The sequence below is a fragment of the Pelobates fuscus genome, chromosome 5 (assembly GCF_036172605.1).
Source record: "Pelobates fuscus isolate aPelFus1 chromosome 5, aPelFus1.pri, whole genome shotgun sequence".
Lineage (NCBI taxonomy): Eukaryota > Metazoa > Chordata > Amphibia > Anura > Pelobatidae > Pelobates > Pelobates fuscus.
This window is the reverse complement of record NC_086321.1, coordinates 17,232,695-17,376,873: the sequence shown is the minus strand read 5'-3', so window position 1 is coordinate 17,376,873 and position 144,179 is coordinate 17,232,695. Positions and strand designations below refer to the sequence as shown.

The 144,179-nt window shown below is 41.5% G+C and overlaps 2 protein-coding genes across 3 annotated transcripts in view; both read left to right on the top strand.

The window, feature by feature from the left end:
* The window catches only part of POLK (DNA polymerase kappa), a 75,787-nt gene extending 23,593 nt beyond the window's left edge, over positions 1 to 52,194 (top strand). The window contains exons 2-15 of one of the 2 annotated variants that reach the window (XM_063453625.1): positions 7,475 to 7,645; positions 8,529 to 8,648; positions 20,423 to 20,575; positions 22,546 to 22,677; positions 23,292 to 23,457; positions 24,670 to 24,885; positions 27,263 to 27,387; positions 28,501 to 28,667; positions 29,168 to 29,200; positions 35,187 to 35,283; positions 35,578 to 35,749; positions 37,118 to 38,056; positions 51,735 to 51,786; positions 52,014 to 52,194. In XM_063453625.1, coding sequence (XP_063309695.1) covers positions 7,508 to 7,645; positions 8,529 to 8,648; positions 20,423 to 20,575; positions 22,546 to 22,677; positions 23,292 to 23,457; positions 24,670 to 24,885; positions 27,263 to 27,387; positions 28,501 to 28,667; positions 29,168 to 29,200; positions 35,187 to 35,283; positions 35,578 to 35,749; positions 37,118 to 38,056; positions 51,735 to 51,786; positions 52,014 to 52,098 — 2,595 coding nt within the window. In that variant the 5' untranslated portion in view covers positions 7,475 to 7,507 and the 3' untranslated portion in view covers positions 52,099 to 52,194. Of the gene's footprint in view, positions 1 to 7,474; positions 7,646 to 8,528; positions 8,649 to 20,422; positions 20,576 to 21,541; positions 21,631 to 22,545; positions 22,678 to 23,291; positions 23,458 to 24,669; positions 24,886 to 27,262; positions 27,388 to 28,500; positions 28,668 to 29,167; positions 29,201 to 35,186; positions 35,284 to 35,577; positions 35,750 to 37,117; positions 38,057 to 51,734; positions 51,787 to 52,013 lie in introns of those variants that run through there. The other variant, XM_063453626.1, reaches the window with a different exon arrangement.
* A 19,836-nt stretch (positions 52,195 to 72,030) lies between these two features.
* On the top strand, positions 72,031 to 138,044 carry ANKDD1B (ankyrin repeat and death domain containing 1B). Its single transcript, XM_063453614.1, has 16 exons — positions 72,031 to 72,447; positions 83,061 to 83,164; positions 85,566 to 85,664; positions 93,820 to 93,918; positions 95,115 to 95,219; positions 104,842 to 104,940; positions 106,157 to 106,255; positions 107,984 to 108,091; positions 108,340 to 108,420; positions 108,781 to 108,879; positions 117,848 to 117,946; positions 130,191 to 130,289; positions 132,716 to 132,811; positions 136,060 to 136,261; positions 136,362 to 136,493; positions 137,421 to 138,044. Exons 1-16 carry the CDS (start codon positions 72,252 to 72,254, stop codon positions 137,477 to 137,479), a joined length of 1,776 nt encoding a protein of 591 aa, XP_063309684.1. The 5' UTR covers positions 72,031 to 72,251; the 3' UTR covers positions 137,480 to 138,044.
* Positions 138,045 to 144,179: the final 6,135 nt, after the last annotated feature.

Genomic DNA, 144,179 nt, shown 5'->3' with positions numbered 1-144,179 from the left:
TAATGTGTCTGGGTGTATAACAGAGCTCCACAGCAATAATACTCCCAGTAATGTGTCTGAGTGTATAACAGAGCCCCACAGCAATAATACTCCCAGTAATGTGTCTGAGTGTATAACAGAGCTCCACAGCAATAATACTCCCAGTAATGTGCCTGAGTGTATAACAGAGCCCCACAGCAATAATACTCCCAGTAATGTGTCTGAGTGTATAACAGAGCTCCACAGCAATAATACTCCCAGTAATGTGTCTGAGTGTATAACAGAGCCCCACAGCAATAATACTCCCAGTAATGTGTCTCAGTGTATAACAGAGCTCCACAGCAATAATACTCCCAGTAATGTGTCTGAGTGTATAACAGAGCTCCACAGCAATAATACTCCCAGTAATGTGTCTGAGTGTATAACAGAGCTCCACAGCAATAATACTCCCAGTAATGTGTCTGAGTGTATAACAGAGCTCCACAGCAATAATACTCCCAGTAATGTGTCTGAATGTATAACAGAGCCCCACAGCAATAATACTCCCAGTAATGTGTCTGAGTGTATAACAGAGCTCCACAGCAATAATACTCCCAGTAATGTGTCTGAGTGTATAACAGAGCTCCACAGCAATAATACTCCCAGTAATGTGTCTCCACAGCAATAATACTCGCATATAATCTGACTTTAAACTCCAAAAAATGTATACTCAATTATATTTTAGTTGTGAAACTTATTAGTAAGTCACCTAAAATTTCTTGAAAAACCTGCAGCCTCACCCCCTCACTCACACCCCTAAAATGAAAGTGTCCCACTTTGTAAGTTTAAAACGTTGGTAAGTATGCAATATAACATGGTTTTACACATACTGGAAATAGAACAGGGACACAGATTCAAACTGCTGGGTGTAGCTCCGATACAGTATTCAGAAACGATTGTTTGCACTTTCCACTTTACCATTAATGAGTAAAGAGTAACGACCGGCCCAGCAATTCAGCTTTGTAGTAGATCATTCACCGAAGAGAACAAGAATGTATTTTTTATTTATTTTTTAAATTATGGTCTCGATGAAAGCTCATGCTGCCTCCGGACTAAGGATGTTTATCTCCATTTTTTTTTACGTTTTTAAGGCTTTTCTATTTTGATCGGTTTCTAAAGCAGACGAGGATCATTTTTCAGCTTAAAGCACCAAATCTCGCTCTTTTGAATTTCATGATTCTACTGCTACAATAACATCACAGACATTGAAATAGAAACTAAGCACAGAAGCTACACTGGATTAAAAAAAGGAAATGAAAGTGCTGTGTGCGTTGGCCTGGTACGCGCTTTTATTCTAGAAGGAAAACCATTAATACATTCAGGCCTCCCAAGGGGGCTTATTCACTAAACACTGAGCCATGTGCAACTCCTCAACTGCGGGGCTGCGGGAAGGCTGAGCGATAGAATATTTTATTTCATTTATTAATATTTGATGCCCTATTTTTTTGTCCCTTTTCAAGAATATTTGGTGTGCGTGCCTCACAGACTGCCACAGGAATACATCACACCTTACTGTGTTTTAAACTGCAGTAATTGTGGCTATAAATCAATTGGAAAAACCAATGAAAGAAATCAGAAGGTCATAAATTTATTCATTGGAACACCCACCCAATAGCTGGTGAAATTTAAAGATTGCGGGGCACCAGACTTCAGCCCCTCTTTGGGAAACCCCACCTCCAGATATATTGGACTCGTATGAAATATTAAAGGGTTACTCCAGCCTTTTTTGTATAAGGTGCCGTATTGGGTACTATTAAGTTACCCTCTGTGTTTGTAGTAAAACCTGCAAAAAAAAAAGGTATTTACTAACCCGGAATCCAGCATCCGGTGAAGCTGCCGGCGCTGTCTTTCCCTTCATAACGTCAGCCGAGACCTCATACTGTCATTGCAGGCTTCTCATGGGGAACCATTTCGCTGGCTCAGAGCGCATGCCAGGGCCGGTTTGGGAATAAAAAGCAGCCCTGGATATAAATTCTATACCAGCCCCATAATGCTTCGCGCCAGCATAGTGCGCAGATATGAAAGCGGGAAAAAAACCTGAAAACTATCACTCAAAGGTGAAAGAAAGCACTCCTAGGGCTTCAAAATAAACACAATAGCGGATTTATTGTAAGCAGACCTGCATTTGCATATAATTAAAGTTTCAGTCCAAATACCTTGACATATTTAGGAAAGTTTGGTCATTTGGACTGAAATTGTGAGTGTATGCTGTTGCCCAGCAGTAAAAAAATTGCATTATCTTGCTCATTTTGAAGTAATAAGAGTGTACTCTTCACTTGGGCTGACAACTGGATGATCTCAGTTAACGCCAATTCAGTTCCCATAGGAAAGCATTGGGGGCTACTGCGCATGTGTGGCAAAACCAATTAACATCTCCTCATAGAGATGCATTGCATCAATGCATCTCTATGGGGAGCGATCAGCGCCTCCATGCAGAGTGTGCAGCACTGGACCAGGAAGCCGCTCTAGTGGCCGTTTGAGTGACTGTCACTAGAGATGTGCCTAGGCAGCAATATAAACACTGCCTTTTCTCTGAGAATGTAGCATTTACAATGCTCAGCCTACAGGGACAGGCTATAGACACCAGAACCACTACATTAAACTGTAGTAGTTATGGTGACTATAGTGTCCCTTTAATACAACGTCTTTCTCTCACTGGTGGACTCTGAGTTACAGGGAGAGCAGGAGACACAAGTGGTACAAGATTTATTGACATTGTTTTCCGTTGGGAAAGGGCTAACTTGTCAATTTCCATTACAAAACGTGGTGTACGGTAAACGTACACCGTGCAACACCATACAACACTGCGGTGATATCATTTTTTTTTCTCCCCTTTTTCTACTACAGAACAAACTGACTCATTGATAATAAATGATGGCTGGCTGGATAAGATTCTGAGGGGAACTGGACATGTGTAGTGTATAGTTTGTTTCTGAAATCTGTCCAATCGGAGAGCACCAATATATATCATTTGTTTATTATTATTATGACCGTTTTCTGGTGCCCCTGTGATGGATGAGCCACCACTAACATATACCGCTACTCTCCAAAAAACAAAAAGTTCTATTTTGCCAACTGAAATGTTGGTGTTCCGTGACCTTATGAAAAGCATAGTTTGCATCTAAAGAGTTTAGTTTCCCAAATTGTTATTGAAAGATTAAGAAAGCAGCATTCGTTATGTGGTAGATTTAAGTGGAACAGCCAGTTTTAGGCTCTAAGTCTAAATAGTCTGCCTGGTCAAAACGATTCATTTTATTATATAAAAACCATACAAACCATAGTAGAGATGAAAAATATCAAATGAAAATGAAATTAAACGGAAAACCCCCCAAAACAAATGACTATCGGTAATTCCACGTTAACGAGACTCCTGTTTAAGAGATGTACTCTCCCATGTCTCTCTCGATAGGTTTGCTGTGGCTCTGATATTTAAGACTTGTCAGTCTATCTATATCCCATCTTCTTTCCCATTTCGGATGCTGTTCCTATTTTGTTCCTCTCGTCCTTCTCACCCCTCCCTTTTCTACTTTGTAAATCACCTGCTAGAAGTATCTCAGGGAGTCTGGAAATCCCACCTAGACTCAAATGAGTGCAGGATTCCAACAAGGCGTTGTGAACCGTGGCATTTTAATAAATGGAGGTTAAAAGGAACCTACCAACTTTATAAATGGATACATAAATCAAAATGTCCTATTGCAAGTCCAGAGAGAACCCTGGAACCATCTGAGGGCCACCACGGGTCCAGAGCTTCTAGCTGGGCTGTGCAGCCAGCGAATACAATATTATTATGTATTTGATCTTTATGGGATTTATTGGTATATTACATGTAATAACTAGGGTTATAGAGGAACACAGTCCTTGGTGAGAAGTCCAAATCATTTCCCTGTACGCAAACATTTGATATTGTGTCTGTCTGTCCCTATGACCATCTGTCTGTCTATCTATCCATCTTTGATCGACAAGCTATTTTTCTTTGTTTCACCCTGACATAATTAAAGGAACTCTTGTGTTTTTAAAATACAAATACTCTGAGTGGTTTCTTGTGCTCATGTGACAGTGGAATTTGATTGTAATTGAATTGCCGCTGTGCCCCTCTGTCAGTCTGCTCTTGAAACCCTCATGACGTGTAGGGGATGGAGCGTGTCTCAATTGTTCCTGACATCTAATTCTGCTTTTGCAAACGTGTTTCCCTGCAGTGCATCTCCCCATTTCAATCCAATCTGTTTTCTCTTTGAAAGAGCAATCATATCGACTTGTGCTGGAAAAGGTCTTAGGATAGAGCCTGCGGAGGTAGGATGTACAGAACACAAAGATACTTCGGAGAAGTTATATGTTGAATATTCTGTAAATTCTTGGATAAGTTAAAGAGAACCTATAACCCACTAATTCTGTTATGTACCTTTAACCCTTTCACGGCATTCCATCCTGCAGTCAGAATTGCTTAACAAATGTGAATGAATTGAACAAAAAACTTTGTAAAGAACTATCTGTAATTGGCATTCATTTGCAGTAATCCCCATACGTAAAGGTTTACACTATACTCATTTTTTTTTTTTTTTACGACCGTGTTTTTGTTTTTCCTTTTTATCATATGTTTTGGGTTTTTTTCCCTTTAATTCTGAAAAATAACAAAAATTAAACATTAGACTTTGACAATTTATTGCAAATCCTTAGGGGTTACATCTTGAAACGTTTAGCATACTGACACCAATTAAACAGATGTTCAGACAACGGACATCTATAAAATTAGAAATAAAAAGGCTGCTATTAAACTTGGTTATCTGCTCACGCTGTTTAGTCTTCATCTAGGCCTTTGATGTGTCCAAATGGTCATCCTGTCACTAAACAACTTACAAGATGTGAACGGAACAAGCAGGATTGTTATTTTTTTGTTTGGCACCAATTTCGAACAAATATTAAACATGGCGCTGAGTTACTGTGCTTTGGAAACAAAATACTTTATTTACAAATGTTTAGTGCTTGTGCAGTGCACAGTGTACTGTTTTCATGTTCTTTGTTTATACGCTATTGAAATTAGCGGATAAACAAAGTAACGAATATGTAGGCACCCAATATAAAAGGTGTGAATTAATCATTGCATTACTGAGGAGGTCAGTAACTGGTTTAATCCTTCCAGCAGTAAAGTACAAATAATTAACGGACATGTGTGAAAATCATATTAGCTGGGAAGAATAAGTATTACTCCGTGGCCCTCATGACATTCTTTTAGAGATATTCTGCTATAAAATCTTGATACAAACCTGCTCTTCTCAAAGGACCAGGTAAATAAAGGGCACTGGGTCGACGCTCTGCTCCCTCCTCCGTCCTGCAACGAGTGGGGTATAATGCGCATGCACAGCAAATGTCGCTCGCACATTTGACCTCTTCTTGGGAATCATTGAATCATTGCTTTCCGATGGGGAAAAATCTGACGCTGGAGGTCCTCATGCAGAGCGTGAGGACATCCAGCGTCAGGTACCGAACCAATGGTCTGTTTTAATCAGGAAGCCCTCTAGTGGCTATCTGGTAGACCGCCACTGAGGGCGTAGACCTGCAATGTAAACATTAGTTTCTTTGGAACTGCAATATTTTACAAAAAAGGAACCGTGTACCCAGACCACACCAATTAGCTGAATTGGTCTGGGTGTCGACAGAGTCCATTTAAGAAGGGCTTTATTCAAGGAAGCAGTACCTAGAATAAAAATAAAAACGTTCTTTAGGGGACTGAACTTTAGTCATAATCCAAGCAAGAGACTGTCATTTAGTGACACATTTACTGTTATGTCTGGTCATCCTCTTCTTCAAATGCAGGCTGCTTGACTTCCTGCTGTTCAGCTCAGGCTGTTCGGGGCTGTGCTGTGTTCACTGGCGTACATACCGCGGTCGCAGGGGTCGTGGCCCACAGTGTGTCCATCCTCTTCTCCTGGGCAGAGAGCGATCAGGGGAGAGTGCTCCCTTGCGCGCCCGCCAGCCTGGTGACCGGCTGCCCAGTAGCACCACTGGACTCCAGGGAATCCCCTCAGCTCTCCCAAAGGTAAGGAGGCTGGGGGATTAAATTTGAAAGAAACGTATGTGTGTGTTGGAGCGTTAGAGTGTGTGTTTTTGTGTGTCAGTGTGTGTGTTACTGTGTGTGTCTGCTAGTGAGTATGTGTTGTGTTACTGAGTGTTAGTTTGTGTGTGTCTGTTTGTGTGTGTCTGTTTGTGTGTGTCTGTGAGTGTGTGTTTGTCAGTGAGAGTGTATGTTTTGTAAGTGAGTGTGTATGTGTGTATGTATGTCTGTAACTGAGTGTGTCTCTGTCAGTAAATGTGTGTGTCTGTTAGCTAGTGTGTATGCGTCTGTTCGTGAGAGTGTGTGTGCGTGTGTTTAAAACCCCTTAAGCACTTAACTTTCTCCAGCGCCAGACTCCCTTGGCGCTGGGGATCCTTCCGCCCCGATCCTCCTCTCAACTCCACGCGCGCATTCAAACCGCCCATTGGAAAGCATTACTCAATGCTTTCCTATGCACGTCCAGCATCTTCTCACTGTGATTTTCACAGTGAGAATCACGGAAGCGCCTCTAGCGGCTGTCAGTGAGACAGCCACTAGAGGCTGGATTAACCCTCAGTGAAACATAGCAGTTTCTCTGAAACTGCTATGTTTTCAGCAGCAGGGTTAAAACTAGAGGGACCTGGCACCCAGACCACTTCATTGAGCTGAAGTGATCTGGGTGTCTATAGTGGTCCTTTAAGTGTATGTGTATCTGCATGCACTGGCGTACATACTGCGGTCGCAGGGGTCACAGCCCTGCGACCCCTGCAACCAGGTGCCCGCCGCCATGTGTTGTGGTCCCGGCCCGCGCAGAGTAAGTGCGCGGGGGGCCCTACGGATCAATTTTCGCACAGGGGCCCCATGGGTCGTGTGTACGCCACTGGCTGTGTTCATACATTGATACGGTGGTATTTTTATTTTATTTATTATAATTTTTTGGGGGGAGAATAAAGAATTGAGGAGGGACTGCAACAGAGGCAGTCTGATGCTTCTGAATACCGCAAATATTTTGATTTTGAAAAGAAAATACACAGATGGGAGGACGTAAAAAATTACAGCATGTTAATGAGGTCAAATCAAATTAATTAAATATGTTATTTCAGGAGTGGCACAATATAATATTGCACTGTTAGTACTTTTAAACATTCAGCTAAACAAAAAATAGATGCAAAAAATAATAATATATATATATTTGTCTTTTTCTTATTATTTAAAAAAAATATATATTTTGTTAAAACTCCACGGGCGACAGATTTGCTTTTATGTAAGTAAAAGTGTTCTGTAGGTGGATGACCTACATAATAATTACGTAAGCCTTCAAACTATGATTTATTTTATTTTTTTAAAAGCAAATATATCAAGTATGTGTTTGTTCTGTGAAAACAGGCTCGGGCTGTTTAATAAATATAGCACCTTTTTTTATCACAGGCTTTGAGCTGCTGCGATTTGAAAACGTGCTACATGGATCAGAAAGATGATAAAGACGCGACTCTCGGCAATGAAGCATTTCAGTACAGAATGGGTCTCAACGACAACAAAGCCGGCATGGAAGGATTGGATAAAGAAAAAATCAATAAGATCATAATGGATGTGACTAAAGTGAGTGCGTCCCAGCGGTAAAACTGGTACTTGGCTTTGTGCTACAGAACATGTGTTGATGCTTTCAAAAATGCTTTATCACTGAACTGTGGGACTGTACAAGGCGACTCGAGGCACCATAAGCACGTCAGTGAGATCAAGTGGTTGTGGTATCAAGAGTGTTACTTTAAAGGACCACTATAGGCACCCAGACCACTTCAGCTTAATGCAGTGGTCTGGGTGCCAGGTCCATGTTTACATTAGGGTTAATCCAGCCTCTAGTGGCTGACTCATTGACAGCCGCTAGAGACGCTTCCGCGCTTCTCACTGTGATTTTCACAGTGAGAAGATGCCAGCGTCCATAGGAAAGCATTGAGAATGCTTTCCTATGGACTGGCTGAATGTGTGCTGCTCGTGCCGCGCCGATGACGTCCGAAGGAGGAGGAGAGTCCCCAGCACCGAGGGAGCCCGGCGCTGGAGAAAAGGTATGTGTTTAACCCCTTCCTCACACTAGAGCCCGGTGGGAGTGGGACCCTAAGGGGGGGGAGGGGGAACCTAAAGACCCTATAGTGCCAGGAAATGATCATTAGTTCTCAATGATGATTTTTTTTTTTCAAGAGCCACGCACGCTTCTTAATGATTCCCTTCATCTGTAATGAAATATGGAATATTTTCGTGCCAGGATTGGGATTTTAGGATAAAAGGTTGCCCTGGTAACAGCTCTTATCTTTCCGAGACCAAATGAAGGTCTTCGAAATGAATGTCTGACAGATGATAGGAAATCACAGGATTATTTTATAATATTCAAGATTGGGAAAAAAACGATTTTCTTTCATTTTGAAAAAAAGTAAATTAACATTAAAAAAAATAAGAAATAATATATATGTATTTTTATTTTATGCAGGGCTCAAGATTTTATGACAATGAACTTAAAAAGGATCAGCAAGTGAATCAACGCATTGAAAAAATGATGCAACAAAAAGCCAGACTGACCAGCCAGCAAATCAAGAAAGCCCAGGCCCAGGTATTGAACCTGCTATTGTTGAAGCAGGCTGTCAGTGATGGGAGTTGTAGTACAACTTTGGATGGGCTGCTGGTGTTTGCCAAGCTCTTTCTAGCTTGCATGAATGATAGAGAAATTAAAGCACTTCTGCTGTTGAGAACTGCGTTCCCTATAACACTCAGGAAACCATATGTCTGGCTGGGCGTCATAGGAAGTGTAATGCAGAGCTGCACAGTGCCCTAGGTTAGCAATCGCTGTTCTGGATGAAAATCAAAGCTCTTATTAAGGAGCCAATTTTTGGTTCTCTGAGGTATTAATTTGAAATTAAACTCAAACAGATTAAGGTTTAATGTGTTAATTAAAACAATTAGTTGGGAAGTTTACCTGCATAAGGTCAGATATTTTAATAGAAACTGCTATATAAAGTCTGGGTTTGATTCAAATTTGTAGCTGTCAGTCTGCCCTCAGTCGTCTACCTGTCACTGCGCAACTGGGAATTAGTAAACCACAACACAATAGCCTTATCTTTAATTATAGCCCTGGAAACACAATGCCTGTGATTTACAAATCGTTCTCAAACATATTGATTATTAACGCACCATGACCATCTCAGTGTTTTGAAGTAGTCCTGGTGCCTGTAGTGTGTATGTGCTATTTTTTCGTCTTGAAACGTTGCACATATGGATTTTAACCCTAATGCTGCCGGCGTCATAGAGACTTCATTAGCCAGTCTGGAAGAAGAGGTCTGGGTTGGCTAATGTCAATTCTCTGCTTATTCCTGCACATCATTGCATTCGTTGACTGAACGAGGTCAGATGACACTGAGCGGGATTGAATACAGCCCTGCATTACAGGGTCACAGGACCACGGTACAGTGTGGTATAATGGTCATAATGCTTGGAGTAACCCTTTAACTTCTATCTGTTGCAATGTATCTTGCCTGGAAAGGGTTAACTCGCTTTGATTGCAATGACTTGAAAATTAAACTGCAGCATTTATGGTAAAATAGTCAAGCCGTGACTAAAGCGTCGTTGGAGAACCTTTTTCTTTTTAAATAACCTGTTTTTTCGTTTTCAATTAGCACAATTCATTGTATAGTGTACAAACTGCAGATAGAGTTGCAATCATGGCTTTTCAGAGGAATGGCTTGCTGTTTTCATGTAAATGTAATGCACTGTTACATACCAGCTTAAGAGGTTTTGAACGTGGGATGCTGAGGGGTGGGGGTGACCCCAATAAGATCAGCGTGCTGTGATACAATAAGGTGTGCATCAGCATGTCAAACTCATAAGAAGCTCACTGAAATGTTGAAAATAAATAAGGAAAATACAAATTTTACAACAAAATGGCTGAATTGGAAAATTCTATCGGCTTCATTTGTTTGAGCTAAACTTTGCAATCGCCCTGGCTATCCTCCATGTTTCCTACTTTGTTTTTTTTGTAAATTGCTTTTGAAGAGTGTTTTTCTGCACAACCCGTTTAATTCCAATTAGGGCTCTACATCTGCCGATAGGCTGTGCTAGGTATCTACTACCCTTTCTGTTAAGTAGTATTTTCTCACATTTTGTATCTTCAACCTTCTGCTTCCAAATAATGGTATCCGGCTTTATTTCTCATTTTGTAGAAACATTTCTTATTCTCTTAGGTTATTAGGATGTTTTGATTGTCTCATCATTCCCCCATGTTCTATACATAGAAGTGTGACTTTTATGAAAAAATGCCATCTTGGAATTATACAGAAAAAAAATCTATATATTGTGGTAGCATATGCACATATACCACGATTTACGTTTTGTCTATTATGCTCGTCTTTCATTATCCGTCTCTCCCCTTCTATCTCCAGTTCCCAATGCTGTTCTCCTCCTCTCTAGAATTTTTTCTTGATTTCTTTCTCCGGCATCTCAAATTCACCTTTCAATATCTCATACTATGTGTCTAAACAAACTATCTCCATTATCTAAGTCCTCCACACCCCAGCCTCTAGACACCTCTTGCCTTAAAGGAGCACTTTAGTCACCCAGACCACTTCATCTCAAAAAAGTGGTCAGGGGTCCTTTAGTTCAAACCTTGCAATCTAAACAGGGTTAAATCCACCTCTAGTGCCTGTCTTCCCGACAGCCACTAGAGGCACATTTTTCTGCAGGCAAAGTAAATTTCAGTCTGGGAATCAAATGCTGCTCATTGGAGGAGCGTGATGTTTGGCCGTGCATGCATATCTCCAATTCATTGCTTTTCTATGATAATCAGCAGATTGGAGGAGATCACAAAAAAAGTCAGCAGGCATCATGATGTCTTCGGAGGCAGAGCGGGCACTGTCAGAAAGACAGCTACTACAGGTGTACTTAATCCTGCAACAGCAATGTTTTAATTGCAGGGTTAAAATGACAGGACCATGCACTCTGACCACTTGATTGAGATTACAAGATCACGGTTAATTTAGTGGCCAAAACAAAACTGTGGTTTGGCTAATACTGCACTAAGCTCCTAAAGTACATTTGGGTGAATACTTTCTGGTATAATATTTGGCACTGAGGAGTTATTTACCATAATTATATTTACTTGCTTTTAAATCTGGAGTTTGCGGTTAGTAGATCTTGCAAGGGACTGCTGTTAAAAACTGCCATCCAAGATCTAGATAGAAATTCTTATAGCCACTTTCTCACCTCCCCCTACCTTGTGCCAACCATAGAAAGAGATAATAGCTAGTAAAAGTAAACATTAAAGGGAAACTGTAGTGCCAGGAAAACAAACTTGTTTTCCTGGCACTATTGTTTCCTCCTCTGTCAAGACACCCCCCGTGGTGCAGAAGGGTTGATAACCCCTTCTGTCACTTACCTAGGTCCAGTGCATATGGCTCAGCTCCGCCCACGCTCTGACGCCAGCCGGCAGGAGAGACCTAATGCGATGCACAGCAATGGCCATGCTAGCATTAGGATTTCCCCATAGGAAAGCATTATTCAGTGCTTTCCTATGGGGATTCTGGTGACGCTTGAAGTCGTCATGCATAGCGAGAGGACGTCCTGCGTTGTTTAGATCAGTGGTTCCCAACTGTCGTCAAGTACCCCCTACCAGTCCTCAATTTAGGGATTACCCTGTTGTGTCTAAAGTGTTTTGGTTTTTTTTTTTCCCCTAAAAACACCTTAGATGCAACTGGGCAATCCCTAAATCCTGGACTGTTAGGGTGTACTTGAGGACTGGATTGGGAATCACTGGTTTAAACGACCAAAAGTCGCCTATCCACCCAGAAGCCCCTCTAGTGGCTGTCAGGTATACAGCCAGTAGAGAAGGAGTTAACCCTAGCAGGTAATTATTGCAGTTTCTAAAAACTACAATAATTACATGCTCAGGGTTAAGGGTGATGGGAGTTTGCACCCAGACCACTTCAATGAGCTGAAGTGGTCTGTGTGCCTACAATGTCAAGTCTATTTACAAACATATGTTATGCTTGTAAAAGCACCATGTAATCATTATTTAGTTACAGGATTATATAATAAAATAACATATTGTTACAAGGTATCAACAAAAGTAACTTTTTTCATTTCTGTATAACTTTTTTTTAATTTAGATAAATACCTTATAAGTTAGTAACTTGCATATGTGTTAATAAACTACTACACAGCTGCTGACTGTACATCATGTGAGATGTAACCCATGATATCTGAAGGGCCAACGGTTTCCTGTCTTTGCTGTGTGCCCAATGTATATATTTAACCCTTCTGTGCTTGCAGGGCCAGCCCAAGACATTGTGCTGCCTGGATCCAAGTATGAAACGCCCCCCCCCCCCCACTTTCCTCCTAAAAAAAAAACCCACCAAAAACAACATATATGCTTCTGCAATGGTAGTGTTTCTATGTGTATGTGCTGGGGATGTAGTATGTGTCTGTGTGTGATGGGGATGTAGCTTGTGTCTGTATGTGCTGGGGATGTAGCTTGTGTCTGTGTGTGCACTGCTGCCAATACACTTACTTATATACTGTGTCTGTGTATATGCATGTGTGTCATTGTTTGTATCTGTGTGTGTCTGTATCTGTATGTGTGTCAGTGATTGTATCTGTTTGTCTATGCATCTGCATGTGTGGCAGAGTTTGTGTGTCTGTATATCTGCATTTGTTTCAGTGTGTCTGTGCAACTGTATGTGTGTCAGTATATGTATCAAAAACTGGCACACATGCAGATATTGACACACATACAGATGTACAGACACACTGATACGCCTGCAGATACACCGACACACAGACATACACACAGCCACATACAGACACTGACTTATACAGATACAAAGACATACAAATACAAAGATACACACTACACATACACAGAGACACACATACAAACACACGCTACAAACATTACACACATACAAACAAACACACAGATACCCACACTACATACAGATGCACACAATACGCATCCAAACACGCAGAGACATACACTACATACAGATACACACACATTACACATATACAAACAGACACACACACAACCACACACACATTAAAAAATTAAGCCACCTAGCAGGTTCTTACCTTGTGCTGGCTGTGGCTGGTGGGAGTTGGGGACCTGCTCTCCTGATCCGGTCCCATCCTCTCATTGCATCTGTCCATCGGGTGACCCTAAGGGCATGGGCCACCCGATGGACCCTCACACAGGTTCCCAACCTGTGCGGTGCGCCTGCACCGCTGCCATGGGTTGGGAACTCCTGTTTTAGATTATGACAAGGGCAAAATGCCGCCCCTGTCAGAGTCGTGGCTCCAGCGTGGTCTATGAACAGGTCTGCCCTGTGTGGTTGTATTCATTATGCATATCTTTGGGAATTCTAATGGACCACCCTACTGAATAATTACAACATTTCCTTAGCACTGGGGAGAAAAAAAATAAAAAGCCCATTCATGTTGTATTGTGATTGTTGCAATCAGCAGGAAAATTCCATTGATTTACATGGGGATTCCTTTACTATATTAACGTTAACCCGCTATTGCTCTGTAAAAATGGCCACAAATGAATATCTGGAAAAAATAAAATAAAGGCTACATATGTAATTTCCTGTTTTATATTTGTTAGTGATTTACAGTATGTGTAGATCCGCTTCTTACGTTCGTTAACATCAAATTCCCTCTACCTTTTTTTTTGGTACATTTTTCTTCTGCTAGTCTGTCATTTACAACCATTTTGGTACTGTGTTGATTTATTCCTTAATTTGGAACAAAATTGTGAAATTATTTTTTCTCATTACAAATTTGTGCTTTTTGCTTCCTCCACATTTGTTTCACCGTTGTCAGAATGGCTGGTTATCTGTATTATGTAACCAGCTGGCACTAGTTGTGTGGTGTGCTATGCATGTGGACAAAACTAGCGTACATGAAAATACGTCACTTTGTGTACTTAACACAAATTTTAGGAAAGTGCAGGTTATTATTATTATTATTATTATTATTATATTATTATTATTATGTTATTTATATAGCACCATCGAATTCCTCAGCGCTTTACAATGGATGGACGAACAGACATGTAGTTGTAACCAGACAAGTTGGACACACAGGAACAGAGGGGTTGAGGGCCCTGCTCAATGAGCTTACATGCTAGAGGGAGTGGGGTAAAATGACATAAAAAGATAAGGATAGTATTAGACTAGTGACAGTTGCAGAAGAGGAATCAGTCAGGAGCCATTAACAGTTTAATTGATACGCTTTTATGAAGAAGTGGGTTTTTAACGATTTTTTGAAGGAGTGGAGACTGGGTGAGCATCTAACGGAGGAGGGAAGCGAGTTCCACAGGAATGGTGCAGCCCTCGAGAAATCTTGAAGGCGAGCATCAGAGGTGGTAGTACGGACAGAAGATAGACGTAAGTCTTCAGCAGATCGTAAAGGCCTAGACGGGACATACTTGTGTATAAGGGAGGAGAGATAGGTGGGAGCAGCATTATGTAGCGATTTGAAAGCAAGAACCAGAATTTATAGCTAAGAATATCGGTTATAGGTTATAGCTAAGAATACAGAAAAATGCTAATCTTTATTTATTTCTTTTTCACCCTAAAACAGAATCGATTGTGCAAAAAAAGCCTGATTAAAGCGATAAACCCTATGAAACGCCATAAGGTTACTGTCCAGAGTGTCTCTTTTAGCAATACAATGTTTCCTATGCATTTTTCATCAGTTTAGTGAAATGTATAAATAGGTAAATTCATTGGTACCAGCTTCAATTACAATTCAGTTTTTTTATTTGTTTTTTTTTTTTAATGAAAATTAAAGATATTATTTAACGAAGTTTAAAAACAGGTTATCTGTGTTTTTAGATCACAATGGGGCTACCATTGGTTTATCATTATTTATTTAGTGTCTGGTCACTGACTATGGTATGAATTCTACTTGGATTGTAAAGAACCGAACGTTCAGTCCACCCTAACCGTTGGGCCTTCTGTGTTTCCCAGTACCCTATCCATAAAACGCAGGGCTGTCTGCAGCAGTAAAACGCGTGACAGGCAAATCTCTAGATTTATAATCTATAAATGTATATTAATGTACATCTTTCCACCTCTGTCATATTACTGTCTCATATCATATAATTTATATTATGTCATCATTGACCTTTTAATATGATACCGTATCATTTTTACATCACAGCCGGCACACGCTGAAGTTCTGTTCTGACTTTTCTGAAACTTGAAATCGCTGGTAAAATTGAGTTTCTAAAGACTTCGAGTTCTTTATTCCATCGCTCTGTGTGTTTTATGGACTATGATTTAGAAAAGCCATTATTGGCACCTTCGGCACAGTCAAATCATCCCGTCTCATTTTCTTGTCAAATGTTTAAGATACGCACAAGTTGGCATTTTATCTTAAATCCTGGCTCTCGTTTTATTCATTTACATCTTCCAGTGATATCATTTTTTTTTCTTTTACATTTTCTTTCTCTAAACTACGTTTAAATATTTTACATTTGAATTCTATGCTTTTTATATTTAACATGACTTTTATATGAATTGCTTTTCGAAGACTTGTTTCAATACCTGTAAGACCTTTTTGCTTCCCTTCCTTGAAGCTTTTTCCCCTAAATAACCTTAAAGCCAGACTTCTCACTATGTAGCTCCTAGTTCACCCTGATTCCTGATCGTTATTGACCATTAATACACACATAGGATTGTTTCATATTTTTGAGCGCTGAAGTCTAGTTTTTAAAATTACTGATTGAAGGAACACTATCATTTTCAGACTGCAAATATGTATCGCCAATTCTATAGTGCCCTAGTCACTGTTACCTAGCCAGGGTTACATTTTTTTATTTTATTTACCTTTTTGCCCTCACCGTGCAGGTATCCTCTGTGAATCTCTGCCTCTTTGGCTGGGATAACCGATATCGATCATCTCAGCCAATCCAATGATTTTCCATAGGAAACCATTTGGAGACTAGTGTGCAGCGCTGTGCAGGTTATGTGGTCTCTCTGAGACAGTCTGATCGAATTAGAGAGCTTTACAACGATTAATGTTCCCAGCTGCAGGTTTAAACTGGGGGCCCTACTATGTATGCCCAGCCTCCATTTTTTGTTAAAACCCTGTAACAGAACCTGTAAACTTACCTGCAATCCAGGGCTGGTCGAAGCTCCCCTTGCTCATTTCCACACCTCCGTCCGATGTCCTATGGTCCAATAGAGAGAACCATTTGATTGTACCATTTCACTGGCACCAAACACATGCACATGCTCTAAGCACGTAAAGGGAGGAAGTGACGCAAACGAGGGGAAGAAGGTAAGTGAGTAAGTGAGGGGAGAAACGTGCTTCATTCGTTCATTATGCCTGCTCAGAGTTCCAGGCTGCCTATTTCACGTGTGCCAGGGGTGTAACTAGCAAATATCTCCGTATGTGCCACGTTTCAAGCAGAAATGCTGCACGTACAGACTATTACCACCATGGCCACTTCTAAAAGCAGATGTGGCCATGGTGGTTGGAGTAACTCTTTAATTTGCCAAAATATGAACTCTTCATGGAAGGTTTGAGTTCTGTGACAAGTACAGTCTTCAGGGCTTTTAGGTCAGCCCTCTGCATCACAGTTCTGGAGGTTCTGGAAACCATCTAGAGTCCTAGCTATAAGAGTCATTTTAACTGTGTCCAATGCAGGATATAGCGTACTAAACCCATGTGTCCAGGTCCTACGTAAGTGTGTGGAACAGAAGGGTATAATTGAGAGCATGTGTGTGTGGACAGAGGGGGTCGTTTAATTTCTTTACTACAGAATACATTAAATAAATATTATTTTTAACACATAAAATCCATATATTCATATTTCCCCTTTTGCCCATGCAGAGCACACTATAACGTTAGTCATCTGTTTAGGTCATGCTTATATCAGGCGTCTCCGTGAGGCCTTGGGCATGAGATGTTGAAATCATAAGAGTTGGGATACATTCAGTCATTTATTACCAGCAAGTTATGATGTGTTCATCTGACAAAGCTTAAAATAACTTAATATGCTGCTTTTGGGTGACCTTGACTGGGATTTCTAAATGTACTTCACTGAAACGGGGAATTCATTAATCAAGAGACGAGAGCGAGAGAGATAGTGTATAAAACTTTCTTCTTTTTTTTTTTTTTAAAGCACTATTCAACATCACCCCACACCCCCCCTCCCCTTTTTTATTTGCAAAAGTCCTGAATAATACAAATGTGTGCATACAGAATAGTGAATAAAAGGAAAGAACGCCCAAGAAGGGCAAAGGGATAAAGGAACATTTATATAAAAATAACAATTTATCCTAAATAATATACAAGGCAAATAAAAATATACATAAACGAGTATGTGTGTGCGTACTCCTATAGAAGCTTGTCGCTAGACACAAAATCTAAAAACAAATGTCTCCAAAACAAAAAAATAAAAATAAAACTGAGAGTCCTGGAGACTAACTCTGGAAGAGATAGTAAATCTGACATGAAGAAAGTGAGGCTGGAGACACTCAATAAACGGCCAGCGGATGTGTTGAATAGTCTGAATAAATCCAAGGGATCCCTTGAGACAATGTACTTAGTACCCAACGTGGATAATCGCAGTTGGCCTTCCTGAGGATTTTATGATCCTTACTGTTTGTTGTAGTATGTCAGTCCTGTAGGATGTGGGTGTCCTGTTTGCCCGAGTCTGATTACAGGAGGATCGTGATCCGGGCACTCCAGCAGTTCAAAGGTGAGTAGCTCGTGGTGTTCAGTAATTCCTCGCTCCTACATGTTTCGTGGGCCGTGCGCCCACTTCTTCAGGGAGTAAATAACTATTTTTTATTTACTGAATACTGAACACTGAAATACGCTTCCCAGTGGTAAAGGTTATTACTAGCGGATTTGGTCAGCTGTAATGTTCGGAGCCAGTCCATCTGGTCCATTTCAGTCCCCAATTCCCTTTCCCAATGCAACATATACGACAGTTTTTCAGGGATGCCCAAGTCATTGAGTGCGTTATAGCACACGGACAGCGGTTTGCCAGACTTTCTTTTATCAACACAGTATTGAGAGAAAGGTGGTTTTCGCATGCGTGGATTCCCTGCCCCCTGGTTTACCTGCAAAATGTGTTTAATCCTTAAGTAGGTGAAGATTTCTCTGGGCAGGAGATTATGTTCCCTCTGAAGCTTCGGGATGGGTTTCATACCCTGATCATTACACAAGGAACTTATTGTGCTAGTGTCTCCTGCACTCCAACTCTGTAATTGAATATCTGGTGCCACTTGGGCCAGGGTTTGTATTGGGGCCCGTGCGAGATGACTAGTGGGACCCAGAAAGGGCTGAGCCCATTTTTTCCAATTCTGCAGTAGAAATTTTGTGCTAGGTAAGCAGCGATAACTCAACTCCACTAAAGCGGCCCTAGACCACAATTGGCACTCAATTGTCTTTGGGGTGCAACAAGCATTTTTTAAACTAAGCCACACTGGCGGACTTGTGCATGTCAGAACAGCTAACCCTTTTGCTAAAACCGAAGCTTTATGATATGTGTGTATGTCTGGCATACCCAGCCCTCCCTTATTAAAGGAGAGCCAGGACAGGTGTTGCGTTATCCTGGGCAGTTTTGTTTTCCAAATGTGGGCATTGAGGAGTTTTTGAAATGTTCAGCCTCACTTTTTTTCACTCTATCTGATAGATACATATTTACTGAGCTCAATCTAGTTTTCTAATCATTTATTGATTGGTATTCCTACAGAATAGTGAAAACTGATTCATTTATTATTCTGTGGAGTTAAACGTGCACTCTAAGCTTGCTGTAGTGGTTATGGTGCCAGGAGTCCACTGGCGCCATCCCGCAGTTAAGAGTAAAACCGTTTTATGAAAATGGTTTTAGGCTTGCCTGGGTCCCTCAGGGACCTACGGTTCTTTTAGCCTTCTCAATACAGCTAAAGAGAAAGTTCTCATTTTATATCAGTTTTGTGCAAAATTTCACAGCATGAGTAGGCTGAGAGCCCCAGCTGATATAGCTAAAGGGAGTTAGAATGTTCATGTAAGCTGTATCAAAAATACCAGAGGGACGGCAGTCACTAACCAGAGAACAGAACCAGGAGGCTCTCTAAAGGACCACTATAGTGCCAGGAAAACCTACTCGTGCCCCCACCCTCAGGGACCCCCTCCCGCCGGGCTCTGGAGAGAGGAAGGGGTTAAAATCTTACCTTTCTCCAGCGCCGGGCGGGGAGCTTTCCTCCTCCTCTCCTCCTTCCTCGCGACGTCATCGGCTGAATGCGCATGCGCGGCAGGAGTACTTAAAGCGGCTCTGTCCCTTTTCAGTATTTCATTAAAATAACATCTTTATGAAATGCTAATATTGTCTTTGTTGGAATGTCAATGAAAAAAGAAGAAAAACTACCACAACAAGAGGACATAGTCTTAAATTAGAGGGACAAAGGTTTAAAAATAATATCAGGAAGTATTACTTTACTGAGAGGGTAGTGGATGCATGGAATAGCCTTCCAGCTGAAGTGGTAGAGGTTAACACAGTGAGGGAGGTTAAAGTGACACTGTAGGCACCCAGACCACTTCTGCCCATTGGAGTGGTCTGGGTGCCAACTCCCACTACCCTTAACCCTTTTTATAAACTGCAATAATAACCTTGCAGGGTTAACTCCACCTCTAGAGGCTGTCTACTAGGCAGCCACTAGAGGGCACTTCCTGGATTATAGCACAGAAATCCTGTGCTAGAAAGTCACTTGACGTCCTCACGCTGTGTGAGGACTTCCAGCGTCGATCAATTCCCCATAGGAAAGCATTGAGAAGCATTTTCCTATGGAGATGCATTAGGTTTCCTCAGCTGGCGGGCAGGATCAGTCTCCCCCACCGGCTGACGTAATCACAGGGAGGAGCGGAGGCGAGCAGAAACCACTGCTGAGGGACATCGGCGGGGTCTCAGGTAAGTCACTGGAGGGGTTTTCACCCCTTCAGCTACCGGGGATGGGGGGTGGGAGGGAGAGGGGACCTGCAGTGCCAGGAAAACGGATTGTTTTCCTGGCACTGGAGTTTCCCTTTAAGCATGCGTGGGATAGGCTATCCTAACTATAAGATCAGGCCAGGGACTAATGAGAGTATTTAGAAAATTGGGCAGACTAGATGGGCCGTATGGTTCTTATCTGCCGTCACATTCTATGTTTCTAAGTGAGCCTTTTGATTTTCATATCTGTGCGTTGGGCTTATTGTTAATTGGAAGGTTTTGGTTTTTATTTCTGTTTTTCTTTTTTTCTACCAGTGCAGATAATAAGCTGAGTTGAGCAAAATAGGTGTTTGTTTGTTTTTTATTTGAGTTTACGTTCTATAAATATGTGATTCTTCCTTTTCGAACAGATGGACAGACTTGTATTGGAATTTGAGAAGAGGCGAGATTTAAACCGTGTTATCGTGCATATTGACATGGACGCGTTTTATGCTGCTGTAGAAATGCGAGACAACCCGGAACTGAAAGACAAGCCGATGGCTGTGGGATCCATGAGCATGCTGGTAAGAACTGCGCGTAGATAACCGTATCTCCCAAGTGACTTATTTTGAAGCTCACAATATTTGTATTCTTTCTATCGTCTCAAGTGCAAAGCAGGCTCTCTACCCACGCAGGGCAACATACTGCCAAGGCAGAGTCCCTACACGCCCTGCAGAAGCTGCAGATTTGCTGCAAACTAAGGAAAATCAGAGCAATTTAACCTGGAATATCTCTTTACCTGTAGTATACCGCAGTTCAGTATACACTTTTCTAAAGAGTACAGATATGTGTATAGTTTTCCTCGGCTGTTGTAGAGGAAGCGCCTCTGCTGGCTATCTGGAAGATGCTAAAAAAAAAATGGCATCTTTTACATTGCAGGGTTAAAATGGCAGGACCACTGTACCCAGACCATGTCATCGTAACGTTAGTGTTCCAATAATGCATTATAAAGATAATATTGGCAATTAAAAAAAATTAAAATAAGTTGCATGCTGTATAATGTGTCCCTCAGAGCACTGCTTAGTGGGTCTGTTTGCATTTGCATGTGGAACACTCCAATACCACAATGAGAGGGTCCAATCAGGAGCCTGCCCTGTTATGCACGCGCATGCACAAACAGAGAGAACACAGAAGCACGTAGACTTAGTGGGCGGTCTTTAACAGCAGCCATTTTTATACATTTTTATAAATGGCTGCCGCTAAAGCCCACTCTCAGCATAGAAGCAGAATAAATGCCCCTATATACAATCAATTTATAAGGATTTGTCAGACAGGAAGTGTCCATGTGTCCAAGTTGCTATAGTGAAACAATAAGTAAACAATTACTCGGCGACTCACACAAGCCATGTACAGGTGAGTGACCTGTATCCTGAGCCGCAGGAGCCAGATCATTACACAAACTGGAACAGCACGGTACTGGCTCACTAATATCAGCTGTGTCTATTTTAGCCAGAAATCCAATCTGTATAATCTGGTTATATGGAACCAAAGTCACGGAAACAGAAATCTAATACGCAATGTCTGAATCGCGTCAGTACAACTACGCACTAAAGGAGGTGTGCAGCGCAATATGCTGCAGGTTAATAAACGCTTCCGTACGATTTCCTACAATTTACATTTTAGTGAGAAACCCTGTGTTTTAAAATGTGATGTCCCACCCCAAGTATACCCTAACCTACGGAATGTCCATTGAAATTTTGGGGAAACTTTAACGTTATAAAAAAAAAAAAATCTTCCATTTAACCCCTTAAGGACACATGACATGTGTGACATGTCATGATTCCCTTATTCCGGAAGTTTGGTCCTTAAGGGGTTAAACGTTTAAAAAAATTTTTTTTTTTTTTTTTTTTTTTTACAACTTGCCTGTTTTAACCTGGACTTAGCATTTCAGTTTTGAATTGATGACGTTTCACTGTTTAGTGTCTAAACTTGTGCGTCTTCATATTATGATAAATAGCCGTTACGTTGTCTAATGTGGTTATAGTACGTGCGATGGTAAGTGTGATATTCAGAGACTGTGATCACGTTTACAGATCTGTGCTAGACTTTTATTCATAGACTTTAAAATGTAAACCGGAACAGAGGCCTGGGAACCTCGTTTATCATATAGATACTCTGTAACAGCCATCTAAAGCATTATTCAGCTGGTGCCCAGGGCGATTCCTGTCTGATAAGTCATTATGTATAGCTCGAGTGTACGACCACTTATGGTCTTTGCTCTTTAATTAACTCTAATTGATCTATTTCATTGGCCATATGTATATCTTTTTATTTTATATTTGATATTGTAGGATCTTCGATATAAGTATCTCTCATAGTAAAGTAGCAAACTATATTTCAATATGCACATCTCATTTGTTTTCGGTGTGCACACAGGCATAGTCCCACATATAAACAGGTGCATAGTGCAAATATAGGCATTGGTTTTATTTTATTTATTTATATATTTTTATAGACTTTTACCTATGTTCTGTTTTTTTTTTTTTTCTTCTAGTCCACATCAAACTATCTTGCACGAAGGTTTGGTGTACGTGCTGCTATGCCAGGATTCATTGCCAAGAAACTGTGTCCTAATCTCACCATTGTTCCGACACATTTTGACCAGTACCGTGCCGTAAGTTCAGAGGTAGGTGGTATGTATCGGTGATGTAACTGCCGAACTTAGAATCCTAAAATAGCGTTCTCAAATGTTTTTTGACCTTCAGTGATTTCACTGAAAATACTCTACGTTATTATTATGATCACCATTTATATGGCACCAATATATTCTGCAGAGCTTTACAATAAATTTCCCAATAAAGTGGGAAAATTAACAATATATGAGACAATTGCAAAATGTTTCAGGAACAATAGGTAGAGGAGGATCCTTCTCGAAAGAGTTAACTCTGTTCATCCAATATTGAGTACTACGAGTGTATGTAACCTTTAAAAATACGGTACAACCTTTAAATTCTATTTCTTAAAGAAAGATTCATTTTTTTCTTATTTTGTCATTCTCTTCTCTCTCTGCATGTGCCATGCCTAACTATATTTTGTTATTACCGAATATGTTGACAGTCACAATTCATGTACTTCACATGCAGGTGTAATAAAATCACAATACAATTTAGGATAAGACCTCATATGGGATGAATCACACGGACTCTGTGTCATTGGGTGTTCTTGCGGCATTAATCGTGAACCCTTGCAATCCTATATTAACGTTATCATTTACATTAATGAAATGCACATGCTTTTCAGATTCGAGAAATCCTTGCAGACTACGACCCTAATTTTTTGCCCTTGAGCCTCGATGAAGCCTACTTAGATATTACAGATCATCTAGAGGAAAGACTCAGCTGGCCTGAGGAAAAACGACGGCACGTTATCACAGATGAGAACGTCACGGAGGAGAGAACACTCGAAGGTAACACAAATTGAGAAACATTTATCCATTGACCTCTTTGGAGTAGTGATTTAATGTTGATCCTGAAGGTCAGGAGATGAGAATTGTAACGGAAAACTAGTTTATCCTATCCTTGAATAACATTGGAATGCATAAAATACTTCTTTATATCTGTAAACATCGATGCTGGAAGAATACTTTTATATCTGTCTTAGACTATTGCAGTTAGCGTTACAAAGTGAATGGTTCGTTTTCATTTAATCACACATTAGTACAAATCATTTTCTGTAGTATCTTTATACAGATATCTCACAGCAAGCACATACATTGTCTGCTATTTCTCTCTATAAACCCACATGGGATGTAATATTATGGTTTAATTCATCATTATATAAACAGTCTTGGAGTTTAAACTCAAGATGAAAAGACATGCTGCACATGTAACACAGTGTTCAGAGTTTTTTTGGTCTTTGTGTGTTGATGTTTCTATATCTAGAGGACCAATGTGCGTTGTTTATTTCAGACGACATTGCACAACATCAACTAATAAGAATAGATTTAAAGGGCACCATAACAGCATCATCAAAATGGCTTAACCTCTAAGGGTTGAACCGTTTGAGAAACTGCAGTGATTGTATTGCAGGATTGATGCCACTTCTAGTGACTGTTTACCAGAGAGCCACAAGTGGCACTTCTGAGTCCCTAGCAGTGTTTTACTCTGCTATCCAACATGGGGTATCCTCACACTTTGCATGAAAACTTCCAACATCTTCTGTTTTCCCCATAGGATAGCATTGATTCAATGTTTTCCTAAGGGGAAGCTTGAGTGTGTGCATGGGGCTTGCCAAACATGCGCATTGGGTCTTACCATCGCCTGGACATGGGCGGGAGGAGGAGACCTAGCATATACAGGTTTGTATTCCTAACTCTATCGTGTTCCTTCGATTTCCAAGGTTTGGACTAAATGGCAGAATGAATATCAGAAATATAACAATAACATTGAACGTTTAACAGGTGTGACTTCGCTGATCATGTCATCTTGACTGGAGCAAAACCATAATTAATTGTCTATGCTTTAAAGACTTGCCGGGTTCCTAAAGTAGAATACATAGGTGACTAGGAACATCTTTACAAAGCGGTTATCTTAAACTAACATTCCAGGCAATTCCCGCTTTAGTAAATAGTATGTCTACAGATGTTTTATCAAGCATGCTTTCTATGGTGACCTTCTAGGTGCTGAAACTGGGGAACAAGAACAGTGCCCGTCACCCGTGCTTTTCGAAGACAGCCCTTCCTTCCCTGCTGACCAGAACAGTACAGTTGCTACTCCGGACAATGCCGATAAGAACCAGCTGGTTAAAACGGTCATCTTTGGCGTATCCGCAGAGGATGCTGTAGAGGAAATGCGCTTTCGTATTGAGCAGAAAACCAAACTGACTGCAAGCGCAGGTAATGTATGCTAGTTTTAAGTCTTTCACTACTGCATTGGGCAATACACTGGATTTAATATACCTAGAACGTTATTCCAGTTTGGAGTTTTAGGGTATTTTAAATTAAATCCTTTTTCAACATATTCAGGTAATCCTTGCAGATGTTACCAGATGTTAAATTAGAAAAACTTTTTTTTTTTTCCTGAATGAATTTGTCATCATAGAAATAAGTCAAATGTTTGGGCAGACTAGATGGGCCGTATGGTTCTTTTCTGCCGTCACATTCTATGTTTTTGTATTTTAATTTAAGAAAACAAATCAATTTAGAAAATTTTTTAAAGGACCCTGCTTTAAATAAGTAAAAAAAAAAAGTGCAAATAGACATTGTTTATAATTTCACGTATGAAACAGCATAAAACAGATTTAATACTTTTTTTTTTTAACACCGAAGATATTGTTAACAAGTCAAACATGCCCCAACGTTATATAAATTGCTTACATTTTTTTTTATTCTTATTTTTTTTTTTTATCTACTTCCCTTCCTCCATAAAAATTGAAAAATACTTAATTGGAAATTATATGGAGAAAAAAAAAATGACTGTACCATCCTTTTAAAACTAGCTGACTTCCCCGGAAACTGCTATGGCATCACCCTCGGGCAATGTTATTTTAACATACACGAACACAACAGAATGTGATCCTATTACATGTTCAGAGTTAATTGATCCTAAATATATGTAAAATTTTGGTAATTTTATACAACAAGAGTTTACTGTTTGCATGGCATGATAATAGGTAGGTATTTGGAATTTCATTTTTGTGTGTGTTTTATGAATGGTTATGGGTACAGAAAACCCTTACGTTAGAGTGGCTGTGGGGAAAGTCTACTATATGTTTGGATCAAACTTGGATTCATTAGGCTGCTGCCCAAAAAAAGCTACATTATTGCAAATCCCATGCAACTCCGTATGATATCAAAATGTCCACACAAAGCATAACATGCTGTGCATGACTCGCTAGAAAATGGTTTTGTTATTTTAATTTCAGAAAAACCTGTTGGATGTTTCAATCCATTTTCTGTCTAAATTTTGTTTAGGAAAACTGTTTACTCTGGTTGTCATTTTCTCATATAGAATAACATAATAACTGCTTAGATAGGTCTACTCACAGCAGACTCACTACTTTGCAGCATAGCATCCAATGTTTGGCTTTTGTTATCTGAATACCTGTAATGGGACTGCATACATAAAGTACATTAAAAGGAACGGCTTTTACCAAAAATGATCACCTGCACACTACAAACAGCAGGGTTTGGAATTGAATTGTGGAGAATTTGGCTAATGTAATGAAACACTATTTTATAGAAAGTAACATAATTATACTCCCAGCTATTGTAGAACTACAACTAACATAAAGCTCTGCCGACCTCGGATTATGTGACGAGCATAATCATAGAGCTACGTAGTTTGAATGTCTCTAAACCGGTTATGCAGTATTCAGAAACATCTTTCAATGACTGTCATCATTCCAATATTATATTGTATGATCGGGACGGTGAATTCTCTAAGATTTATAGTGATAACTCAACATTGCCTGTTGGCAATTCCTGCGTTGCTGACACTGGGTAGTGCTCGCTACCGACCAGCACAGGTAGAAAGAGGTGTTTCTTTTCCAAACAATCCTTATTACCCAGGTGTCCTGATACAAGCGGTACAAGCTCGCATGGGTGGCTTCCCAGCGCATTTCACACAGTGAAGTACTAAGTCATAGGTTGATGTCTCTTTTAAAAAACATGTACAATCTGTGTTTATTGAAATCTGTTGATTTCTAATGGAAAAAAAAACATCACAAGAATAACTTTCTTATCTTTCTCCAATAAATAATGGATCAGTTTATTCCATTATTACTTCATTACGTGGCTGTATTCCATTGTCACTACGAAGAGGCAATAAAATAAAAATGTCAATTATCCGTTCAGGCTTGAGACTTTGTTTACTCATAAATAGAATTATATAATTTTCTAATGATAGATTTTAAAAAATCCAATAAATTGACATAAAACTACATTTCAAGTTGCAGTGATCCATAATCCTCTCGATGTCTCAGTGATAATATATTTGGCTTCTTAGTGCTAGATTTGACTCCCCTCTGGAGGATAGACGCAGGGAAGGTCTCATGAATTGCAGACATTATTTCTGATCCATTGATTCGTGCTTTGTAATACGGATCACAAATCACTGCGCTAGCTGTTCAGTAATGGTAAATGAGTGTTCCTCTGGGCTAGGCCTGCCAGTCGAAGTATACTTGAAACCAATAAGTCAATAATAATAATTATGCACATAACCCATTATGTTTAGCAGAATCTCATCACGCATTTTGTTTTACTTTGTATTTAGGCATTGCTCCAAATATGTTGCTGGCCAAGGTTTGCAGCGATAAGAACAAGCCTAATGGGCAGTATACCGTCCCCCCCGACAGGCAAGCCGTAATGGATTTCATCCAAGATTTGCCAATTAGAAAGGTAGGTGGTTAAATCTGCCTCTAGAAAATATAGATGGAGATGGAGATATACGGTATATATAAAAAGATACAGAGGGTACACAATGGTGAACAGTGTGCTTTAGGGTTTCAGGGGTTTATTCTGCAGATATTAGAATAAACTCTGAGATTACAACATGCTTTGCCATTATGGTTCTTTTCCATCATATTGTTTGTATTTAGTTGAGAGTTAGAGGGCTAGGGATGTTAAAGGGACTCTCCAGACCACTAAAGCATCTTAGCTTGCCTGCATGTTGTATGTGTGAAGAGTGTGTCCTCTTTTTTATTTATTTTTTTCATTTTACAAAATGTGCAGTTTTCAATAGAAATTGGCACTTTTAAAAATTAACCTGGTTACACCCCCCCTGGCTGTGAATCTGTGAACATGTCCTGTTACTTCCTGGTTGTTTAGCTCAGTGGAGATAAACTCAAGAGGCAGCAATTGCCCCGAGCACCTGCCTTGCAAAGACTGCTCAATGATTTAAACTGGAAAGTCTGTGATTGGACAGCCACAGAAAGCCTGGGCCGAGTTAGAAGAGGAGGACTTGCAAAGGCTTCAGACAAGAGATCTACAGTTTTTGCAAACTGTTTTTAGATTTACCCTAAAGAAAAAAATGCATAATGAAATGTATGCATGCTTTTATTGCTGGTATATCTACTAACAGTGATTTAAAAAAATAAAAATAAATGTGGCTAGTGGAGTGTCTCTTAAAGGGTAAGAGTTAAGATAATGTAGGGGGTTAATGATTTGTGGCATTGTAGTTTTAAAACTAATGTATAGTATAGGGTCTGAGCTTCAGGTCAGTGTGTGCGTGTAGAGTTTGGTCTTTTTATTTTGTCCGCAATATGCTTAAATTAAAACAATATTTGATGAGAATTAAGCTTTTTCCTTTTCACCCAAGGCAATGTTCCAGTGGTAACTGTGACTTATAGAAATGAAACTGGAGATTGAGGATAGTATGATAAACTGTAGTAAGAAAAGAGATGGAGAGAATGGGAAAAAGAAAGTTAAAATGAGTGATGGGTGGAGTGGGAAAGACACGTGAGGGATCAGGCTGTCTGTATCCAATGGATGAACGTGCACTGTGTTCCGTAGGTCCCTGGCATTGGGAAGGTAACAGAGAAAATGCTGAAAGCTCTGGGAGTCGTGACATGTGCTGACCTTTACCAGCAGAGGGCACTGCTCTCTCTCCTCTTCTCAGAGACGGCCTGGCAGAACTTCCTCCACATCGCTATGGGTCTGGGGTCTACACACGTGGAAAAGTAAGGGACCGCTTTTTACTAGTAATTTCAGATTTTTAGCTGTCTCTCGTTAAATGGATTTTAAGGGATTAAAGACAAATGTTCAGAGAAACATTTTAATGTCTCATGTTCTTCAACTTGTCCTTTATATATGAATACAGAAATAAATGTAATATATATATATATATATATATATAATATATAAAAACGAATAGAGTAGAAGAGTTAAATTATACCCGTCGTTAATAATACAGGGAATTATGCAACTTAATGAGGTGCATTCTAGGTAAATGTCCCAGATTTGTAGCCAGACTGTATCATTCAGGGACTCAATTGTCACCAAAGGTACAAATGCTCTTTATTTTTATGTTTTACATTTTTAAAATTCTTTCAGATTCTAGCTCGTAAAATATGCAGAATGGAATTAAACATGTTAAATGAGAAATGTGCACCTTTACAAGGTGTGATTTGCAACACAAATGTACTTAAAAATCAATTGCCGTCTTTTCTTCTCTTTTCAGAGACGGAGAAAGGAAAAGTATGAGCACTGAGAGGTACGTCACACCATGTTCCTTTTTCCTATTTATATTTACATTAGAGCGGCACCATATAGCACACGCACACTCATTTACTAAACTGAGAATTCCAAACGAATTCAAGGTGATTTTCACATTTAAGGCCAGAGTAAATGAGATAATAGCATAGCTGACTTAGAGAATTTCTCCTGGTCGGCTAGTTTGCCCTTACCCTTTATGGAATAACCCTCACAGTGCTAAATATAGTTAACCAAAATTATTACCAATGGGCACGACCTGTAACACAGCCTGCCGATAACACAGCGGCACCACAGGGGTGGATCCAGCACCTAATCTCGGCCGGGGCACTGGTAGATTATTTGCAGTGCTGTATGTGTACTTATGTATATACCAATATCTATCTATATACACAATACAATGTATATACCGATATCTATCTATCTATATATACACAATACACAGGATTCAGCGCACTCACCTATCCACTAAACAGCAACTTCACTGTTGACAGATTTTATTAGTTTTTTTAAAAACACCTAATCCAGGCAAAAATAACGGGGGTTTAGTTACACTATATGATCATACATTGCATAAGCCTGCCACAACGTCAATGTACCCCATCTTTGGCAGGTCCTACTCCAAGAGCCAACTGTCTGCTCTTATGAGATTAATCCACTTACTTGGGGAAAAAATTCCATCTGGGACTCTCTGCAGTCTAAATAGGGCCCTAGTATGAGGCACCTGTGACAGGGAGGGGTGCTAAACCAAGGAGTTGGCTAGACTCCCAAATATATATACCCAAATATAAGTTGAGTCCCCTAATTTACCCCAAAACTGGGAAAACTTATTAACTCGAGTATAAGCCTAGGGTGGGAAATGCAGCAGCTCTTGGTAATTTTTTGTGTGTTTGTGTAGTGTGTGTATATAATTAATGCAGTGTGTGTGTGTGTATGAATGCAGTGTGTGTGTGTATGAATGCAGTGTGTGTGTGTATGAATGCAGTGTGTGTATGAATGCAGTGTATGAATGCAGTGTATGTATGTGATGCAGAGTGGGTTTGTGTATGTGATGCAGAGTGTGTAACCTTGGTGGGGGGAGGGCATTTTTATTATTATTATTTTTTTATTATTATTTTAATATTTAATATTTTTTAAAAATATTATTACATTTTTATTTTATTATAATGTTATTTAAATTTCTATTTTTTTCGTCCCCCTTCCCTGCTTGATACATGGCCAGGGAGGGGGGCTATCTCAATCCTTGGTGGTCCAGTGGATGGGCTGTGCAGGAGGGGGGCTGGGAGCAGGCTGTTACTTACCTGTGCAGCAGCTCCATTCAGCTCCCTTCTCCTCCGTGCCATTCAGCTCCAGTGTAAATCTTGCGGTCTGCGTGCCGTGTGGAGACGGCCACGGCTCTTTACACTGGAGCTGAACGGCATGTAGGCGAAGGGAGCTGAAAGGAGCTGCTGCACAGGTAAGTAACAGCTTGCTGCCAGCCCCCTACAGGACCGCCGGCCTTGTAATGAGCCCGGAGGTCCTGGTTTGTATTATGGCAATGTAAGTTGCCATAATACAGACCTTGACTCGAGTATAAGACGAGTGGGGCTTTTTCAGCACACAAAATATGCCGAAAAACTAGTCTTATACTCGAGTATATACGGTATATGAAACCAGAGGGCTGCACTCATCTGTTTTGCACACCTCCCTATCACAGGTGCCTCATCCCAGGGCCCTATTTAGCCTTGTACTTCAGAGAGACCCAGATGGAATTTTCTCCCCAAGTAAACTGATCGACAAACTCTTAATTAGATGTGTAGTTCTGGAGTGGGTTTGGCCTCTCTTACATAGGTTGGCCTGGGAGACTGGTTGGGTAATATTAGTGTTTAAAGCTCATCGTAAGATGGACTGTTAGGATCAAACGGTTTTATTGGTATAACGTAAAGAAACTTAAATTAAAAGTGTTGCTTTTTAATTTGTTGGCATGGGTTGGCATCTTGTGTTGTCGTTGGGGGTCTCCAAAGCTTACCCCTCTTCGAGGGGGGGAGGGGTATTTTTCAACCTAGTTTGGTTTTGACAGGAGGGCGTATGATCTAATGAGCACTGGGGGCTAACGGCTTGTTTTGGGCTTAATTGTAGGCCTCGACCTTGATGTCGGGGAAGCTATGTAACTTGTTGCCTGGCCATGTATTGCCTTGTTCCCTGCTTTAAGGTAGGGCTTAAAAATACTTGGAGTGTGAGAAGCAAAGAAAACGATAAGAACCAATTAAGTAAAACAAGCTGGCGACATTGGAAACAAAGTAAAAAGAGAAGAGAAAATAAAAAAAATAAATAAAAAATTAGTAGTCAGTAGTAGTGATACAGAGCCGGTATCATTGAAAAAACAACGGCTTGTCTCTGCAAGCTGTCTGAAGTGATTCAGGTGGTGACCGCTGCATAGGTTTCCATAATGAGCCCCTGGGGGACGAACAGAGTTGCAGTAGCTGGATTCCAGACATGAGTGGATGCTGTCAACTCGGTGGAGGCTAAAGAGTGTCGTGGGAGCCCTAAAGTAGGTACCAGTCCCTTTGCGCCCTGTAGGTCTTGGATAGGGTACGAAGTGTCACCATGGTGTACCTGCAGTGGGGGAGGTGCCCTCTAAAGATATTTGATGTTGTTTGATCGCAACAGCCATTTGAAGGGCCGGAGACGGAATGAGGGGCACCACTCCAGAGTGCTTCCCGATAGGTCTGCTTAACAGAGAGTGGCATGTTCTCGAACGAGTATGGTGAGTGGTTGCGTACAGCATTTAGGACCGCTGTTTTGTCCTTGCACCTCTGGAATCGGATCAGCAAATCTCGTGGTGTCATGGATGTGGCCTTAACAGGTTTTGGTAAGCGGAACATCCCTTCTGTTTCCACCACTTTTGCTTGCTTGGGTGATAGAAGTGCCAGCAGTAGTCTTCGCACCAGGTGCGGAAGCTCCACGTCCGGTGTTTCTTCAGGTATTCCCCTGACCTTGAAGTTCAGGCTCCTCTTCTGGTCTTCGATCGCCGCGAACCTCAGTCCTGTTTTGGCTTGTTGCTGTTTCATCTCGTGTACCGCTTGCTGCAGTAGTGCTGTTTGCTAAGCGTTTTGGCGGGTATCTTGGTCCAGTGTGCTATTCGCCTGTGAGGCCTCTCAGATCTTGATGTATTTGGCCCATGTCAACTTGGAGCGTATGTTGGAGGCACGCCAGCAGTTCTTTCAGGACCGCCGTTGTGACTGGGGCCGAGTCAGGAGGTAAGGGGGACGACTTTGGGGCTGGTAGTGCAGGTATGTGTTCCTCCGGTGCCCCGACATAGAAATCGTCTGAAATATCAAAACTATTAGGCGGCCATTTTGACTTGTCACTAGAGGTCCCCTATATTCATCCTCATTCTCGGCTTGTCTGTCTTAGGTTTTTTGGTCTTTCGACCCATTGTGCTGTTGCTTGCCCGGGGATCGGTTTGTGGCTCCTGTAGAAAGGGTTTTTAGCCTCGCAATTGGGGTTAATTTGGCTTGTTGGGGCAGAGCAGTTCCAACATGTGGCCATTCGGTTTAGTTGCTTGGCTCCTGTGACGGACCACCTGGCACCCCGACTGGGCACCTCTGCCAACAGATGCTTCCTAGCTGACTCTGAGGACCGTAAGCACCGCACCGGACACCACAAGCACCGCAGACTCCACAACCGCCGTAGCTTAGCTGGGATCTCGCTGTCTTCCTCCCACCCTGGGAGGAAGACAGGGTGGGAGGAAGACCTCTCCTCCAGGAGAGTACAGCTGTATCCTGACCGACTTGTTTCTGACTTTGTGTATTTCTGGGATCCTGACCAGCTTGTTTCTGACTTTGTGTATTTCTGGGATCCTAACCGGCCTGTAATTCCATTTATCAGTACTTTTATATCCCTGACCTTGGCTATTGCTGACTTTGTCTTAGAAACATAGAATGTGACGGCAGATAAGAACCATTCTGCCCATCTAGTCTGCTTATCCTGGGGGAGGCGGCTTGCCCTGGTACCCAGCCCCGTTCCGGATCCTCCCCTGTGCCACGTACGTAGCCTGTCTGTCACATTATACATGTAACACTAACTAGAGCTTCCAATGAACCAAATGCAATTCACTAAAAGTTTATTCACAAAAGTGTAGTCTGCCTGAAATTCAAAGTAAAGATTGATTGATTTTGTAAACCGAGTTTGGAGAATGTTTCCAGGTCCGCTAGTGTGGCTTTAACTTTAAATTCAGTTTGAATTCCTGACAGTCCACACTTTATAATAACCCTCTCAGTGCTTTCTCCTTCTCTCTGATTAGAGATTGAATAAACCACAATTTGCACTTTGGACGTTTCTGTTTATAATAAGTTTGAGCACTGACCATAACTCCTGCATGATCAAAGGCCACTACTTTGTATTTCTGATTGTGTGTGATTATGTGTGTGTCTGTCTGTATGTACGTATTTATATAATATATTTATATATTGAAGCTACACCCTGCCTGTTCTATTAAAAAAATAAAAATGGACTTTTGTTACGGAAAGTAGCGTATATCCAATAAATACTTTGTGGTTTCCTTTGATTCAGGTTTCTGTGTAAATGCTTGTTCCTTCCTTTTTATTTTTTACTCGTGCATTAGCTGATATTATTGAAAAACGTCTGACGCGCCCGGCTTTGATGGAAAATAACCTTTTAACTTTGGGATTGGAACTAATCTCATATGTGAGATAAAGGCTGCTTAGCTTAGCATGCTCACATATAAGGTTATATATGCATTAGTAAGCTAACCGTTAAAGGGACACGCCAAGCGGGAGTTGCCCAATACTATTTAATAAATATATATAGATATTGCATCGCAAAACAATTAGAATTGGAGCATTATGAATTGCATTGATAAGGCATATGCAAAAACAATCCATTACAAATAATAGAAAAGTCACTTTTGAAGTGTTTGCATCACACCAGGAAGTGACTCCTCATGATATCATTCGTCATTTAATTTCTATATCGCTGCTAAGCTTATTCCATGAATAAGACCATTTGAAAAAGACCACTTCAGTGTCCAAACGTTGCTTGTACATTGTTCCAATAAACCTGCTGTGGCGGCCACCCCGAGAGAAGGGGGGGGGGGTTCTGCCCCCTAGTATGAGCAAGCAGTAATCCAAGCGATATAAAGCAGGTATAGCGGTTCCCTACAATCACGAGACCAGGCTCTGTGTTGAGGGTAAGCAGGAAAAGCTGATTTTAATAGGACCACAGACAGCCTTTTATGTGAATCCCCGTGTAAGGGGTTTCCTTTTACATATTCCAGGGGCATTCCCCACTGGTCATAAGAGTAGACTGCTACAAAGTACACAACATAATTACATTACTTCTCAGGTCCAGGACATACATATCAAATACACCCCAAAATATACCTATAACAACTGTGTACCCCCTCAAGTCCTATATCCCCGGATAGCCTGGATTTGAGCGCACAACATATCCGAAAAGTGCTCAAATCCCACAAACGTAACCGAAACACCCCCAGGGTATAGTTTGGACCGACTGCCTCGTGTTCGTCCATACGAATGACGGCCACCCAGTCAACCACTTAGAATGTTGGTAATTGTGGTTCCCGAAAGTGTGAAAAGAGGTTAGGCAGGTTAATGCGCAGCACACGACTGTTCTGTGTGGTCAATCTATTCGGTAGAGAGTTCGGTATACAAACCAGATTGTTCAAACTGTTCGGTGATGTTTGTATACCGGACCAGTTAAATGTCCAACAATAATCCAAAGACACTGAATCTGTCACACCTGCATTGTTGGTTATACCTTGAGTGCTTGGACCATTGTCTCCTTTCTAAGCTTAGTCCATGTGCATATTCTAGGTTTCTGGCAGCAAATAATATCTAACTTCTAATTATCAATTATAATGTGCCCATCCCTCCAAAGTTAAAGTTATTTTTAAGGATATCTCTCTTTTATTAAACAAATGGTTTATAAAATGTGATGGTACATTTTGCGGCTTCTGCTTTCAGAACCTTTAGTGAGATACATGTAGCAGAGGAACAATTTGATTTGTGCCAGCAGCTATGCAAGGATCTGGCGCAGGACCTCGGCAAAGAACGACTAAAGGTTTGTAGGACAATCTCTGTAATCACAAGAACACGAATTGATTAACCAGAGGCAAGGTGAACTATGTGCAAAATCTCAGAAAATCAGAAAATCGCAGATTCTTTTTCTGTTCTGTTTTATAAAATACTGTATCCTTTCACATAAAGTATTAAGAGTTCAGTCACTGGGTGGGATTGTTGTCATGTCAGGATCATTCCTCCCATGCAGCTCCTGACTAGCGGCCAAACACTGCACACACCTGCCTCCGTAGGATAGAACTATTCCGAGAATTTCACCCCCGTTTCCTTTTCACAGGGTAAAACAGTCACCCTGAAACTGAAGAATGTCAACTTTGAAGTAAAAACCAGGGCCTGCACGGTTAACTCGGCAGTATCTACGGAGGAAGAAATCTTTTCTTTTGCAAAAGAAATTCTGAAGGCAGAAATAGATTCAGTTGCTCCGGAACCTTTGCGCTTACGACTGATGGGTAATATGAATAGTAAAACTTGGCTGCGTGTTGTACAGCAGAACAATATTGTTAAAAAGTTGAATAATCCACAACATAAGACGTGCTCCAGTTGTGTAAATTGGTGTCATTCTCTTCATCGGAAATATGTACAAATTTGTTCAAAACACAGATTAAGGAACAAATTAAAAAACACAGTTTTACATTTTACTCAGCAGCTTAAATGAATCTACCTTAGGAAACAAATATGGGGATTCAGTTACCCCATACGGCCATATCGTGTTAAGCCCACCACTACGCCACAGTACCACAGTATGCTTAAACTGCTTTCAGAGACTCTCCTCAAATGTATGCTTTCCTGTGGTCACCTCCAACGGAGCAAGTATAGTAGAGGGGTGGGGTACTCACCACGAAAGGAATCTGGTCTGGATTCCAAATATACATAGAAAAGAATGTGCTTAGGGGCACACCCAGAACATGCATTTCTCAGCTGTAACCACCAAAGTACATACAAAATACAGATTAAGGAACTGTGCACAAAACCTTTTTTAAATGTTACAAGGCTTCTTAAAATCATCTAATCAAACAAATGTGGGGATTCAGTTACACCATCTGGCCATCTGATGAGATCCCACAAAAATCAAGACATTACTTCTGTATATGTATTTAGCTATTTAACATACACTGCAAACTGTAGCCATTCGGTTATCAATTCACATTTAATGAAGGCGAAATTTCTTGGTTAGCATTGTAGCATTGAATGCACACAGCTAGGTGCTAAACCCAAACGCCAACCAGTGCAAAATGCCAGATCCAGTTTTCGAGCTGTGACTTGTCTGTCTATGTTTGTTACTGATGCACATTACGATGCACACATACACATGTATAACGATACATACGATGTGCACCAGTTTATATGGACCGGTTTACATTACAGGCACAAGTTACAGGTGTTTTTGATAAAGCTTCCCACACACAGCAAATGCAGTAGTTGTGTCTGGACTGGATACAATAAAATACTCTACTGAACTTAAATATTCGTTTAAATAAAACCTAAAAATAGGATGAAACGAATTAAAGTTGACTTTCTAAATTGTATCCAGTGGTTCAGTTTTCAAAGAAGCATTCTACATTAGTGCTGAATTACTCTGTCCAAGAATTGGCTATTTTTATTTTAGTCCGGTTCATTACTATCCTTATACAAATTCAAATTGAGTGCATAAGTGTGTTTATCGGATGCTTTATGGAAACTAGGACTAAGTGATTTTTTTTAAACTTTACCTGGTTTGTCACAAAGATAATTTATATATATATATATATATATATATATATATATATATATATATATATATATATAATTTAAAAAAAAAACATTGTACTATTTTGCAGGTGTAAGAGTTTCAGGATTTCTTTCTGAAGACGATAAAGGATATCATCAGAAAAGTATCATTAGCTTCCTATGTCCGAGTAAGTCCTCCAGCTCTACTTCTGGAGAAAGGCCAGCTAAGTCAAATCAGGAGATCACAGCCTCACTTCCACCCAGAGAGAGTTTCTTCAACCAGAAACGTGCGGCCAGAGAAATCCAAGAACACAGTCCTTGTAAGCTTAATAATAGAGAGGAGAAGATGCCATGTGTATCATCTGAGGACAAAAGGAAGGAGGCCACGTTGGAAGAAATGGGCAAAAATGAAGATCTCACATGTCCAATTTGCTTCATGAAAGAAAGCAGTTGGGATCTTGAAGGGTTGAATAAGCACATTGACATATGTTTGAGTAGGACTCCAGTGTCCAGTGTCATCAAAAAATTGGACAAAGATGAAAATAGCCCTTTTCTAAGGGGAAAACATAATGATGGTGATGATGACTATAGTTTAGAAGATTTTCAGACTGTTGATGTCCATACAAAGAATCTCGTAAACAAAATTGTGGACAGAAGAACCTATAGTGACTTGGACAAAGGTGTTTTTAATGAGATCCGAGCTTTAGAGGAATTGGGTGAAGAAGTGCAAATGGACTATAATCATTGTGCCTTGCATGATACAAATACAAAGGGTTACCACCAGATGCCTTCCAAAAATATTTTATTTAAATGTGAATCCAATTTTAAAGAGCCTGTTAATGAAACACCATCGCAGCCAAGTACCTCTGTTTTACTGGAGAGCCCGGTATTCATCTGCCCAATTTGTAATTCAAAGCAAGATAGCACAGACCTGGCAGCATTTAACAGACATGTAGACGTTTGCCTAAATAGAGGCATTCTGAAAGAGATGTCAGTGGAAATAATTGATGTGAAAAAGGAGTCACCCTTGACTAATCACAAGCAGACTGGTGAGTATTTCTGAGCATACCATCCCTGCCCCTAATTAGCAAGGACAATCCCTAGATTGGCTCCAAATCCCTCTATCCCTCATTGCTATCCAAATGTCCTACTATTTAATGAGTTATGTACTGTTGGTGTGTCTGTGCAGAGCTTCATAGCAATAAATCTAGCAGCAATAAGTCTTTAAACTATAATAATTGTGTTTAGAAATCAGTCTGAGTAAGTAAGATGACTTTAGTCTAAAGGTTACTTGCCACTGCAAAACTCCTCCTACTACGTGATCTTTGGGAATGTGCGGGGTATCCACATGCACAAAAGTCCTCCTGTCACATGACATTTGATTGAAGAAGGGGTTCACCATGTGTTGTATTTGCTATGTTTAGTTTTGTACCTGGTTCGAACTATACCTGAGACTTAGTAACAATGTAAAAGATTTTGCAATGTAAAGTTGTGAAAACATGTATCACCATAGTGATTACTCCACCAATTTACAATTACTTAATCAACACATCGTTAATTGGGCTGTGATAAATGGATATCTTTAAAGGGAAACTATAGTGCCAGGAAAACAAATTAGTTTTTCTGGCACTATAGCTTCCCCCTCCATCAAATCCCGTGATGCCAAAGGGGATAAAAACCCCTTCTGTCACATCCCTTGGTCCAGCGCTGGCTTTGGTCCACCTTCTCTCTTCCCCCGACATCAGCCAGCGGGGGAGACCTGATGTCTAGCAATGGCCATGCCCGAATTAAGAATTATTCAATGCTCTTCTGTAGGGTTTTGGGTGATGCTGGACTTCCCCATGCATAGCATGAGGATGTCCAGCATCAGTTCGGCGACCAAAAGTTCAGAAGTCCCTTCAGCGGCACTGGTAGACAACCACTAGAGGTGAAGTTAACCATAGCATGCAAGTATTGCAGTTTCATATCTTGTCTTTTATTTTTTAATTAATATATTGTCTTTTGTAAGACAGTGGGAACTGTTTATTTTTTTTGTTTTTTAGCATGTGTGAATTGCTTGAGAAGAAATTCTGAGCAATCTATATTAGATCTGTATGTGTTTATTTTAAATGGGGACCTGTCATGGCAAATAAAACTTAATCATAAATGATAAAAACATAACATTTCTGATCTACATTGTGCAAGCAGAACTGATTGCAAATGTGTAGATTTCTTTAAAATCAGAGGTTCCCCCTCAGACTGTGCTGATTAGAAGGCTGTTACCAGTGAAAACTTCCTCTGGGCATCTCTCCTGCTTGCCTTCAGCCAAAGGGAAAGCATCTCCTGCAAGGAGGAGAAGGGATGAGGGGCAGGCTCTGTGTGAGAGCAGCAGTAGCACAGAGAAAAGAATCCAGAATGAAATATTGCAGGAACTTTGGACAGGCAATCTGCATTTTGAGAGAGAGAGATCAGATAAGTTTTATTTAAACAGAGCAAACACTTTGTTGGGGACAGTTAACCTGTTATAGGATGTAAATCTATGCTTCCCAAAAAGGAGTATGCAGGGAAGGTGCATCTTTAAGCAGGTGTAACACCCACGGAAATATGATTGATGGTCTTAGCAGGAGTCAGGGGCATTGGAAATAAATTAAAATATAACCTGTTAATAATATTAAGAGAAGAAACACTTGACTGTTAACATAAGTCAAGCTAGTTCGTTAGAAAACTTATATCTGCTATGACAGGTTCACTTTAAATAGATGAATTGTGTACTTGGAGTCTCGTGAGACTGATCGTGGTTAGTTTGTTTTTTGGATTGTGGTGTTTGATAAAATAATGAAATGCAGCATTTATAGGGTGTGATTTTGCAGAATATTGATTGCACTAGAGCTTTACGTATCAGACATAACTTTTGATTCTCAAATATTTTAATGCTTGATAGAGGGGTCTCTAATTGAGCCAATGCACCGTTTTCAGTGACATGCCCCAAAATGGGAGGATCGAGCAGGACCTCTAGTACGGCATATACTTTGGGACCATCCTTTCCAGCGTGTCCCTACTGCTTCTTTTTGTGGGTCTGGAGACATTCCTGTTTCCAGAAACGCTGGATTACATTTGTAAAGTCTGGAACCCTTGTTTCTCATAGAACATGTTTAGGAATTGTCACAAATAGTACGACCATGGTATTGTGTGGTTCTTGTAACTGCTTGCTGCTTGCATCACAGTGTCCCCCACACAGTGATAATATAGCCAAAGTATATGGCTGTTTATTAATCTTCTCTCCACCTGATTCATTTATCCATGACTGATGGAATTAGAGACCGATTGTGACGGACCGCCTGGCACCCCGACCGGGTACCTCCATCAATCGCTGCTTCCTAGTACTTGCGAGCACCATAAGCACTGTACTGGAACACCATAAGCACCGTAGACCACACGAAATGCCGCAGCTTGGTTGGGGTCTCACCGTTCTCCACCCACCCTGGACCCAAGACCAGGATCCAGTTTCCAGTGGGTAGACCTCTCCTAGTCCACAGAGCGTAGCAGGAACAGCTGTTATACGAGCTCAGGGGAGTATTGTGATATAGCAATCCCCAGAGTGAATGTAGTTCTCCAATCCCCCAAACATGAGCCAAGATTTGGCCACACTTGGCCTTCTATGACAATCCCCATACAAGGGGTACGCCCACAGTGACCTTGTGGAGGACTGATTTGCAACTTCACAGATCAATAACAATAAGGTTACAAGGCACGACACTCCCACACACAGCACATAATCCCTGCCCTCTGCCTTGGAGATAATTGGATCAGTAACTGTACTAATTCTAATCCAATTATCTCCAAGCACCGAAAAAACATACTTTTTTAAAACATCCCAAAAGTAACCTAAAAATACATAAAACTCCACAAATGTTACATCCCCTGATAGCCCTGATCTGGGTGACAAACATATCCAAAAATCACCCAGATCAGTTCAGGGGTTCAGGAATTTCCTTGAAGTAATTTATTTGACCGACCGCAGGCATGGTCCCATAGCCAAAAATAGTTCCATAGAATTGCCGCTGGAGGACCGACCGGGAACCGCAAAGTCTTTAGGCTGAAAATAGTTCCAGGGCATTCACGGCTAAGTCCCCCTGAAGTCTACATGCGGTTTTGGTCCATGCGAACAAGATGGCCTCCACCTCATGGTCGTCCATAGGAATTGTGGCACCCAGACAAAGACTTAGACAACTGGGGTGGAAATTGCAACTTAATGTATCCATTAAGCTTAACCAGCTCCAGTGTGGTTTCCAATTTGTGCGGCTTCTCGGTTACCGAACCATATAATCCCAATAGACAAACTGAGACTTTTATATTACAGTTTACAGGGTCCATAGTCTGTGGGCAGGAGGCTGGCAAGCAAACCCCTCCAAGAATGTGTGGCAAACTCACTTGAAAAGGGAAGTTTCACACCGATCTTTTACTCTTTCCCCACCCAAGTTCACTCACATCCATTGTCATCCAGCTCACGATTCATTCACATACCAAAGGACAAGTTTGACTTCACTATTTTTAGTTTAGCTAATGACATTCATTGATATGAAATCTGACAAAGTCTTACCATCATTCTTGTTCCTCTACTGAGAATGTAAGCGATATATGTAATAAGGGATAGCAAATACCTCACTGTCATGCCTTCAATAACTTCTGCTCTTTAGAAAGAACGTAGAATTCAGTCTTTACATTGTTTTACTAGAAAATTTACAGATTGTGAGAAACACTTTTTTAAAAATAGATCTTCCTCCCATCTCTCAGTCAGTTCTTCAGCACTCTTTACCAAAGAATGAACTGAGTTGGTCATTCTGTTCTCCCCACATAGCAACCACAGTGCTGTGGTTGCTATGGAGAGGGATATGACATCACTCCGTGCAATGAAGCCAGAGTGACTTATATTGCTTGAGGAAGAGACCGCAAGCAGGGCAAATCACTGACAAGACCAGGCGGACCGGAGGTCGGTGTTACATCAAGAGTAATTCCCACCAAGATGAGGGATATGGCAAATGGCATGGTGTGTGGATCTTTACATTTTACATTGAATGCATCATGTATCTTTATGATACATTATCTATTGAATGCATTTGGGGGGAGGATTTAAGTAAGCTTTAATATCCAGTGACAAGTTCACTTTAAAGGAACTCTCCAAGCACCATAACTACTTCGGCTCACTATAGTGGTTATTGTGCAAGTAGTGCCCTGGAGCCCCTATTGTAAGGAGTCAAGCCAGGTTTTGAATGGTTTGACTTCTTATCAGGGCCGGCGCGTCCATAAGGCGGCACAGGCGGCCGCCTTAGGGCGCACGGGCTCTGGGGGCGCAAGATTTCAGTGACCGACAGGAGGGAAGCTCTCCCTCCTGCCGGGCCACCATCTCGGCCCCCGGTGCAGCATGCGGCTGTGCTGTAATCAGACGCGGCGAGGGAGCTCTAACCTCTCTGCTCTGCTCCCTCGCGCGCTGTCTGCTGATACCGCGGGAGCCGGAATATGACGTCATATTCCGGCTCCCGCGGTATCAGCAGACAGCGCGCGAAGGAGCAGAGCAGAGAGGTTAGACCTCCCTCGCCGCGTCTGATTACAGCACAGCCGCACGCCGCCCTGCAGCCCCACTGGACCCCAGGGAAGGATTCATCATCCACACCAGCTCTCCAGGTAGGGAGGCTGGGTGGAAAATATTTATTTGTAAAATAATTAGTGAGTGTATGTGTGTGAGTGTATGTGTCTGTATGTGTGTGAGTGTATGTGTCTGTGTGTGAGTGTATGTGTCTGTGTGTGAGTGTGTGTGTGTCTGTGTATGTGTGTATGTGTGTGTATGTGTGTATGTGTGTGTGTGTGTGTGTGTGTGTGTGTGTGTGTATGTGTGTATGTGTGTGTGTGTGTGTGTGTGTGTGTGTGAGTGTATGTGTCTGTGTGTGAGTGTATGTGTCTGTGTGAGTTACGGCGTGTGCGTCTGCGAGTGACAGTGTGCGTCTGCGAGTGACAGTGTGCGTCTGCGAGTGACAGTGTGCGTCTGCGAGTGACAGCGTGTGTGTGAGTGAGTGCGTCTGTGTGTGTGCATGTGAGTGTATGAGTGTGTCTGTCAGTGTATGATGAGTGTGTCTGTCAGTGTATGATGAGTGTGTCTGTCAGTGTATGATGAGTGTGTCTGTCAGTGTATGATGAGTGTGTTTGTCAGTGTATGATGAGTGAGTGCGTCTGTGTGTGTGCATGTGAGTGTATGAGTGTGTCTGTCAGTGTATGATGAGTGTGTCTGTCAGTGTATGATGAGTGTGTCTGTCAGTGTATGATGAGTGTGTCTGTCAGTGTATGATGAGTGTGTTTGTCAGTGTATGATGAGTGTGTTTGTCAGTGTATAAGTGTGTCTGTCAAATCAGTGAGAGTATGTTTGTCATTGAGTCTGTGTGTGACTATCAGTGTGTCTGTCAATGAGTCTGTGTCTGTCAGTGACGTCTGTGTGTTTGTCATTGAGTGTGTGACTGTCAGTGTGTACAGAGTGGAGCGGAGCGCGGTACAGGAGCTTCTGTTTCCTGTACCTGGCCAGACTGACAGGAGGTGCTCACAGAGAGAGCACTCCCTGTCAGTTCGGCCGGGTACAGAAAACTGAAGCTCCTGTACCGCGCTCCACTCCGCTACACTCTGTACACACTGACACACCAGGAAGGGGAGTGTGACCACTCAAGGGGTGTGGGGTGCACCAAGGGACAGGGAGGGAATGGGAGAGAAACACCAAGAGACAGGGAAAAGAGGGGGGAGGGGAGAAGAACACTGAGGGACAGGGAAGGGACCAGGGAGGGGCTGGTTAAGAGGCACATAGGTGAAGATGTTTTTTTTTGGGGGGGGGTGGGGGGGGTGGGGGGGGGGGGGGGGGCGGAAAAATGCATCTTTGCCTATGTACCTAAAAATCCAAGCACCGGCCCTGCTTCTTATTTGGGGTCTGATGAGGTCTTGGGGGGGGGGGGGGAGGGAGGGGGAATAAATACCTAATACAGTAACATTTAACCCAATTTGCCAAATTTAGGCAAAAAATATGATTTAGAGAATTCTCCAACTTGACTATTATTACAAATCTAATTCTTTTTTTTAAATCCTTACATTTGGATTTTATAGTGTATTTGTGATGAAGCATCATGTATCGTTCACCCGTTGGTGGAGAGTCAAAGAAAAGAGATTTCACTTCCACTATCTAAAATATTGTAGGTGTAATGGCAAAGCTGTTGCTGTGTTCCTGACAAAAAGAATGTGATGTCAGCCGCCAATCAAAACCTGTGATTGGTTTATTAGTTCCTATCTTTCCGGGGCGCAGGAAAGAGAAAAGTTTTTAGGTATTTTTTTAGTTTTTAATGAGGTTGTATTCACAATGCCCAAAATTAGCTAATGGTATATGGTATTGCCAAGTACCAAGTTTGGGGACAGCCTAAGTTACCTAAAGTACCTCCTAGATTTATCTACACTAAAAATCATAAATTATCTGTCATATTATCTAGCACTATAACTATTATCTAATCTAATCACACACCAGCATACCTCATTACTTACCTAATTAACTGCTGAGTTCAAGGCCGTTTTGTCAGGATTGCATATTCTAAAGTAGTTTCTATAATTTTTGCCAGTTGCCCTCTCACCCTCTGTTTCCTTGTGTATAACTAGCAGGATGACAAAGGATGGAGCTTTAGTAAAGCTCCACAGCATATGTCAACTTTGTCATCGGCCATTGGTCCATATAATTGTCCCTCCAGCAATGTGTCACTGGTCCTCTCAAGTGACTTACAGTAGAGCCAACTGAAGTCAGGCACCGCAAACTGGTTAAACTAGGCTTGCACATGTTCAGCTTTGGGCAAAGGATACCATTTCCAGGCACCAATGTCTTAGATACTTGAACATGGCATGGCAGCGCCTATAATGAAAACACGGAAGGTCCAGTAATCTGTCAAAAATAGTGAGAGGGGGTGGGGAGCGTTGAGTGAACTGATGGACGGATCCAAGGAATCCAAATAGAGACATATATCTGCTTTAACTGTGGACTTTCATATGTTGCCTGATGACCTTTGCTGCATTGCTTTCAAGACGTGGAGTTAAATCAAAGACTGGAACAATTCCAAATACAAGTTAATAAATGAAAACTGCGGGCTTAGTGCCCAGAACAGAAGACAAGAACCAGTGGAAAGGACAGCAAACCTGCTTTTAACTGAATCCTTGTAAGACACGTTGATGATTGTTCCCATTGCTCACTGTGATTTGTAAATATGAGTTCATGTTCTTGGGAGGTCTCAGGGACATACTGATTAACGACCAACCACAGGAGTTTTATCATCTTTCACCATCATTCACTAGGTTTTCTGCAGAGCTGTAAATTGTCAGTGTATCAATACAAAGTGAACATTACACAAAATAGTTACCAAACAATCTGCTCTTTAAGGGCTAAGGTAGGACAGATCTGTACACAATAGAGGTGAGACTGTAAGATACAAACTAAAACTCAAGAGAACACAAAACCTGATAATAAATAAAGCAAATCGCTGTTTAGTAGAAATTCCCCCAATAGAAACATGCATGCATTGATTTGTACATTTAGGCATTGGGGTTATATCTAGAAAGAAAATCTGGAAAAAAAACATGTCTGCAGCCTTTGCAATCGCTCCCCGTTTTCCAGTCAGTGGAGTCAACAGAAGATGATTGACAGCCAGGGCGTCATTTCTTAATTTACCTATAAAATTACCTTTTATGAAGTGCATTTAAGATGAGAGGCTCGTTCACGTCAGGAGCTGAGATGCTTTTTGTGTTTTAGAGTGGTCCTTTAACCCCTAATGGGCCTGGCGCCCCTATTAGGGCTTCACAGCTCACAATGTCAAATCCTGCATGACTACCCAGGCCTCGGGGTTAGCTGTACTTGCAAAGCTTTTCAAATATGTGACCTCTAGAAATAACTTTTCAGGTATACATTTGGAAGCGGTTTGACTTGCACAATATGCAACTAAAATTGCAATCATGTCAAACAAGTTAATGGGATATTCCAAACTCTTTAACCCCTACAGTGCCAGCTGTGCCCAGGGGCAGTACCCTGCTCCTACAGTCCAGTGATTATAATGGTGCTCTAGTGGTTACAGTGCCAGCGGGGCCCAGGGGCCATACCCTGCTCCTACAGACCAGTGGTTATAATGGTGCCCCGCTGGCACTGTAACCGATCCAGTGGTTATAATGGTGCTGTTATTGGCCAAACAGGAGCTGATACTCGGAACTCAATGAAATGGCAGAAGACGGAATTCGGCAACTTCCTGTAGAACCTCAGCTATTGGTTAACAAGGGGAATTGAGTAGAAACCCTTCTAATATGCAAACTTAAGGCATGGAGGATTCTGGAAAAACAAGGCCTCTCAAAAGATTTGATCAAGGTCCTCCTTAATTCTGCTAGGAAATCCACATTTAGGACTTATTTACGTATATGAAATAAATTCTGCTTATAGTGCAGTGAAGACAGTTGTAATGATTTGAATACTTCCATTCTGAATATTTTGACATTTTTTAGATCAGGTTTTTCTAAAGGTTTGGGCATCTCCACCCTTAAGGTACATATTTGAGCACTTAGTCATTTTACAGGATTATTATTTAAACATTGAGATAAGGAGATTTCGAAAAGCCATCTGGCAGTAACACCCTCCTCAATAGTTATCTTCCTTCCAGTGATCTATGTTTAGTGCTTAGTTCTTTAAGTAAAAGTCCATTTGAACCTCTTAATGAAGTTCCAATAAAATTTTTATCAGCAAAGTTTGCTTTTCTAATTGCAGTCGCTTCGGCAATACAATTGGGAGAAATTTCGGCACTATCCGCATCAGAAGAATTAACAATTTTTCATTAAGATAAAGTTATTCTACATTTAAATCCATCTTTTCGTCGTTAAAGGCATTGTGCGCGCTTTGGTTTGTCAAAATTTGTCATCCACTAAGGAATCCAGACTTCACCCATTGGGTGTTAAATGTTCTGGACAGCTTTCTTCTGTAGATCAGAACATCTTCCCATCAATTTCAAGGGTCGGTCAAAAGGAAAACCAGCTTCTAAATCCACTTTTGCCTGGAAATTATCGACTGTGCATATAAAGCTGTGGGTGGTAGATTTTCCGAAAAGAAAATAAATCAAGGATCATTGTACTCTAGGCACGGCAACTACATGGTCAGAGAAAGCTCACACATACCTGGAAGATATCTGCAAGACCTCAGCATGTTCGTCATTCAACACTTTTGTCAAGCATTACAGGCTAGACATCCGTTCCTGAGCCGAAGCATATTTGTGAGATAACCCACCCTTATTGGATCTTGCTAAGTCACTATGGTACTGCCGCTATACCTTTTGGAAAATATGAAATTTTACTTGGCGTCAATTATTTTTTTTTCTGTAGTATTAGAGACCGTACACATTTTCCTCCCTGTTTATTAAATTATATTTTCGCAGTCAAATGGTGCTTTCTTATTTCTTGTTACTACTTGGGTCTGCCGATTCTAAAGGGTTTTAAAGGGTTTAGGAGGGGAAGATTCTAATAATAAAAAAATATATAAAATTTTCAGGTTACCTGTCCCTATAGAAGAACACCCCTTTGGTACTGCCGCTAAGACTCGTACAAAATAATTTATGGTAAGTATTTTTTTTTTTTTTGTTTTACGAACAGCAGTTTTGGAACAAAAACTTTGAAGCGGTCTGTGAGCTAAATTACAACTCAAAGTGATCATTTTATAACAAAATAGTTGTTGCTATATCAGTTCTCTCATTCTTCTATTCTATATTTGACTAACTCCCCAGTCCCTGCTATTGGCGAGTAAATCATTTTTATTTTTTTTACTTGCTTCCATTTTATATAATAGTTTGTGTTTGGTTCATCTTGTAACGGCTGTGTCTTGCAAAGTTTCTTTGTCTGTCTTGGCAATAGGCAGGTGTTCCAAGGTGTTTCAAAGGATTCTGAGAAACAAGTTGTTTACAAGTGCATTTCATTGTCAATGACCCAAATAATAGACTGGGCAGCCTGACATTAACGGTGTAAACGTGACAAAAGCAAATGTTAAAATGAGACTTATGTAATCCTAAAAAGAGAATATAAAGCCGAGAAAACAAGTGTAACATTGATCTGTCTGAATCCAATGTGATTAGCATTTCTCACTCAACGGCTCATAGAGCAGAGAAACAAGAAAGTAGAAATAATGACTTTGCCTTATTCGCGTTTATTTCCCGTAACACAGGGGAGGGCTGACTACGTTTGGTTTGTGGGAAAGCATGAATGAATATCGATTTTTGCACATGAATAGTGTTGATGTATCAATGGATGGCCACCATGTGGGTTTGACAGATGGAGGATGAAGTTGTGAGGTGTGACATAAACTCCATCAGTATGACCTATGCAGCATGAGGAAGCAGTTCCAGAGATCTCTGCGTGCCTAAGAGATGCAAACTCTTACGTCTATGACTCCATTGACACAAATGTTTCATCTTAACCTACAGCCACGTGCAAACACCTCCATGGACAACGTACACAGTCCTCATCGTATGGCAGCTAGGTTGGTTCCAGATGTCTCCTCAGTTGGCTAGTTTAGGCCTAGAAATCATTAAGGTTGTGATCCACCAGCTCAAATACAAACCCACACAGTGTTAGGCTAGTAAAAGCCCTGCACATTTCCTGCTTACTATCTCACTCCTGTTTTGTGCCATTAGACATTTTAACATACCTCAGGCTTCTAATCAGTAGAAGAATGGTGTTATTAGGCTGCAGCCTACAAATTCTGTGTGCTAGTGGCCCGGGGGTTATTACCTCTGCCAGCCTTACCCTGGTATCTGTATATACATAAACAACTGATGATGTAAGTACAGGGAGAATGGATAAATGTGGACTGGGTGAAGCTTCTGATCATGCAAGAATAGGCAGAGTAGGTAAAGGGAACTAGTTACATGTTCTGATGTTGTAAGGTTGAGATGAATGGGTAAAGGGCATGTGGCCAAGGTTTCGATGTAAGAATCGGAACGGTGAGTAAAGGGGGCCGGTTGAGGTTTATGATAATGTAAGTAAGTATGGGGAGTGTAGGTAAAGGGGGGCTGGTTAAGGTTTATGATGCTGTAAGAATGAGTAGAGAGGGGCTGGTTGAGGTTTGTGATGATGTAAGGATTGAAAGAATGGATAAAGGGGGCTAGTTGAGGTTTCTGGTAATGCAAGAATTGGAAGAGTGGTTGAAGGGGGGCTGGTTGAGGTTTCTGATCATGTAAGGATTATACAAATTGTGAAAGGGGAGATGGTTGAGGTGTCTGATGATATAAGGATTGGAAGAATGGATAAAAGGGGGATGGTTAAGGTGTCTGATGATATAAGGATTGGAAGAATGGATAAAAGGGGGATGGTTAAGGTTTCTGATGATATAAGGATTGGAAGAATGGGTAAAAGGGGGATGGTTAAGGTTTCTGATGATATAAGGATTGGAAGAATGGGTAAAAGGGGGATGGTTAAGGTTTCTGATGATATAAGGATTGGAAGAATGGGTAAAAGGGGGATGGTTAAGGTTTCTGATGATATAAGGATTGGAAGAATGGGTAAAAGGGGGATGGTTGAGGTTTCTGATGATATAAGGATTGGAAGAATGGGTAAAAGGGGGATGGTTAAGGTTTCTGATGATATAAGGATTGGAAGAATGGGTAAAAGGGGGATGGTTAAGGTTTCTGATGATATAAGGATTGGAAGAATGGGTAAAAGGGGGATGGTTAAGGTTTCTGATGATATAAGGATTGGAAGAATGGGTAAAAGGGGGATGGTTAAGGTTTCTGATGATATAAGGATTGGAAGAATGGGTAAAAGGGGGATGGTTAAGGTTTCTGATGATATAAGGATTGGAAGAATGGGTAAAAGGGGAGATGGTTAAGGTTTCTGATGATGTAAGGATTGGAATAATGGGTAAAGGGCGTTGATTTAGGTTTCTGGTGATTCCATTTTTGGGAATGTTGGTGAAAGGGTATTACTCAAGGTTTCTCATTATGTAAGTATGATGAGATTGGGTGAAAGTGGAGACTGATACGCATTTCTGTTGGAAAGATTTTTCTTTTAAATCTATAATACGAGTTGACTCACATGTTACTTAGATAAGAACAAATGTTTATTGAAAGGAAACTTGCTTTGCTATCTCCCGCTCCCAGGGTGTGAATAATTAGTTTACTTTAAGTGTTATTTCTCTAAAGGCAGCTTTATTATTATAGGCTTCGTTATTTAATAAATCCAACCTGTTTCCCTTCTATTTAAAGTGGTTATTAGCAGTGTGAGGAACTGGTACTCGCAGATTGTTCACTTGAAGTGGGTTGCTGCGTCCTTTTGTGTGTCTATTACCAGAACAGCTGGAATGATGTTAAATGGACACTCGCGTTCAGTGCTTAATGGATTCCACTTCTCCGCAAAGAGGATTATTGTAGCTGTGCATAGGTTTACATACAGCATAACACCAACAAATAGGAAAACGGCTCGGAAAAACGAAATTGTAACGAATGATAGTGTGGCTGCATTTGTTACTGTTTAAGGCATGTACACCGTAATAGCTGGCTAGTGTTTATTGTAACAAAACAGGATGAACGTTTATTGATTTAGAGTTCTATATGCGGATCCTGAGCCTAATGACTTGTTTTTGTGATAAATCTCGGTCTTGCTGTAGATGTGAAATACACAATAAATGGGAGCACTCTACTTGACTAATACTGGTTTCCGTTGCTGTCTTACGTGTTTACACCATTTGTCATTCATTTGTCATTTTTTGAGTAGTGTCTGTCTGTCTCTGTCTACAAAATATAAATTAAAGACCAGCGCACACCCACAAACCCTTTTAAATTTTGCAAGCCTACTTAAAATCACCTACTGCAGCAAACCATATGGCCATGTTGTGCACCTTATCTTCGAGTTTTGTATTTTTCTGAGTGTTTTTTGAGCTTTATACTAATTTTGGTGCAGCTTCTTTTTTGTAAAATTTATTGGTATTAATATCTACTGTTTTTAGACATTTATTACTAGCGCGTGTTTTTCACTTGTTCTGTGTACATGTTGTGTTAGGCCAACACTATGACACTGTACCCCTATATCAGTGGGTCCTACACTAATTTTAACATGGGAGGCAAACAACTACTTAAATAGCGACAGTGCTAAATTAATATAAATTAAATTAAAATTAAAAGGCATTGATTATATTTTTTGTGTGTTAATATATATATCCCACCCCGTCCTTCCCCAAACCATTCCAACTTCCAGTGTCCATCACACATCTTGCTTGCCCTTGTGCTTTGGTTTGGTATGCTGTTAGTTGCTCTGTAAAAGTTCTGAGTATTAATACAATTTTGATATTTCTACAAAAAAAACATTATAAGATATTGTAGGGGATGCACGTTTATGGATAAAACTCATCCAAATGTTACAGTTCAGCAATTTTCATATTCAGAGAAATGACATATTTTTTTTTTTCAAACTGCAATATTTTATAACAAGTGTGTTGAAATTGCTTTGTGGCTTATCCAGATCTTTGAGTGTTTGTTTTATAGCTTTTACACCATCTCCACCCGTTACTCAGTTTTCATTCCCCCAGACCCAAATACTATGTTTATCCCCCCAATTTCCCTCCCATATAATTATACTTCCAGTCCCCACATCTCTCTATTATTATCCGTTTCTTTTTAGAATTACGTTTCACGGTTTCAATAGATCTATTTTTTTTTCATCCTACAGACCACATCAGAAAAGGAAACCGGAGTAATAAGGCTACCAAGCAGATGAAAAGGTATGATATGGGAACGACACAATGTTAATAATGTTTGGGTGTATAAATGTGTTCCTGTGTTTGTTATACAAATATAAATTCTATGGCGTTTATTCACTAAACGCCAGATTGTAGTGAATTTAAGATGGAATATCGTCTATGTATCTATTTGGATCTCATGTAGTATGTATAGGTTTGTTCATATTGAATTGATGTATTATGTATTTTTGATTTTCTTTTCTTCACAGGTCAGGGGTATCGAACCAGAATCCCATGTCCAAGAAACCCAAATCAAACTGCCCTACGAAGACAATTGACAGATTTTTTAAATAGTACCTTTATATTGAGAGTTTCAGTCTGTCCCTGCTGCCAATCACAAAAAAAAATAACTATGCTTCCAGTTCAGCTCTTTGGTCCAGGATTTAAAATTGACTTGCAATTCCCAACAAGACTCACGTTAGTGGATAAATATCCCAGGGTTATTCACTAGAGTGTAACTTGTTTGGTATTCAAAGTGAATTTGACGTGCAATAAAACGATTAATGCTAAATGAATTTCTATCTATTCTGTTTCCGTATAATATAATTTATTTAATATTTTTTATAGTTTTGGGTAATATGAAGAAAGCTTTGCAGATATCTTGAGGTTCTATTTAAAAATATGCCGTGAAGATGTGTTTTTTAATCTGAATAAATGTATAATTTATAACCTGTATTTTTCATTTTAGCAATATAATATTTTCCTTGTTTTCGTTTTATGTGCACAGAAAAAAAAATATATGTACTCCGTTTATTTGTTTTGTCTGGTAGCCGAATTGTTTTTTTTTCTTCCTTCATTCAGACACAAAATCAAACTCAAATTCATTGTTAAAAACTAATCAAAACTTTCGGGGAACATGTATGTGTGGTGGGTGGCATCATCATTATTTGAGTTTGAACATTTTCTAGTATTTTTGGTGGCCTTTGACTTTTGTGCTCTATATAGATACAGTAACAGAAGGAGTCCCCAAAGACAACGAACATGCACTGTCCTCTGGGCTTTTTATTAAAGGGACACTATAGTCACCTGAACAACTTTAGCTTAATGAAGTAGTTTTGGTGTATAGAACATGCCCCTGCAGCCCCACTGCTCAATCCTCTGCCATTTAGGAGTTAAATCCCTTTGTTTATGAACCCTAGTCACACCTCCCTGCATGTGACTTGCACAGCCTTCCATAAACACTTCCTGTAAAGAGAGCCCTATTTAGGCTTTCTTTATTGCAAGTTCTGTTTAATTAAGATTTTCTTATCCCCTGCTATGTTAATAGCTTGCTAGACCATGCAAGAGCCTCCTGTATGTGATTAAAGTTCAATTTAGAGATTTTTGATACAATTATTTAAGGTAAATTACATCTGTTTGAAAGTGAAATCAGTTTTTTTTTCATGCAGGCTCTGTCAATCATAGCCAGGGGAGGTGTGGCTAGGGCTGCATAAACAGAAACAAAGTGATTTAACTCTTAAATGACAGTGAATTGAGCAGTGAAATTGCAGGGGAATGATCTATACACTAAAACTGCTTTATTTAGCTAAAGTAATTTAGGTGACTATAGTGTTCCTTTAAGGTTCGACAATCCCTCACAATCCCCCATATATGCATATATACCAGTAGACAAGGTGAAGACCTAGCCTTTACTAGAATATACTTTCCCCCACCAGAAAAAAAATTATTGTCAGAACTCTGGACTACGTGAAGGACTATCTACAGTCACCAGGCCCTGTACTGGTATGACTACCTACAGTCACCAGGCCCCGTACTGGTATGACTACCTACAGTCAGCAGGCCCTGTACTGGTATGACCACCTACAGTCACCAGGCCCTGTACTGGTATGACCACCTACAGTCACCAGACCTCTTACTGGTATGACCACCTACAGTCACCAGGCCTCTTACTGGTATGAGTTCCTACAGTCACCAGGCCCCGTACTGGTATGAGTTCCTACAGTCACCAGGCCCTGTACTGGTATGACCACCTACAGTCACCAGGCCTCTTACTGGTATGACTACCTACAGTCACCAGGCCCTTTACTGGTATGACCACCTACAGTCACCAGGCCCTTTACTGGTATGACCACCTACAGTCACCAGGCCCTGTACTGGTATGACCACCTACAGTCACCAGACCTCTTACTGGTATGACCACCTACAGTCACCAGGCCTCTTACTGGTATGAGTACCTACAGTCACCAGGCCCTTTACTGGTATGACCACCTACAGCAGGGATAGGCAACCTTCGGCTCTCCAGATGTTGTGGACTACATCCCCCATAATGCTCTTACACACATAATGCTGGCAAAGCATCATGGGAGGTGTAGTCCAAAACATCTGCAGAGCCGAAGGTTGCCTATCCCTGACCTACAGTCACCAGCCCCTTTACTGGTATGACCACCTACAGTCACCAGGCCCTTTAGAGTATTTCCATTGGAAATCCATCTATTCTGGCCACATGAGTGCCCCTAAATATATTTTAAACACTCGTGGCCAGAATAGTTGGATGATTTCCAAGCTGTTCATCCAAATCTGCTCATTTTTCTTTCATTCCAATAATTAGGTGTGAAAATGCACTGAAAAAGTAATACATCGAGGGGAAACCGCGCTGCAATACATTATCAGCGTGAATTTCTTGGGCTATTTAAAGAATTAAATTATTGTTAATATTCTAAATTATTTATATACATCACTTTCTATTACATAGAGGAGGCTTCAATATCTTGCTAGTGTAACCCCTTTCTACGTGACTCCCTTGTGCTTGTTCCCAGCACATTCTATCTTTAATTTATTGTGTACTCGTCCCTTTTTAGAGGCAGTAAAGTGTCGACACATTGTTGGGCATCGGCTCCTTCCTATTGTGGTTACCCCTGGCTTGCTTGATAGCTATATTATTACCTTAAAGGAAAACTCCAAGCACCATGACCACTACAACCCTCTCCATTGATCATGGTGCCAGGAGTCCCCTGGCTCCGTCCCATGGTAAGATGTCACACTGTTATAGAACATGCGCTGCATCTGCCTCATATAGTCTTCTCCAGCAAGAGAAGCACAATGTCACTGCTTTGAACAAAGCAAGACCGCAGCAAGGCTGGGAGTTCAACTGAGCAATCTGGCGTTATCTGCTGGAGAAGACCACATGTAGCAGATGTGGCATGGACACCCGGTGGGACCCAGGTAAGTTGTCAAACTTTACTGAAACAGTTTGCCATCTTACAGTGGGACAGCTTCAGGGCCTTCCAGCACCATAACAACTACAGTGAGCTGTACTGGGTATGATACTTGGACGTTTTGTTTTGCGTTGTTCACATGTTCATTTTAGTTTGTTTTTAACTAGTACTTGTGTCACACAGGTGCTTTTGGCAATAATATAAATAAATATCTTGTAATGATGTTGCTGACATTTCTTGTGTTGCTTTTAAAAATGTATTAATAAAGTTTGTCAGTTTGCACTTTTAATTGACTGTGGTGTCTCTTAATGTGTGTTAATACTTTCTCTATCCGTCTTTATGTGTGGTGTAGTTCCATACATATTCCCGCAGATGATTTATTATTAAATTATTTTTCATTTATCTTTCCATTGAGATAGGAAGGCCCAAAAATTCATGATTTCAGCAATATATGTTCCTGTACTTTTTATACATACATAAAGGAAGGGTACTCTTTCCCAGGGTGTATACAACAATATTCGTACATTGAGAGTCCTCCTATTTTCCCTGAATTCTGGTCAGTTCAACCCCAAGCTGTAATTGTGAGTAATGTAGTGTGTTTCCTGCTCTGTGCCAACAATCAGACCTAATCATTGTGTATAGTGGCAGTGTGTCTTCCATTACACGTGCGTTATCAATACACAGCAGTCGGTAAGCCAGGCACACGCTCTGACCTTGCTATGACTTTTAGTTGTCATTACACACAAATTGACCAGCCTGCACCACGTGACTTTGAATACCAGAGGCATAAAGTCTCGGGATCAAAATATAATTTTGCCTCTTTATAAGTCGGTGGTAAGACCACACCCTGAATATGCGGTGCAATTTTGGGCATCTGTTCTAAAGAAGAATATCATGGCACTAGAAAAAGTGCAGACACGAGCTACAAAATTGATAAAAGGAATGGAGCATTTTAGTTACGAAGAAAGGTTAAAAAATGTAAATCTCTACAGTTTGGAAAAACGGCGCCTCAGAGGGGATATGATAGCATTATACAAATATATTCGGGGCCAATACAAACCATTATCTGTAAATCTATTCATAAACCGGACTATACATAGGACACAAGGTCACACATGTAGGCTGGAAGAAAGGAGATTTCATCTAAGGCAAAAAAAAGTGTTTTTTTGTTTTTGTTTTGTTTTTTACAGTAAGGGCAATAAGGATATGGAATTCTCTGCCTGAAGAGGTGGTTTTATCAGAGTCCATACAGATGTTTAAACTGCAATTGGATAAATACTTGCAAAAACATAACATTCAGGGATATAATTTCTAATTAGTGGGGTAATAGCTGCTTGATCCAAGGAGACATCTGACTGCTATTTTGGGGTCAAGAAGGAATTTTTTCCTAGTTTGTTGCAAAATTGGAAGCGCTTCAGACTGGGTTTTTTGCCTTCTTTTGGATCAACAGCAATAACATATGTGAGGAAGGCTGAATGTCATATGACATTGAGATAGCTCAGTTGGTAAATTAGCCTGTTCAAACATACAAGGTCACAGGTTCAAATCCGAGCAGGATCAACTCATCCTTCTGAGGGTAATAATAATATCCATTACTATTCAGCTGCCCATTTGGTTAATTCCGAGAGTGTGAACTGAAAAGTGCTTTGAGTCTTAATGCGAGAAAGGCACTATATAAATATATTATTTACATGTTAATACATCTTTAATACGCTCATGTTCTTCATTATAAAAGTAACCAGTAAATGAGACTGTGCGACTGCTGAGAATTGTGTCAGTCAATTCTTTCAACCCATCTTTATAGAGTGTGGCGTGTATGACTATAAATGGGTTTTGCTGGATTATGGCTGGCAGAAAATACTGGCAGCTGTAGGGCAGTGTAGTGAGAGGATTGGGTTATAAGCAGATGTAGCGTATGACCGGGAGAAACAGATAGCAAGGTTCATGCCACGGTTCTCTGAGAGGATTCTCTACATAGCAAATATAAAATATGTCCAACATAATGCTAAGTAAAATGAATAAAAGAATATATCTGACATCAGATGAGGTATTTCACAGCTTTTGGTTAAAACTCTCTACGTAACCCTTTGATGTACCGCCAACTTTATATTTCACTGTAAGCTAACAAGATTATTTTAGTTGTCAATTCGGTACGTTAACCTCAAATGGTTTTTATCAATGAAACAAATGTGTCAGATATGTAAAAATAAGCCAATGCTCAAATGTTCTAGCTAGGCAGTGCCCATTCCAACCTTGGCAAATATTTATTGCAATCGGAGGGGAGAAGGGGTTCAGTTCTGTAAGTACAAAATATTTGCCTAAACCGGCAAATTAAGAAAACACAAAGCTCATGCTTTAAATTTGAAAACAAAATATTGTATCAAGCATTACCAGTTTGTTAGAGGTATTTGTACAGCTCTGAGCTCTGTTTGTGCACCATCCCCAAACCTCACCCAATGTGTTAACCTTGTGATATTCTTCTGGAGTAACAAGCATTTCATGTTTCATTACATCTAAAAAAAACTGTGCTCTCTTTTCTGATTAATACTTGTGGTAAAATGTAAAAAGTATATAAAAGGAAAATATAACCACTATCCTGCAGTGTTTTAATCTGCAAAGTGCAAAAAGATGAAACAAAACCTTTGAAATAAATCTTTTTAACAAGTCTTTAAGAAGCCATGAATTTTAGATACTGTGTCAGGGGACTAATATACCTGCCCAGTATGTGTCAGGAGCTTGGGCACCGATATACCTGTCCAGTATGTGTCTGGAGCTTGGGCACCGATATACCTGTCCAGTATGTGTCAGGAGCTTGGGCACCGATATACCTGTCCAGTATGTGTCTGGAGCTTGGGCACCGATATACCTGTCCAGTATGTGTCAGGAGCTTGGGCACCGATATACCTGCCCAGTATGTGTCTGGAGCTTGGGAACCGATATACCTGTCCAGTATGTGTCAGGAGCTTGGGCACCGATATACCTGTCCAGTATGTGTCAGGAGCTTGGGAACCAATATACCTGTCCAGTATGTGTCGGGAGCTTGGGCACCGATATACCTGTCCAGTATGTGTCGGGAGCTTGGGCACCGATATACCTGTCCAGTATGTGTCGGGAGCTTGGGCACCGATATACCTGTCCAGTATGTGTCAGGAGCTTGGGCACCGATATACCTGTCCAGTATGTCAGGAGCTTGGGCACCGATATACCTGTCCAGTATGTGTCTGGAGCTTGGGCACCGATATACCTGTCCAGTATGTGTCGGGAGCTTGGGCACCGATATACCTGTCCAGTATGTGTCGGGAGCTTGGGCACCGATATACCTGTCCAGTATGTGTCAGGAGCTTGGGCACCGATATACCTGTCCAGTATGTGTCGGGAGCTTGGGCACCGATATACCTATCCAGTATGTGTCGGGAGCTTGGGCACCAATATACCTGTCCAGTATGTGTCGGGAGCTTGGGCACCGATATACCTTTCCAGTATGTGTCAGGAACTTAGGCACCGATATACCTGTCCAGTATGTGTCGGGAGCTTGGGCACCAATATACCTGTCCAGTATGTGTCTGGAGCTTGGGCACCGATATACCTGTCCAGTATGTGTCGGTAGCTTGGGAACCGATATACCTGTCCAGTATGTGTCGGGAGCTTGGGCACCGATATACCTGTCCAGTATGTGTCGGGAACTTGGGCACCGATATACCTGTCCAGTATGTGTCGGGAGCTTGGGCACCGATATACCTGTCCAGTATGTGTCGGGAGCTTGGGCACCGATATACCTGTCCAGTATGTGTCGGGAGCTTGGGAACCAATATACCTATCCAGTATGTGTCGGGAGCTTGGGCACCTATATACCTGTCCAGTATGTGTCGGGAGCTTGGGCACCGATATACCTGTCCAGTATGTGTCGGGAGCTTGGGCACCGATATACCTGTCCAGTATGTGTCAGGAACTTAGGCACCGATATACCTGTCCAGTATGTGTCGGTAGCTTGGGAACCGATATACCTGTCCAGAATGTGTCGGGAGCTTGGGAACCAATATACCTGTCCAGAATGTGTCGGGAGCGTGGGCACCGATATACCTGTCCAGTATGTGTCGGGAGCTTGGGCACCGATATACTTGTCCAGTATGTGTTGGGAGCTTGGGCACCGATATACCTGTCCAGTATGTGTCGGGAGCTTGGGCACCGATATACCTGTCCAGTATGTGTCGGGAGCTTGGGCACCGATATACCTGTCCAGTATGTGTCGGGAACTTGGGCACCGATATACCTGTCCAGTATGTGTCGGGAGCTTGGGAACCAATATACCTATCCAGTATGTGTCAGGAGCTTGGGCACCGATATACCTGTCCAGTATGTGTCGGGAGCTTGGGCACCGATATACCTGTCCAGTATGTGTCAGGAACTTAAGCACCGATATACCTGTCCAGTATGTGTCGGTAGCTTGGGAACCGATATACCTGTCCAGTATGTGTCGGGAGCTTGGGAACCAATATACCTGTCCAGAATGTGTCGGGAGCGTGGGCACCGATATACCTGTCCAGTATGTGTCGGGAGCTTGGGCACCGATATACCTGTCCAGTATGTGTTGGGAGCTTGGGCACCGATATACCTGTCCAGTATGTGTCGGGAGCTTGGGCACCGATATACCTGTCCAGTATGTGTCGGGAGCTTGGACACCGATATACCTGTCCAGTATGTGTCGGGAGCTTGGGCACGATATACCTGTCCAGTATGTGTCAGGAGCTTGGGCACCGATATACCTGTCCAGTATGTGTCGGGAGCTTGGGAACCAATATACCTGTCCAGTATGTGTCAGGAGCTTGGGCACCGATATACCTGTCCAGTATGTGTCTGGAGCTTGGACACCGATATACCTGTCCAGTATGTGTCAGGAGCTTGGGCACCGATATACCTGTCCAATATGTGTCGGGAGCTTGGGAACCAATATACCTGTTCAGTATGTGTCTGGAGCTTGGACACCGATATACCTGTCCAGTATGTGTCTGGAGCTTGGGCACCGATATACCTGTCCAATATGTGTCGGGAGCTTGGGAACCGATATACCTGTCCAGTATGTGTCGGGAGCTTGGGCACCGATATACCTGTCCAGTATGTGTCAGGAACTTGGGCACCGATATACCTGTCCAGTATGTGTCTGGAGCTTGGACACCAATATACCTGTCCAGTATGTGTCTGGAGCTTGGGCACCGATATACCTGTCCAGTATGTGTCAGGAGCTTGGGCACCGATATACCTGCCCAGTATGTGTCTGGAGCTTGGACACCAATATACCTGTCCAGTATGTGTCTGGAGCTTGGGCACCGATATACCTGTCCAGTATGTGTCAGGAGCTTGGGCACCGATATACCTGTCCAGTATGTGTCAGGAGCTTGGGCACCGATATACCTGTCCAATATGTGTCGGGAGCTTGGGCACCGATATACCTGTCCAGTATGTGTCAGGAGCTTGGGCACCGATATACCTGTCCAGTATGTGTCAGGGGCTTGGACACCGATATACCTGTCCAATATGTGTCGGGAGCTTGGGCACCGATATACCTGTCCAGTATGTGTCAGGAGCTTGGGCACCGATATACCTGTCCAGTATGTGTCGGGAGCTTGGGCACCGATATACCTGTCCAGTATGTGTCTGGAGCTTGGACACCGATATACCTGTCCAGTATGTGTCAGGGGCTTGGACACCGATATACCTGTCCAATATGTGTCGGGAGCTTGGGCACCGATATACCTGTCCAGTATGTGTCGGAAGCTTGGGCACCGATATACCTGTCCAGTATGTGTCAGGAGCTTGGACACCGATATACCTGTCCAGTATGCATCGAAGACGCAGTCTTCCAAACAGGAGAATGATAAGCCAAGTCAAAGGCTACCAAAGGACAGGATACACGAGACCCAAAAATGCAGGTCGAAATCAAAATAACAAACATGTGGCTGAAGAGGCAAGGATAGCCAAAGAGGAATGGTTTTTATTTCTATAATTCTTCTTTTAAAAAAAAGAGAACTTTTCTCAAGTGCAACTTATTTTTTTTTTCTTTTAATATAAGTTCTAGATCAGTTTCATGTTTTCTGTTGTGATATACCACCATTGGGTACATGAGAGGTGTACATGTGGCTTCATTTGATTATTTACTAAGATAGTTGTACAGGAATTCTGTATATCAGGCTTTCATATGCTTAACTTTGATTGAGGACTCGCTGTCTGTTTCAGATTACTTTTCCTACCAAAAATAATGCATTTTTGTTATGTGGGTTACTCCTATGTAGCGTTATGTACACAGCCTCACTGACATGTTGTCTATTTATTGTCAAAACTAAGCAGCAAGCATCAAAGTAATAAACAAGATAATAAAAGCCATTCTGATCGTAATCTCTCAATTTAATGGTAATTTGGGTGGTCGCTAAGCATATTATTGTAATATGATTATTGGTATATGTAACGGAACCGCTGGCACCCCAACCGGGTACCCTCCGCTGACGGATGCTCCTAGTGCTTTCCGAGGTCTCCAAGCACTCCACCAGACACCATAACCACTGTAGACTCCCACGAACCGCCGCAGCTTGGTTGGGGTCTCGCCACGCTACCCACTCTGGACCCAAGATCAGGGTCTAGCTTCCAGTAGATGGACCTCTCCGAATTCCAGAGAGCAGGAACAGGAACAAGCTCTTAGCAGAGGTCAGCGATTATACCCTGGGGAGTATAGTGATTATAGCAATCCCCAGAGTGTAGTTCTCCAATCCCCCAAACATGAGCCGAAACTTCATGAAGGTACAAGATGATCTGAGGTGCTAGCACACCCAGTCTGCTTTTATTTCCATCTTACACATAAAAGACCGCCCACAGGGGCGGGGTAAAACAGCCAATAGCATAACGGTTACAACCCACAAGTTCCCTCCCCTCAGATAACCAGTTAACATAATTATTACAGCCAGGGAAAATACAGTTTTTATACATGTGCTATAACTTTAAAACCATACATCCAATCTTCATAAAAATCACATATTCAGACTCAGCATACTTCAAACATAAACACTCTCAAAAATCATACCAATCCCTTCAGTGAATAAAAAGTTACACGGAAGTCCTTTTATGACCGACCGCAAGCACCTTTCCTTGCCCAAAACAGTTCCATGGATTTGGGCTGTGCGGTCGGTCACTTTCTAGCATAAAAACGTCTAAGTCCCATTCGAAGTGTGGCCGGTATTCGAAGTGTCGAAGTGGAGTTGATGTTAAGGGTTGGCGGTGTTCGAAGTTAAAATGGCCGCCGCCACGTGGTCCTTTGTCCGATGCCGGCCACTTCGACGACTTCGACAACTTCGGTAACTTCGGCACTTCGACAGCTTCGACAGCTTCGACTGTGTCCGAAGTGTCATATACAAAAGTGCCAATCCTTCCCCAAAGTATTTAAAGAGCTAGGGACAGTATAATACAATCCACCTGCCCAAAAGTAGTTCTTAAAGGGTCAGTAGTCGCACAATAAAGTACAATATGCCCAAATGATGCACCTGAAGGGCCAAATCTCCCAGGGACCATAATCAGCCGGTAGGAGGCGGGCAAACAGGCTTCTCCAATGCCCAGTGGCGAGGTTGGTTTCGTCACATTTCTCCCCTTTTCCAAACAGACTAACAGGGTATCTGACCTCCTGCCGGTCAGTGCCCTTGTTAGTCCAGCCGCCCACCCACAAAACAGAAACAGCAGTACAGCCCACCCACAATACATGGTTACTACACCTGAGTAAGGGAAAAACTTGTCCAGGTCCAGGTGCCTCACCACGGCTGTGTGGGGGACTGGTAGACTGCTTTGGTGGGTTGCTAAGGGGGCAGAGACCAGCGGTACTCTGCCCTGGTGCCAGCACTACCACGGGAGTAGTCTGGTTGGAGCCTGGTTGCTGGAGACCTACTGTCTCCCCTTTAGATGCACAGCTCTGCTGCCGGAGGGGGAGACCGACTGTCTCCCCTTTGGATACATAGCTCCGCTGTTGGAGGGGGAGACCGACTGTCTCCCCTTTGACTAAGCAGCCTTGTTGCTGGGGGACAGGACGAACTGTCCTTACACCCTGTGCTGTAGGTGCAGAGACCACGGTCCCATCTGCACAATTGTGGGGGTACACTAAGCTGTCGCTGGGGAGAGGGGGTAACAGGCTCCTCTCCCGATAGAACACTCTGCCGCTGGGGAATGGAGACTTGGCTCCCAATTCCCTGCACATTAATGATCTGCCGCTGGGGAGGAAGGACGGCACCTTCTGCTCCCTGGGGTACACACTGCCGCTGGGGAGGAAGGACAGCACCTTCAGCTCCCTGGGATACACACTGCCGCTGGGGAGGAAGGACGGCACCTTCAGCTCCCTGGGATACACACTGCCGCTGGGGAGGAAGGACGGCACCTTCTGCTCCCTGGGGTACACACTGCCGCTGGGGAGGAAGGACGACACCTTCTGCTCCCTGGGACACACACTGCCGCTGGGGAGGAAGGACGGCACCTTCTGCTCCCTTGGTTACACACTGCCGCTGGGGAGGAAGAACGGCACCTTCTGCTCCCTGGGTTACACACTGCCGCTTGGGAGGAAGGACGGCACCTTCTGCTCCCTGGGGTACACACTGCCGCTGGGGAGGAAGGACGACACCTTCTGCTCCCTGGGGTACACACTGCCGCTGGGGAGGAAGGACGGCACCTTCAGCTCCCTGGGATACACACTGCCGCTGGGGAGGAAGGACGACACCTTCTGCTCCCTGGGATACACACTGCCGCTGGGGAGGAAGGACGACACCTTCTGCTCCCTGGGATACACACTGCCGCTGGGGAGGAAGGACGGCACCTTCTGCTCCCTGGGTTACACACTGCCGCTGGGGAGGAAGGACGGCACCTTCTGCTCCCTGGGTTACACACTGCCGCTGGGGAGGAAGGACGATACCTTCTGCTCCCTGGGGTACACACTGCCGCTGGGGAGGAAGGATGGCGCCTTCTGCTCCCTGGGACTCACACTGCCGCTGTGGCTTGGGTGTCCCCCACCCGGCTCGTTCTGCTTGGTATTGCAGATCCTCGGCCACGTGAGCCTCAAGTATCCGGACAACGCTGTCCGGGACATCCTTGCTAAAATACGCCAGTCGCCATCGCATTTCCCGAAGGAAAGCCTCCTCGTAGGTGAGTGCTGCCCGGGTGCTAACTCTCTCCATTCTGTTGTGAACAGGGCCGCTGTACGAATACAAACGTTGCCCTCAATTATAACTCCAAACGAACTGTGTCTCTGAGCTGCTTTACCTCGCACTAGGACGCCATCCCACCGCTACCACCAATGTAACGGAACCGCTGGCACCCCGACCGGGTACCCTCCGCTGACGGATGCTCCTAGTGCTTTCCGAGGTCTCCAAGCACTCCACCAGACACCATAACCACTGTAGACTCCCACGAACCGCCGCAGCTTGGTTGGGGTCTCGCCACGCTACCCACTCTGGACCCAAGATCAGGGTCTAGCTTCCAGTAGATGGACCTCTCCGAATTCCAGAGAGCAGGAACAGGAACAAGCTCTTAGCAGAGGTCAGCGATTATACCCTGGGGAGTATAGTGATTATAGCAATCCCCAGAGTGTAGTTCTCCAATCCCCCAAACATGAGCCGAAACTTCATGAAGGTACAAGATGATCTGAGGTGCTAGCACACCCAGTCTGCTTTTATTTCCATCTTACACATAAAAGACCGCCCACAGGGGCGGGGTAAAACAGCCAATAGCATAACGGTTACAACCCACAAGTTCCCTCCCCTCAGATAACCAGTTAACATAATTATTACAGCCAGGGAAAATACAGTTTTTATACATGTGCTATAACTTTAAAACCATACATCCAATCTTCATAAAAATCACATATTCAGACTCAGCATACTTCAAACATAAACACTCTCAAAAATCATACCAATCCCTTCAGTGAATAAAAAGTTACACGGAAGTCCTTTTATGACCGACCGCAAGCACCTTTCCTTGCCCAAAACAGTTCCATGGATTTGGGCTGTGCGGTCGGTCACTTTCTAGCATAAAAACGTCTAAGTCCCATTCGAAGTGTGGCCGGTATTCGAAGTGTCGAAGTGGAGTTGATGTTAAGGGTTGGCGGTGTTCGAAGTTAAAATGGCCGCCGCCACGTGGTCCTTTGTCCGATGCCGGCCACTTCGACAACTTCGGTAACTTCGGCACTTCGACAGCTTCGACAGCTTCTACAGCTTCGACAGCTTCGACTGTGTCCGAAGTGTCATATACAAAAGTGCCAATCCTTCCCCAAAGTATTTAAAGAGCTAGGGACAGTATAATACAATCCACCTGCCCAAAAGTAGTTCTTAAAGGGTCAGTAGTCGCACAATAAAGTACAATATGCCCAAATGATGCACCTGAAGGGCCAAATCTCCCAGGGACCATAATCAGCCGGTAGGAGGCGGGCAAACAGGCTTCTCCAATGCCCAGTGGCGAGGTTGGTTTCGTCACAGTATATACGTATTAGATGAATTGTATTAGACGAATTGTACATTTTTCCAGTATTTACAAATGTGTATGGAAAGATCGAAGTGCCTACACAATATTCCGTAAGATCAGGTGGTCGGGTACGGAAATGTGTTAACCGGCATAGAATACCAATAAAGTTGTTTGCGGTTCAGGTTGGATATGCGCGCATGCGCGGAGGAGTTCTGCCGTAGTACGCATGCGCGCAATTACGATATGCGCGCATGAGCGGTAGGGGTTTGCCGTGGTGCACATGCGCGCAACAACGAAAACCGCGCGAACTTGCAGCATTTAAACAGGCCGGATGAAAAGTGCACACAGCTCCTGAGAAAGTCCGAGAGACGAAACGCGTCGAGCGATCAAGAGCCTGTCAGTGTCCCTGCAATTTGTGGATCACATCCAGCCAGCTTTGAACTACTACTTCACCTGAAGTCTGTGGAACTGGGATCCTAACACACAGAGAGGACATTTAGCCCAAGAAGGGGCTGACAAGCTTTCTAAGCACAATTAAGACATATGTTTTATTGTGCAACTACATTTGTGAGTGCAATTGTTTTTATTATTTTTGTTTTATATGCTATTAAATACTTCACTATATACTTTTGCTTTTATCTCTTTACATGTACACCCATGACTACTATGTGGTAAATATGTTCACACGCTTGTGATTGTGGCGCCCCCGGTGGTATATGTTGTATAACTATACTTTTGTTCTGCGGTCGCTAAGCTTGGCCCTACCAATTAACCTTCAATTTGCACATTGTGTATTGGATTATATACAGTTTAACAATTTCTACAATAGTTTAATGTGATTTGGGGTAACCGTTAAGAGCCCTTCATTACAATGACCAATGAGAATCGTAACAGAAAAAAACAATTTATTACCATAATTTTCTTTTCATGGTTAATATCCAAGCTTCAAGTAACATGGGAAGAGACACCTACCTGGAGATATCACGAAACATAGACAGAAGATTAAAATGTTTGTAAAGTAGCTACAAGCACCATAACTGAAGTACAGGGTGGGTTAGGGCAATTTTCCAAGGTGAAAAAAGATCAGACTCCTGGTGTGGAAGTAACATAATACAAAGTGCCCACCAACCAGACACAGTATCTTTATTATACCCAGAAAGGGATGATGATCTGTCCGATACTGGATACCATTACCAAGGTAAAATTGCCATCTTGGATATCAAACACTGCATCAGAGGAAAAGGAACCTGCAATAGGAAACTGTCTGCAATCTCTAGAAATGTCCAAACTGGTGCAGTAACAACTCCAGAACTTACAAAGCTATTTAAGAAAGCACACAATGTGTGTGCTAGGATAGCTTACCTGACAAGATTTCATTGCCCATTTTCCAGGGAAGAGAGCATTAATTGCAGAGGGCTGGGTCTACCCTAAAGATGTTGGCCAGGTTGACTGACAATCCACAAGATGACCATGTAAACAGCACTGTGCTAGTGCCCAATTCCCTCCTGCATTTTGAAATCTGTCGGTTGTTTTAACACGTGGGCCTGGTCTCCAGGACCTATATTTGTTGGGACAGTACCCCAAAATTTGGGACTTTCCTGGAATTATAGGGACTGTTGTCCATGTCATCTATGGTAGGACACAAATTGGAATCCAGCATTACAAGTAGAATTAAACCAGGAAACCACACGGGGAACCCAGTTGCGATAACATTTAGGCATAAAATGGTCTTGTTGAACCATGAGCGGTTTAATGCGATACCAAGTTCATTAATTGTTACCTTTCACACAACCAGATCCTGTCAAACAGAGAGAACAGATATTATCATTAATTCCTCTGATTGAAATGATCTGCCCCACAATTTACATGTACCGGGGAAAACAACCTCTGATTATGGAATGAATCACATGATATCTCCACGATCACTTCAATATATATGAATGTCCGGCAGAGATATAATTTTGCAAATAAGGCTATGGTGAGCAAGTGGATTAGAGAGACATTCTGACAAATAGTAAGACTGTAGGCTTCGGTATTAATGCTTAAGGTGTAATGGCTGTAACTAATCGCTGGGAATAAGACGAGGCAACCGATATCGTCATGTAGAGAGGAACATGTTACCTCGGCAGAATAAAACACAAGTCACACCTCAAATATAAAGCATCTGCTGTAACAGTATAGAGGTGTATAGATAAAACAGGCTGACAATCTCAGGATTCTAATCCTCAGCCATAGTGAGCCTGGGGAACCAATGAAATCGCTGCAGTGTGAACCATTAAAGCCTCATACACTGCCAGATATCAAGGGACACCGCGGACAGGCACCCAGGATCTCCTGGCAGTGGCACCATAAAGACTTAATTGATAAGAAGTTGTTATGTTGCCCGAAATGTTTATTTACAATAGACAGATGCTGTGATACCGCCCCAGAGGGGTTTGTCAAATAGTTTATTGTAAAAACACAGTGCATACAGGTACCTCCATGTAAGGGTTAATATATACCTTCAGCGTATTCTCACTCCTGTAGGATCACACCTTCTAGACTGAACTCCTGGAAGTAGTGCAAGCCACAGGAATGTCAAGTTAAGATAAAATTAGATTCCCTTAAACCGCAAAAGGCAATTTGTACTGCCGGGAAAACTGAAATAAACCTTAACCCTTAATGGAACACTGGGAACACCATAGTCACATCAATAGATTGAAGTGGTTACAGTGCCTGGAGTCTGTTGGTGCTGGGTTCCGCATCACTCCTAGACGGTTTAGTCACTGGAAGAGATGCTCAGTCACCAAAACCATAATCTTTGCCGTATATTTAATTGGCGTCCAGTCATCATGTGGCCAGGAACCAAGCGTCTTTACTAAACGGTGAGTAAACTAATCAGCAATGATGCTGGACTCCGCACCCATGGACTCTAGGTACCATAAGCACTCCGATAATTTGTAGTGGTTATGGTGCCTACAGTGTTCCTTTAACTTACTATTATTCTAGTAATAATCCATTCTACAACCATAAAAACAGAATGAAATTTCCCTCCTGCCTCCACACCCCCCTCCCCCACCCCCTACTCAGCCCGTGTGAAAAAAGGGTCCCCCCGATGTCCCTCAGCGCTGGGTCCTGACCCCGCCCCGTCTGCAGAGCGTGAGGACGTCCAGCGTCAGATACTGGACCAAAGGTTCGTTTCTATACAGGAAGCCCTCTAGTGGCTGTCTGTTAGACAACCACTGTGGGAAGACCTAGATCTGCAATGTAAACATTGCAATTTCTATGGAACAATGTTTTACATTGCAGCACTAAGTGCAAAAGGGAAACTGCACCCAGACCACTACAATGAGCTGAAGTGGTCTGGGTGCCTACAGGGTCCCTTTAAGCTTTACGAGTTTGACTCCCGCCTCAAACAAATGATCCGTAATGATTTAAAGACATGATGTCACCAAGACTGACTTATATCATCATCAGGCAGAGTAAACGCAGTGTAAAGCTGCACAAAATAAATCAAAGCAACTGCTAAATATTTTGTGTGTTTTTTTACCCAATATTTGGCAAAACACAAACAGCAACACGTGTTACTGAGAAATCAAATAACAGAATGGCTACTTACCTGCATAGTCAGCGCTTATTTCTATTTAAACTAGTTAGCAGCATTCAGAAACACAGTATGTATAACTTGATCATAGATCATTCAGACACAGGAGTCCCAAAACACGACAAACGTGTGGCGGCTGATACAATCACAGTAAACAGATACCTTGTCACCTGCAGGAGTGAATGACAAGTGCTGATAGAAGTAGGAATTTAAAGGTGTCGTCTTGTTTAATTGCTCTGTAATATACAGACATCACAGTGCAGGAAACATGTAAGTCTCCGAGAGGGAAAGTGTGGCCTAACTCGTGGGCCAGCAAGCACAAAATATACAAACAGGGAAATATTAGCCTTAAGGAAGACCTCCTTGCTAGAAGATCCTGGTCTTTAAAGAGATTCCAAGAACCAATACAATTGTAATGCATTTGGTTTTATCCTTATTAATGTGCTGCATAATTTGCATGTTCCCATTGTTATGGTTGTGTGTGGATGTCAGTATGCATGTATGTCAGTATGTATGTCAGAATGCATGTATGTCTGTGTGTGTGTGTGTATGTCTGTATGTATGTATATCAGTATGTATGTGTATGTATGTATGTATGTATGTATGTCTGTTTGTATGTTTGTATGTATGTCTGTTTGTCAGTATGTATGTATGTGTGTGTATCTGTGTATGTGTCTATATGTGTGTATGTCTGTTTCACTATATGTGTGTATGTCTGTTAGTATGTGTGCATCTTTCTGTGTGTGTGTGTGTGTCTGTGTCCTTTTGTGTCTGTGTGTGTGTATTCCTGTGGGCGGGATTTTGAGGCGGGCACCCGGGGGCCCAGACCTTGAGCTGTGTTAGGGGCCCCACAATTTCTGATGGTGGTCCTGGTTGTTTGCACCTAAAAAAACTTCTGCACCATAAACTACAAACTACAAACTTCCAAGCCACGCTCCCTCACACGCTTCCTTAGCCCAAAATTGATCAAATGGAATTGGTGCCCAGACGGTCCCTGTAAATGTTAGCTGTCTCTGTTAGACGGTCCCTTTAAATGTTAGCTGTCTGTGTTATATTCTCCGGTTCCCCCATATTAGAATATATTCCTGGTTACTTTCGGCAGAGTGAATTAAGTAACACTATCAAATTGAAGCAAATACTATGTTTATTCAAATGATATGTAAATCATAATACTTAAAAGGGACACTCTAAACACCATAACCACTATATTAAATTAAGTGTATTAATATTTTGAGGTGGGGGGACAGAACTGAATATTGCTGCTGCATAATAATGGTTTAATATTGTATTTTGGAAGTGACCGGTCCGGCACACAAATAATTAGACACACAGCCCAAGACATAAATCCTCCTACACATTCCAGTTTTTTTTACCTGTCTGAGATTCTACTAATTATCTAGAAAATCAAGCTTTTTATCAGATTTTGTCTTTTTTAGTTGACAAAGTGCACCTTTTCTTTCCCTTATTAACTTAATAGCAAAATTCTGTTACTGGTGTTTGACACACATATCCTCATATCTGTTCATTCCCACTAACCTACTCACAGCCGGTCAATGCCAGCTTGGATGAAATTGACATTGATAATGCAGAGGTGCTAATCCTTCATTATCAATGCACCCGAGATGGGGTGGTCTCTGCAAAGCAGTTAGAACCTCCATGTGTATTAAACCATTCCTGATTAATTTGATATAAACCTGGGAGAAATCGCGAGAGGAGTCCACCCTAACCACTAGGGGGAGCTGTAGAGATTAGGTTGTATAGAGTATATATATTGGTTGTATAGGGAGAGGTATTAGCAGTAGAAAGCAGTAGAAAGAGGGAAGTGCTCATGCCATTGTACAGAACACTGGTGAGACCTCACTTGGAGTATTGTACGCAGTAATGGAGACCGTCAACACTGTAAAGGTGGAGAGTATAGTTAAAAGAAGAAAAACTACCACAACAAGAGGACATAGTCTTAAATTAGAGGGACAAAGATTTAAAAATAATATCCGGAAGTATTACTTTACTGAGAGGGTAGTGGATGCATGGAATAGCCTTCCAGCTGAAGTGGTAGAGGTTAACACAGTGAGGGAGTTAAAGCATGCGTGGGATAGGCATAAGGCTATCCTAGCTATAAGATAAGGCCAGGGACTAATAAAAGTATTTAGAAAACTGGGCAGACTAGATGGGCCGAATGGTTCTTATCTGCCGTCACATTCTATGTTTCTATGTTTCTATATGTAATGTGGATATTTACTTTGGTTTTATCCCTATTATAATCCTTATAATACTATACTAAAAAAGAAATGCCTAACAAAGTAATAGCTACGCAACGCATGTATTAATTATTGTTCAATTAGCTTGCTTCTGGAATTGCCCTGAAAATGTATATTTATCATATAGTGGTACGAGGATTATTCTAAGACAGTTTTTATATATTAGACCAGGGATGCCCAAAAGGTAGATCCCCAGATGTTTGTAAAACTACAGCCTCCTCGATGCGCTGTCATTCTAAAGGCATCGAGGAGGCTAACTGACACAGTAAGCATAGTATCATGTATATTATCTACACACACACACACGATCTCTAACCTAAAGGACCAAACTTCTGGAATAAAAGGGAATCATGACATGTCACACATGTCATGTGTCCTTAAGGGGTTAAAGTCATGCAAAGCATCATGGGAGTTGTAGTTGTAGAACATCTGGGGATCTACCTTTTGGGCACCCCTTTATTAGACCATGCCTCTTTTTTCTTAAATGAATAAAGTTTAACATAAGCCAATAAGAAAGCTAGCCATTACAAATTACACAGTATGCATGGAAAGTAAATATGTAGAAACTAATCTTCTTAAGGTTTTTACTGCTGTGCTGTATACCTTATATGAAGTCTGGCGAAGAAGTATTTGTGCAACATCTGAGGATATGCTTCCTGGTCAGCCCTGCCTCATATAGAACATCCCTCTTGAACTGAAAAGGTTAAACTAGGTTTGACTCTGTACTAACATAGCCAGGAGGGGTATGAGTCACTAGAGACTGAGCCCTCGGGGATAGCTATCTGAAGCAGGTGTAGCTATCTACCTTCATCTCAGTAGCACTGGTCAGGGAGGAGAGACCTGATTTTCAACCCAGCCCTTGTCTGTGACTAAATATGTACGGAGTGTCAGCGAGAGATCAACACATTACACAGAGCAGAGAGAAAGCGGCAGAAAAGCATAAAACCAACTGAGTGAAAATTGATTAAAAGAACCATGAAAGGAATACTTAAAGTGAAGAGCATGGTCCGTGAAAAGGTGACAATGGCCCCAGGTTGGGACAGTGAAGACGAGGAAGATGGGTCCCCGGGAAACCGAGCACAAAAAATGTTAAGTACCGTGACTGGGATGGTCCAGACCGCGCGCAACCGGCATGGGCCCGACAAGAACGCGGACGTCAGCCATGAAACATGTAAGTGTGCCGGGTACCATGTGTTTAGGGACACACGCATGATACTGACAATGGGGAGGATACTTTTGGAAGTGCCTCAAAGTTCTAAAAGTTCAGCAATCACCATAGTAACAGAGGAAATCAACAAAAACATTCCACTAGATGTGTGCACAAATTCTTCTCAGCTGGTACGAACTAATCAAATGCCTTTTAATCTACACCCGAACGAATAGGGATGTATTGAAAAAGACTCCACAGGTAAATCCAACGGATCCAGGATCACGTTTAATATGTTCGTATTAGCTGAAAATAATTTTTGCACAAGTCTAATGTCCACTGGTGGCTAACTGACACAGTAAGCATAGTATCATGTATATTATATACACACACACACGATCTCTAACCTAAAAATACAATGTAATAAAAAATATCACCTCCACGCAATGCATCTAGTAATATTTAGAAATTGTTGCTTTCAATCCTGGTTTGTGCAAATTCAATAATGTCATTCATTATAATAACAAATATTAGTGACTTGTAATACTTTACCTGCAGTTATCTTATCCGCCTCTCATAAGTGTTAATTATAACAATATTTGTGTCTAAATTGTCTGTTGGCATGGAGGGTCTGTACTTGGTGGTCAATCATGATGGATAGTCAAGGTTTGCAGGTTATCGTCATTTCACAGACAAAAAATATATTTTCACTTCATAAAAATGAGTAATATGCTTTTTAACCAGAAATTCTCTCTCAGACACATACAATCACCTTGTATTGGCGTTTACTACCCGATCCACGCAGGGAAACAGACTAGATAGTAATAGACGGTTGGTACGGACACATACCTGGTGGAAGCCATTTAAATGTAATTTATGCATCATATTGACAGTTATGAATACGGTATCCAATGCTCAGAAAGAATCTTCAAAAGATGTAACAGAACAAACGAAACATGTCAAGTACGCTTACCCCTTTGGAGGTGACCACAGAAAAGTATAAATCTGAGGAGGTTTTGGATAGTAATTTCACTTTAATTATAGTTTTCATAGAGCAGACTGATATGCATTGTGATGAGGACTACAAATAATAAAAAGACAAATAATAAAAAGACATATAAATAAAGCTTATAAAAGTTATAAAATAGTCCAAAAAGTTTTTAGAAGTTGCACTGTGGCAATAAATGTATTTTAAAGTGCTTTAGATGATGGGGTCTCTTCTCTGTTTATAGTAGTCCTGTTGGTCTCGTTATATGGAAAACACAAGATAAAAGACTAATCGTATAGAGTGTAAAGGTCAATATATGTGAGAAAAAGATATAACTATTCCACTCACATTTAGATGAGCTATAGCCAGCTCAGGTATAACAGGCGTACAGCGGAACAATCCCCGCTTATGGGATATATGGATGATTGTCCTCCAGAGGGAATGATGTCCAACTCTCAGGAAAAGGGGTATATAAAAACAACTAATAGTGCTCTCTGTTTAACACGGTATAAAAGTTGTTTAAATAAATAAAAATGTACTTACAAGTGTAGTGCAGGCCAACTGCACTATGGTAACAGCGTTGGTGGTATGATCCCCACCTCAGGATAAGCTTGTAAGCACGTGGTAAAATCAATTAAATGCCAGGTAAACGTAAATAAAAGTAAATAAAATAGTGTGTAAAAAGATAGTTGGCACAGATATAAGCCAAACAATCTTTAATTATATAAAATACACAATTTCGCCACTAGGGCTTTTTCATCCCATTTTCCCATTTTCGGGGTTGTGCTACTGGCAGGGGATGCAGTCTCTGGGTCTGGGTAGCTGCCTGGGTATCAATGTCACTATTCAAAGTCTTATGGGAGCTTGATGGTGTGTGGTAACGGTGATCCCGTTCCCGCATTCTGTGGTCCCGGAGTGCCACGGCTAACAAGGGTACACTGTTGGTGGTCGCGGTAGGCGCTTGTTGCATTCCCCTGACAGCCAGGAACCCTTTGGGTGATGTCGGGTGTTGGCCTTAAGTGGTGACCACTGCGTATGAGTCCGGCATGGATCTTTGTGGTATGAATGCGGTCACCTTGGCCGGATTCCATGTGTGGGTCGGTGTGGCATTATTGAGTGGTCCCTCCTGGGAGAGCGAGTCGTGCGGCAGGCCGAGGGTCCGCAGTAGGGCCGAAGCCTCCTGTATGTCTTGTATCATGTGCGTGTTCGCCCCCTGTTGTACTAACAGGGTTCTGGAGGACCGCCATCGGTATTCAATTTTGCGTTGTTGGAGTATAGAGGTGAGAGGGCGTAGTGACCTTCGCCATGCCAGGGTGCCGCTGGACAGGTCTGCAAAGAAGGTAAGTTTCATGGTCTCATAGTGGAAAGGGGTTTTACCCCTTAGGGCAGAGAGGTTCGCCGCCTTGTCCCTGCCGGTTCGGAAGGACGCTAATACGTCTCTCGTGGCGGTGGCAGGGGCCCTCGTTGGCTTGGGGACCCTGAAAACCTCCTCCGGGGTAATTTTGCCTTGTCTGTGCGGCATTAGTGCAGAGAAGATGTGTCCCGTGACTTTTGGCAGCTCGGTTGCTGATACTTCTTCAGGGACCCCTCTAATCTTTATGTTATACCATCGCCTGGAGTCTTCCTGGGTCGCAAGGCGACGCTCATATTACTGGTTTTGCATTTGTAGGTTCTGCACCGTCTGTTGCAGCATGGCTATGTTCAGTGCATGGGATTGAGTGGATCCCTCCAGTTTTGTAATGCAGCCTGTCAAGCCTTTCAGGTCTGCGCGTAGCGCTGCGACATCATCGTGGATATGATGCTGCAGGTCTGCCAGCAGTGCTTTCAGCACCGCCGTGGTTACCGGCTCTGAGTCCGCTTCTGCGCCTTTTTGTTTCACCTGCCTTGTTGGGGTGGGAGACGGCTGGTCCTCCTCATCCATGTCTTCCGACAGTTCTTCTGAGAAATCCGAACAGCCGCCATGTTGTGCCGCGATGCTGGAGCCGCTTGCACCTCGTGCTTGACTCCATAACTCCCCAATCGTAAGCCCCGAGGTAGGCTTATTTGGTATGTTTTTTTTCCCCTTTCGCCCCATGTGGTGTTGGGGTACGATTCAGTCATTTGTGAGGGGATGAGGGGGTATTGCAGTCGTGTTTTTATCCGTTTGGTGCTTGGAGCAATCAGTGCATGCGACTGTTCTCTCCTGCAGTCAGGCTCCCCCTCTGAAATAGGTGATTTTAAGTAGCCTTATAGAATTTAGAAATGTGTTTGTATGTGTGCGCTGATCCTTACTCTGTATTATGTAAAGATTTTGGTCTCTACGGCAGCACTATTCATGCGATATGCATCTTCTGGGAATGTCCCCAATTCTCCCCCTCATCTCCCCCTTTATTTAATTACACTTGATCAGTGATGTTTGCTGGAACACTCCACTACATTTTTTAAAATGTTTTTTTTTTTTTTTTATCAATTTAGTAGAGAGCATGCATTTTTTTCCTGTGTATTTTTTTGTGGGGTATATAAAAAAAACAGCTGCTGTTTGCAGTTTTGCAAGCTCCATGTCTCCATTGAGAAGTCTCTGTACTGTAATAAATTAATAGTAATATTATTAATAACAACTCGTTGATCCAAGGAAAAAACCTCATTACTTCTTGTACCTATAAGTCAAACTTATTTTGTGTTTTACTTGAATGTCTTATGAACGGTTGTGACAGACCACCAGGTCATCCAGGACTGGTACATGGCTCCCAAGTACCATCATCTCCCTCTAAAACAGACTATAATCCTCACATTGTCAGCCTAGCTCTCCCTTCCAGTAGCCCAAGAGTCCCCACAGACCAGCAAGAAACCTATAGAGAACAGCGCTCCTGACCAGAAGCAGCCCACAATCTCCCTGAACTCCTAATCGAATCATGGAGTTGCCACAGTCCGTTGAAACTTTGTCAAGGGTGCTCACTGTCCCAAATTCACCAGTCAAGGTGCTATTTGGAGCGGTGACAGAGGAGGTGATGAGGTATAGAATGACACCAAGGACATGAAGGAGTATTATGTTCCGATGGAAAGTGCCCTCATTTTAGGTGACCGGGACTTCTCAGCCAGCGCTCTCGCTCTGGAACTCCAGATCAGATGAGAGGACAGTCCGGTCAAAAACGTTAAAGGGACACTGTAGGCACTCAGACCACTTCTGCCCATTGGAGTGGTCTGGGTGCCAACTCCCACTACCCTTAACCCTGCAAGTGTAATTATTGCAGTTTTTTTTAAACTGCAATAATTACCTTGCAGGGTTAAGTCCTCCCCTAGTGGCTGTCTATTAGACAGTCACTAGAGGGAACTTCCTGCTCTATAGCACAGGTGTGAGGACCTCCAGCGTCGCTCTATTCCCCATAGGGAAGCATTGAAATTCATTTTCAATGCTTTCCTATGGGGTGCGCTAATGCGCATGCGCGGCATTGCCGCGCATGCGCATTAGGTCTCCTCGGCCGGTGGGCGGGATCAGTCTCGCCCACCGCCCGACGTAAGCAGAAGGTGGAGCGGCGGGGGAGGAGCAGGCAGCGACGTGGGACATGTCGCTGCCTCTGGTAAGTCACTGAAGGGGTTTTCACCCCTTCAGCAACTGGGGATTGGGGGGTGGGAGGGAGAGGGACCCTCCAGTGCCAGGAAAACGGATCGTTTTCCTGGCACTGGAGTTTCCCTTTAACTTCCAGCTGATTCAGGCTAGACATCTCCGAGCTGAGACCTCTTTCGACAGAATCAGCACTCTGAATAGAACTTCCCGGGGATGACATGATTTGGGGATGCGGGCACGGGAACCCCAGTTTTTGTGTAATAATTTTATTAGGTGGCAAGGTGTCTGGCAGTTAATAAAATTGCCTGGTCAGGTACACACACCTAGATGCCAGATGTTGGGAAATAACTGCTGTTTCTCTTGGGACCCTCTGTAGGGGTTCCAGTTTAAAAAAAAGGGTTGAATTTTCCCAATAAACCAGTTCTTCTTCACTCTTCACTAAGTCTCGGCTAGTGTTTGGGTTGGACAGTGATATTGGCTATAATCTCTGAGCTATATTCACTTGAGCTACAATCACAAGGGGGTAAAAAAGGCCTTGGCGGCAACACCCAAGCTACTAGCGGGTAGGACATCACAACGGTGATTCTATCATCTCAATGCACCATATAGCAATTTACTTACACCACATGGCCATATAATACTTAGATTAAATGGACACTCCAGACCCCTAAACCACTTTAGCTTGAGGAAAAGCTTTATGTGTGAAAAGCATGTGGTATTTTTTACCTGGTTACACCTCCTGGCTTTTCAATCAGACAACCGGTTCTGTTATTCCTGGTTGTTTAGTTCAGTGGAGATAAGCTCAAGAGGCAGCAATTGCCTAGAGCACCTGCCTTGGAAAGACGTCTCCATGAGTTACATTGGGAAGTCTGTGATTGGACAGCCATAGAAAGTCTGGGCAGGGTTAGAAGATGAGGGCTGGTAAAGGCTGCAGACAAGAGATCGGCAGCTTTTGCAAGTTGATGTATACCCCAATGAAAAAAATGATAATTAAATGCATGCAAGTTTATAGTCGGGGTATATCTATTAAACAGTAACTTTTATTTATTTTGTATTTGGGCAGTGGAGTGTCCCTTTAACACTGCCACAAAGGTGTGCATGTTTATAAAGGGGAATAGTATGTTTAAGGTGTGCATGTTTAGAAACATTGTTTCATTTCTCCTCTTCTCTCTATGCTGACTGCCAGGTGTAAAGGGCGGAGCTTATAACAAACAATGATTGACAGGGAGCTAAGATGGAGGCGGCTCTCTCTATGCTGACTGCCAGGTGTAAAGGGAGGAGCTTATAACAATGATTGACAGGGAGCTAAGATGGAGGTGGCTCTCTCTGTACTGACTGCCAGGTGTAAAGGGTGAAGCTTATAACTATGATTGACAGGGAGCTAAGATGGAGGTGGCTCTCCCTATACTGACTGCCAGGTGTAAAGGGCGGAGCTTATGACAATGATTGACAGGGAGCTAAGATGGAGGTGGCTCTCTCTATGCTGACTGCCAGGTGTAAAGGGCGGAGCTTATAACAATGATTGACAGGGAGCTAAGATGGAGGTGGCTCTCTCTGTACTGACTGCCAGGTGTAAAGGGCGGAGCTTATAACTATGATTGACAGGGAGCTAAGATGGAGGCGGCTATCTCTATACTAACTGCCAGGTGTAAAGGGCGGAGCTTATAACAATGATTGACAGGGAGCTAAGATGGAGGCGGCTCTCTCTATACTAACTGCCAGGTGTAAAGGGCGGAGCTTATAACAATGATTGACAGGGAGCTAAGATGGAGGCGGCTCTCTCTATACTAACTGCCAGGTGTAAAGGGCGGAGCTTATCACAATGATTGACAGGGAGCTAAGATGGAGGTGACTCTCTCTATACTGACTGCCAGGTGTAAAGGGAGGAGCTTATAACAATGACTGACAGGGAGCTAAGATGGAGGTGGCTCTCTCTCTTTGCTTACTGCCAGGTGTAAAGGGCGGAGCTTATAACATTGATTGACAGGGAGCTAAGATGGAGGTGGCTCTCTCTCTTTGCTGACTGCCAGGTGTAAAGGGCGGAGCTTATAACATTGATTGACAGGGAGCTAAGATGGAGGTGGCTCTCTCTATACTGACTGCCAGGTGTAAAGGGCGGAGCTTATAACAATGATTGACAGGGAGCTAAGGTGGAGGTGGCTCTCTCTATACTGACTGCCAGGTGTAAAGGGCGGAGCTTATAACAATGATTGACAGGGAGCTAAGATGGCGGTGGCTCTCTCTATACTGACTGCCAGGTGTAAAGGGCGGAGCTTATAACAATGATTGACAGGGAGCTAAGATGGCGGTGGCTCTCTCTATACTGACTGCCAGGTGTAAAGGGCGGAGCTTATAACAATGATTGACAGGGAGCTAAGATGGAAGCGCCCAGTGGCAGGTGTAGATTTCTACATTTAGGTTCATTTTCACACTTCACAGGTACATTTTTTTTGTTTTGTGTTTTAATATAATGACAATAAATAAATGATATCAGAAACCTGAGGAGTGACACTTCCCCTTTAACATATGGGAAATGAATTTATCTTATGTCTTTGTTCTTATATGCAGAAACAGACAAATATTTTCTCCAGTTATTTTCCTGCACCATTTCTTTTTTTCATTCACGCACACATTTTCTGTGATTATAAATTATACTCTCCAGCTTCCATCCTCCTATAATCAGCATTAAGGCCGGCAAATCATCCATAAGAGAGATCTGTACAAATTGCTCTTTCCATCACTGTGGCGAGATCTGTAACCTCCTTCATTCGGTAGAATTATCTACACATTTATCTATCCTCTACATCTCAGTATAAAGGTCTGTACATGTTCCCACCTTTGATCTGTTTAGAGTAGAACGGTCTATAGTTATATCTCTTTTTGTTGGAGTAGAAAGACGTCCACCGGTATAGAATGATCTGTGCCATCTCTCTTTATGCAAAATGGAAAAGTGTTCCATTGACATTGGCAGTGTTAGTTAAAATGTTTTATGTGATAGAGTATTATAATCCAAACAATACCTAACTGCATTTATATTTTAATGTGTCTTGTAGATAAAACAAAAAACCCCCAGTAAATAAAGAAAATACTATTTGTTTAGTACTATTTAACTATTCATTGGTGAATCCAGGTAAGTTGCATCAGATGCAGATTCATAGGACATGTCACCACTGTGGGTTTTATGTAGCACATGGCTGGAGTGAAGCCTCGATTTAATCATTTAGGTTAAACTTTTCGAATGTTTTAATATGAGGGAAAACTTATTTTAATCTTGCACTATTTTGATAATTTTTTTTAATATATATCATTTTTTTTAAAAAATAGTTTAATAAAAATATATCGTTCCTTCACCTCTTCCAGCACAGACCCATGACTGCTAGTAGTAGTACAAAGACAGTGAGCATTTAGAGATATGTGATATAACGAGAGAACATTGAGAGAACAGTCACGGCCTACGCTGGAAGAGGTACAATCCAAACACTCTCAATGCATGATAACCATCAATATAATTAGTATTAATGTAAGCTGGAAATATATTCAGCCGTCCATGGGAAAATGCTGTAAAAAAATACAATTATTCTCTTTTTTCCCCAGGGCATGGAATGATTTAAAGATCACTGTTCCTTGTTTTATTTGGGGGAGTGGATAGCCGACTACATTTCATATTAGTGTCTGCTACTTCCTCTTTTTTTGAATGGCGAACTGTCTAATTAACCAACTATTTTACCATGCAGTAGAGCATGCAGCTTTTTGAGTGTCCCTTTAATTTTACAACCCGATTGAAATTACAGGCGATAACACATCAATGCATTGAACTTTCCGCTTACGCATTTAATCTTACAATGTTGCCAGTCAAGTTACACCAGAATTCTGTGATATTTCTCTCGATGCTAACATTTAACTGCCAACAAGGAAACATGCTTAGCTTTAAATCCTCCTGCGGATGGAAAATATAATGATATCACGTGTTCTGACGAACCGATTGGCCGCCACGTGACGTATTATTGTTACAAAGACTTTTATTGACTGACGTGGTGAATTCAGAATTGGCAGGAAAGGGTCATTTCAAATACTGATTGTTACGATGTGCTAAACTGTCCCCTCCGGTACTGTAAGTACCAGAAAAAGAATGCGGATCAGTCACAATGGAATCCTCCTGTTCTTTCCCCCTGATGCAGCAATATGATATCACAGAAATAATGCCTCATAGTGAGACCTGCATTAATAAAGTGCAAAACAAACTCGACATTAACAAATTCGTTTTCGCATTTTGTATTAGTGATAATTCATTATTTAGAGGGTTGCGATTTCGCACACCATCTGTGTCTATGATTATTATTTTCCACTTTGGCCGGTTATTACATGTCCCCGTAGTACTTACTAAGAACTGCGGTCAGATAATTTTTATCTGACCTCATTAAAGATACAGTAACCGTCATAAAGCTCTGAGAGATGGTTTAGCTCTATATGCACCTCTGACACACGTGGCTTAAGCAGTCCAGAACTCTGTTACGACATGCATAATGGGAATTATGAGTAGAAATTATCCCTGCCATTGGCGCACAGTGCGTGCCAGTGACAGTTGTAATGAGCTTCTACCCGTGTAGCTTATTTACAAAGGGAAGCTTCAATGTCCCCTCCCAGACAACGCGCATGCCTGCGTGGTCTACATTTAGATGTTATTGTTTTCATATTTAAATTCTGAGCACTCGCATGCATTCTGAGCTCGGTCCAATTAAATGGTTCTCTATGAAAAGCATTTGATTGGACCTTGGAGTGACGTGGCATGACGACAGACAGGGAGTGGAAATGAGTGAGGAACAACAACCCCTTGTAATCAATCCTCATCCTCCGCCATGTCCCGCAGCTCAGGGCCTCCTCTATCACTGGGTTTAGCAACAGCACTACTTCCAGGACAGGCGGAAGGCGATCTGCTGCCATGGTAACCGACCTGCTCTCTCTGCAGACACCGGTGTTCTATCTGCCATCACTAGTTCACTACTAATACTGCTCTCAGTGCCAGAGAGGGATGGGGAGCTGGTGATGTAGCTTTACACAGGCATAAGGCTATCCTAGACTTAAGATAAGGCCAGGGACTAATTAAAACTATTTAGAAAATTGGGCAGACTAAATGGGCCGAATGGTTCATATCTGCCGTCACATCCTATGTGTCTATATTTCTATGTTACACTGTGTGTCCCTGAGCTGCAGCAATCACTAATGCAAAATTACTTCAGGGCTGTTATATACAGCAACCTGCACCTCTCCCACTCCTTCGGCTCTCTTTGAAGAGTGCACAGCGGACCGAGGGAAACATCGTGAGACTTCCCATCCGTGCATTCCTGCATGTGGCGCAAGTTTTTTTTCTATCTCTCTATGCGAGTAAAAGGGAGACACTGTGTCACGTGACAGTCAAGGGGAACTACAGCGTGACACGTTCTAAAACTAGAGATTCAGTCATTTTCGGCTGATTTTACCCTTTTCGGCAGCCGAAATTTCGGTGCATCCCTAGGTATCTGTGGGATGGAGTTTGGGAACCAGATGAGCAATCAAACGAAGTAACAAGTTCTCTCCAAATGGAACCAATATCTGTTTAGAAACAAAAAAAAATAATATCTTTGAGGAAAGAGGTTTCACTTCTCCACGTCACCTGTCATTTACATAAAGAAAATTTACAAACACACAAAGTTAAACCTTGCGCTTAACCTCCCACTAACCATCAGCCCCGATACATAGAATAAAAAACAAAAAACGTTACTTGCACACTATCCAAAATCCCTCTGCACAATTAAATAACTGGAGGTTTTTTGTATCACTCCAATGGCCATTTAAGTGTAAGCTCACCTGCCACGTCAAAGCGAACCTCTTAGGTGGGTCCTACACTAACAATTCACTTTGCTTTCTTTATCTATAAGGTGAAATCTCTAATGAGACAGAGAGGGTATTTTTATAACCCCTACACACTTATTAATCCTTAATAGGTAACACGTGGGATGGGCGGTAATTGCACATTAGAATTCTAGATATTATTATAGAATATTATGGTTCACCGTGAAATGAGTCCAACAATGGCAATTTTCTCATCTAATGCTCTGAATGTTACAGTGCTGCAAAAAGAAATGGATTTTCATGTAGCGGCAAAGAAGAATGATGTCCCAACTATGATGAGCCTCAAGGACCAGAGAATTAATATTAATTCCAAAAATAATGTAAGTTTCACCTTAAGAGAACACTACACATCTTAAAGGGACACTATGCATTTTAAAGGGACATTACACATTGGGGGTGAATATCTTGCTTATTTACCATTTATTAAAGTTTTGAACAATTTAAACAATTTTCAATATGTAAATAAAAAACACTTAATAACTACCTCATCAAAAAACAATCCTGGCCGCCCTTGCTTACATCTCATACCATGTTTATTGCTATTAAAAGCACTTAACCCCTTAAGGACCAAACTTCTGGAATAAAATGGAATCACGACGTGTCAGACATGTCATGTGTCCTTAAGGGGTTAAAGGGACACTGTAGGCACCCAGACCACTTCAGCTCATTAAAGTGGTCTGCATGCCAACTCCCATCACCCTTAACGCTGAGCATGTAATAATTGTAGTTTTTATAAACTGCAAGAATTACCTGCTAGGGTTAAAGGGAAACTCCAGTGCCAGGAAAACAATCCGTTTTCCTGGCACTGGAGGTACCCTCTCCCTCCCACCCCCCAATCCCCCGTTACTGAAGGGGTGGAATCCCCTTCAGTAACTTACCTGAGGCAGCGACGATGTCCCTCGTCGCTGTCTCCTCCTCCGCGCCACTCCTCCTTCTGATTCCGTTGGCCAGTGGGCGAGACTGATCCCGCCCACCAGCCGAGGAGACCTAATGCGCATCCGCGGCAATGCCGCGCATGCGCATTAGCACTCCCCATAGGAAAGCATTGAAAAAGATTTTCAATGCTTTCCTATGGGAAAATGAGTGACGCTGGAAGGCCTCACACAGCGTGAGGACGTCCAGCGACGCTCTAGCAAGGAAAGTCCTTGCTAGAAATCAGGAAGTGACCTCTAGTGGCTGTCTAGTAGACAGCCACTAGAGGTGGAGTTAACCCTGCAATGTAATTATTGCAATTTATAAAAAACTGCAATAATTACACTTGCAGGGTTAGGAGTAGTGGGAGTTGACACCCAGACCACTCCAATGGGCAGAAGTGATCTGGGTGCCTGGAGTGTCCCTTTAAGTCCACCTCTAGTGGCTATCTACCAGACAGCCACGAGAGGAACTTCCGGGTTCTTAGATGACTTTTAGTCTTCTAAACGATACTGGACGACCTCACGACCTCATGCATGAGGACTTCCAGCGTCGCCGGAATCCCGATAGGAAAGCATTGAATAATGCGTTCCTGTGGGGAGATCCTAATGCGAGTGCTACCATTGCCACGCATGCACATTAGGTCTTCTCCGCCAGCGGATGTCAGAGCGTGGGCGGAACTGAGCCAGCGTCGAGTGACATCGGCGCTGGGCCCAGGTAAGTGACGGGTTCTTAACCCCTTCAGTGCCGCGGGAGGAGGCCTTGACAAAGCGGGAAGCTATAGTGCCAGGAAAACAAGTTTGTTTTCCTGGCACTATAATTTGCCTTTAATCCTGGTTGAGTCTAAAATGCATAAGGCTTTATAGGAAAGGATTGCTGCTATTATTTTTTGATGAGGTCGTCAAACACTTTTTTCTTTTCTATGTTACAAATATAAGTTACATTTTAAGTAGTCGGAGCAGTCGCTACAATCTTGCTTTTGGATGCAGTATTAGCCGTTTGGTTTTTATTGTTTGATTAGTGTATTTGGGATTGTGCTGCCCCATTCTGTGTTCTGTGAGCTTAATGATCTGAATGTCAAACACTGTGGAAGCGGTCTGGGTACTTTTTGCTGAGCACGGAGGATTTCACTTAGTATCGATACCACATGGCCAATATAGAGGCTCTGTCACCTTCTGGGGCCTTTGTATGTTTTAGAGAGACCCCAGATGGGGACTGCTCCACTATCAGGGAGGTGGCTGCGGGACACAGAAAATGATAGTTCTGACTTACCTGCAGCGCTGCCATCTTCTTCCACAGCACTGTACTCTGGCGCATGCAGAATCCTCAATAGACTGAGCCTTTTTTCTTCTCAGCTATCATTAGTGATCAGTAAGGGCTTGACAAATTCTGGCAACGATAGTTCTGCCTTTTGTCAAATTTTGTCAAGTGTATGAAAAAGACATAAAACAAAGTAGTCCCTTTTTTGTCTTATGATATCTTTGACTGTGTTGACATTTCAGTGAAATTCTGACCCAGACTTTATTAGCATTTGATAAAGATTTTATTTTTATAAAATAATAATTTTTTATAGGGTCGACAGAGCCGCTTGTATACAGGATACATTTTTATATATCGTCAAAAATTCCAAAAAAAGCCCACTGTTATTAATATGAGCAATAAACCGAACCCATAAACCCCTTCCTATCAGGAGATTATAGGATATAGAGTTTAAAACTCAGCAGTAGTTTCATTCATGAAAAGATATGAATGAGAGAACAGAATGAAAGAACAAAAAGTTAAAACATTTGCTGTGTTTTCTTTGTTTAGTTAAATCGCACAGCTCTTCACTTTGCAGTCGCTGGGAACAATCTGCAAGCAGTATCATTCCTTCTCCATCACAAAGCCCGCGTAGATATCGTAGATAAGGTAAGTGAAATAAGGGCTTTACCCACTAAACAGTGAACTGTGGGAAACGGACAATCGATCGGTATGGGATAACAGATATTTATTAATAAAATATAGAACTAGGAATGATACATTGAGATTTCTCTAGTATGTCCCGAAGCACATATGAATACCGTGTTACACATATTAAAAAAAGCCCCAGTAAATTCTAGATACATTGTTATAGATATGATAGGCATATACAGTAAATTCTAGATACATTGTTATAGATATGATAGGTATATACAGTAAATTCTAGATACATTGTTATAGATATGATAGGCATATACAGTAAATTCTAGATACATTGTTATAGATATGATAGGCATATACAGTAGATTATAGATACATTGTTATAGATATGATAGGCATATACAGTAAATTCTAGATACATTGTTATTGATATGATAGGCATATACAGTAAATTCTAGATACATTGTTATAGATATGATAGGCATATACAGTTGATTATAGATACATTGTTATAGATATGAGAGGCATATACAGTAAATTATAGATACATTGTTATAGATATGATAGGCATATACAGTAGATTATAGATATGATAGGCATATACAGTAAATTCTAGATACATTGTTATAGATATGATAGGTATATACAGTAAATTCTAGATACATTGTTATAGATATGATAGGCATATACAGCAAATTCTAGATACATTGTTATAGATATGATAGGTATATACAGTAAATTCTAGATACATTGTTATAGATATGATAGGTATATACAGTAAATTCTAGATACATTGTTATAGATATGATAGGCATATACAGTAAATTCTAGATACATTGTTATAGATATGATAGGCATATACAGTAGATTATAGATACATTGTTATAGATATGATAGGCATATACAGTAAATTATAGATACATTGTTATAGATATGATAGGCATATACAGTTGATTATAGATACATTGTTATAGATATGAGAGGCATATACAGTAAATTATAGATACATTGTTATAGATATGATAGGCATATACAGTAGATTATAGATACATTGTTATAGATATGATAGGCATATACAGTAAATTCTAGATACATTGTTATAGATATGATAGGTATATACAGTAAATTCTAGATACATTGTTATAGATATGATAGGCATATACAGTAAATTCTAGATACATTGTTATAGATATGATAGGTATATACAGTAAATTCTAGATACATTGTTATAGATATGATAGGTATATACAGTAAATTCTAGATACATTGTTATAGATATGATAGGCATATACAGTAAATTATAGATACATTGTTATAGATATGATAGGCATATACAGTAGATTATAGATACATTGTTATAGATATGATAGGCATATACAGTAAATTCTAGATACATTGTTATAGATATGATAGGCATATACAGTTGATTATAGATACATTGTTATAGATATGAGAGGCATATACAGTAAATTATAGATACATTGTTATAGATATGATAGGCATATACAGTAGATTATAGATACATTGTTATAGATATGATAGGCATATACAGTAAATTCTAGATACATTGTTATAGATATGATAGGTATATACAGTAAATTCTAGATACATTGTTATAGATATGATAGGCATATACAGTAAATTCTAGATACATTGTTATAGATATGATAGGTATATACAGTAAATTCTAGATACATTGTTATAGATATGATAGGTATATACAGTAAATTCTAGATACATTGTTATAGATATGATAGGCATATACAGTAGATTATAGATACATTGTTATAGATATGATAGGCATATACAGTAAATTATAGATACATTGTTATAGATATGATAGGCATATACAGTAGATTATAGATACATTGTTATAGATATGATAGGCATATACAGTAAATTCTAGATACATTGTTATAGATATGATAGGCATATACAGTAGTATATAGATACAGTGTTATAGATATGATAGGCATATACAGTAGAATATAGACACATTGTTATAGATATGATAGGCATATACAGTAAATTCTAGATACATTGTTATAGATATGATAGGCATATACAGTAGAATATAGATAGTGTTATAGATATCATAGGCATATACAGTAGAATATACACACATTGTTATAGATGTGATAGGCATATACAGTAAATTCTAGATACATTGTTATAGATATGATAGGCATATACAGTAAATTCTAGATACATTGTTATAGATATGATAGGCATATACAGTAAATTCTAGATACATTGTTGCACATATAATAGGAAACAGTAAATTAAAGACATATTGTTATATATAATATACATATACAGTACAATTACAGATACATTATTACACATGTAATAAGAGACATACACAGTATAATTATAGACACATTTTACAGATATAATAAGAGACATATACAGAAGAATTATAGACACATTGTTACATATGTAATAGAAGACTTATAGGAAACATTGAGAGCTGATTGGCTCCTTTGCTGTCATACTATTCTGAGAACAATAATCTGCACCCTCGTATCCCCTCACAATAGTCTTTGAATATCATTCCAAATAATTAGACCAAAGGGTTGGATTTGCCACGGTCTCGGGACACCAGGCAGGAAGTGTGTACCAAAGATCTCCCTCACCGGCCATCTCTCCTACTGTGCATGGGTGAGGCCAAAAAGGGAGGCCCTGCAAGGCCGTTACTCGAATAGAGGGAGGCTCTCACTCGCTTGTACTACATGCAAGTGTTGCCACAGTGACCTCTGATACATTCCCTTGGCAATGGCTGGAAGGAACTGTCTGCACTGGACCACCAGGGATCAGGACTCCCCCCACCCTGGCCCAAGGTTAGCCTCAGGCAACACCAAAAAAACTTTGGTCCCCTTACCATAGCCACTACCCTCCCTAATACACCCCTATCCCACTTATCATCCAATCACCCACCTAGTCACATTCACAATTCAATTATACAGCAAACTAGTCGTATAAATGCATCCAATTGAATACTCTAAACTTTCAAACTTTGTTTATACATATACTGAGGATACTGGCCCTAATGATAATAGGCTGATTAAGAGATTATTTTTTTTAGAGAGAATTAGACAGTTTTACTAAAGGGCTAAAACGTGGATATCCTATAATTACACAGCAACACTTAGACATTTCTACAAACATTGCACAAAGGCTTTAAATAGGAGACAATAAAATTAACTAAAAGTAAGAATGGGTTTGCCCCCCCCCCCACCCCCACCCTTGACATTACCAGGGGTGAATATTAATTATTTATTACTAGCAATTCATACCTTAGCTCTAACAACACAAAGAAAGTATGTTAACGGATTGGAAAAAGTCCAAGAAAATTTACAAACCTGAGCGCACTGTGGATGTAGATACATGTATATCTGCACTATATAGATATTACAAAAATGGCAAAAAAATAAATATATGGGGGGCGGGGCCTGACCGCTGAGAGCAGAGGATGCAAACTCGTACGGCTCCTGCTCTGCGGCACTAAATAAACAGATTTAGAAAGCCAAAACGGGATCTAAACGGTTCGAAAAGGACCCCAGAAGACAGGTGAAGCCCAGGGGCACACAACGATGCCACTTAAGTGACGACCCCGGCTTACTACTCCGGCCTTTCCCGTGAGGCCTACTCATGTAGCCGGCGTGAGGGAGACGGCCGCTCCCCTGCTGGCTCCGGCGGCCGACAGGCGGCACCAAGACCCCCGTCCCCCCCTATGGACCGGCGGGGGTTATCCCGGTCCACCCTAGGGAGACCCTGAAACAGCCCGGCACGAATGTCGAGGTGACACAGGGGACTGCCACAAGCGATGACAAGGCACTCAAAATGGCGGGGGTGGCGTGCTTCCCTAGCGCTCAAAGCGAGCTTCTAGAGGTCAAGCATCAGCTGAACAGGACCTTCCAGATTTTCTGGGAGAAGCTAGAGGCCCTTCTGTTCTCTGCAGACCCAGAGGCTGAGCTGGGAAGCAAGCCACACACTCACCTGCACAAGTGCATCGGGAAGCAGCGCAGGCTACCCCGATATCTGACCGTCCAGAAGGCCGGGCAGTTAAACGGAAAAGACAAAGGGGCATCAAACACCCAACTCTGACTTGTGGAGCCCAAACAACAACACTACAGCCCCATTCGAACGGACCACTTAAACCCCCGTCAACCAGTAAGAGCCGCAAGCACACACAGGGGGTGAGGCACCAACAACGAACCAGGAACCTACCGAAAGCCTTGGATCCCAGCACCTCCACCAGCCTGACAGCCAAGAGAGCTGAGGTATGCAGCCACCCACATTGCTCTTAGTCATCAGCGGAGATCTACGACAGCCCAGGATTGGGACACCGCAAGCGGAGTGTCCTCACCGGCTCGAAGCCCAGAGCCTGCCGCAAACTTACCAGATGACGCAGGAGACTCCCGCCGACACAAAGGCACTGGAACGGGACTGAGGTACACCTCCCCCAGGCGTGGGCTGACTGGGACCCTGGAAGCCATAGAAGAGTCACCCACCCCTTGCCTCATATAGACTCTGAATGTAGTTATGGCAACTTTAATTAACTCAGAGGGGGGACTGTCACACATGCCCTACTCCACAAGCCTTTCACCTAGGCCTACTACTTAAGCCTTGCTTAAATGCCATGCTGCGAATACCCTTAACCCCCACAATACAGAGCATTTACTATAGCCTATTTTGTGTCAGACTCGCCACACTTGTCTTAATAATCTAATCTGCCTATATACATGTCTAGATCATAAACCCTCAGCAAACCTATGTTGGAAACCTAGCTTAGATGTGTACTCCAAGCATGTTTATATAATCCTGATTCCATAATACAACTGTTACAGCTATTCTGTGTTACTATGCATACGTATTTACTCAAGTATTAATAACCTACCTGCTTAAACAAAAAATAGTGCATGTATTCTCAACTACCCCATTGTTACATGTGTCTCAACATTGCGAGAGGATTGCCATTGGGGTACCTCACGCACGTATGTTAACTCACTATGCACTGCAAAAAATATATATATATATATATAAAGTCCTTGTGCTCACCGGCCTCCAGCCTAAATGCAATCTCCCAAAATAGTGCACTCGAGGGACTTAATTCATGTGAAATAATAAAGTGCTTTATTTTGCCATACAATCATCCGTGTTGTGTCAACGTTTCAGTCTCCTAGGGATTTTTCTCAAGACAATGAATATTGTGCAAATCAACCGTTAAATAAAACATAGTTGAGTATCATTGGAGGGTGAATGGTGAAAATGATACTAATGATGTAAGTGATGATGTGTCAAGATTTGAATCACATCATCCACCGAGTTTACCCTTTACCAATGATAGACCGCTAAAAAGCCCCAAGTCTAAGATCAACAATGTGCAGAGAGTAGAGAATAGAAACTATGCATACACGATACAATATATATATACACACACACATATACCTATACATATTCTACACAATTTTAGACCAAAGATTGTCAAACTGAAAACATGGCTGACAATTCCCGGTATAGTGAATAGCTCTATTTTTTGGAGAGCAGTCAATCAACATAAATTGATTGCTCTCAGTGGGCTGTCATTCTCAACCTTGACCCCAACATTTAACAGTTAGCCCAGCAGGTGTTTTTGGCGTTCTGTACTGGCTCTACAGCATGTGTGAAATGTGTGGCCTCCTTCTTCCTGGGGCCAGAGATGTTACAGGTGTAATGTCTGCCTTTTCCAGAGAATTCTCTAGGAATTAATAACATGCGTGTGCCCTGCAGGAGTAAACACGGTACCTGTCTTATACCAGGCCTTTCAAATCTGTCTAAAAAAAAAGCCAGATATTATCTAAACCTTTAGCTTATTCACATCACTCAATGGCCCTCTATGCAGATTGATTAATTAATCCAGGACCTCAGGGCTTCGCTGTTCTGTGTATGAGAACTTGTCCTGCGAGTGTAGCTGGTTTGACTGAACGGTATATAAACATGACAAGACCCATTCCAGACTCCATCCTTTGGCATGCAGGAATCTGGTTTCTGAAAGTTCACATCAAGGTCCTGCCATGAACTATGACACCTGAAGACCATAGTTAGATGCCCCTGAGATTTTGAGAAAATAATAAAATAATTCTAAGTAAACGGATTGCTAGGGCTTGAATGTATAGCTCAAAGCCAAGATAACCATCTAGATCTTTAGATAAAGCAGCACTTAGTGTGTCACACCATGAGGGAAATAAATCCTCTATTATCCTAGACTTGATATCTAAGGTCCAAGGTCTCATTGCTTGGCTGAGGCTCTTCCAATTTCCATTTCACATTGAGTCAGGAAAGACGTGGTGGAAGAATCCATAACTTGTCATTCGGTCTTCGAATTAGAATTATTTATATAGCATAGTGCCAACATATTATGCAGCTCTTTACAATTATATAATGGAGATAATTGACAAAAAGTAATTTACATACAAAATATTACGGTATTGGGAGTGGCAGCAGTAGCCATGCAGCATAGAGAGCAGGTGACAGTAGTAATTGCTCAGGAATGGGAGCAATATGAGGCAGCACTAGTGTAGCAGTGTTGTGTAGCTGGTGGCAATACAAACCGAGTAATATGGGAGCAGGTATTGGTAGTATCAGTGTAGTAGTGGGAGCAGGTAATGGAAGTATCAGCGTAGTAGTGGGAGCAAGTATTGGTAGTAGCATGGCAGTAGTGGGAGGAGATATTAGTAGTATCAGTGTAGTAGTGGGCACAGGTATTGGTAGTAGCAGTACTGTAGTGGGAGGAGGTATTGGTAGTATCAGTGTACTAGTGGGAGGAGGTATTGGTAGTAGCAGTGCAGTAGTGGGAGGAGGTATTGGTAGTATCAGTGTAGTAGTGCGCAAAGTATTGGTAGTATCAGTGTAGTAGTGGGCGCAGGTATTGGTAGTAGCAGTGCAGTAGTAGGAGCAGTTATTGGTAGTAGTAGTACTGTAGTGGGAGCAAGTATTGGTAGTATCAGTGTAGTAGTGGGCGCAGGTATTGGTAGTATCAGTGTAGTAGTGGGCGCAGGTATTGGTAGTATCAGTGTAGTAGCGGGAGGAGGTATTGGTAGTATCAGTGTAGTAGTGGGAGCAGGTATTGGTAGTAGCAGTGTAGTAGTGGGAGCAGGTAATGGTAGTATCAGTGCAGTAGTGGGAGGAGGTATTGGTAGTATCAGTGTAGTAGTGGGCATAGGTTTTGGTAGTATCAGTGTAGTAGTGGGAGGAGGTATTGGTAGTATCAGTGTAGTAGTGGGAGGAGGTATTGGTAGTATCAGTGTAGTAGTGGGAGGAGGTATTGGTAGTATCAGTGTAGTAAAGGGCGCAGATATTGGTAGTATCAGTGTAGTAGTGGGAGGAGGTATTGGTAGTATCAGTGTAGTAGTGGGAGGAGGTATTGGTAGTATCAGTGTAGTAGTGGGCGCAGGTATTAGTAGCATCAATGTAGTGGTGGGAGCAGGTATTGGTAGTATCAGTGAATTAGTGGAAGCAGGTAATGGTTGTATCAGTGCAGTATGTGAGCAGGTATTGGTAGTATCAGTGTAGTAGTGGGAGCAGGTATTGGTAGTAGTAGTACTGTAGCGGGAGCAGGTATTGGTAGTAGCAGTGTAGTAGTGGGAGGAGATATTTGTAGTAGTAGTACTGTAGTGGGAGCAGGTATAGGTAGTATCAGTATAGTAGTGGGAGGAGGTATTGGTAGTATCAGTGTAGTAGTGGGCGCAGGTATTGGTAGCATCAATGTAGTAGTGGGAGCAGGTAATGGTAGTATCAATGCAGTATCTGAACAGGTATTGGTAGTAGTAGTACTGTAGTGGAAGTAGGTAATGGTAGTATTAGTGTAGTAGTGGGAGCAGGTATTGGTAGTATTAGTGTAGTAGTGGGAGGAGGTATTGGTAGTATCAGTGCAGTAGTGGGAGCAGGTATTGGTAGCATCAATGTAGTAGTGGGTGCAGGTATTGGTAGTAGCATTGCAGTAGTGGGAGTAGATATTGGTTGCCCTAATTCCAGTCATGTCCATTTTTCCATTCAGATTTCAGTTTACTGTAATAGTGAATAAACTTGGGTGATTTGAGATAGGCTGGAACTACTCCTGGCCCATGTGTTAGCTGCCTGTACACGGCTGGATTTTGACTCTATTACTTGTGGTTTTTTTCAGCATGGCCTGTGTGTACTCCATCTCGCGGCATGGTCTGCTGACCTCACCGTCTTCCAAATGTTGATCAAGGCAGGGGCAGATCAAAAAACTACTAATGAGGTTTGTCACTCTCTATTATCTTGATGATTTTGTTCTTCTATTAGAATTACACATCACATATCACCACAGATATCACCTGTTCACATTCCAGGACACATTCCGAGAATCAGATCTACACATTGATCTATTATCGTACCATTGTATAGTGTAAATTATGTTACATGTACATGAAACATGCCTGTGGACTGGTTTATCTCGCAGGATTTAACTTTAACACACTGGTATTGTAGTAAAAATATGACATGGGAATCTCATCCCATCCTATCTAACCCATCCAAACCTGCCCATCTCATCCCATCCTATGTAACCCATCCAAACCTGCCCATCTCATCCCATCCTATATAACCCATCCAGACCTGCCCATCTCATCCCATCTAATATCTAATCCTATCGAACCCATCCAAACCTGCCCATCTCATCCCATCCTATCTAACCCATCCAATCCTGCCCATCTCATCCCATCCTATCTAACCCATCCAAACCTGCTCATCTCATCCCATCTAATATCTAATCCTATCTAACCTATCCAAACCTGCCCATCTCATCCTATCTTTTCTCTTTCCAGCCCATGTCAACTCACCTCATCTCAGCCCATCTCATTCCATCACATTTAACTTATCCAAATCTGCCTATCACATCCCATCCTATTTCAACGCATCCAAACCTGCCACCTCACATCTCATCCCAACCCATCTCATCCCATCCTATCTAATTCATCCAATCCTGCCCATCTCATCAGATTTCATGCCATCTCATCCTATCCTTTCTCATCCCTTTCCAGCACATCTCAACTCTCCTCATTCCTTCCCATCTTATGTGATCTCATTCCAACCCCTCACATAGGACATCATCCTGACCCATCTCATCCCATCCCATTCAATCTAATCCCTTTCAATCCCTTTCCATCTCATCTCATCCCATCCCATTCCATTTCCTCACATTTCATTTAATCTCATCCTATCTCATCCCATTCCATTTCATTCCATTCCATCCCGACCCATCCCATCTCATTGTATCTCATCCCATCCCATTCCATATTTTAGAAGGGTTATGTGTTTACCAAAGTTGATAACAAGGAGCACTATGTTTGCAAACAGCAAATTATTTGGTGATGGATTTGGGAGAGATTTGATCCTGCGGTTCTAGCATGATGGCCCATTCTTGACAGCTTCCTCTGATCTGGTTGTGTTTTTTAGGATGGAATGAATGTCCTGCATTTTGCTGCTCAGAATAATAAGAACGCTATTGTAGACTATCTCCTCACAGAACTACAGCTGCAAGACTTGGACATCCTAGATAAGGTATGCTGTGTCCTATGATTATACGATATGTTTGTCGTTTATTTTGGCCGATTTGTTAGCATTGTTGATTCTGAAATACACAGTACAATAATGCATTTAATATCAAATATACAGAATAAAATAAAGTAAATAATATTTACAGAATTCCCCACTGGACAATGGTAAGAAAACTAAATGTAAAATACAAAGTATACAGAGAGGGCAAATGACAGCCCAATGTATCATTGATATATAATAGTGCGAAGAAAGTGAGCTCAGGTAAGTAGCTAATTATTTTAATCCCCAATTTCTAATCTGTTGAATTATTAACATTTTACTTGATATAACAGATACAGTTTCATTCTAAATCTTACTGTGTTCATAGCAGCGTCGGTGGCCTTTTCGATTCTTTTAAATCACTTTTTATTAGATTTATTAGAAATACCCATTGCATGGATTGTATTGATGCTTATAAAGCTGATAACGACACATAACACATAGAAAATAACCGTAGGAAAGAAGCAGGTCTGAAGGTGGAAGAAAAGAAAACTTGAGTATAAATGGTGTCTGTGAGGAACGGGTAGCAGTTTGTGTGGGGATGATTAGGCCATCCATCTTGCTGACATTGTGTCCTGTAGCCCAACAGTGAGTCCAAGCGTTCCACATTGCTGTATCATGCAACGCGTTGCTGGGTGGAAGGCACGACTACCATAATGTGTTTAGCTGTACAGATACACTGATCAGCCACAACATTAAAACCACTGACAGGTGAAGTGAATAACATTGATTATAATGTTACAATGGCACACGTGAAGGGGTGGGATATATTAAACAGCAAGTGAAGAGTCACTTATTAAATTTCATGTATTGGAAACAGGAAAAATGGGCAAGCGAAAGATCTGAGTTACTTTGACAAGGGCCAAATAGCAATGGGTAGATGACTGGGTCAGAACATCTCCAAAAAGGTCTTGTGTGGTGTTCTCAGTATGAAGTGGCTAGTATGTACTAAGAAAGCTGCAAGGAAGGACAACCGGTAAACCGGCATCAGGGTCATGGGCACCCAAGGCTCATTGATGCACGTGTGGAGCGAAGGGTAGCCGGTCTGGTCCAATCACACAGAAGAGCTACTGTAGCTCAAGTGACTGAAGAAACTTAAATGGACACTATAATAACCAGAACAACTGCAGCTTATTGAATTTGTTCTGGTGAGTAGAATCATTCCCTCCAGGCTTTTTGTAGTAAACACGGTCTTTTCAGAGAAAATACAGTGTTTACATTACAGCCTAGTGATAACTTCACTGGAGAGTCCTCATATGGCTGCAACACTGACAGTCAGTGTCCCCTCCCTCTGAATGGAGACACTGAACTTTCCTCATAGAGATGCATTGATTTAATTAATCTCTATGAGGAGATGTTGATTGGTCAGGACTGTGTTTGGCTTGTGCTGGCTCTGCCCCTGATCTGCCCTCTTGACAGTCTCAGCCAATCCTATGGGAAAGCATTGCGATTGGCTCAAATAATTACTTCTGATGATGTCAGCCAAGCAGGCAGATCAGGGGCAAAGGCAGCAGCTGCAGACTTGAATACAAGTAAAATGTTACTATATTTATGGGGGTGGGGACAATAATGATGCTGGTTTTAACACTATGGGGTCAGGAATACGTTTGTGTGCCTGACCCTATAGTGTTCCTTTAATTTGGTTGTTCTGGTGAGTATCGTCAGTCCCTCCTGGCATTTTAATGTAAATTTTAATGCCTTTTCAGTCACTCAGACAGCCCCTAGAGGTGCATCCTGGAGATGTTGATTGGCACAGCGTAGAGTTTTGCCGCACATGCACGATAGCCTCCCAATACTTTCCTTTTGAAAGTTTCTCAATTCTGATGGTCCGCCTTCCCCAAGAAGTGGAGGCGGACCCCAGCGGTGCTGGAGTAAAGGCGAGTTATTTATGCTGTGCTATAGCATTGTTCACTGTAATGCTTGATATTTTATTTGCTACACTTTGACAATATTCTTCAATGGATATTCCTGAACGGGCACTGCGTATTACTGAACAGGCACTGCGCATTACTGAACAGGCACTGCGCATTACTGAACGGGCACTGCGCATTACTGAACGGGCACTGCGCATTACTGAACGGGCACTGCGTATTACTGAACGGGCACTGCGTATTACTGAACGGGCACTGCGTATTACTGAACGGGCACTGCGTATTAATGAACGGGCACTGCGTATTAATGAACGGGCACTGCGTATTAATGAACAGGCACTGCGTATTAATGAACAGGCACTGTGTATTTTTGAATGGGCTCTGTGTATGACTGATCGGCTGCTGTGTATTACTGTGTGTTACTGATCGGACGCTGTGTATTACTGTGCATGACTGATCGGACACTGTGTATTACTGATCGGGCGCTGTGTATGACTGATCGGGTGCTGTGTATTACTGTGCATGACTGATTGGACGCTGTGTATTACTGATCGGGCGCTGCGTATGACTGATTGGCTGCTATGTGTTACTGATCGGGTGCTGTGTATTACTGATCGCACGCTGTGTATTACTGATCGGGCGCTGTGTATGACTGATTGGACGCTGTGTATTACTGATCGCACGCTGTGTATTACTGATCGCACGCTGTGTATTACTGATCGGGTGCTGAGTATGACTGATCGGACGTTGTGTATTACTTATCGGACGCTGTGTATTACTTATCGGACGTTGTGTATTACTTATCGGACGTTGTGTATTACTTATCGGACGCTGTGTATTACTGATCGGACGTTGTGTATTACTTATCGGACGCTGTGTATTACTGTGTATTACTGATCGGACGATGTGTATTACTGATTGGACGCTGTGTATTACTGATTGGACGCTGTGTATTACTGATCGGACGCTGTGTATTACTGATCGGACGCTGTGTATTACTGATCGGACGCTGTGTATTACTGAATGTCTTGCAGGTAGAATGAATGGTTATGCTAACTCATAGCTTTTTGTAGTTATGTCTGACTTGGAGCCAAGTCTTTCATAGGTTTATGATTCAGAGTGTAAATTGTAGGAAAAGAAAAGCCTCCCTTCGTGCAAACACAACACATAATAGATTATTTTAATACACCTTAGATGTGCTGCTTTCACTAAGAGGGTGTGACGGCGGCTTTTATTATCTGATTCTGTGTGAGCGACTGAATAGCAACAAAAGGTGACACATGCATGCGTCGTGATTCAATATCCGCTGTGTTTCCCCATAATCTCAACTCTCGTGCAAGGCTGGCAAAGCTTTATGGGAGTTGTAGTTCCAGCAGAGGATCTGCCCTCGGGCACTGGATGTACTATCTATTAAAGAGGAACTTTACATTGTCTGATAGTCACGGACCCTTATTCTCTAACCCCGATAAACGCTTTTTTTAAAATTCTTTATTTTTGCACACGATAGGTAAGGCAAACGTAATACAACTTGAAGGCTTGCGCAGAAGCCACACTACAAAATAGCAGCCTTATAAAAACAAGAATTGGCATCAGCCCATATGACAAACTGCGTTATGAAATCTGAACAATTTGCCCCCTATCGAGGATTTTGTGTTTTTATATAGCTATGTTATCGAAATTCTGCATGCTTGCATAATATAGGCATGGAAATAGAAATATGGCTGATTGGCTTGCGCCGAAGCCGAGATGTATAAGATCAGAGTTGAGTACCCAATGGGCGTTGTCAGCCCAAAAGTCAAGCCACCGCATATAGGTCATTCCACCTGTCTCCCCTCTATGATTTGTGAAAAATAAGGAGGCTGTGTATCTGTTAAGAGGAGCCCCAACTCCATCCATGTGTGGCTATACTTCAGCCATCCTCGACTCTCTGTCGGTATACTCACGGCTGAGTGAGAAAATTAAATATGGACAACATAGCCGAAAAACAGAAAGAAAGATTCAGCACCCTTGTGAGTCAAGGGTTTAGTAATAACGGAGAAGGAAAAGCGAGAAAGGAGAGAAAAGAAGATGAAGAATGAAATGTAAAGTAGAAGGGGGGGGGGGGAATGAGGAGAAAAGAGGTCGGGGGGGGGGGGGGAAGGGAGGGGGGAGGCGTACAAGGTTAAAGCAACTCGGTCCTGCAATGACCACATAGGGTCAGATCCTGAATGAAAAACGGAGATCTCTTACCTCAATCGTTACTGGAGCCCATTACGCTATTGTCCCAGGGCGCCCATGTTCTCTGGAAGGCTACAGTTGTACCCCTCATTCTAGCAGTCAGATCGTCCATAATCCTGCTTTCCTTTATCCTAGTGATCACCCCCCCAAACTCCGGGCACTCCGGTGATAGCCACGCCGTCGCTACCGCTCTGCGTGCGCTTAAAGTTATCGCCTGTACTAGTTTCTGCTCTCCTCTCGTCCATCCCTCTATAGTCCTATTTAACAAGTAGATCCATGGGTCTAAGGCCAATGGTCTGCCAAACATCTGTCGCATCAGGTCCTCAAGAGACTTCCAGAAAGCGTGGATTCTTGGGCACTCCCACCACATGTGGAGATACGTCCCTCTGAATCCGCATCCCCTCCAGCACTCGTCTGTATCTATCTTGCGCATTTTGTGGAGAGTGATCGGAGTGGTATACCACCTAAGCATGGTTTTCCATGCCTGCTCCTGTTGCGTGACACATATAGAAGCGTTCTTAGTGGCTTCCCAGATCTCCTGCCATTCAACTCCCTCCAGTCTCTCCCCTAGGTCCGACTCCCATCTGTCAGTATACTTCAAGCTCCCCCATTCTTTAGTTTCCGTGCTGAGGTGAGCATACAGGAGTGTGATCATTCCCTTAGGAAAATTTCCCTCTCTACACAGTCTCTCATAAAAAGTGGACTGTCTCTGGGCTGCTGCTTTTATATGGGGTTTCGGCGGGTAAAGTTTTAAGATGGTTTGGTGTCAGACTCCTCCCCTAGAACTTTACTCCTCCCTATACAGTACAGAGATACTCATACAATACAGAGAGCTGAGCATAATACAGAGATACTCATACAATACAGAGATACTCATACAATACAGAGAGCAGAGCACAATACAGAGATACTCATACAATACAGAGAGCCGAGCATAATACAGAGATACTCATACAATACAGAGAGCTGAGCATAATACAGAGATACTCATACAATACATAGAGCTGAGCATAATACAGAGATACTCATACAATACAGAGAGCTGAGCATAATACAGAGATGCTCATACAATACAGAGAGCTGAGCATAATACAGAGATGCTCATACAATACAGAGAGCTGAGCATAATACAGAGATGCTCATACAATACAGAGAGCTGATCATAATACAGAGATGCTCATACAATACAGAGAACTGAGCATAATACAGAGATGCTCATACAATACAGAGAGCCGAGCATAATACAGAGATGCTCATACAATACAGAGAGCTGAGTATAATACAGAGATACTCATACAATACAGAGAGCTGAGTATAATACAGAGATACTCATACAATACAGAGAGCTGAGTATAATACAGAGATACTCATACAATACAGAGAGCCGAGTATAATACAGAGATACTCATACAATACAGAGAGCTGAGCATAATACAGAGATACTCATACAATACAGAGAGCTGAGCATAATACAGAGATACTCATACAATACAGAGAGCTGAGCATAATACAGAGATACTCATACAATACAGAGAGCTGAGCATAATACAGAGATACTCATACAATACAGAGAGCGGAGCATAATACAGAGATACTCATACAATACAGAGAGCCGAGCATAATACAGAGATACTCATACAATACAGAGAGCTGAGTATAATACAGAGATACTCATACAATACAGAGAGCCGAGCATAATACAGAGATACTCATACAATACAGAGAGCTGAGCATAATACAGAGATACTCATACAATACAGAGAGCTGAGCATAATACAGAGATACTCATACAATACAGAGAGCGGAGCATAATACAGAGATACTCATACAATACAGAGAGCGGAGCATAATACAGAGATGCTCATACAATGCAGAGGGCCGAGCATAATACAGAGATACTCATACAATACAGGGAGCTGAGCATAATACAGAGATACTCATACAATACAGAGAGCTGAGCATAATACAGAGATACTCATACAATACAGAGGGGCGAGCATAATACAGAGATACTCATACAATACAGGGAGCTGAGCATAATACAGAGATACTCATACAATACAGAGAGTGGAGCATAATACAGAGATGCTCATACAATACAGAGGGGCGAGCATAATACAGAGATACTCATACAATACAGGGAGCTGAGCATAATACAGAGATACTCATACAATACAGAGAGCTGAGCATAATACAGAGATACTCATACAATACAGAGGGGCGAGCATAATACAGAGATACTCATACAATACAGGGAGCTGAGCATAATACAGAGATGCTCATACAATACAGAGAGTGGAGCATAATACAGAGATGCTCATACAATGCAGAGGGCCGAGCATAATACAGAGATACTCATACAATACAGAGGGCCGAGCATAATACAGAGATACTCATACAATACAGGGAGCTGAGCATAATACAGAGATACTCATACAATACAGAGAGCTGAGCATAATACAGAGATACTCATACAATACAGAGAGCTGAGTATAATACAGAGATACTCATACAATACAGGGAGCTGAGCATAATACAGAGATGCTCATACAATACAGAGAGCTGAGCATAATACAGAGATGCTCATACAATAAAACAAGCTGGGCACAACATGAAGATATCTAACCATACCACAAACAGAGCTGAGAAAAATAGAGATATAATGCACAGAGCTGGGCACAATACAAATATACATATACACTACACAGAGCTGGGCACAATACAGAGATACCTATACAATACACAGAGTTGGGTACAATACAGAGATACCTATACAATACACAGAGCTGGGCACAAAACAGAGATACCTATACAATACACAGAGATGGGTACAATACAAAGATACCTATACAATACACAGAGCTGGGCACAATACAAAGATACCAATACAATGCACAGAGCTGGGTACAATACAAATATTCCTTTACAATACACAGAGCTGGGCACAATACAGAGATACCTATACAATACACAGAGCTGGGCACAATACAGAGATACCTATACAATACACAGAGCTGGGCACAATACAGAGATACCTATACAATACACAGAGCTGGGCACAATACAGAGATACCTATACAATACACAGAGCTGGGCACAAAACAGAGATACCTATACAATACACAGAGCTGGGTACAATACAAATATACCTATACAATACACAGAGCTGGGCACAATACACAGATACCAATACAATACACAGAGCTGGGCACAAAACAGAGATACCAATACAACACACATAGCTGGGTACAATGCAGAGATACCTATACAATACACAGAGCTGGGCACAATACAGAGATACCTATACAATACACAGAGCTGGGCACAATACAGAGATACCTATACAATACACAGAGCTGGGCACAAAACAGAGATACCTATACAATACACAGAGCTGGGTACAATACAAATATTCCTTTACAATACACAGAGCTGGGCACAATACAGAGATACCTATACAATACACAGAGCTGGGCACAATACAGAGATACCTATACAATACACAGAGCTGGGCACAATACAGAGATACCAATACAATGCACAGAGCTGGGTACAATACAAATATTCCTTTACAATACACAGAGCTGGGCACAATACAGAGATACCTATACAATACACAGAGCTGGGCACAATACAGAGATACCTATACAATACACAGAGCTGGGCACAATACAGAGATACCTATACAATACACAGAGCTGGGTACAATACAGAGATACCTATACAATACACAGAGCTGGGTACAATACAAATATACCAATACAATACACAGAGCTGGGCACAATACAGATATACCTATACAATACACAAAGATACCAATACAATACACAGAGCTGGGTACAATACAAAGATACCTATACAATACACAGAGCTGGGCACAATACAGAGATACCCACACAGTACTTGTCTCTGCATGATTAAACAGCTCTCTTTCTGTCTATCTTCCCAGCCCTCTCTTTACTGAGAGGGTAGTGGGTGCATGGAATAGCCTTCCAGCTGAAGTGGTAGAGGTTAACACAGTAAAGGAGTTTAAGCATGCGTGGGATAGGCATAAGGCTATCCTAACTATAAGATAAGGCCAGGGACTAATGCAAGTATTTAGAAAACTGGGCAGACTAGATGGGCCGAATGGTTCTTATCTGCCGTCACATTCTATCTATACCTATACAATACACAGAGCTGGGCACAAAACAAAGATACCTATACAATACACAGAGCTGGGCACAATACCGAGATACCTATACATTACACAGAGCTGAGCACAATACAAAGATACCTATACAATACACAGAGCTGGGCACAATACAGAGATACCTATACAATACACAGAGCTGGGCACACTACAAAGATACCAATACAATACACAGAGCTGGGTACAATACAGAGATACCCACACAGTACATGTCTCTGCATGATTAAACAGCTCTCTTTCTGTCTATCTTCCCAGCCCTCTCTTACGTCCAAGTTTCTCAATATGCGATACGCGTACCCCAGAGGGTAGGTGCACCACAGGCAGGGGGTACCTAGATAGCTGGCCAACTGGCCACCTTGGCATCCCCCAAGAGGCGGCCGGCAGAGAAAGAATCAAGGTAGAGACTGTGAGGGAGCTGTGAGAAAGCATCTTTGGAGAGCACAAAGATTACACAGGCCCCACACTAAACCCCAGGGAGGTAGGGAGGATGGGTGACTTAAAAAATAAATAAAAAACGTATGTGCGAGTGCGTCTGCGAGAGTGCGTACATGTTTGCCAGTGTGTCAAGTCAGTGAGTGTGTGTTTGTCATTGAGTGTGGTTCTGTCAGTGAGTGTCAAATTAGTGAGAGGGTGTCTATAGGTGTGTGTCAAATCAGTGACAGACAGTGGACACTGACACACACACATTTACACACAGAGAACACTGGCACACGCACAGTTACACAGAGAGGAAATAGACAAACACACTTACACACAGAGGACACACTCACTGACAGACAGTCACAGACAGTTACATTTGGCAGGGCCTCTTAACCGTGCAATCTAAAACATTACAGTTGTAGAGAAACAGTTTCTGTTAGCTCTCCTGATCTAAGGCCTGCAGAGTCTCAGAGGCCAGTGAGTTAAGTCCTGCAACACCGAGCTTAGCTCTGATAGTGCCTGGGCCTGCTTTAGTGGTTATGGTGCTTGGAGTGTTCCTTTAATAGGCTTGCTTGAATAGACTTCTTAACCCCTTAAGGACCAAACTTCTGGAATAAAAGGGAATCATGACATGTCACACATGTCATGTGTCCTTAAGGGGTTAAAGGATTGAAGAATGGAAGAGAGTCTGATGGGGAACCAGGCTGTTCCACAAGAATAGAGCTGGTATTGAAATCCAGTTAGGACCAGCTCATACAACCTTGTCATAAGTTGCTTTTATTTACAATATCCATATTCTTTCAAATTACTGTATGTAAATTATTATATATATGACATATTCTATAAAATGTGAATAAAAAAACATTTGTTCAATGTTTTGCTCCAGAAAGGCAGGAAACCATTTCATCTGGCAGCTGAGGCAGGGCACCTGGAAATGATCAATAATCTACTCACCTTGAAACTGTTCACACCTGAGAAAGATAAGGTAAGTCCCCAGGTGTAACAAGGTGTAACAATGTAACAATGACTGCCCAACCAATGGATCCCATTGTTCCTTTTACATGTGTCAGGTAAATACCCGAACACAGTGATGGTTAATCAAACGTCCCTATTTCATTGTGTGGGTAGTTTCATTCATGTTTCATGACTGAATTGCATTTGAGCTTTCTGTACATCTCTCTCATCTACCTGTATGGGTCCTAGAAAGCCCTGCGCTGCTCCTATATATATTTCACCAAAAATGGAAAGCACTTCTGGGTCTTCCTACATATGACGCAACTGTTATTCTTATATTTTATTTAAGACCTAGGAGTGCTTTCTATTTTTGGTGATAGAAAGGATGAAAGCACTGGGAATACAGATTTATTTGGCCCCAGAGTGCAAACCCTTTTGGATTTCTATATATTGCTTTAACGTGGAACACTGGGCATTATAATTACTACAACCTAAAAGCCTAGTGTTGTGGTCATAGTGCAAAGAGGCTATTTTACTGCGTGTTTTTGTCAAACCATTTGGCAGCAGTGTCAGCCTATCACTTTTGGCTATGGCCTCGATTTAATAAGCTTTCCAAGTGATTCATTTTTGTTAGAGAAACGTTCCAAACCATTTGTCTACAAAGGTTCCCATAGACTTTAATGACGACTTCTGTAGATAAACTAATCTCAAAGTTTTTCTAACAGTATTGAATCATATGGAAAGCTTATTACATTGAGGCCAATGTTGGAAGGAATTCACATGGAACTGATATTGGCAATGCTTTCCCATAATGCATAAACCAAGCAATCTTCACAGATATTTGTAGAAACAATGACAGGCTTTTATAACATATCTTTGAAACACGCTGCACCCGAGTTTCTTACTAAAATGAACATTTTTGAGAATTCAAAATGAATTGAAAGTGAATTTCAAATTGTAGGCCACAATATCTGGATTTAGCGTAACTGTTACTATTATGCCCTAAAAGTTTGTATTCAGCCAGTGAATGTTCTGAACAATTCTTTAAAATCAATGCCATCTAATAAAAGGACTGTACCCATTATTTATTTTGAAATACCGTAAGTTACTGTATCCTGTCTGTGAAGAGGCTCCAAGCTCCGCTAATTTCCTGGCTCTGTGTGTGTTCCATAAATTAACCACATTAACTTTACATCTACTGCTGGAAGATTTGTACGTACTTCGAATAATCTTGTTCTCTTTCACAGGAGGGTAACACTGCCTTGCATCTGGCAGCAAAAAACGGACACAGAGACGTAGTGGAAACTTTAATAGAGCGTTATGAAAATATTGATGATCCTAATGAGGTATGATTTACATGAACATCTCTGTCACTCTCCTTGCGGATTAACCATTTTTTGCATCTGGCTTGTTGGATTTATTTTCAGCATTGCCTTTATAAATCCAGGAAGGAGTGCAAACAATGTTACTGATCTAATTAATTTGACATCATTTAACAAGTCTGTCATCAAGCGATTTACTATTGCATTCAAAATATGCTTTGTCCCTCGTAACGGCCATTATACAATATAAACCCTTTAGGTCAATGTCATACCACAATAATCCAGCACTTCACTCATTTCACTGGTTTAGGTATTTCTTACAGTTATTTTCCTTCTCTTACATTGGATATCCTCTCGTCTCCTCCTTGTATATTATATGGGAGAATGGTTAAAACAAGGTGTTGGTACAGGAGGGGATTCGTTAAACAAGGTGTTGGTGCAGGAGGGAGACTGGTAAAATTAGATGTTGGTACAGGAGAGGACTGGTTAAAGTAGGTGTTGGTACAGGAGGGACTGGTTAAAGTAGGTTTTGGTACAGGAGGGGACTGGTTAAATTTGGTGTTGGTGCAGGAGGAAGACTGGTAAAATTAGATGTTGGTACAGGAGGGACTGGTTAAGGTAGGTGTTGGTACAGGAGGGACTGGTTAAAGTTGATGGTACAGGAGGATGCTGCTTAAATTTGGTGTTGGTACAGGAGGGATTGGTTAAATTTGGTATTGGTACAGGAGGGGACAGGTTAAATTTGGCGTTGGTACAGGACGGGACCGTTAAAATTAGATGTTGGTAAAGGAAGGGACTGGTTAAAGTAGGTGTTGGTGCAGGAGGGAGACTGGTAAAATTAGATGTTGGTACAGTAGGGGACTGGTTAAAGTTGATGGTACAGGAGGATACTGCTTACATTTGGTGTTGGTACAGGAGGGATTGGTTAAATTTGGTATTGGTACAGGAGGGGACCGTTAAAATTAGATGTTGGTACAGGAGGGGATTGGTTAAATTTGGTGTTTTGGTACAGGAGGGGACTGTTAAAATTAGATGTTGGTACAGGAGGGGACTGGTTAAATTTGGTGTTTTGGTACAGGAGGGGACTGGTTAAATTAGATGTTGGTACAAGAGGGACTGGTTAAAGTAGGTGTTGGTACAGGAGGGGACTGGTTAAATCAGGTGTTAGTACAGGAGGGGACTGGTTAAATTAGATGTTGATACAGGCGGGACTGGTTAAATTAGATGTTGGTACAGGAGGGACTGGTTAAATTAGGTGTTGGTACAGGAGGGGACTGGTTAAATAAGGTGTTAGTACAGGAGGGGACTTGTTAAATAAGGAGCAGGTAAAGGCGGGACTGGTTAAATGAGGTGTCAGTACAGGAGGGGACTGTTTAAATTAGACTAGTTAAATTAGGCGTTGGTACAGGAGGGGACTGGTTAAATTAGGTGTTGGTACAGGAGGGGACTGGTTAAATGAGGAGCTGGTATAGGAGGGGATTGGCTAATTGTAATGTTGATATAGGAGGAGGCCTACTTAAAGAGGTGTTGGTACAGGAGTGGACTGTATCGGAGGGAACTGGTTAATTGAGGTGTCGGTATAGAATAGGACTGGTTAATTGAGGTATTGGTATAGGAGGGGGCTAGTTAAAAAGGTGTTGGTACAGGAGGGGAACTGGTGATATGACTTTAGTCCTTTGTGTTTTTACAGAACCCCGTATATTTTCTGCTTCATACACTATTTGACTAAAACTCTGCTGCATTTCTAATTAGAAAGGAGCCACGCCGTTTTACTTAGCAGTTGAAGGATGCCGTGAAAAGCGCATGGATCCGCTACTGATGGCGGAAAGTGATAACCCTACAACACACGTATGCCCACAGGTACTGCCCCTATAAATACAGGAGTGTGCAATAAATGTCTGAGCAATGCCCTGCCCACGAATATATGAATACTTGCAGAGACAGCTGTAGTGGTTATGGTGCTTGGAGTGCATCTTTAAACAAGTTGGTGGCACAGAAGGGGGAATGAGTATTTAACTTCAGTACTCTGAGTTATTATAGAACCCCACTTACTTTCTGCTTTATCCAACTACACACTTTGACTAACGCCCTGCATCATTTCTAATTAGAATGAAAAAGTCAAACAGTGCCATGAAGCGTGTGCGGAACTTCTATTGACGGCGGGAAGTGATATTAACACGACAACACACGTATGTATATTCAAATTACAGTTCATTAAACTGGAAGCAAGTCCTCCGAAACCTTTGCCATGCCCATAAAGCACTGCTTATTATATAACGTCAGATAGAACGTATTGTAGAAAGAGATTATCGTGACTTCTGTGGGAGCTCCCAGCAGAAGCTGCAAAGTCTGGAGACTTGCAACAAATAAAGGAAATTTAAATATAATAATCTTTCCTATATTCTTTTACTTTAGTATATTTTTCTACTACTACTTGTAATGCAATACTTATATAATCCACTATAAATAAATGGTTTAACGGGTCTGGAGGGGCTAAATATTTAATATCTATTAAAAACTGATCCCATTAATCTTTTTGGTTTCTTTAGGACCGTTATGGAGCGTTACATATAGCAGCAGAGAATGGTTGTATAAGCCTCATCCGCTTTCTTATAGAAAACAATATTGACATGAATCCCAAACCTGACGTAAGTAAATCTGATGATTACGTAATATTTTACATAAAATGTTATATCGTGTTAAAGGTGGAGCTGTCACTTCTCGGAGACGCACCTATAACTTGCATTAAACTTTTTTCCATTAAATGTTTTCTTTTCAATGTTTATTAAAGATTTAGAAAATTACGTTACAATTCCTGTTCAAAGCAAATCAGTTAGTATTTTTATTTAATTAGAACATATTTATTTTAAAAATTTGAACAAAAGCTAACTGTATATTTTTTTTTAAAATCCAATATTCCTAAAATTAAATGTATGTAAATTTAATTAGAAAAACCTATCTAATCTAATCTACAATTCGGGACTTTGTTTTCCCTAAACCACATGTTGGTAAAAGCAGACCCGGGTTTATGAACACTGACCTGTGTTTCCAAAGTTTGGTAAATTTGAAATTGACAATTGTTGTATATTTGACGTTTGCGTCTGAGTTGTCAATTTCACTTTATTGAATAAACATCCTGTTTTAACACGATTCCTACCCCATTGCATGTAGTGATTATTACACCAAAGTGTGCACAGCATTTTAAATTACTTTGGAGCAAAGTTAAAATTTTAGACCAAAAAAGCTTAACTCAAAACAGATTTTACTTGACATTTTTCTAACCTGACCATTTTAGCCTAATTTTTTAATTGGCTTTTGCCCCCCCTCTCCTTCCCCAATTTCTACCCTCTATGACATATTTTGGGTGCAAGTGTGTTTAATACGAATAGAACTAGATGTTGTGGGGATATTTATGGGATGATCATAGTAGACAGTTGAGAATTGACCACTATTTCAATTCTCAGATCCCAAAGATCGTTATCGTGTAAGTGAAATGTATTCCATATAAATAAAATCACAATTTGTTATAAAAATAGATACAATTTATTGTGACAATTTAAATAATAATAATATGTAACATGCGTGATAATAATCAATGAATATTTAGTATAACATGAATATGCAATACAATGGCAATACACATTCCAATGGTTAACACAGCCAACTGTCAAGACAAGATTTATGACGGTGCTTCACGGAGAAAGAAAGTGAAAGTTTCTCACAGAGAAAGCTTCCAGCGAACAGTCATAAAACTTTAGCTAGCAGTTAGAATAACCCTTTCAATGCTGTCTAGGTCCTTCTAGGCATATATTATCCTATTTCATGTAATTTTATTTAACACAACATCTAAACCAGCTCATTAGTCATTTCCTGGAACCATCCAATAAGAGTAATCTACCATGTTCTATAAGCAGAATTTTAACTTGCCTAAACAGATATTTTATCTTATTTTAGAGCAAATCAATACACCTGGATAAATATCACGATATGCTAACATGTGATTGTAACCACATTAATATATAATTATTCTTTTCCCACCTGCAGAATGGGATGCTATAACTATATATTCTTTAGTAACTAAGATTTCTAAATATCAAAATCTGATCGGGATTTATCCAGTCATATATCATGCTATTAGAAAAATGTTAATTCATTTAGATTAATTAAATGAAACCAGTATAATTACCAGTTAGGTAGATATTCTCATCATATGAGTAGGTAGTCTCAGGAACTTGTTTGGATTTCTCGCTCTGACTCTGCTTTTCTTTCTTAGCCTGCGATCCTGACTTCTTACGATCGCCTCCACTGCTCACTTCCCCCGACTCTTTGACTTGGCCCCTCTCTTCCCTTTGTCTTAACTTTTTAAAGGGAAAAATTCTCTGTTCATCACTAGGTGATAGACCAATAGAAAACTGGAGGTGTGGTTACCTTCCAGATAGCAATTTAAGTATTTGGTCTATAGAGGGCAGTCTCGTCCCACTAAACTTTCCTATCCAGGAAACAGTTAACTTTTCCTGATGACGATTTTGACTTATCTATATGGCTGCCATAACTTAAGGTTACTTGTCAGTTCAAAGAGTTTATTTGGGCTTTGCCCAGACAGTGTGTCTCCAATTCCTGCTGTAATTTCTAAAATGACAGTTAGAAACTCAGTCTCACCTTTCCACTTACAATGGGAATCTTGTAAAATATAGAAAGTAAAATTAAATTATTTAATCTTCTCTGTCACAAATGTCTGGATTTAGAATTATTTCTATTCCATTAGCATCTAGACAGAGAATCCATCCCCCGTTCTCATTTCTTATCACTTGGTTTGTATATACAAACATTCCTAAGCTCCCAGCGTTACAGAAAGGATAGAAATCTGTAACGGAATGCAATGTATCAGCATACGATATCCGTTGGTACATCTAGGAAATCCACAGTCAGAGTAGAAAGCAAGGCAATATTCCCAATCCTCCCAATAACCGGACGAAACACAGTTTGGGAGTCAACTAACTCGGTTTATTCACAGGCAGCATATTTATACAGTTCCCCATGCAAGGGGTTTCCATACAGTAATTCCAGGGGATTTCTCCCAACATGCACTGTGACTTTCCCAACAGGCATTGCTGCACGAGAAGGATACTCCCACTAAAATGGACGATTAAGTGGATTATCCCCTCGTGCAGCAAAACCGACAATTGACATTAAAATCTATAATTCACACAATATTCGGTACTTCGGAATAACCGAACGTTCAGTAGATAGCTGGGGTCGGAGCGCCCACTTTGTGAGAATAGCGCTCTGATCCCAGCTGAATTGACCGAACGCCGCACATAATACAGTTAAACATTAAAGTGGGTTTAAAAGTACCGAATAAGTACGGGACACATAATGTACCGAACGCGGAACTCCCGAACGCTCTAGAAGTCCAGCGGTGTTCGGATCATTGAGTAGCCGTTTCCAGTTACAGGCTCTCGACGACCGAACACCGCTGCAGAGACAAAGGATCCAAGATGGCCGACCGCCGCATGGTCGGTAGTGGATCGACGGCCACCTCGGAGAGCCCTTAATCACCGATTGCAACAATGTTGCAATCGGTGAATTGGTACCACACGACTTGGGAATGTGTGGTCGACCTGGGGAGCCCGTATTCGTACGGCGAACGGCCAGGATAGCCGTGTTTCGTCGTATGAATGCTTGGCGTGCTGGCAGCATACGGCTGCCAGCATGCGAACGGCCACAATACGGTACATACACAGGTTAAAATACACAGTACATATTCAGCCTACGGACAACCTTGAATAACTACAGTCCAGAAGTGGCTAGTTTTGCCACAATGCTCCCCCAGAACCAAGCCGGCATACACAGTCTGATCCCAACGGATCGGCTTGGGGATGTCCGGGAGAGTACTCACAGATCACTTCTCGAGTTCAGTCTGTCTGGATAACCCGTCAGCGTTACCGTTTTGTTTTCCTGGCCGGTAATGGATAGTAAAGTCAAAGGGCTGCAGCGCCAAGCTCCAGCGCAGCAGCCTGGCATTGTCTCCAGATACACGGTTTAGCCACACTAACGGGTTGTGATCTGTGAGTAAGGAAAAAGGTTGTCCGTACAAATAGGGCTGTAACTTTTTAAGGGCCCACACCACGGCCAGGCATTCTTTCTCGATGGCGGCGTAGCTCACTTCACGAGGCAGCAATTTGCGGCTTAAATATGCTACGGGGTGTTCTCCGCCATCGGCTCCCACTTGGCTCAGTACTGCCCCCAATCCAAACATTGAAGCGTCTGTGTGAACAAGAAATCTTTTAGTTGGATCAGGAGCAGTTAACACAGGAGCATTGGTGAGAGCAGTCTTGAGTTGTTGGAATGCCTGCTCACACTCTGGGGCCCAGACAACCAGTCGGGGAAGGTTCTTTTTCGTCAGGTCGGTTAGGGGTTTGGCGAGGGTGCTATAGTCAGGGACAAATTTTCTGTAATAGCCGGCTGTCCCTAAGAATGCCAGCACCTGGGTCTTAGTCCTGGGGGTAGGCCACTTGGCTACGGCCTCAATCTTTGCTGGCTCGGGTCTCTGCTGCCCACACCCTACACGGTGGCCTAGATACTGTACCTCGGCCATACCTATGTGGCACTTGCTAGGTTTTAGGGTTAACCCAGCCTCCCCAATGCGATCTAGGATCGCCCCTATGTGGTGTATGTGGTCTTCCCAGGTCTGACTAAAAATGGCTATATCATCTAGATAGGCACAGGCATACTCCTGAAAACCATCCAGTAGCCGATCTACCATCCGCTGAAAGGTAGCCGGTGCGTTTTTCATTCCGAAAGGCATGACCTTGAACTGGTACAGGCCAAACGGAGTGACAAACGCCGACTTGGGGATGGCATCATCGGCTAGGGGAATTTGCCAGTATCCCTTACACAAGTCAATGGTAGTGAGATACTGGCCCCGTGCCATCTTGTCTAACAGCTCGTCTATCCGGGGCATCGGGTAGGCGTCAGACACCGTCTTGTCATTTAGCCTCCGGTAGTCAACACAGAATCGGGTGGTGCCATCCTTTTTGGGTACCAGGACTACCGGCGATGCCCAGGGGCTATCGGAGGGTTCGATAACCCCTAGCTGCAACATTTCGTCTAGCTCGGCTTTCATATGGGTACGGACGGATTCTGGAACCCGATATGGAGCCTGGCGCATAGGGAGCTGCCCCGGGGTCTCCACTCGGTGGGTGGCTAGCGGAGTGTATCCAGGTAAATTGGAGAAGGTAGTCCCCTTGGCGACAATCAGCGCCTGTACCTGGGCACGTTCCTGGGAGCTTAGCCGCTCCCCCAGCTGAACTCCCCGGGAGGGCTCTATCTGCTCCTCGGGTTCTAGTAGGTCGGGTAAGGGTAAATTTTCCTGATCCTCTAAGGAGGAGGCACAGATTGCCGTCACATCCTCTATCCTCTCATGGTAGGGCTTGAGCATGTTTACGTGAAGCATGCGTCTCTTCCCTACCCCTGAGCAGGGGCCGATCACATAGGTAGTGTCGCATCGCTGCTCCACTACCTGGTATGGGCCTTGCCAGATGGCCTGCAGCTTATCTGTGCGGACGGGTTTTAAGATCAAAACCTTCTGTCCCACCTGAAAGCTGCGGTCCCTGGCTCCTCTATCGTACCAGCGTCGCTGGCGTTGCTGGGCCGCCTGGAGGTTGGTGTGTACAGCCTGAGTCAGCGCCTCCAGACGGTCCCGGAACTCCAGGACGTATGATACGATAGGGGTTTCATTAGCGGTACTCTCTCCCTCCCAGTGTTCCCTAATCAAGTTCAAGGGTCCTCGCACCCTCCTCCCAAACAGTAGCTCAAACGGGGAGAAGCCTGTCGACTCCTGGGGGACCTCTCTATAGGCAAAGAGTAGGTGAGGCAGAAACCTCTCCCAGTCCTTGTGGGTTTCCCCGAACGTCCGAAGCATCTGCTTCAGCGTCCCGTTGAACCGCTCACATAGTCCATTGGACTGGGGATGGTAGGCGGAATTAACGATTGGCTTAATGCCACACACCTTCCACATATGTTGAGTAACTTCGGCCGTAAATTGGGTACCTCGGTCCGAGATTATCTCTTGGGGAAAACCTACCCGGGAAAATACCTTCATTAAGGCTTCGGCTACGGTCTCAGCGTGAATATTAGAGAGGGCCACGGCTTCGGGGTATCTGGTGGCGTAGTCCACTACCGTTAGGATATACCTTTTGCCAGAGGGGCTGGGTTTTGGCAGGGGACCTACGATATCCACTGCTACTCGGCTGAAGGGTTCGGCTATGATGGGCAGGGGGCATAGTCTGGCTTTGTGGCGATCCCCTCGTTTACCTACCCGCTGGCAGACGTCGCAGGAGGTGCAGTATTGGCGCACGTCCTGAGAGATCCCGGGCCAGAAGAAGGCATGGGTCAAACGGTATCGGGTACGGGTCATCCCTAAGTGTCCTGACAAGGGGATGTCATGAGAAATTCGCAGCAGCTCCTGTCTATACTTCTGGGGTACCACTAGTTGTTTATTAGTTAAGGTGACAGACCCCCCCACATCTTTGGCCGTGACACGGTATAACAGCTCTCTCTCCCAGATGAACCGCTCCCCCTCTAACCCTGCTTGGTCGGTTTGTGCCCGGTCCCTATATACTTGGAGAGTGGGATCGGTCTGGACTTCGGTCGCAAAGGTAGTCGGGGTATCCCAGGCCATGGGGGTCAGTTGGGGAACATGGTCTCTTACCTGAGCCTCAGAGTGCGTTGGTGTAGCCGTGGTGCGAGCCTGTTGCCGGGTGGTTACGGGCAGGGCCTCCTGGTACGGAGTCTGGGGAATAAAAGCGGAAGTCATTTGGCCCAAGTCATTCCCCAGTACAACATCGGCAGGTAAATTCTGCATCAGCCCTACTTCTACGGTCCCCTCTCCCACACCCCAATCCAAATGAACTTTGGCAGTAGGTAGCCGGTATACTGCTCCCCCGGCCACCCGTACTGCCACGGAGCCGCCAGTGTGTGTTGTGCCTGGTACCAAATGTGGTGCAACCAAAGTTAAAGTGGCTCCCGAATCCCGGAGCCCTTGCACCTCCTTTCCCTCCAGGGTCACTAGCTGCCGATGGTGCTGTCGGTTGTCGGTGGCTCGGACTGACATTACTTCGTGCAGCACCCCCAGAGGCTCCTCAATTTGAGCGCTCAGCACGTCTTGGGTGGCGGGTGCTACCTGATAATGGTGCGCAGCAGCCCTGGGTGCCAAATTTTGTCGCACCTGATTCCAAGCTTGCCGGCTCCGGTTTTGGGTGCACTCTCGAGAAATGTGCCCCCACTGCTTGCAGGTGTGACACTGAATGTTAGCCCTGCCGTTGTATCGGGAGGGGGCTGGTGGAGTATTCAGTGCCGGCCTGTGTAGGGGTGCGGTGGGGCCGGTAGGGGTAAAATTATTAGGTGGTCCTGTAATCCGAGGGAGAGCCTTATTTTGGGCCCCGTGATGTCTCCTGGCATCAAAATGTTGATCCGCCAATTTAGCGGCTTCGGGTAGGGTGAGGGGTTTCCGGTCTCTCACCCATTCTTGTGCTTCTGGGGACAAACCATTAAAAAATTGTTCCAGCAGCATTAACTGCCTCAACTCCTCCATGTTAGTGGCGTTGCTGGCCTGTATCCAGCCTAGCGATGCTTGGTCCAGCTTGTGCGCCCATTCTGCATGAGAATCTTTCTCAGGCTTGCGCAAGCCCCGGAATTTCCGCCGGTATGCCTCTGGGGTAATAGCATACCTCTCCAAGATTGCCCTCTTTACTTTAGGGTAATCCTTACTGTCCTCTCGGGGTACAGCACGGTAGGCCTCAGCTGCCCTACCCGATAATTTGCCTGCCAGCAGCGGCACCCATACTGCGGGCTCCAAATCGTGCAGATCGCACAGCCGCTCAAAGTGCTGCAAATACCCATCGATTTCGTCCTTTTCTTCACAAAACGCTTTAAAGGCGTGATGTGGGACTTTGGGCTTTACCTGTCCGTAGGTGGAGGCAGTAACAGACTCTGCCCTAGGCGGGGTTGCTGGTGTGCTGGTCGCCATCAGATAATCCTGTACATCTGATACCATTACGGTCAGTATTTCCAGCGGTACTGGTTGCGGTAAAAACTCCAACCTGGTTCGCAGCTCTTTTTGGAATGGGGTCTCTTCCTTGGCTGGTGGGGGTGTAGCGCTGCGGGCTCGGTCTCCCTCCATCAGTTCAGCTATCAGCACAGCCTTAGACTTGTTGCTGGCTATCTTACCCCTGGCTTCCAGTAGCTCTTTTAAAGTTTGTCGCTTTAGTATGGTATAATCAATCTCCATACGAATTGCCCTTGCTTTCCTTGTTCGGTCGTTCCAGTTTCCACGAACGCTGTTTTTTCGGCTGTAAGGTTCGGATCCCGTCGCTTGCCACCAATTGTAACGGAATGCAATGTATCAGCATACGATATCCGTTGGTACATCTAGGAAATCCACAGTCAGAGTAGAAAGCAAGGCAATATTCCCAATCCTCCCAATAACCGGACGAAACACAGTTTGGGAGTCAACTAACTCGGTTTATTCACAGGCAGCATATTTATACAGTTCCCCATGCAAGGGGTTTCCATACAGTAATTCCAGGGGATTTCTCCCAACATGCACTGTGACTTTCCCAACAGGCATTGCTGCACGAGAAGGATACTCCCACTAAAATGGACGATTAAGTGGATTATCCCCTCGTGCAGCAAAACCGACAATTGACATTAAAATCTATAATTCACACAATATTCGGTACTTCGGAATAACCGAACGTTCAGTAGATAGCTGGGGTCGGAGCGCCCACTTTGTGAGAATAGCGCTCTGATCCCAGCTGAATTGACCGAACGCCGCACATAATACAGTTAAACATTAAAGTGGGTTTAAAAGTACCGAATAAGTACGGGACACATAATGTACCGAACGCGGAACTCCCGAACGCTCTAGAAGTCCAGCGGTGTTCGGATCATTGAGTAGCCGTTTCCAGTTCCAGGCTCTCGACGACCGAACACCGCTGCAGAGACAAAGGATCCAAGATGGCCGACCGCCGCATGGTCGGTAGTGGATCGACGGCCACCTCGGAGAGCCCTTAATCACCGATTGCAACAATGTTGCAATCGGTGAATTGGTACCACACGACTTGGGAATGTGTGGTCGACCTGGGGAGCCCGTATTCGTACGGCGAACGGCCAGGATAGCCGTGTTTCGTCGTATGAATGCTTGGCGTGCTGGCAGCATACGGCTGCCAGCATGCGAACGGCCACAATACGGTACATACACAGGTTAAAATACACAGTACATATTCAGCCTACGGACAACCTTGAATAACTACAGTCCAGAAGTGGCTAGTTTTGCCACAAAATCTTTGTCTTTTGTTAGCTTGAAAATAACAAAATGGAGTCTGCTCTGTTCAGAGTGATTCTGACAATATACATTTTAATTTCTATCATAGCACAAAATGTCTGCCGATATAAATACCCCGACAATGTAGATGAATATTTTTATGCAAGTTGGGAAGGTTTATGAATTTGTATGAGTCGTTAGGAAATTTTGTAGATTATGCAAATGGGAAGAAGATTAAATACTTTCTCAGTCGCTTGATCAGAGCCTTATTTCTGTCTTTTTCCCTTCAGGATAAGAACCCTCCGTTACACCTAGCGATTCTAAAGGATCACATGCCCATAGTGGATGTTCTTCTGGAGAGTGGATATAACTTCAACGCCATCAACAGTGTAAGCACAGACTTTATCATCATTTAACAGTAAATTGGAGAGATGGAATGGTGGGGTATATGAATAACAACAAAAATAACTTATAAATATAATAAGCAAGTAATTATTCATTAACTCTACTAGTCCTGTATTATTTTAGATTTGTGTAACTACGTAGTCTGTATAATTGTATTAAATTACTTAGATTATATGTGAGAGTTGTCAAATACAGACCTTCCAACTGTCCTAATTTTGTCGGGACACTCCTTACTTTAGTGTCCTGGCTCGCTCTCCCAAATTTGTCCCCTGGTGTCTTGTATGTGAGGACACCAACCAGGTAACTGACCTCCAGCAGTAGAGTGCAAGGGATGACTAGAAACGCTCGAGCTGAGTGCAGTGAGACCATGCAGAGAGAGCTACAACAGTGTTCTCTGCATGGTCAGTATCTCATTTATTGCAGCTCAGAGTATTATTACATTATTATTATTACAGCTCATTGTATTAATACAAATTAATATATTATTACAGCACAGAGTATTATTATTTTTTTTTTTATAATTCTTTATTTTATTCGTGCATGGATTGACATTTTGGTCTGTTACGCCACAACAGCGGTATGAGACCAATTTTCAACAGTCGATATTATGGCATTGGAAATACTGTGCACACTTATTTGTTATTTAGGCAAAATATATGTTGAAACGAAATGCAGTGCGTAAAATTGCATAAAGATTAACAAGGCTACATTATGTAGTCTAACCGTGAACATCAAGGAATAGTAATGTAACATTTTAAGGGTAATGCTAGTTGATTAGTATACCTAACACAGCTGTGGTGGTGACAGATGTATGCACTGTGTGTTTATGGTGGGTTATTGGAGGTTAGGTTACTTCAGTGCAGGTGAAGTTGGGTTCCCTTCTGGGCAGGTGTGTTGAGGGTTGTGTGTATGTGAATTGTTGTGTCATCAGCGTGTCTGCATTGTTTGGGGGGGTGCGTGTGGTACCCGCTTGTCGTCAGGTTGAGAATGCCCCAGGGGGCCCTTCATGGTAATGTACATGGAGGTCAGTGTTCCCACGGGGGAAGCCGGGTGAGGGCTAGATATCAGCTCCTGGTTGCTGGGCAGGTAGGCTAGTGCGGAGTGCCCATGCAGCGCCGGAAATGCGAGGGGTTAACTCGGCACTTATAGTGGGTCCTTACGCTAACGTGTGGTGTGTGGTTGTCAGTGGGTAAGGGAGTGCGGCCATCTGCAAAGCGGGGTGTTAGCCCGCCATTGAGCAGCTGTCCTGAGTGAGTTCAATATATGAGGACAATGTCCGGCAAATTGATTTGTTGTCTCAATATTTTCAGGTGCTGGCTGTGTCTTTAGGTGCTCCGGCGTGTCTTCTGGGGATGAATTCTGCAGCTCTGGCCATGCTCCAATTCGGTGGGTTCGCGTGCCTGTCCGTTGGTGTCGGTAGTGCCAGGGAGTCCGCTGGGAGGTTCAGCTGTCTCAGTGTCACCGGCGCCTCCTGCATGCAGCGCACTGTGAGTGTGGTGTCGCCCTTGGAGACCAGTAGGGTATGAGCTGGGCCCCAGCGGTACTTGATGCGTTGTGTACGCAGGAGGGATGTCAGTTGTTGCAGGGACCTCCTCCAGGCCAATGTTGCACCCGAGAGATCAGGGTAAAAAGTGAGAGTCATATCCTCGAAGATATAAGATGGTTGTTCTCTGGTAGCTGCCAGTACTGCTGTTCTGTCCTTGTAGGTCTGGAACTGCAGGACAACATCTCTCGTAGCTGTAGCTGGGGCCCTAGTGGGCTTTGGAACGCGAAATATTCCATCTATTGTCACCGCTTTGGCTGCTCTTGGGGTTAGTAGAGCTGTAAGGAGCCGCCTAGTAACATGGGGTAGTTCAGTGTCATGTATGTTGTCGCTGATGCCCCTGATCTTAAGGTGCTTTAGGCGGCGTTTATCTTCAAGTGCAGCAAATCTTAGGTCATTCTGCCCAGCTAGCTTTTTCAGCTCCTGAACCTCCTGTTGCAGCGTTTTAATTTGGCTGATTTGGGCATTCATGGTGTTTTCCACGGTCCCAATTTGTCCTGTTAAGCCCTGCAATGTGTCCCTGATCGAGGCGACATCCGCCGAAATCTTTTTATGGTGTTCCGCCATAAGATCTCTAATGGCCTCCATGCTCACTGGCGTGGGGGTCATGGCTGGCGGTGGGGGTTGCGTTCGAGCCGGTGATGGCTGAGGTCGGCTCGGGGAGAGTTCCCCCTTTTCCTTCATCTGACGTCTCCTCATAGAAGTTGGAGCACCCGCCGTGCAGAGACGCCATATTGGAGCCTGAGGCGCCGCGGACCTGCCGCCATAGCTCGCCGATATCCATGCCCTTCGTGGACCTTTCAGGTTTGAGCTTCTTGGTTTTTCGCCCCATTTGGGCTCGTTTTTATGCTGAGATCACCCTGGGGTGGATTTGGCCCGTTTAAGAGTGTTGAAAGAGGGTTTTTACCATGTCGCGGCCTGGAGCTCAGCGAGCATACGACCGTTCTCTTCAGTCGTTAGGCACCGCCCCCTCAGCACAGAGTATTATTACATTGTTATTACAGCTCATCGTAGTCCTACAGCAAGATGTTTTACTACAGCTCATTGTATTAATACAGATTAATATATTATTACAGCACAGAGTATTATTACATTGTTATTACAGCTCATCGTATTCCTACAGTTAGGTGTTTTACTACAGCTCATTGTATTAATACAGATTAATATATTATTACAGCACAGAGTATTATTACATTGTTATTACAGCTCATCGTATTCATACAGCTAGGTGTTTTACTACAGCTCATTGTATTAATACAGATTAATATATTATTACAGCACAGAGTATTATTATATTGTTATTACAGCTCATCGTATTCCTACAGCTAGATGTTTTACTACAGCTCATTGTATTAATACAGATGCATATATTATTACAGCACAGAGTATTATTATATTGTTATTACAACTCATCGTATTCCTACAGCTAGGTGTATTACTACAGCTCATTGTATTAATACAGATTAATATATTATTACAGCACAGAGTATTATTACATTGTTATTACAGCTCATCGTATTCCTACAGTTAGGTGTTTTACTACAGCTCATTGTATTAACACAGATTAATATATTATTACAGCACAGAGTATTATTACATTGTTATTACAGCTCATCGTATTCCTACAGTTAGGTGTTTTACTACAGCTCATTGTATTAATACAGATTAATATATTATTATAGCACAGAGTATTATTACATTGTTATTACAGCTCATCATATTCCTACAGCTAGGTGTATTACTACAGCTCATTGTATTAATACAGATTAATATATTATTACAGCACAGAGTATTATTACATTGTTATTACAGCTCATCGTATTCCTACAGCTAGATGTTTTACTACAGCTCATTGTATTAATACAGATTAATATATTATTACAGCACAGAGTATTATTACATTGTTATTACAGCTCATCGTATTCCTACAGCTAGATGTTTTACTACAGCTCATTGTATTAATACAGATTAATATATTATTACAGCACAGAGTATTATTACATTGTTATTACAGCTCATCGTATTCCTACAGCTAGGTGTTCTACTACAGCTCATTGTATTAATACAGATTAATATATTATTACAGCACAGAGTATTATTACATTGTTATTACAGCTCATCGTATTCCTACAGCTAGATGTTTTACTACAGCTCATTGTATTAATACAGATTAATATATTATTACAGCACAGAGTATTATTACATGGTTATTACAGCTCATCGTATTCCTACAGCTAGGTGTTTTACTACAGCTCATTGTATTAATACAGATAATATATTATTACAGCACAGAGTATTATTATATTGTTATTACAGCTCATCGTATTCCTACAGTTAGGTGTTTTACTACAGCTCATTGTATTAATACAGATTAATATATTATTACAGCACAGAGTATTATTACATTGTTATTACAGCTCATCGTATTCCTACAGCTAGATGTTTTACTACAGATCATTGTATTAATACAGATTAATATATTATTACAGCACAGAGTATTATTACATTGTTATTACAGCTCATCGTATTCCTACAGCTAGATGTTTTACTACAGCTCATTGTATTAATACAGATGAATATATTATTACAGCACAGAGTATTATTACATTGTTATTACAGCTCATCGTATTCCTTCAGTTAGGTGTTTTACTACAGCTCATTGTATTAACACAGATTAATATATTATTACAGCACAGAGTATTATTACATTGTTATTACAGCTCATCGTATTCCTACAGCTAGGTGTTTTAATACAGCTCATTGTATTAATACAGATTAATATATTATTACAGCACAGAGTATTATTACATTGTTATTACAACTCATCGTATTCCTACAGCTAGATGTTTTACTACAGCTCATTGTATTAATACAGATTAATATATTATTACAGCACAGAGTATTATTACATTGTTATTACAGCTCATCGTATTCCTACAGCTAGGTGTTTTACTACAGCTCATTGTATTAATACAGATTAATATATTATTACAGCACAGAGTATTATTACATTGTTATTACAGCTCATCGTATTCCTACAGCTAGGTGTATTACTACAGCTCATTGTATTAATACAGATGAATATATTATTACAGCACAGAGTATTATTACATTGTTATTACAGCTCATCGTATTCCTACAGCTAGGTGTTTTACTACAGCTCATTGTATTAATACAGATTAATATATTATTACAGCACAGAGTATTATTACATTGTTATTACAGCTCATCGTATTCCTACAGCTAGGTGTTTTACTACAGCTCATTGTATTAATACAGATGAATATATTATTACAGCACAGAGTATTATTACATTGTTATTACAGCTCATCGTATTCCTACAGCTAGATGTTTTACTACAGCTCATTGTATTAATACAGATTAATATATTATTACAGCACAGAGTATTATTACATTGTTATTACAGCTCATCGTATTCCTACAGCTAGGTGTTTTACTACAGCTCATTGTATTAATACAGATTAATATATTATTACAGCACAGAGTATTATTACATTGTTATTACAGCTCATCGTATTCCTACAGCTAGGTGTATTACTACAGCTCATTGTATTAATACAGATTAATATATTATTACAGCACAGAGTATTATTACGTTGTTATTACAGCTCATCGTATTCCTACAGCTAGGTGTTTTACTACAGCTCATTGTATTAATACAGATTAATATATTATTACAGCACAGAGTATTATTACATTGTTATTACAGCTCATCGTATTCCTACAGCTAGGTGTATTACTACAGCTCATTGTATTAATACAGATTAATATATTATTACAGCACAGAGTATTATTACATTTTTATTACAGCTCATCGTATTCCTACAGCTAGATGTTTTACTACAGCTCATTGTATTAATACAGATTAATATATTATTACAGCACAGAGTATTATTACATTGTTATTACAGCTCATCGTATTCCTACAGCTAGGTGTTTTACTACAGCTCATTGTATTAATACAGATTAATATATTATTACAGCACAGAGTATTATTACATTGTTATTACAGCTCATCGTATTCCTACAGCTAGATGTTTTACTACAGATCATTGTATTAATACAGATTAATATATTATTACAGCACAGAGTATTATTACATTGTTATTACAGCTCATCGTATTCCTACAGCTAGATGTTTTACTACAGCTCATTGTATTAATACAGATGAATATATTATTACAGCACAGAGTATTATTACATTGTTATTACAGCTCATCGTATTCCTTCAGTTAGGTGTTTTACTACAGCTCATTGTATTAACACAGATTAATATATTATTACAGCACAGAGTATTATTACATTGTTATTACAGCTCATCGTATTCCTACAGCTAGGTGTTTTAATACAGCTCATTGTATTAATACAGATTAATATATTATTACAGCACAGAGTATTATTACATTGTTATTACAACTCATCGTATTCCTACAGCTAGATGTTTTACTACAGCTCATTGTATTAATACAGATTAATATATTATTACAGCACAGAGTATTATTACATTGTTATTACAGCTCATCGTATTCCTACAGCTAGGTGTTTTACTACAGCTCATTGTATTAATACAGATTAATATATTATTACAGCACAGAGTATTATTACATTGTTATTACAGCTCATCGTAATCCTACAGCTAGGTGTATTACTAAAGCTCATTGTATTAATACAGTTGAATATATTATTACAGCACAGAGTATTATTACATTGTTATTACAGCTCATCGTATTCCTACAGCTAGGTGTTTTACTACAGCTCATTGTATTAATACAGATTAATATATTATTACAGCACAGAGTATTATTACATTGTTATTACAGCTCATCGTATTCCTACAGCTAGGTGTTTTACTACAGCTCATTGTATTAATACAGATGAATATATTATTACAGCACAGAGTATTATTACATTGTTATTACAGCTCATCGTATTCCTACAGCTAGATGTTTTACTACAGCTCATTGTATTAATACAGATTAATATATTATTACAGCACAGAGTATTATTACATTGTTATTACAGCTCATCGTATTCCTACAGCTAGGTGTTTTACTACAGCTCATTGTATTAATACAGATTAATATATTATTACAGCACAGAGTATTATTACATTGTTATTACAGCTCATCGTATTCCTACAGCTAGGTGTATTACTACAGCTCATTGTATTAATACAGATTAATATATTATTACAGCACAGAGTATTATTACGTTGTTATTACAGCTCATCGTATTCCTACAGCTAGGTGTTTTACTACAGCTCATTGTATTAATACAGATTAATATATTATTACAGCACAGAGTATTATTACATTGTTATTACAGCTCATCGTATTCCTACAGCTAGGTGTATTACTACAGCTCATTGTATTAATACAGATTAATATATTATTACAGCACAGAGTATTATTACATTTTTATTACAGCTCATCGTATTCCTACAGCTAGATGTTTTACTACAGCTCATTGTATTAATACAGATTAATATATTATTACAGCACAGAGTATTATTACATTGTTATTACAGCTCATCGTATTCCTACAGCTAGGTGTTTTACTACAGCTCATTGTATTAATACAGATTAATATATTATTACAGCACAGAGTATTATTACATTGTTATTACAGCTCATCGTATTCCTACAGCTAGATGTTTTACTACAGCTCATTGTATTAATACAGATAAATATATGATTACAGCACAGAGTATTATTACATTGTTATTACAGCTCATCGTATTCCTACAGCTAGGTGTTTTACTACAGCTCATTGTATTAATACAGATTAATATATTAGTACAGCACAGAGTATTATTACATTGTTATTACAGCTCATCGTATTCCTACAGCTAGATGTTTTACTACAGCTCATTGTATTAATACAGATTAATATATTATTACAGCACAGAGTATTATTACATTGTTATTACAGCTCATCGTATTCCTACAGCTAGGTGTTTTACTACAGCTCATTGTATTAATACAGATTAATATATTATTACAGCACAGAGTATTATTACATTGTTATTACAGCTCATCGTAGTCCTACAGCAAGATGTTTTACTACAGCTCATTGTATTAATACAGATTAATATATTATTACAGCACAGAGTATTATTACATTGTTATTACAGCTCATCGTATTCCTACAGCTAGATGTTTTACTACAGCTCATTGTATTAATACAGATTAATATATTATTACAGCACAGAGTATTATTACATTGTTATTACAGCTCATCGTATTCCTACAGTTAGGTGTTTTACTACAGCTCATTGTATTAATACAGATTAATATATTATTACAGCACAGAGTATTATTATATTGTTATTACAGCTCATCGTATTCCTACAGTTAGGTGTTTTACTACAGCTCATTGTATTAACACAGATTAATATATTATTACAGCACAGAGTATTATTACATTGTTATTACAGCTCATCGTATTCCTACAGCTAGGTGTTTTACTACAGCTCATTGTATTAATACAGATTAATATATTATTACAGCACAGAGTATTATTACATTGTTATTACAGCTCATCGTATTCCTACAGCTAGGTGTTTTACTACAGCTCATTGTATTAATACAGATGAATATATTATTACAGCACAGAGTATTATTACATTGTTATTACAGCTCATCGTATTCCTACAGCTAGATGTTTTACTACAGCTCATTGTATTAATACAGATTAATATATTATTACAGCACAGAGTATTATTACATTGTTATTACAGCTCATCGTATTCCTACAGCTAGGTGTTTTACTACAGCTCATTGTATTAATACAGATTAATATATTATTACAGCACAGAGTATTATTACATTGTTATTACAGCTCATCGTATTCCTACAGCTAGGTGTATTACTACAGCTCATTGTATTAATACAGATTAATATATTATTACAGCACAGAGTATTATTACGTTGTTATTACAGCTCATCGTATTCCTACAGCTAGGTGTTTTACTACAGCTCATTGTATTAATACAGATTAATATATTATTACAGCACAGAGTATTATTACATTGTTATTACAGCTCATCGTATTCCTACAGCTAGGTGTATTACTACAGCTCATTGTATTAATACAGATTAATATATTATTACAGCACAGAGTATTATTACATTTTTATTACAGCTCATCGTATTCCTACAGCTAGATGTTTTACTACAGCTCATTGTATTAATACAGATTAATATATTATTACAGCACAGAGTATTATTACATTGTTATTACAGCTCATCGTATTCCTACAGCTAGGTGTTTTACTACAGCTCATTGTATTAATACAGATTAATATATTATTACAGCACAGAGTATTATTACATTGTTATTACAGCTCATCGTATTCCTACAGCTAGATGTTTTACTACAGCTCATTGTATTAATACAGATAAATATATGATTACAGCACAGAGTATTATTACATTGTTATTACAGCTCATCGTATTCCTACAGCTAGGTGTTTTACTACAGCTCATTGTATTAATACAGATTAATATATTAGTACAGCACAGAGTATTATTACATTGTTATTACAGCTCATCGTATTCCTACAGCTAGATGTTTTACTACAGCTCATTGTATTAATACAGATTAATATATTATTACAGCACAGAGTATTATTACATTGTTATTACAGCTCATCGTATTCCTACAGCTAGGTGTTTTACTACAGCTCATTGTATTAATACAGATTAATATATTATTACAGCACAGAGTATTATTACATTGTTATTACAGCTCATCGTAGTCCTACAGCAAGATGTTTTACTACAGCTCATTGTATTAATACAGATTAATATATTATTACAGCACAGAGTATTATTACATTGTTATTACAGCTCATCGTATTCCTACAGCTAGGTGTTTTACTACAGCTCATTGTATTAATACAGATTAATATATTATTACAGCACAGAGTATTATTACATTGTTATTACAGCTCATCGTATTCCTACAGTTAGGTGTTTTACTACAGCTCATTGTATTAATACAGATTAATATATTATTACAGCACAGAGTATTATTACATTGTTATTACAGCTCATCGTATTCCTACAGCTAGGTGTTTTACTACAGCTCATTGTATTAATACAGATTAATATATTATTACAGCACAGAGTATTATTACATTGTTATTACAGCTCATCGTAGTCCTACAGCAAGATGTTTTACTACAGCTCATTGTATTAATACAGATTAATATATTATTACAGCAGAGTATTATTACATTGTTATTACAGCTCATCGTATTCCTACAGCTAGGTGTTTTACTACAGCTCATTGTATTAATACAGATTAATATATTATTACAGCACAGAGCATTATTACATTGTTATTACAGCTCATCGTATTCCTACAGCTAGATGTTTTACTACAGCTCATTGTATTAATACAGATTAATATATTATTACAGCACAGAGTATTATTACATTATTATTACAGCTCATCGTATTCCTACAGTTAGGTGTTTTACTACAGCTCATTGTATTAATACAGATTAATATATTATTACAGCACAGAGTATTATTATATTGTTATTACAGCTCATCGTATTCCTACAGTTAGGTGTTTTACTACAGCTCATTGTATTAACACAGATTAATATATTATTACAGCACAGAGTATTATTACATTGTTATTACAGCTCATCGTATTCCTACAGCTAGATGTTTTACTACAGCTCATTGTATTAACACAGATTAATATATTATTACAGCACAGAGTATTATTACATTGTTATTACAGCTCATCATATTCCTACAGCTAGGTGTATTACTACAGCTCATTGTATTAACACAGATTAATATATTATTACAGCACAGAGTATTATTACATTGTTATTACAGCTTATCATATTCCTACAGCTAGGTGTATTACTACAGCTCATTGTATTAATACAGATTAATATATTATTAGATTATCACAGCTTATTGTATTATTACAGCTTAGTGTAGTGGTTATGTTGCCTCTGCGTGCTGTCCCCCTCCCCCCCCCCCCCCCCCCCATTGAGGAGCATTATGACACAATATGGAGTTCTGCAAGGCGCCTAGCGACAGCACGCTCTTTGGCTAAATTTATAATGTAGAAATAACAATCGATTTCAGGACCCCAACCGGCTGGGAGTAAAAAAAATTTTTACGTATCTTTTCTCCATTGGAGCGCCAGTCTCTGCAGGGAAGCATCGCCACCTAGGCTGAGATCAAAGGAAAGCATTGGGAGACTAGTGAGCATGTGCAGCAAAACACCACACTGCGCCAATCTGATCTCTCTGAGTGATTTACTCTGCTATATCATTGGACGCACCTCTAGTAGATGTCTTGGTGACAGTCATTAGAGGCATTTAAAGCTGCAATTAAAACAATGACGTTCTGCAGGATTAAACGGGGGTGGAGGGGTGGGGGTATGGCACCCACACCACTTGATTGAGATGAAGTGGTTTGAGTGCCTATAGTGTCCCTTTAAGAATATGTATTTCCATCCTTGATAGCAGTGATAGGCTGAAAGCTGATGGGTTGGATTAGCTGAGAGTGGGTTAGCCGATCAGACTGCATGACATTTACATTGATATTGCAGTATAGCACAGTGAATGGTATTTTAATTGCATTATATACAAACTGTGAAGTGTTAGTATGATGGGGGATACGATCAACCCTCTTTAAAGATTAACAGCCAAAATGGAAGGAAGCTGAAATCAAAGACCAGTTTGAAATGTAAAAACAAACTGAGAAAGTAAGCGGCTGTCACGGAGTAATACCCCAACACGCAGAGTTTAGGATAGCAAGGGACAAGACTAGGAAATAGCATATTACCGGGCCTTAGAATGGGCGGACTAAACGTTAGACAGAGAAAAGGCGTAATCAGAGACGAGCCGAGGTCAAGGTAACGGAGAGACAGCGAAAACGAGAACTAGCCAAAGTCAGGTACACAGTAATCAGTCAGACGGGCAAACAAGACAGGAAAGGCTTAAAGATAAATTCAGAGTCAGATACAAAGCCAAGGTCAATATCAGAATAAACGCAATAGATCAAGGAACGCACTAAAGGGTACTGAAACAGAAACCACGATAGGGCTAGGAAAGTTTAAATATCCTTAACTAACATTTGATTGGCCCGCGTCATGCCCACACCCCAAAACGTGTGTGTGTGGGGGCGTCGGAATGATGATGGCCAATGGGAGCCTGAATCTACTTTTGGCTCCCACTGCCCCTTTAAGAGCGTGCTCATGACGCGAGCCGCGCTCCTAGTGCTGAGGACCCCAGCCGGCCTTCCGGATAAGGTAAGTACCGCCGCAGTGGTGCTATGTAAGCATCACCCTTGTTATTGTTACAGTTACAGGATGTTCCATTGATTGTAAGTAACATTGATAGTCATCCCAGGCAGCCCTAGGCAGAACGATAACATGTAACACAGACATGATGAAAGTACTTTGTGGGTTGGGTTTGTGTGGAATAGAGGCGGAGGATCCCTGGAAACCAATCGACATTAGGCGAAACAAGGCCATGGTTTATAGAAATGGGTGAGGCCTTCTAAAGTGGGTGGAGCCTTTCCTTTTTTACTTTGATGTGTCCCTAAAGAAAGGAGGGTCTATTAGTGCTGAAAAAATGACTGGAGGGATAATATACTTGATTGTGTTTCACTTGTATTTTAATACAGAGACAGCAAACTGCTCTACATCTCGTTGCTGAAAACAATAACATAGATCTGGTGGAAAAACTTCTCAAGATAGGATGCGACCTCACGATTGTAGACAAGGTAACATCCTAACATACATCATAACACAACAGCAGTCAGGACATGTAGGGTCACAATAAATTATTTTCTAGTAAACCAAGCTGATTTCCTGAGACAGAATTTTATGGTGAATTAATAAAAAGTTGAGTGATGGAAAAATTGAAAATGAATGACACACACTGAGCCAAAAGACCCAGATTTTAAATATTTTTGTATTTCTACTTTGCATGAGTTGGTGAAATGGCTTTGAGATGTTTGTTAGATTGGCTGAGTCTGCAGAGTGTTCGGTTCCAGATTCCATGATCCATGAACCACGATCGGTTCCAGATTCCATGATCCATGAACCATGATCGGTTCCAGATTCCATGATCCATGAACCATGATCGGTTCCAGCTTCCATGATCCATGAACTATGATCGGTTCCAGATTCCATTTTCCATGAACCATGATCAGTTCCAGATTCCATGATCCATGATCGTTTCCAGATTCCATGATCCATGAACCACGATCGGTTCCAGATTCCATGATCCATGAACCACGATCGGTTCCAGATTCCATGAACCATGATCGGTTCCAGATTCCATGATCCATGAACCATGATCGGTTCCAGATTCCATGATCCATGAACCATGATCGGTTCCAGATTCCATGATCCATGAACCATAATAGGTTCCAGATTCCATGATCCATGAACCACGTTCGGTTCCAGATTCCATGATCCATGATCGGTTCTAGATTCCATGATCCATGAACCATGATCTGTTCCAGATTCCATGATAAATGAAGCATGATCGGCTCCAGATTCTATTTTCAGATTTTATTCACTAAACTATTTATAAAAGTACGGTATTTGACCTTTGGCCATTTGACCTAAAATGTGACATTCTCTCCTCAACTCTCTAAATTTTCTCTTACGTTAACACATGCTTTACTTCTGCCTCTCCAAATGAGAGGTTAGATAGTACGCTGTGTTTAAAGGTGACACATCCTGAAAGCACGTAGTCTGCCCACCACAGAAAGGAGTATGAGCACAAATGGTGGTAAATTAGGAACAATATTTATATATACTATACAATACAAAATAAAATATACTAAATTATATAATATACCACGCCAGGGTTTCAAATTTAAAGTCCTATGTTTCTAGCCAGGCCTTAAAAGTTACTCACCGCTAAAAGCCATATACAATACTAAACATTATATTATATAAAACAATACACTATTAAATACAATTTAAAGAAACCAAACCAATAAAACCGAATGTGCCGTCACTGAATGTGTGTCGCCGTTGTGCAAACTTATGGTATTGTTGTATACTGTGGTAAACTTCACTTTATCTTGTTTAGTAGACACAGTGTGATATAATGTAAAACATATAAAGCTGCTGGAGCATTGGTACTTGTCTTATCACAGGCTAAACAAGCTTCCAAAACCATGGTAATTTAAATTATCATTTATCAGATTTATTATCATTAAGGTACTTAGTTACTGTAAAACAAAGCTATTTAAAGATTAAATCTATTTTGTCTGGGACAGTCTGGAACACCCAAGATCAATGGAAAACAATTACAATTCATTCCCAGTAAATACGTAGATGTTATTGAGTAACTAAAAAAAACAATCCATCGTCTAGAAAATCTAATTATCAAAGTACATTTTGCAAAGACCCCCAATGGTGATTTTGCCTCTTGCTGTGAGGTGGTCCAGGGATAGGTAATTTTTACTCACCTAAAGCTGTCCCTCACTGTTTCAATGACACCTTTTCCATCTAAATTTTGGTGAATGTTTGGCAATTTTTTGGCCCAATTTATTACATTTGTAGGATTATTCATTGGTTGCTTTTATTTTGCACTCTAAGCATCATTTTTGAGTATGCTCCATTTTTTTCCCTACAGAAAAGTGGCAGAAATTTTCTGCCCGTATACATTTGTCAGTTAAATGAAATGGAAGCTTCTGAGGAAACTGGCGGAAGAAATCTATCACTTTTTAGATCACTTTAATAAAATAAAGACGGACATTAACCAGAATAATTTGATAGAGGTCTCCCAATGTTCCTGATTCTCCGCCTTTGACTATGCTGAGTGAAGGCTGGAAAGGGCAGAGCTTATAACCATGATTCATGTAAAGTCATCATAAGATGGTCGGTCAATGGTCGGACTTATATATTTAATTTTATTTTCAGAATACAAGTAGCTAAGTAAACACAATACTAAAAATCCTGTAAACTGACTTTAAATTCTGAATTTCAAAGGCTGAAATAGATGCTTTCAGCCTAAATTACTGAGTAACTATGTACAGGCAATCAGTCAACACGGAACAAGATCAGCAGTCAGACAATAACATATAATGGACTTAATAACAGTAAAAAGGTTAAGAAATAAAACTGTTATACATGTATGTTATATATATATATATATTCAGAATGTAATACCTAATTTATCCCACAGCAAGGAAAAACAGCACTTGGAGTGGCAGCAAGAAGCAACCATACTCTCACTGTTGATATGATCATTAAAGCAGAGAGATACTACATGTGGAAACAGGTAACAGATTCACAGATTGTTCCAGAATATGAATAATCAGAAATATAATGAAGAATCAGCACATAGAATATCTACGACATATTTATAAACCATGATAAACCAAGAGAAACAGAGCGTGGAGTCTTATCCACTAAGCTATGAGACAGCGTTTATAGTGCTAGGAACCTTCTGTATGGTTTTAGAGACCTTCCTTATAGTGAGACCTTCCTTATAGTGAGACCTTCCTTATAGTGAGACCTTCTTTACAGTGAGACCTTCCTTATAGTGAGACCTTCTTTACAGTGAGACCTTCCTTATAGTGATGGAGACATTCCTTATAGTGAGACCTTCTTTATAGTGAGACCTTCTTTATAGTGATGGAGACCTTCTTTATAGTGAGACCTTCTTTATAGTGATGGAGACCTTCTTTATAGTGATACATCTTTATAGTGATGGAGACTTTCTTTATAGTGAGACCTAATTTATAGTGATACATATTTATAGTGATGGATACCTTCTTTATAGTGATACATCTTTATAGTGAGACCTTCTTTATAGTGATACAGGAGGCAGGCAGCATTCAGCGGCGGCGAGGGAGCACTTTCTCCTCCCTCGCGCACCCTATGTGATGCTGGGAGCCAGAATATGATGTCATTTCGGCCCTGGCATACTAAACAGCGTGCAGGAGGAGAAAGAAACTGTCACAGCACAGCCCAATGGAGAGGACCCAGACCAGCTCTCCCAAATGTAGGGAGGCTGGATGGGCCTCAAAAAAGTAAAATTAATTTGTGAGAGTGTGCAAGAATGTGTGAGTGTGTGTGTTTCTGTCAGTGTATGTGTGTCAGTGTGTCTTTGTGTCTGTCTGTCAGTTTGTGTGTGTGTGTGTCTGTCAGTGAGTGTGTGTCTGTCAGTGTGTGTTTGTCAGTGAGTATGTGTCTGTCAGTGAGTGTGTATCTGTCAGTGTGTGTGTCTGTCACACACGTGGGTGGGAAAGACACATGGAGGGAGTGGAGGAGACACATGGAGGGTTTTGGGGTGGCAAACGCACATGGGGAGGTGGTAGAGACACATGGAGGGACTGGGAGCTGGAGGGTTGGGGAGACACATGGAGGGTTTGGGGGGGAAATGAGACATGTGGATGGGTTGGGGGGAGAATGAGACATGTGAAGGAATTGGGGGGGGGAATGAGACTGTCCGGGGTAATGAGATGGTGGAGGGACAGGAGGTGGGGATGAGACACGTGGAGGGAATGGCGGGGGGAAGAATGAGACACATGGAGTGGCTGGGGGGATGAGACACATGTGGGGGGCCCCAGGGCAATTTTCTCACCGGGGCCCAGTGGGTTCTAGTTACGTCTCTGGCCAAGCTCCTATCTAATGGAGAGGCTCCATTATCCACTAAGCCTTTAAGGCTTTCATTTCAACTCAAACCAACAGAAAAATAAAGCGATGAAAACAACGTGTAAACGATAAACTTATGCAGCCCACAGCCACTCGAAATAGTATCCGCTTGCTCCTTAGTCAAGTCCCCATTTGCATCGTCGGTTGTGAACGTGGGACGAAGGGGACCACGGTGGTTGGGTCCCAGCTGTGAGTGTCGTTTGGGCCTCCTGCTACCCTGTCTGGTGCAGGTAGTCCCAGTGCCCGAAACAGAGGAGAGACTCCAGACAGTTCCATCCTGGTCCACCACCAGAGGTCTCGGCGTTCAATAGAGGAGAGACTCCAGACAGTTCCATCCTCATCTACCACCAGAGATCTCGGCATTGCCCTACGCTAAGTGATACCGGCTGCTCTCAGTTGAGTTGTGAAAGAGTGGAGTGATTGCCTCCATTACAGGGTGGACCTTGAGAGATCTTGATAGAATGTCAGTTTAGTGTCCTCAAACAGGTAGGGCATCTTATTCCGCAGAGATGTGAGGAGTCTTTTTGCCCTGCGTGAGGGAGCACTGGACTAGGATATCGCTCACACCTGTCACAGGGGCTCTTGGGGATTTAGGTAGGTGAAATACAGTATCAAACATACATTTTTTTTGGCCTGTGTCGATGGTAAAAATTATACAACCATGCGCCTCAGGTAATGTGCCTTTTGCACAGATTTAAGGGAATCTCTCATTGTTATTATTATATTATTTATATAGTGCCATCAGATTCCGTAGCGCTGGACAATGTTCTGCATTTCTTGTTTCCCATCGAGTGGCCCTGACCAAAGGCGTAACTAGAAACTACCGGGCCGGGGTGCTAAAATTGCCCTGGGCCCCCCCATGTGTGTCCCCGCCAGCCTCTCCATGTTTCTCATCCCCCCCCCCCAATTCCTCCACGTCTCATTCTCCCCTTAGCCCCTCCACATGTCCCCAGCAGCTCAGACAGTCCGAGTGAGGGGAGATGGTAGGCCACAGGCCCCTTCCTCTGTCTTTTCAGCCCGGATTTGTGGAATAAAGGCACGAACCAGTGTTTAGAACTGCACCGAGCAATCCCTCTGGTATTGGCAGTCAGATGGGTAACTTAACTCAGGATATTTAGGCTGATTAGGCTGAGCCCTGGTGGAGGTGGGGGAAATGGTGTCCGCTCCATTTTGAGGTTAAGCCCCGTCCCGAGAACTATAGGCAAGTTTATATCTACAAATCATTACTTTTTTTTTAGATTTGCTGAGGCCAAATTATTTTAAATACATTAAACATATGGACATACACACAGGGTTGCAGTTTGTGTGACTGAGGAGTTAAAACAATGTGTGCATAGTTTGTGAGAGCACTGTATGTGGACAATGTGGGTGAGAGCACTGTGTGTGTCTGTGTGATCAATATGTATAAGAGCAGTGTGTGTGCATATATATATTAGTGTGAGAACACTGTGTGTGTGTTTGATGTGAGCGGTGTCTATAAGGGCACAGTGTGTATCATGTATATTTGTCTGAACAGTGTGTAAAAGCAATATGTGTGTGTAAACTGTGTATGGGGAAACGAATCACGTGTAGGCATTAGGACGACCAGTTACGAGCCCAGGCGGAATTCCTAATTCAGATACTCTTCAGATTCTGTTGTGTTAGAAATGTATTTACTATGCTATGAATTTTGGGCAGGTAAGAAGTGATTTTTTTTTATTTTTTTTTTTTTTAAATTTAGGCCAAAGTTAACTGAAGTTAAAGTGTAAAAATTCTCCACTTGGCTATTTTGGTCAACATGTAACAGATATGGTTTTCATTTCAAATATTATTCATTATTTGGGGATTAAACCTATCGTCATAGACTGCTGACACAATTCGGTTTTACAGGGCCTTAAAGAAAATATCCAAGAGGTACATCAAGATTCTTCTATAAACTTCAAACAAGATCACAGTTTGAAAACCAGTCAGATCAGAGATGCTTTGTGGAGTTTGGCATATAATGAATTCAAGCCACCCGAGTGGAAAAAGTTGGCTCAATTATGGGAATTCTCAGAGCCACAGATTAAAGCCATCGAAGAGCAATGGACAGGTAACAGGATTAGAATTACTTGATTTCCAAAATAAATCCCAATTTGAGTACAAAAAAATTAGAAAATGTCAGGTCACAATCTTTTATTTGTTTATTACAGGGCAAGCAAGTTATAGAGAACACGGTCACCGGATGTTGTTGATTTGGTTGCATGGCGTCTTACTGACAGAACGGCATCCGGTTAAATCCTTATATGAAGATCTGGTGCAGTTAGGACACCATAAACTAGCTGGTAATCTACGTGTTTGGTTGCTAAGTGAAATTGTAACTTTGTGTGAGTTACAGTAGCTTTACTAGAGAGAATCAATCAGCTTCAGTAAAGTCCCATAATTATGACATTTCGCTCAGATTTCGTAGCGTAGACTAACTCTGCCTTCTCTTAGACACTCATTATGCATTATAAACATGCCATCAACCCTTGCAGGTAAAAAAATGTCAAATGACACGAGGGACATTAAAAATTAAAAGTGTGATGAATGATTCTTATAGTTATTACAAAACATTTTAAACTTTCACTTCGTACGTCACTAAGTTTGGCAAAATTAAAAAAAGAGGACACATTTTTCACACATAAAGTACTTGGCCTGGATTGTCCCTTTAAGCGTATACCCTATAATTCTTTATGAGCAATTTAATGCATGGGATTGTGTGACGATTAGCTTTGGTGTGTGCATAAATGCATTCTAAGCTCAGGAAAATGATGTCGACTATGGATTTACCATATGATAATCATCAAATATAAAGTCTAGTGGGTGGGCAGCCAGTAACCAGAGCCCTCAAAAGCCAAATATCTCCAACAAAGTACCTACTAAAATAACACTTCTCCAAATCACATATCTCCCACAATTACCCGCACAAAACAAGAAACATAACAAAACACACAAACATGGTTTCAGATAACCACATTAATTTTTTTTTTTTTACTAGGAAGTCCCCATAACCCCTGTTTAACCAGACAGGTTAAGAGACAGGCTTCACAAACAGCGCAATACCGACATTGCTATTTACACATATAACACTGCAAAATGGTTCGCAAAAAAAGAAAAGGTTCTGGAAGCAAGATGATCTTCTGAAATGAATGATATGTTGCAGTACATAGTTGGACTTCTAGGTTTCCTTAATTATGCACATTCTGAAAACATTTTTTTTCTCCTCCTAGAAAACTTCAGAATACAGAGCACAAATGGTATAAATTCTAAGAAATGCCTGATTTCCTGAGGCCAATGGAATGAAATGATGAGAATAATAGCCCAGGGTGTTCTGAGCACCTCCACTGCCATGATGTCAATTTAAAGACTTTAACCGGCTACCATTCAAAACGCTGGACAATTCTGTGTCTAGCCAATGTATATTTAAACAGGATTTCAGGAAATATGGTTATAGACTGAGCCCAACAAGTTACAGCACGGAAGTTCACCCAGTGATTACATTGTTCAGATCTTCCATTGTCCCTGTACACATCTCTCTCGTATGCACTCAGGTGTACACAAAGACTAGAAAAGAGACTTTGTAGCTTCATACAAGTAGATGTCTGACAGTCTCCTATTGAGGGATTTGCTTTTACAGGAATGGTTGTTGCAGTTCATCAATATGTATTTCACCTCCAAACTCACTCATACAGAGAACATTGGCCCATCTCATGCTTGTCCGGATGGATTACCAGTGGTTTAGGAATGGCTGATTACTGAAAGTTGAGTAATGTGAATATCAGTATAATGTAAACTGGACTATCTGTGGTCTTTCAGCTTATCGGAGAACTGCTGAACACCAAACTATACATAAAACAAGATCAGAACAGGTTGCTAACTGTATCATTGTTTAAACTGTGTTACTTTTATAAAAGGACCTTCAACGTGTACCTGTAGGGATACAATGTAAGAAACTCTACAATGGTTTGGAGACTAGTGAGTGATTATCCACTAATGTAATGTAATTATTCACTATGAGATTCATGTTCTGGCTATGAGTCAGGAATGGACCTCCATTCTCCAATCTCCAAAAAAAGAAATATCAATTCTGAAGCCCTTATCCCATTTACAAACCTTAATGACAGCCTCTACTAAAACGATCTGGCAACGTTTCATCCTTTTACGGTTATGATACAGACTGCCAAGGACTGAAAAGCTGACAGGTGACCTTGTGACGACTACATTACATTGTTTCTTATTCCAGCTATGTAATTACAGTTTGCAGCGTTGTAGGGAGATTAAGGCTATTTATGTACATTTTAACATACATATACCTCATTATTGTCATAGTCTACCCTCTCTAAGAGATTAAAGCAAAGACGTTTTCTGCCACAATTTTACAATTAAGATAAATCATAGCTCTAAATTCTATATTGAACTAAAAGTATTTTGCTTGTTTTGTGCAGCAATGTGTAACAGGCAACTGTCCAAATGTTTTTTTAATTAAATTGCACAGTTTTAAGAAAAGAAAAGAAGCAGCTAATTCTCAATGAGTCATGTTTACAAGAAAGAATGAATGTTGGCATTTAAAGGAAGCTATTTTGGTAGCATGAAAAGCATCAACGAGCAGTCTGCGACGTATTATCATGAATTTAGTGTTTATGTATTGTTTTCGAATATTGACAGTTTTGTAAAATGTCTGGTGCTTTAATACATTTCTATAACATTGATCTCTGTGTATAGTCATGTTAACGCATTTTACTTGTATGTGTATCTCACGTTATAGGGAATGTCCGTGATACTCATATCCTAAATGCCCATTATTGCAGTCCCTGGCATATAGCCGGGTAAGAGTGACACTGCACGTGGTAACTCAGTGCCCACAACAGTACCTACCTTAACAATGTGTGGGAACTTTGAGTGTTCCATCAATAATATAAACCCACACAGTTCAACTAACTGTAACCTAACCTGCACAGTGGATCTAACGTGTGTGGGAGCCTGGAGGGTCCCTTTAATAATATAATCGTACCTGGTAAAACTGTAACCTAACCTACACAGTGCATCTAACGTGTGTGGGAGCCTGGAGGGTCCCTTTAATAATATAAACACAACAGGGGCGGGGCCTGACCGCCGGCAGGATCAGACGCGCTTCGTCTGAGCTCCCGCTCCAGGGCCCGTAAGACGGCGCAAATTGGAGGCAAACCACGACCACCAAGCCACGCTGGATCCACACTGGCCCCCAGGAACTGGGGCGAACGGGGAAACTGCTTCCCGGTGCCGACAGTAACCCGACTGGGGCCCGGAGCTGGATGGAGCTAGAGCCGGGTTGAGACGGCCGCTCTCTCGGGTCTCCGGCTGGGGTCGTGCTCCCTCTCCCCCCCTGGACCGGGGGGTCATCCCGGTCTGCAAGGGCAAGGGCATCGAGCAGTGCGTCACCTTGGAGCCTAAACACCCGCCCTGGCGAGGAACATTCACCGGCGACAATCCATAAAATGGCCGCCGCACACCAGCCTTGTGCGAGAGCTGCTGGTACGATCAAGCTGACTGGGGGGAAACCATCACCAGACCACCAGGATAGCCTAACTCAGGCCTCTGCTGACAAACTAAGCTGGCAAGACTAAGGTTGGAGAACACAAGGCAGAGTTCTCCCGGGGCATACCTGCAAAGATGGCAACGGCGCAGAGCAAAACACCAACAGCTCCCGCCCTACGAAGCTCCAGGGGAGAGATGCAGCACTACTCACCGAAACGTGTAGCAGGCCCAGCGGTGAGTCCACCAATGCGAGAACCACAAACTTGCACAGACACAGAGCCTGCCGAAACACGTGGAGACTCACAACCCTGAAAAGAGAACCCCTGCTGCTGCCACACTGGGGAACCCCTGAAATAAATGCTAGGACTAGTCAGCCCATACTGTATTACCGCCACAGATCCGTGATGCCACCCTCAAACAGACCTCAGGTCTCCAGAGACCCCCTTGCGGTGCAACTTGCCAACACAGCGTCCGCTGGACTTCACATAGACGCCTGCAAGCTTACAGCAGTTGGCGGACGCCGCTGCAAACACCAACCACGGCAGGGACACCGAAGGACAGGCTGGAAGAAAGATCAGAGGGACTAGGGTGACTCCCGGCAGTCCAGAAAATCCATCCCTACACAGGACTCTCTAGCTAAACAGCATCACAGACGACACCAGACAGCCTAAGGACGCTATCCTGACAAATATACTGCCTGTCTTATTAGCATGCTAGGCTACTCACCATGCAATCTCCCACTCAGCATGACACAATCTTGCTAGGGCTCCACCGCTCAGAGACTCCCCTCCGCTATCTCTACAAGATAATCTTAATTACCATAGGCTCACTCACAGCTCGAAATCTGTACCTGATGTTACCTTGCACAGCCAGTAAACTCATTAACTACGTAACGACCACATAGCCATACATGTATAGTCTAACTACTAACTACGTAACGACCGCATAGCCATACATGTATAGTCTAACTACTAACTACGTAACGACCACATAGCCATACATGTATAGTCTAACTACTAACTACGTAACGACCACATAGCCATACATGTATAGTCTAACTACGTAACGACCACATAGCCATACATGTATAATCTAACTACTCTACATAAATTCCACTCAAGTACTCCTAGCGTGTCATCTCTCATAAAAATTAAATGTGCCGATTACTATGCCATGATATTGTATGACGCTGAATAGCTTGTATTTGCTGTCGTGGCGCTACAAGCTTGTCTGTAAACGTATGCACAAGAAAAATAAAGAATTAAAAAAAATAAAAATAATATAAACACAACAAGTATAACTGTATCCTAACCTACACAATGCCTCTAACGTGTGTGGGAGCCTGGTGTGTCCCGTTTCTTTAAATGGACACTCAAAGCACCATGTCTAATACAGGGCACTATAGTAGTTTGGTTTAGGTTACAGTTAGTTATACTGGGTGGGTTTATATTATTAAAGGGACACTCCAAGTACCATATCCACTATAGCTTTATGTAGTGGTTATGGTGCCAGTAGTGCCATGCGTTGATTTCTTAACAAAGGGCTGAAGTGTCTATGATGCTTAGAGTGTTACTTTAAGGGCATCTGAACGACAGTCTGCTTATTTGCCAGTCTGTCACAAACAGTGTTTCTCTCTCTGTGTTTGGAGTATGTGCATGTTTTACTGTGTCAGTATATATGTTGGCTCTCATTTCCACATCAGAGTGCTGCCAAATTGGCTGCAGTTATATTTGTTGGTCACAGATTTTTCCATTCCGTGATAATTTACTAAGCTAGCTAGTAAGTTATCAAACACAGTGAAAAAACTTGTCTGGTCACCAAGAAAGCTATGTGAAATCCTAACATTGCATGAACAAGGCTACACCTATGTGGAAATCATAAGAAAATTAGGTGGAAGTCAAACCAAATGAAGTATTTCTAAAGTGTGCAATAAGCTTCAATTGAAAACCAAACTGGTAAAGGCAGGAACATGTGCACAACAGCATGTAGTGACAGAAGAATTCAAAAACTGTATATAAATAAATAAACCAAAAAACAAATTAATAAACAATTAATTATTTCAATGTGGGCCAGGACTGTAAGATGCAGCCTCAAAGATTAGTTTAAATTCTAGAATTCCAAGGAAAAGGCCATTTTTTCTCCAAAACAATGAACAATGAAGAATTGAAAATGGCTGCAAACCATGGATATTGGGCTGTGGACCAATGGGACAGAGTCATCTGTAGTGATGAGACCATAATGTCAATGTTTGGTAAGAGAAGAATTGGACAGTATTAGCTGCCCGAATGCACTGCAGCTACCATAAAGCATCCAGTGAGTGTTTTCATCTAGGGTAAGATGGGTGTGATTGATGGTACTGTAAATTGTCAACAAAGACAGGTTATATACCTGAGCTAAAACTGAAGCCTTCGGCATTTGACCTTTCCCCTGCTTGTGATGTTGCTGCTGTGTGCAAAAAGTGGTTTCAGGAAAATCATATCAAACTGCTGGAATGTCCGGGTAACAGGCCCTGACACAAATCCAGTAGAATATCTGTGGAGTTGATATTAAAGAAACTTGTTAGTCAGAAGCGACCAAAGAAAAACAAGTTACCTGCGCTCTCTCCTTAATCCCGATGTATTTTTAAACAAATGGAGGTTTTTTAGTTACCTCCAATGGCCATGAGAGGATGAGCCCACCTGCCAACGTCAATGCAGACCCCCCTAGGTGGGTCCTAACTCTAACCATTCACCTTGCTTCCTTGAGCCTCTGGCAAAAATCTCTAATGAGACAGAAAGGGGTATTTTTTATATACACCGCTATACATTATTAACCCTTAATAGGGAACACATGGGATGGGCAGCTGCATTGTAACAAGGCTGAGTGATACAAAAAATGGATACAAATGCAGAAAGATAAGTCCTGCGCTCACTGCCATCACTGGGCGGCTGCAAATGACTACAGTACACATCAGCCCCAATATATAGTAAAAACCAAAGATAAACAAGTTACCTGCGCTCTCTCCTTAATCCCTATGTATTTTTAAACAAATTGAGGTTTTTTTAGTTACCTCCAATGGCCATGAGAGGATGAGCTCACCTGCCAACGTCAAGGCAGACTCCCCTAGGTGGGTCCTAACTAACCATTCACCTTGCTTCCTTGAGCCTCTGGATAGATAGAAGCAACGATACAATCTTGGTTTAACATTAGTACACCTGGCAAACTAAAAACACTTGCTTCACTCCTTGGGATGTTGTTGTAATACTTTAATTGCAAAAGGTTTCCCGATTCAGTACCAACAGAAATGGCTAGAAGTTATGAAATATATTTTACCAAGGTTTTCTTTGCTTCATCGTGGTTTTCAGTTTATAAATTCTTTTAGAATGCAAGTTTTTTTGCAAAGTGTGTTGCATTACATTTTGTTTATGATATTAGTCTAAGATTTGAACCATATATGATATGGACCATCAAAAGCTCGGAAAAATATTGCTGGAAAGGAAATAGAGGTCTAAGTTACAATCTGGTATTCGTAACATTATTAACACTTAATTTTTTTTAGATACTATCGTGCTACAGTTATCGAAGTGATCCCGACTTCACAAATTAAAGGCAGAAAACCTTGTTCAGATTAATCATAATTTTAACTTAAATTTTGCAATACCTCACTGGATAAGCCTATATTGTGTAGTTAACAAAAAATATATATAAAAATAGTGGCCTTTGCGCAGTGTTTAATTAAATCATGAGTTGAAGGTTATCGAGGACCAAGTGACTGGTGTGTAATTAGACCATTATGTTAGATAGAAATTGCAGTCACATTTTAGGTATTGTATAAGTGTATTAGGTTAGGTATCACAATATGTCACAATTTTTGTTAGATTGATTACTCTGACCCCAATTCACAAGGAATGAGTTTGCACACGTTATCAAGGTTTGTTCTGCTTGACTGCTAACACTCATATGGCTACTTAATAAAGTGAGAATTCCACCATATAAGCCTGAATTGCCCACTAGTGGGCAGTAGGGAGCAGGTTGACGACCCCTGATGTAATGAATAAACCCCTAATTTTTTATGGTCCTGTAACAATATCACCGACTACTCTAGGGTTGTGATGATTTCAACGTATTTAAATGGCTCATCGACAGCCATTAACATCTCAATAAATGATATATATATGAAAATGTGATTTAGCAAACAGTGGGTTCTGTTTTTGACTTGCTAATATCACACAGTACCTGTTCTGCACTAGTGACATCTGTGACTGTTAATTCATGTAAAATGAAGTCAATGTCACAGGCATCAGCATCGTTTTAGAAGTATCCATTAGTAAATGAATAATCTGGTCAACATGGGATACTGATGGTCTGCAACACGGTCATTCAAATAATGCTCAATATTTAAGTGGCGTTAAGTAAGCCAGGAAAATAATCCCTGAACAATTACGACCACCAGCCCTTATGCTAGACACCAGAACACAATATCAAAGGAAGGGATG

Excerpts from the sequence above, each read along its gene's own strand:
- ANKDD1B (XM_063453614.1), top strand. The coding sequence starts at position 72,252 with ATGAAAGGAATACTTAAAGTGAAGAGCATGGTCCGTGAAAAGGTGACA. Across the intron at positions 95,220-104,841 it reads ACTTGGACATCCTAGATAAG|AAAGGCAGGAAACCATTTCA; the intron begins GTATGCTGTGTC and ends GTTTTGCTCCAG. Across the intron at positions 130,290-132,715 it reads ACCTCACGATTGTAGACAAG|CAAGGAAAAACAGCACTTGG; the intron begins GTAACATCCTAA and ends TTTATCCCACAG.